The 143,627-nt window shown below is 44.8% G+C and overlaps 8 protein-coding genes and 1 pseudogene across 15 annotated transcripts; 3 read left to right on the forward strand and 6 right to left on the reverse strand.

The window, feature by feature from the left end:
* Positions 1-42,046: 42,046 nt before the first annotated feature.
* LOC136474768 (uncharacterized) lies at positions 42,047-47,427 on the reverse strand. Its single transcript, XM_066472323.1, has 5 exons — positions 47,171-47,427; positions 46,889-47,056; positions 43,224-43,304; positions 42,522-42,645; positions 42,047-42,405 (listed from the first exon to the last, which is right to left on the reverse strand). The coding sequence occupies exons 1-5, from the start codon at positions 47,290-47,292 to the stop codon at positions 42,352-42,354; spliced, it is 549 nt and encodes a 182-aa protein (XP_066328420.1). The 5' UTR covers positions 47,293-47,427; the 3' UTR covers positions 42,047-42,351.
* A 7,256-nt stretch (positions 47,428-54,683) lies between these two features.
* On the reverse strand, positions 54,684-57,763 carry LOC136474769 (rac-like GTP-binding protein 3). 2 transcript variants are annotated; one of them, XM_066472325.1, is made up of 8 exons: positions 57,489-57,756; positions 57,138-57,225; positions 56,873-56,982; positions 56,722-56,785; positions 56,081-56,145; positions 55,931-55,996; positions 55,699-55,802; positions 54,684-55,073 (listed from the first exon to the last, which is right to left on the reverse strand). In XM_066472325.1, exons 1-8 carry the CDS (start codon positions 57,591-57,593, stop codon positions 55,031-55,033), a joined length of 645 nt encoding a protein of 214 aa, XP_066328422.1. In that variant the 5' UTR covers positions 57,594-57,756; the 3' UTR covers positions 54,684-55,030. The 2 variants fall into 2 exon arrangements, with proteins under 2 accessions (XP_066328422.1, XP_066328421.1); XM_066472324.1 differs by having other exon boundaries at positions 56,722-56,982; positions 57,489-57,763.
* Positions 57,764-76,354: 18,591 nt separating this feature from the next.
* Positions 76,355-76,804, reverse strand: LOC136470561 (uncharacterized). The gene has a single exon (XM_066468367.1). The coding sequence runs from the start codon at positions 76,802-76,804 to the stop codon at positions 76,355-76,357; it is 450 nt and encodes a 149-aa protein (XP_066324464.1).
* An 8,276-nt stretch (positions 76,805-85,080) lies between these two features.
* Positions 85,081-89,918, reverse strand: LOC136478064 (protease Do-like 9). The gene is made up of 9 exons (XM_066476388.1): positions 89,301-89,918; positions 88,787-88,986; positions 88,463-88,643; positions 87,758-87,949; positions 87,215-87,447; positions 86,360-86,461; positions 86,187-86,237; positions 85,941-86,045; positions 85,081-85,590 (listed from the first exon to the last, which is right to left on the reverse strand). The coding sequence occupies exons 1-9, from the start codon at positions 89,824-89,826 to the stop codon at positions 85,492-85,494; spliced, it is 1,689 nt and encodes a 562-aa protein (XP_066332485.1). The 5' UTR covers positions 89,827-89,918; the 3' UTR covers positions 85,081-85,491.
* Positions 89,919-102,727: 12,809 nt separating this feature from the next.
* Positions 102,728-105,016, forward strand: LOC136470562 (zinc finger BED domain-containing protein RICESLEEPER 2-like; annotated as a pseudogene).
* A 16,226-nt stretch (positions 105,017-121,242) lies between these two features.
* LOC136474770 (uncharacterized) lies at positions 121,243-124,364 on the reverse strand. Of its 5 annotated transcripts, none has more exons than XR_010763017.1 (6): positions 124,064-124,364; positions 123,083-123,297; positions 122,326-122,629; positions 122,114-122,236; positions 121,750-122,002; positions 121,243-121,544 (listed from the first exon to the last, which is right to left on the reverse strand). XR_010763017.1 is itself a non-coding variant. In XM_066472329.1 (6 exons), the coding sequence occupies exons 2-6, from the start codon at positions 123,131-123,133 to the stop codon at positions 121,959-121,961; spliced, it is 447 nt and encodes a 148-aa protein (XP_066328426.1). In that variant the 5' UTR covers positions 123,134-123,297; positions 124,064-124,364; the 3' UTR covers positions 121,243-121,958. The 5 variants fall into 5 exon arrangements, 4 of the variants coding, with proteins under 4 accessions (XP_066328426.1, XP_066328423.1, XP_066328425.1 ...); XM_066472329.1 differs by having other exon boundaries at positions 121,243-122,002; positions 122,326-122,495; positions 122,571-122,629; XM_066472326.1 differs by having other exon boundaries at positions 121,243-122,002.
* Positions 124,365-125,950: 1,586 nt separating this feature from the next.
* Positions 125,951-129,349, reverse strand: LOC136478066 (U1 small nuclear ribonucleoprotein C-2). Of its 3 annotated transcripts, none has more exons than XM_066476391.1 (5): positions 129,059-129,157; positions 128,897-128,939; positions 128,283-128,324; positions 127,919-128,156; positions 125,951-126,655 (listed from the first exon to the last, which is right to left on the reverse strand). In XM_066476391.1, the coding sequence occupies exons 1-5, from the start codon at positions 129,097-129,099 to the stop codon at positions 126,324-126,326; spliced, it is 696 nt and encodes a 231-aa protein (XP_066332488.1). In that variant the 5' UTR covers positions 129,100-129,157; the 3' UTR covers positions 125,951-126,323. The 3 variants fall into 3 exon arrangements, with proteins under 3 accessions (XP_066332488.1, XP_066332487.1, XP_066332489.1); XM_066476390.1 differs by having other exon boundaries at positions 125,953-126,655; positions 127,919-128,180; positions 129,059-129,152; XM_066476392.1 differs by lacking the exon at positions 129,059-129,157 and adding an exon at positions 129,224-129,349 and having other exon boundaries at positions 125,954-126,655; positions 127,919-128,180.
* A 623-nt stretch (positions 129,350-129,972) lies between these two features.
* On the forward strand, positions 129,973-136,416 carry LOC136478065 (pentatricopeptide repeat-containing protein At3g16010-like). The gene is made up of 3 exons (XM_066476389.1): positions 129,973-130,039; positions 133,749-133,787; positions 134,582-136,416. Exons 1-3 carry the CDS (start codon positions 129,997-129,999, stop codon positions 136,414-136,416), a joined length of 1,917 nt encoding a protein of 638 aa, XP_066332486.1. The 5' UTR covers positions 129,973-129,996.
* Positions 132,073-133,127, forward strand: LOC136475463 (uncharacterized). Its single transcript, XM_066472933.1, has 4 exons — positions 132,073-132,571; positions 132,647-132,799; positions 132,871-132,945; positions 133,025-133,127. The coding sequence occupies exons 1-4, from the start codon at positions 132,270-132,272 to the stop codon at positions 133,125-133,127; spliced, it is 633 nt and encodes a 210-aa protein (XP_066329030.1). The 5' UTR covers positions 132,073-132,269.
* Positions 136,417-143,627: the final 7,211 nt, after the last annotated feature.

Raw genomic sequence — 143,627 nt, forward strand, 5'->3', positions numbered from 1 at the left:
CACTGTTATAATTAAATATTAATTTGATTAACATTTATTTAATAATCTTTTTAACTAAAATCAATCTAGATTTTAATTCCACTCTCCATCCACGTTTGTTTCGTAACATTGTATGCTATGCGTTAACGATGCTATGCACCATGTTCATGTTTATGGTTTTCAACATAAATCTTAATTGGTTAATATTATTGCTCACATCGTTTTTCGTACTAAAAGCAAATTAGTTTTTTTATCGAGCCGTTCTCGTCGCGTTACTTTTGTTTCGGCGGGTTCTACGCAGTGGCGTTAGTGGTTCTCATGTTACTCAAATGTGTTTTGGTAGTTAAAAAGTTAATTGTATTAATACTATCATTTGCATCGTTTTCGGGATATAAAGTCAAAATAGGTTTTATACTACACTCTTTCTTAAGCAATGAATCAGGTTGATTAATGAAAATATTTACATGTGTTCCTATAATTAAAATAAGTTAAATGGATAGGTTTTATTTTCCATTGCACTGAAAATCCTTCGATAGTCGCATTTTCGTTGAATCACATATAGCGTGTCTTTTGCGTCTGTGTGTTCATAGCGATACGCCGTTTTGCTTATTTTATTGATTGGTGTACTATTTTTAGGTTCTTGTGATGCTTGTATCAGTGGATTGCTATCGTTAGAAGAGGAGCTCTGCAAGAATATCAAGAAGTTGGATAGCAAGCTTTTGGAAGGCAAGTGTAACATGAGTACCCTTGTTACCTAATAACCTTATATTCACATTTCATGTGCATGTGTCCAATTTGATGAACCCTTAAGGACTTTACCTAGAACTATTGTACCCTATATTCCTTGATTACCTTTGGGTTTATGCATATGGGTAGTTGCTTAGTCTGCAATCACCAAACTATATAATGTTAATCTTGACTAATGGATTATGGAATCAATGTTAAAATGATGCTTTTTAGCAACATGGACATAAGGGGACTAGAGCATTGGGCCTTTTTGGGTGCTCTAGTATGCCCTTCGTAAGGACTGAATCTTAAAGTGGCAACCTAGGACTTACCGTACAGCCATGAGAACTACATGGCTCTGGTCTTAGCCTAGTATCTTGATCTATTCTAGTTCATCAGCAACTTACCAAAAGGGCAAGAGGGGGCACTAGTTGGTATGTTTCTTTTCCTACCAGGGTGTGTACTATGCCGCGACCATGAGTGTCACTCCTGGAGGAGGGCTGCATATGGCTAGACGACTGAAACCTTAGCGGCTACTACTTATTAGAACGACTAGTGAAAAGCTTCATAGTGATCCCTACTGACTTATCTTGGAAGTGAGTCAAGAGGCTGATCACCTCAGGCAAAGGGCAATCACGGCTCGTGGTGAAAGTGTACAAACTCTGCAGAGTATAAAACTAATATATCAGTCGTGCTCACGGACACGAGCGGCCTAGATCCTTTTCGAGATAGATGGTTCTATGGATGGTTTGGGATATGATCAACCTTGATGTTAAATATACTTTCACCTTGGGAGCTTAAGCATAACCTAGCGACACAGGTTTAACAAATAAAATATGACCAATTAAAAGTGCTTATCACAGTTCAGCCGTGTCTAGCCTTTTGAGCCTTGCATCCCCTCATGTTATACTTATTGAGTATGGTGCGCTCACACTTGCTTTACAATCAACAAAAATCCCTGATGGGTACCAGATGTTGGATCAAGTGAAGAGTTTCTTGTGGAGTCCATGAGTACCAGGCGAGTGTTCCCCCAGTCAACCGTCCCTGTGGAGTATGGAGACCCAAAGAGAAGATTAAGAATAGTTTCCGCTATACTTCTATAATAGTTGTAAGTCCTTTTGTAATTATGTTCGATATATAATAAAGCATTGCTCTTGATATTCTCCATATTTGTCGCTATATGTGTCGTGTGGACATCCTAGGCACACATATAGTTAGCGCTTGGTATTCTTCGGAAACCAGGTGCGACAGAATGGTATCAGAGCAGTGTTGACTGTAGGACGCAAGCCTAGTTAGCACTGGTTGTTTGTAAAAACCTATTTTACTATAAAACTATTTCTCCACCTCCTTGACTCATTGAATTGAATATTTTCAATCCTTGTCCTTTTGTCTCCTCTCCTTGATAGCTCCCTTTGAGCTATACCTTCTTATCTCCTTGAGTTGTTGTTCTTGATCTCTTGCAAAACTTTCTAGTCTCATCTCTATTCAAATTACCAAAGCCCTAATAAGAAAGTTTTCCCTAAAGAATGCCTACCAAGTAGCTAGAAGGAACGATTAGCAACGAACTTGTATTTCGTGTTTGAGTGGTTTGTCCTAATGATCATGGTTGAGTTGGATCTTTGTAATGAGTGCAATGAATTTGTGGGTTATGCTCACAATTTTATTAAAGGTTTAAAGTATAAGGGATAAGGAAATAAATAGTTGGGTTCTTTTTCTCTTGTCTCCTCCTTTCGGTCTTCCGGAGCAGTCTGTCTTCTACGGCCTATGTTTCCAAACTCTGGGCAACCAAAAATTCTAAAAAAATTCTGGGTGAAAGTAGACTTCAAGATATTTCTTTTCCCTGCAAGAATAAGCATGATAGCTATTCTGTTTTGAGAGATATGAAAATCACAAAGCGATACATCTGCGCTATCTGGAATCTGGAATAGTTTCTGTTGAGCAAAGATTTCGACTAAGTTAACTGTAGAATCTGAAGGAGTGGTCTAAAAGAAAGTTGTGGGGAATTTTATAAGCTTTCCAATGGTTTAATATGCAACTTTATTGGATAAAGGGAACTCGAGATATGGATGTTTTTCTACACTACTGTTTTCTATCTACGGGAAGGATCAATTTTTCTTATTGTTATCTATGTCCACAAGCTCTCTGGGATGTCAGAGGATGATAATACACCTTGAAGAAAGTTACATGTTGGATGTTGGTGCCCCTATCCCATCTCTTCTTAAGGGGGTAGCCAAGCTAAGAGTGTTGTGAGTTGGTGAACTACAAGGAGTTCGGATCCACGTCAAGATTGTTCTTCGAGCTAGCTATGGTTGGGAGTCCAATCTTCACGTACCTAGGATATAGACGTATACAAAGAGTTGCAAGAATGCTCAAGACTAATATTAACTCTAGAAAATAATTGGATTGGTTTTAATTTCTATTTAAAGCTCTTTCCTTGAAATGAAATCTTCAAAAGATGTTGAAAAATGAATTAACAACCTTTTGATTCAAGAACTTTGAAAAACTTCTTCAAAAGTTGATTTGAACTAAGTTCAAAAAGGGTTTAAGTTTGTTTTCTCATTTTCAAGAGTTGGTATTCAAAACTTAATTTCAAAAGTGTTTCACCAAAGAATAAGAGTTGATTTGAAAGGAGTATTAAAGTTTAAAAGATTCAAAAAGAGTTGCTAAAGACTATATTTGAGACATTTCAAAAGTTTTGATTTAAATTTTGAAAGACACTTTTGCTCATTCAAAAGAACTACATGGCTCTGGTCTTATGTGGCAGAATCACCCAAAATAACACACTTATGGATGCGCTCGTCTTCCACCAGACACCAAGCACCCCGAAACCAAGCTACAACGGGCTGTATCCGTCGGGCACACCCCAAGTTAGAACCCGAAAGATCCACATTTTTCCCAAGGATCCAATACTGAGAACGAGTTACAATACTTGTCTATTTCATACATCAGAGTTTCTTAAAAGTATATTATTACAATACCAAATGTCAGAGTGTGGAATGATAAACAGCGGAATTTAAAATAAACATCGAGCGATAAGAACGAGGATCCGTCTGAGCCCACCAGAAGAATCCTCCACACAAGGGTACTTCTCATGCATCACCTGCAACAAGGGTAAATAAACCCTGAGTACACAATGTACTTTCAAGACTTATCCGACTAGTGGGAATAATTTCCTGACTCCAAGGAATATGATAGGCTTTATGGTTTGCTCGTTTTCTTTTAGCAGAAAGCAATACTAATAGTGAGTCCTTATTTATGTTATTATGATCAGCCGTATTAAGTTATTATCTATCAATCTATGTAAGCACCTATTCTACTTTCAAGCAAGAGTTGAGCAATCAGTTCTATTTCATCACCTTTCATCTTTCAGTTCTTACTACGGTGCTAGACACGAAACAAGCCGTACCGGATCGCCCGACGATTCGCGAATCAATATGCCCAGCTGCGTGCCCTAAAAACACACGCCCTAATTGTACCCTAGGCATAAGCAGGACTAACCCATCGCCCTCCTATCCTGGGTGTCCAGGTCTCCGTCCAAACTTGAACTCTAAGCCCCCACTCCTGAGTCTCGGACTCAATGCGATGCAAGGACCTCCACCATCCCCGCCTCCTATTAGTCGGTCCGGAAAGAGCCGAATCCACAACAAGAGAGCAACAAGTCTTCCCTACACCCATACCCAAGTATGCGCTCGGGATAATAAATATGTGACTTGCCCACGATGCCTTATGCAACGACCGGTCCTTAATTGACACAGATAGGGAAAAAGTATAACCGAGCTATGCCCTGTTGGCTACAGGACACAACCCCTTACACCCACCAGTACCCAACCCATATCCCTGCCCGGTCATCATTTTCCTTTCCACCATTTTATCATGAGTGATCATATTTATCACCTATTTGTGAGTAACGGCAGGTTACTCACGCTACCGATATCCTGAGCATAGCATCTACTCGACCTACACTAGTAGGACTCATAGGTAGATATATTTATGCATGTAGTTTCCACAAAATGCCTGTAACTTAAATGCACATCATATATATATATATATTTAGTGATCATAAAAATAAGGGTTATGCACCGAGGCTTGCCTTGGGCAGGCGACGGGTCAGTAAGTTTAGCACCAAATGGCTCTGAAGCTCCCTCCTGCATGAGGATCTCCTCCTCATACTCCTCGATGACCTCATCGTACTCTTGTTCGTCGACGGGCATGAATTCTACCAGCTCATGATCTACATGCATGAAATAATGATGCAATACTTAGTAATCTAGGAACAACAACTCTTAAAATAAAGTACCTCTGTCTAACTACTACGCTAGTGCTATCGACCATGGTACTAAGTTATCTATTGCTACCAATAACAAGTATGAAGTATGGCATTCATTATTATAGCAACTACAGATATCTTTACTCCTAATGCTGATTTACGCTATATACAATAAAGCAAGGATAATAGCTACTGTACTTACCAACCTACCCTAGGGCTACAAAATTTACAGTAAGCACCTAATAATCTAGTGAGCCTACTATACAATTTTCATAGTCATATCTATCACCAATCTACCATGAAAATTCCTACAATTATTAATCCACATAATATTAAGCTTTCTAGTTTGAATTTATGAACCTACCACAGTCTCCGCTAACTATAATCTAACTATACTAACAAGTAGATGGTATTTTTGTGAACCTAACAAAATTGGTCTCACTATTTTTGGACCACTACACAATTTACTACAAATTATCAAAGTTCCGCTTGAAAACTAAATTGAATAAGCATTAACAAATTCACTGGAAAGATGAAACTGCTTTCGATTTCGTGGCCCACACTAGCGCCGGCTCGGCCCAACCCTGGCTTCCCGCCCGCACAGGCAAGCAGCCACTGGCGTGGCCTACTCAGCGACGCATGACATGGCCCAATGCTGGCGGCCCACAGCGGAGCCGTGCGCTACTGACGCATTAGCAAAGAAGCCCTCGCTATTTGCCCTATTCGCACAACTAACCCGAGCACTATTACGCCGAGTCACATGTTTTTCATCTACCACCTTCTGCTTTTCCTTCTTCGCCACGGCGACATCCCCCGGCACCCAGTGCGTGCACCGGCACGACGGCGCGGGCACCGAGCGTCTACGCTGGCCCCACATGACCCTCCAATTCCTATCTAAGGGGCCGATGATCACCTTGATGTCAACGCGCAGCGGTTGGAGGCGATACAGCGAACAAGGACACTGTCTCGAGCTCCCTCCCCGGTGATGGTCCTCTCCCTGCGATGGTGGATGTGTTCCCGTGAGCCACAACATCGACAGCGCGAACCAACTCACGGATATGCAATAGAGACTCACCCCGAGCTTACCGGCCGTGGAGTCTTGATCGAAGGCTGCCCGAGTGGACCTGGCCATGCACACCCGACGGGCCTTGCGACGGCGGCGATGGTGCGTCTACGGTGGTAGCGCTGGGCAGGCCACAGCAGGGCGAACTAGGGCACGCACGTGGTAGAGTGGAATGGGGCAAAGCTTTAGTGTCAAGGACTTGGACAATGGTGGATGTGGGTAATGGGAATTTCACGGCGCTGCTGTGGGTCTTAAAACGGCCGACGATGGCGGAACCGTCCAAATTAGGCTTAGCAACGGCCAACAACAGTAGTGGACGCTTTTGGCGTGTGGCTAAGTACTCACTCCATCCCAAGGCATACGCAATCTCACTGCTTTGGCCGACGCTGTGTGCTGTCACGACACGGCCCAACGACAGAGGAGCAGGGAAAATTAGGCACGCTGGTTTGGCGCTGTCGCCGCAGAGGCTGGCAGGGCAGGGGAGGTCATGGCGTAGTGTTGTAGCGGACACGGACACGTTGGCGAAGTAGGTAGCTGTCCCACGTGTGTGCAGCCACGACGGGTCAACAGGAGCAGTGCCGGGTGTGGCGAAGAACGGCGCGTAGCGCGACCGACGTGCTATGCGACGCGACGGCGAGGCAGAGCTGCCAGGACCCGGGCGCAGTGTGCTTGCGTGCGTGTGTGGTGAGTGCTAGGCTGATACGTCCGCCTGAGCTATAGCACGGGACCTGGCGCACGTCCAGTCAGTGCAAGGCAGGGCACGATGGCATCCCGAACGTAGCGCATTAGCAGCGGCGGTGTGAGCCGCGTGCCAGCGCGTGGTGGCAGGCGGCCGTGGCCAGCAGCACAAGGACCACATGCGCGATGTGCTTGCACATGGGTGGCAGTGAGGACGCGGCCAGCGCGACGGTGCATGCTGGGTGGGCCAGCAGCAGCACTAGGCTGAGCAGCGGCGGTGACCGCGACCAGCGCTGGCTCTGCTCAAAATAGGTGACATGCACGCTTTTTAAAGCTGTCGAAAAATCCTACCCGAAGGTCCAAACACCAAACCACTTCTTCTATACTCTAGTGGGTACGTAGAGCTATCGACCTAAGCCATGACATCTCGCCACTTCTTAAGCCGATCGCTCTACAAAATTTACCAAACATGGCTTCGTCGACCCATTTCCAAACCCACACGAAAAGACTTAAACTTCGAACGGTTTCGCGTCGAATCCCAATTCCGACCTACTTGATATACTAGCTAGCGAGCCTCGTCCTCGACCGTACGCATTTCATCGTCACCTACGAAGTACATACTACAAACTTTATCAAAGTTCGCATAAATGTTCTATAGCATTTTTGTTCGATAAAAATTCGCTTAGAATACTAAACGATATTAAACGACATGAAGCATAACATTTGTTTCTTGTTTCATATAAATGTTTCAAGTGCTATACATTGATTTATACTTTATGTTACACACATTTGCACATAAGTATGATGCTCATGCAATGTTTTAGCAAAAACTATACAATGTAACACCGAGGGTGTTACAAATCTACCCCCTAAAACAAAATCTTGACCCGAGATTTCGTGTGCCTAGTGTGAGAAGGAATAGGAATTACATTTTGACACAGCAACTAACAATCCAAACCAGAAAGGAGGTGGGGGTAATGCTTCAATAGGTAACTCTCTTGCTCCCACGTGGCTTCATCTTCTGAATGGTTTTGCCATTGACTCTCTTGCTCCCATGTGGCTTCATCTTCTGAATGGTTTTGCCATTGAACTTTATAGAACTTTACCACACTATTTCTAGTTACTCTTTCTTTCTCATCCAGGAATTTTGATAGGGTGCTCAACATAAGTCAAATCTGGCTGGAGGGAGAAGCCCTTCAATTTCGACAGCTTCATCAAGAACCCGTAAACATCTCTTCAACTGAGATACATGAAACACATTGTGTACCATAGATAAGATATCGGAAGCTAGAGACGATAAGCAATAGGGCCACACTGCTCCAACACCTGATAAGGACCCACATATCGGGGGGCTAGCTTGCCATGGATACCAAACCGATGCACCCCCCTCATGGGAGACACCTTGAGGTATACATAATCTCCAACTTCAAACTCTAAAGGCCTTCTTCGCTTGTCTGCATAAGCCTTTTGTCCACTTTGAGCTGCCTTCAAGTGACTCCTAATAATGCCTAGTTGCTCTCGAGCCTCTTTGATGAATTCAGGCCCAAAGTACCCATGGTCTCCCACTTCAACCCAGTTGAGTGGTGTCCTACACTTTCTTCCATATAGAGCTTCAAATGGTGCCATGCGGATGCTTTTCTAGGTAGCTATTATTGTAAGAGAATTCAGCTAACTTTAGACATTCATCCCACTTCTTAGGAAAAGAAATGGCACAAGCTCTCAATATGTCCTCGAGCACCTTAGTTCACCCTTTCTGTTTGGCCATCAGTCTGGGGGTGATAGGCTGAACTATGGAGGAGACTAGTCCCAAGACACTCCTAGAGCTACTCCCAGAAAATAGGAGACAAAAAGAGATCCCCTATCAGAGATGATAGTAAGGGGAACTCCGTGTAGGGTCACAATCTGATCAAAGTATATTTCAGCATACTTCCTGGCTGTATATGAAACCTTCACCAGAATAAAATGAGCAGACTTAGTGAGACGATCCACAATGACCCAGATAGAGTTATAGCCCTTGGTTGTGCGGGGTAAACCCACAATGAAATCCATAGGAAATATCTTCCTATTTCCACACCAGAATGGGCAAGGGCTGCAAATATCCTGGAGTACGCATGTGATCTGCCTTAATTCTACCACAAGTGTCGCACTCCGCGATGTGCCGAGTGATGTCCTACTTCATGTTGGGCCACCAGTACAAGTGGCACAGATCATGATACATCTTGTTGCTGCTAGGATGTATAGATAGCTTTGAATAGTGAGCTTCATTCAAGATCTTTCTTCTCAGCTCCTCACCGAATGGAACTACCAGCTTATCCTTGTATCTTACTACACCATGCTCATCAACACTAAAGTGAGGACCACGCCCTTCGACAATCAATTTCTTGATGTGGAGAATTTCTTCGGGGTCTTCCTTTTGCTCCCAAATAATCTGCTACCACAATTCTGAGGTCAATGCAATGTGAGCCAACACCTCTGCGTGATTGAGAGACAAAGGTGTTTCCTCAACCTGGTGTGACTTTCGGCTTAAAGCATCAGCCACTACATTGGCCTTTCCTGAGTGATAATGGACTTCCAAGTTGTAATCCTTTATCAATTCTAACCATCTCCGTTGCCTTATATTCAGCTCAGACTAGGTGAAAATATACTTGAGGCTCTTATGATATGTAAAGATGTGCACTTTGTTGCCCAACAGATAGTGCCTCTAGAGTTTTAGAGCATGGACCACAGCAGTCAGCTCTAAGTCATGGGTGGGGTAATTCACCTCGTGCTTTTTCAGTTGGCGCGAAGCATAAGCTATTACACGCCCATCTTGCATAAGCACACACCCCAACCCCATCTTTGAGGCATCACAATATACGTCAAAGGGTCTATCATTGTCGGGTTGGGCCAACACAGGAGCAGTGGTCAGAAATGTCTTTAGAGCTTAGAAGGCTTCTTCACAGGTTGGGCTCTAGTCAAACTTGGCTTCTTTTTGGAGCAGCTTGGTCATTGGCTGGGCTACCTTGGAGAAATCTAAGATGAAATGCTGATAGTACCCAGATAAGCCAAGGAACTGGCGAATCTGGTGCATAGACTTGGGAGACTTCTAATCCAACACATCTTGCACCTTGCTGGGATCTACTGAAACGTCGTCAGGTGTCAACACATGCCCCAAAAACTACACTCGATTTAACCAAAATTCACACTTGCTGAATTTGGCATAAAGCTTGTGTTCCCTTAGCTAAGATAGTACTATGCGAAGGTGTTGGGCATGCTCTTCATCATTTTTGGAATAAATCAGTATATCATTAATGAATACTACCACAAACTTGTCCAGCTCCGGCATAAAAACTGAATTCATCAGGTACATGAAGAAAGCATGAGCATTGGTGAGACCAAAAGACATCACTAGGTACTCATACAACCCATACCTAGTAGAAAAAGTTGTCTTTGGTATATCTTGTGGTCTGATCTTAATATGATAATAGCCTGATCGAAGGTCAATCTTCGAGAACACCTTGACACCAGCTAGTTGATCAAACAAAGTATCTATGCGGGGCAAAGGATACTTGTTCTTAACTGTTACCGCATTAAGAGAGCGGTAATCCACACACATCCGTAGAGTATCATCCTTCTTCACAAAAATGGCTAGGCAACCCCATGGTGAAGAACTCGGATGGTTGAAACCTTTTTCCATCAACTCTTCTAGCTGCTTCTTCATCTCGGCCAATTCCCCCAGAGCCATGCGGTACGGGCGTCTGGAGATAGGAGCAGTACCAGGCTCAAGCTCAATGGAGAACTCTACTTCTCTGTCAGGTGGCAACCCTAGAAGATCTTCAGGAAAAACATCCGGGAACTCACAAACCACATGGATGGGGGTAAGATCAGGAGAGGCTTCAGCATGGGTAGCAATAGGTAAGACTGGATTTGAGGGTACAAGCTGAGACATCCTATCCTCAGACAATGGAAGCCATAACTTGACACTTCTCCGCTTCATATCCAATACTACCCCATACATCCGCAACCAGTTCATTTCGAGAATAGCATCAATGCCTTGCCCAGGCATTACCATGAACTGTAGGTGGTAAGTGTGGGTGGCTAATACCAAGCTTACTATGTCCGTTCAGGTATTGATGAACATTTATGAACCCACAGTATGGATTCTATAGGCATAAGTGGTAAGTTGTGCCGATCTACAAATCCCATGCTCATAAATGAATGTGATGCACTAGAATCGAACAACACATAAGCTAGATGGGAATCGATGGTAAACATACCAGCCATCACTGGTTCCTGCTGCAATATCTGCTCTGCATCTATGAAATGCACCTGTCCAGATCTGCTGGGCACTTTCTTCTTGATTATGGTCCTCCTGACAAGCCTAGAGTTCGCTGATGGTTGAGTAGACTGAGCTGGCTGGTTTTGGGGACAAGCTCAGGCATAGTGGCCATCTTTGCCACACTTGAAACAAGCACTAGGCTTGTTTCCAAATCCCTAGCGAGGTGGGACCTGCTGTCCCTAAGACTGCTGGGGCTGCACCTGCTGAGGGGGTGCACGGTACTGTATGGAAGAAGTTTGATAAGTCTACTGGGGCTACCGAAATGAATGCTCGCCTGATGATTGATAGGGCCCCCGCTAGACAACCTGTACCTTCTGAGCATGAGGGTGGCTAGAAGACCCTATAGCCACCTGCTTCCTCTTCCACTCTACCTGGGACTCCCGTTGAAAACCCTCCATGGCGATGGTGGTGTTCATCAGCGCTCCGAAGGTCTGATAGTTCGCTGTGTACAGCTTCTCCTGAAGGATGGAAGAGAGACCATGAAAGAAGCGGTCCTTCTTCTTGTTGTTAGTGTCCACATGAATGCCAGCATACTGGGATAGGTGATTGAACTTATTAACATAATCCATCACTGTCATACTCCCCTGGCATAGCTCTAGGAACTCAGCCAGCTTCCAGTTGATGACACCAACAGGGATATAGAACTCTCTGAATGCGGTGGTGAACTCTTGTCAGGTTGCCGGATGATCTGGTTGCTATATGACATGGAAGGTATCCCACCATGCACTTGCAGACCCCAATAGCTGTTGCGCTGCAAAGCACACTTTCTGCTCGTCGGCCACGTCGAGCAACAAAAACTTCTGCTCCAGAATGCGAAGCTAGTGCTCTACATCCAGGGGCTCATCGATCAGCGTGAAGGTGGGCGGGTGGGTCTTGAGGAAGTCCTAGTAAGAGGAGGGCCCCTCAGGACAGCGGGCACCACCCCCCGTTCTCACCATTGCCCCCGTGGCCTCTGTCGGCTAAGCCCACGATAGCTTGTGCCATGATCTCCATGGCACGGGCTAACTCATGGCGAGTAGCCAACAGCTCCGCCATCATCTCAGCATGAGTCATCAAAGGCGGCGGTGGTGGAGGAGGAGGAGCTAGAAGTGGAGCCCCATGGCTCTCCCCGTTGTCCTCATGGGCCTGGCCACTCTCGCCTTAGCCCTCGCCAAGACCGTGAGCCGGCCCAGCACTGGTGCTCTGTGTCCATACCTTAGATTCATCTGTAAGAGATAGGAATCATTCGTTAAGAACAACCTTCCCGATCAGAACAAGGAATTGGAGAAATGGCAGCACATTTAATTAAAGCATTCTTTTCATTAATCCTATCACTTTACTATTCCAATTATACGTGTAGGGGGATCTTAGTTTAAGTAAGATGCTTTATCATGATGCATGTATCGTCCTATACATTCACTCAAGCCAGAATATAGCGGCATTCACAAAAAATTTTGGCACATCGCACACTCACTTTCCGTATGGTAGACGATTTCTTACGCAACGCAAGTTAGTGTAACTGTAGAAAATTGATTAGATAAGACCAGTGCCGCTATCTTAGATAGACCATATTGCTAGGGCTTATACTTATTTAACCAACTTAATCGCATCCTACTTTTCACAAAACTTTTATTGGTCAAAATTTTAAGTTTTTGAAAAAGAATGATAAAACTCATAACCATTATTGGCTCTGGTACCATCTGTGGCAGAATCGCCTGAAATAACACGCTTACAGAGGTGCTCGTCTTCCACCAGACACTAAGCACCCTGACCGCAAGCTACAGCGGGTAGTATCTATCGGGCACACCCCAAGGGAGAACCTGAAAGATCCACATTTTTCCCAAGGATCCAATAATGAGAACGAGTTACAATACTTGTCCATTTCATACATCATAGTTTCTTAAAAGTACAGTATTACAATACCAAATGTCAGAGTGCAGAATGATAAACAACAAAATTTAAAATAAACATCTAGCAATAAGAACGATGATCTGTCTGAGCCCACCAGAAGAATCCTCCACACAAGGGTACTTCTCATGCATCACCTGCAACAGGGATAAATAAACTCTGAGTACACAATGTACTCGCAAGACTTATCCGACTAGTGGGAATAATTTTCCGACTCCAAGGAATATGATAGACTTTATGGTTTGCTGGTTTTCTTTTAGCAGAAAGCAATACTAATAGTGAGTCCTTATTTATGTTATTATGATCAACCATATTAAGTTATTATCTATCAGTCTAAGTAAGCACCTATTCTACTTTCAAGCAAGAGTTGAGCAATCAGTTCCATTTCATCACCTTTTATCTTTCAGTTCTTGCTATGGTGCTAGACACGAAACAAGCCGTACCGGATCGCCCGGCGATTTATGAATCAATGTGTCCAGCTAGATGCCCCAAAAACACACACTCCGCTTGTACCCTAGGCACAAGCAGGACTAACCCATCGCCCTCCTGTCATGGGTGTCTAGGTCCCCATCCAAACTTGGACTCCAAGGCCCCACTCTTGAGTCCCAGACTCAGTGCGGTGTAAGGACCTCCACCATCCCCGCCTCCCATCAGTCGGTCCAGAAAGAGCCGAATCCACGATAAGGGAGCAACAAGTCTTCCCTGCGCCCATACCTAAGTATGCGCTCGGGACAATAAATCTGTGACTTGCCCACGATGCCTTATGCAATGACCGGTCCTTAATTCACAAAGATAGGGAAAGAGAGTAACCGAGCTATACCCTGTTGGCCGCATGACACAACCCCTTACACCCACCAGTACCCAACCCATATCCCTACCTGGTCACCATTTTCCTTTCGACCATTTTATCATGAGTGGTCATATTTATCACCTATTTGTGAGTAACGGCAGGTTACTCACGCTACCGATATCCTGAGCATAGCATCTACTCGACCTACACTAGTAGGACTTATGGGTAGATATATTTATGCATGTAGTTTCCACAAAATGCCTGTAACTTAAATGCACATCATATATATATATTCAGTGATCATAAAAATAAGGGTTATGCACCGGGCTTGCCTTGGGTAGGCGACGGGTCAGTAAGGTCAGCACCAAATGGCTACGGGGCTCCCTCCTACACGAGGATCTCCTCCTCGTACTCCTCGATGACCTCGTCGTACTCCTGTTCATCGACGGACATGAATTCTACCAGCTCATGATCTACATGCATGAAATAATGATGCAATACTTAGTAATCTAGCAACAACAGCTCTTAAAATAAAGTACCTCTGTCTAACTACTACGCTAGTGCTATCGACCATGATACTAAGTTATCTATTGCTACCAATAACAAGTATGAAGTATGGCATTCATTATTATAGCAACTGCAGATATCTTTACTCCTAATGCTGATTTACGCTATATACAATAAAGCAAGGATAATAGCTACTCTACTTACCAACCTACCCTAGGGCTACAAAATTTACAGCAAGCACCTAATAATCTAGTGAGCCTACTGTAAAATTTTCATAGTCATATCTATCACCAATCTACCACGAAAATTCCTACAATTATTAATCCACATAATATTAAGCTTTCTAGTTTAAATTTATGAACCTACCATCATCCCCACGAACTGTAATCTAACTATACTAACAAGTAGATGGTATTTTTGTGAACCTAACAAAATTGGTCTCACTATTTTTGGACCACAACATAATTTACTACAAATTATCAAAGTTCCGCTTGAAAACTAAATTGAATAAGCATTAACAAATTCACTGGAAAGATGAATCTGCTTTCGATCCGTGGCCCACGCTAGCGCCGGCTTGGCCCAACCCTAGCTTCCTGCCCGCACGTGCAAGCAACCACCAGCATGGCCCACTCAGCAACGCGCGATGCGGCCCAACACAGGCGACCCACAGCGGAGTCTCGCGCGACTGGCGCATTAGCGAAGAAGCCCCCGCTATTTGCCCTATAAGCACAACTAACCCGAGCACTATTACGCCGAGTCATAGGTTTTTCATCTACCATGTTCTCCTTTCCCTTCTTCGCTGTGGCGACATCCCCCGGCACCAATGCTCACACCGGCGCGGGCACCGGGCGGCTACGCCGGCCCCACCTGACCCTCCAATTCCTATCTAAGGGGCCGATGATCACCTTGACGTCAACGCGCAGTGGTTGGAGGCCATACGGCAAATAGGGACGCTGTCCCAAGCTCCCTCCCCGAAGATGGTCCTCTCCCTACGACAGCAGATGCATTCCCGTGAGCCACAACATCGACAGCTGAAAGCTCTAGTTTGGTTTTGGTGAATTGATGAAACCCTAAGTGCTAACCTAGTTTATCAAGTGATCATGAGATAGGTGGCACACTTCATGTGAAGAAGCTAATGAAGATCATAGCATGACAATGGTGATGAGTAGGAGTTTTGATTGATAAGAGTTTCAAGAATGGTGTGGTGGGAGTGAGAAGGTAAGGAGATAGGATTATCTTAGTCAAGCTTGTCATTGGTGATATGGTCTTGAATGTAATTAGTGCATATGCTTCGCAAGTAGGCCTCGACGAGAGTACTAAGAGACAGTTCTAGGAAGACTTAGATGGCCAAATCAGAGCTGTGCCTAGTAGTGAGAAGCTTTTTATAGGTCAAGATCTTAGTAGGCATATAGGTACTACAAGCGTAGGTTTCGAGGCAGTTGAAAGGTCCTTGTTTGGTTTTGGTAATTAAGTGACAACCTAGGTGGACTAATTGTGTTTATATGAGATACATAGATGATTAGTCCACAGGTACATGTGTGTGAGCAACATATGCCATGAAGGTAAAAATGGCTTGGAAATGTTGCAAAGCTCACACATGTGACGATGAAGGAGCTTAAATGCACATGAGACATGACATTGAGTCATGTGATCAAGGTGGAGAAGATCAAGACAAGACTTGGCTTGATGGACCGGTTGCAAGCGTGAAGGGCAAGTCGAAGGCTTTGGAGTGATGGACCATGTGGCGGTGAAGCTTGAGCAAGACTTGGCGCCGATGGACGATGGCAACGGTGAAGAGCAAGTAGAGTCAAGATCGATGAACCAATATGATCATGTGATGATATGAAGTGGATCATATCATTGTTGATCATGTTGGTGCATGTGTTGCATCAACATTGAAGGAGATGGAATGGAATGCGCAAGGCAAAGGTATAACCTAGGGCATTTCATTTCACCGATCATAGGTGTGTAGAGAAGTTTATGACTGGGTTTAGGATAGATGGCCGTACTATCAAGAGGGGCAAACTTGTTTGCATATTGGTCATCTAGTGCCACTTGAGTGATCTAACTTTGCATTGTCGCTAGGATCGAGTGGCGTGGCAAGTTGAGTGGCTAACATCCTTTGGGAAATGATTGTGAAAATGCTAACACACATACACATGGCGGTGCACACTTGGTGGTGTTGGCACATTTACAAAGGAGCTTGCGAGGTGGGATTCGGCGCTTTTGGGAAAATGGAATGCCTATTTTCTATTGCGCCGGATGCAAATTCTTGTGGTTAGCACATTGGAGCAAGGGTGAAGAAGTTAGAAGTGAAAACGAGTTGGTCGCGAAGACGCCGACGTCGGTCAACTGACCGGACGCTGGGTCTGAAAGCACCGGACACTGGCTGGCTACGTCCGGTCAGGCTGACGTACGGTGATGCAGTAGCTGGAGTGCGACCGGACGCTGGCTGCGTCCGATCGCGTTCGATCGGACACGTTCGGTCATGCTCGGGAGCTTACTGGAAACGACCGGACGCTGGGGGTTCAGCGTCCGGTCAGTTGAAAGCTACCGCGTCCGGTCAGGTCAAGTGACCGTTGGAGTCGGGACACGTGGCCGTATGCGGGTGATCGGACGCTGAGGTCTAGCGTCCGGTCAACACGACCGGAGCGTCCAGTCGGCCCAACCATTGCCCAGTGAAGGGGTAACGGCTAGTTTAGCCCTTGGGGCTATAAATAGAAGTGGCCTTTGGCCATGGCTGGTGCTGAGCACCTCAAGGGACTTAGTGTCCATGCTTGTGAGTGCTTGGGAGCCCTCCATCACACATATACTTGATAGTGATCATTCGATTATGTGAGTGAGCGATTCTAGTGTGAGTGCATCGTGAGGTTGCATCGAGTGGCACTAGGTGATCAAGTTGCAAGCTGGTGGTGCTTGTTACTCTTGGAGGTTGCCACCTCCTAGACGGCTTGGTGGTGGTCTCTGTCGAAGCGCACAAGAAGCTTGTGCGGCGCTCCGGAGAAGTGCTTGTGAGGGGCATTATGCTCGCCCCGCGGGAGCCACGAAGAGCAACTCTAGTAAAGCGTGTCATTGAGCTACCCTCACTCAAGGGGTAGGTTCTTGCGGCGCCCGATGTGCGGGCTTAGCGGGTGATGCTAATTAGCCACCGAACCACCAAGTGAGCGGTCGACACAACGGGGACTAGCGTGTTGGCAAACACGTGAACCTCGGGAGAAAAATCATCGTGTCAACCTTGTTCTTCCCGTTAGTTTGAATCCCTATTACATAAGCTTGCAATTACTCTTATACATATTAAGCTTGTGTAGTTGCTCTTGTAATTAGATAGCTTGTGTAGCTTGCTAATTACCTTCTTGCTTATGTAGCATAGAAGTAGCTCCCTTGCGTGGCTAATTTGGTTTTAGTAACCTTGTTAGTCATATTGCTTAGTTTGTGTAGCTAAGTATTTGCGCTCTCTAATTAGGCATTGGTTGCCTTGTTATTGAGCATTGCTAGTGAGCTTAGTTAGCTTTGTGCTTTTGCTTACTAGCATGTGTAGGAGCTCCCTTGTTGCTTAAAGTACTAGTGGCATAGGTTTGTGTAACCTTGCTCCTAGAATTGGTTAGGTGAGCTCTAGCTAGCCCGGCACCTTTGTTGCATATTTGTTATCTTTGCAAGGTGCTAGTGAACATATATAGTTGGGTATAGTCTTGGCTAGACCGATAGTTTTAATTCCGCATTTGTATCGGTTAGCTGATGCGATTAAGTTTTAGAAAAGACTATTCACCCCCCCTCTAGTCGCCATCTCGACCCTTCAGCAGTTTATGGAGGTTTTGGGTATGGTAGTAGGAATCAGGAGGGGGAGTAAGTTCTAGACTTCGTGGTAGCTTTTGACCGGATGATAACCAACACTTTCTTTAGAAAGAGAGAATCTCATCTAGTGACCTTTAGTAGCGGACAACACTCTAGTTAGATTGACTTTGTCCTCACAAGAAGAAAGGATAGACGAGCATGCTTGGTGAAAGCTCTAGTTTGGTTTTGGTGAATTGATGAAACCCTAAGTGCTAACCTAGTTTATCAAGTGATCATGAGATAGGTAGCACACTCCAAGTGGTGAAGCAAATGAAGATCATAGCATGATAAAGATGATGACATAGTGATGATCAAGGGCTTAAACTTGAAAAGAAGAAAGAGAAAAACAAAAAGCTCAAGGCAAAGGTATAATTTGTAGGAGCTATTTTATTTTGGTGATCAAGACACTTAGAGAGTGTGATCACATTTAGGTTTGATAGTCATACTATTAAGAGGGGTGAAACTCGTATCGGACTGCGGTTATCAAAGTGCCACTAGATGCTCTAACTCATTGCATATGCATTTAGGATCTAGTGGAATGCTAACACCCTTGAAAATGTTTGTGAAAAATACGCTAACACATGTGCACAAGATGATACACTTGGTGGTTGGCACATTTGAGCAAGGGTGGAGAAGTTAGAAGTGAAATGGAGTTGGTCGCAATGATGCTGGCGTCAGTCTACTGACCAGACGCTGGGTCACTCAGCGATCGAACGCTAGAAGGCTACGTCCGGTCGAGCTGTTAGACGGCACAGTGGTTAGGGTTGAGCACCAGACGCTGGGCTGTGTCCGATCAAGTTTGACCGGACGCGTCCGGTCGGCAAAAATAGGATTTGGACCCTTACTGGAAACGACCGGACGCTGAGGGTCCAGCGTTCGATCAGCTCTGTCGGAGCGTCCGGTCAACACTTCGACCGTTGAGATCAAACATTCACAGTTGAACGCAGATGACACGCAGCCACCATCAGGCGACCGGACGCTGAGGACCAGCGTCCGGTCAGTTGGACCGGAGCGTCTGGCCAGCCCGATCAGTACCCAATGAAGGGGTACAACGGCTCTATTTCATGGGGGCTTCTATTTAAGCCCCATGGCCGGCTCAAGCTCACTCTCTTGGCCATTTGCATTGATATAGCAACCTTGTGAGCTTAGCCAAAGCCCTTCCACTCATCTCCATCATTGATTCATCATCAAAGTGAGATTGGGAGTGATCCAAGTGCATTGCTTGAGTAATTGCATCTAGAGGCACTTGGTGTTCGTGTTTCGCTGTGGATTTCGCTTGTTACTCTTGGTGGTTGCCGCCACCTAGACGGCTTGGAGCAGCGAGGATCGTTGAGCGGAGGTGGTGATTGTCTCTAGCTCCGATCGTGGTGATTGTGAGGGGTTCTTGACCTTTCCCCGATGGAGCACCAAAAGGTACTCTAGTGGATTGCTCGTGGCTTGTGTGATCCTCATCTTATGTTGGTTGTGCGGCACCCTATTGAGAGTTTGGCGTGTGAAACTAATTAGCGCGTGAACCTCCAAGTGAGTGAATCGCCACAACGAGGACTAGCTTGTTGGCAAGCAAGTAAACCTCGGTAAAAAATCATTTTGTCCATCTTTGTTTCTGAGGTGATTGGTCTCCATTGTTATTCTCTCTTGTGATTGATTGGCTCCTTCCTCTACACGACGGTATAACCTTCTTGATCACTCTCCTTACATTACCGCAAACTAGTTATCAAGCTCTTTAGTGTAGCTAGTTGTGAGAGCTTGTTTGCTTAGTTGGTGTGGCTCTTTAGTTAGTCTTTGAGAGCACACTAACATAGGGTAGTGTCTTTTCTTTTGTGTGGATAGACACTATCTAAACTAGAATTATGGTAGATGGCTTGTATTTTAAGTAGGCTAGCGCAACACTCGCTTCACCTCATAATTGTCTAACCATTTCCTTAAGTGTTGTTGTAGAAATTTTATTAGGCTATTCACCCCCCTCTAGCTATTAGGACCTTTCAACAACACGAACCAACTCACGGATAGGCAACAAAGACTCACCTTGAGCTTACCAACTGTGGAGTCTTGACCGGAGGCTGCTCGAGTGGACCTGGCCACGTGCACCCGACGGGCCTTGCGACGGCGGCGTTGGCGCGGCTATGGTGGCAGCACTGGGCAGGCCGCAGCAGGGCAAACTAGGGCGCGCACGTGGTAGAGTGGAACAGGGTGAAGCTTCAGTGTTAAGGAATTGGATAGTGGTGGACGTGGGTAAGGGGAATTTCACGGCGCTGCTGCCGGTCTTAAAACGGCCGACAACGGCGGAACCGTCCAAATTAGGCTTAGGAACGGCCGACAACAGCAGTGGACGCTTTTGGCATGTGGCTAAGTACTCACTCCATCCCAAGGCATATGCAATCTCACTGCTTTGGCCGATGCTGTGTGCTATCATGGCGCGGCCCGGCGACAGAGGAGCAGGGAAAATTAGGCACGCCGGTTTGGCGCTGTCGCTGCAGAGGCTAGTAGGGAAAGGGAGGTCGTGACGTAGCGTGGCAGCAGACACGGATGTACTGGTGAAGTAGGTAGCCGTCCCACGTGCGTGCAGCCATGGCGGGTCAACGAGAGGAGTGCCAGGCGTGGCGAAGAACAGCGCATAGCGTGGCCGGGGTGCCGTGCGACGCGACGGCGAGGTAGAGTTGCCATGACCTGGGCGTAGTGTGCTTGTGTGCGTCCGTGGTGAGTGCTGAGCAGATACGTCAGCCTGAGCTGTAGCGCGGGACCCAGCGGCATGTCTAGCCAGTGCAAGGCAGGGCGCGGGCGGCGTCCCGGACGCAGCGCATCAGCAGCGGTGGTGTAAACCACGCGCCAACGCGTGGTGGCAGGTGGCCATGGCCAGCAGCGCAAGGACCACGCGCGCGATGTGCTCACACAGGGGTGGTAGTGAGGACGCGGTCGATGCAACAACACGCGTTGGGCAGGCCAGCTGTGGCGCCAGGCCGAGCAGCGGCGGTGACCGCGGCCAGCGCTGGCTCTATTCAAAATAGGTGACATGAAAACTTTTTAAAGCTATCAAAAAATCCTACCCGAAGGTCCAAACGCCAAACCACTTCTTATATACTCTAGTGGGTACGTAGAGCTATTGACCTAAGCCACGACATCTCGCCACTTCTTAAGCCGATCGCTCTACAAAATTTGCCAAACATGGCTTCGTCGACCCATTTCCAAACCTACATGAAAAGACTTAAACTTCGAACGGTTTCACGTCGAATTCCAATTCCAACCTACTTGATATACTAGCTAGCGAGCCTCATCCTCGACCATACGCATTTCATCGTCGCCTACGATGTACATACTACAAACTTTATCAAAGTTTGCATAAATGTTCTATAACATTTTTGTTCGATAAAAATTTGCTTAGAATACTAAACGACATGAAGCTTAACATTTATTTCGTGTTTCGTATAAATGTTTCAAGTGCCATACATGATTTATACTTTATGTTACACACATTTGCACATAAGTATGATGCTCATGCAATGTTTTAGCAAAAACTGTACAATGTAACACCGATGGCGTTACATCTTAGCCTATTATCTTGATCTGTTCTAGTTCGTCAGCAGCTTACCGAATGGGCAAGAGGGGGGCACTAGTTGGTATGTTTCTTTTTCTGCCAGGGTGTGTACTATGCCGTGACCATGAGTGCCACTCCTGGAGGAGGGCTGCATACGGCTAGACGACTGAAACCTTAGTGGCTGCTACTTATTAGAACAACTGGTGAAAAGCTTCGTAGTGATCCCTACCGACTTATCTTGGAAGTGAGTCCAGAGGCTGATCACCTTGGGCAAAGGGCAATCACGGCTCGTGGTGAAAGTGTACAAACTTTGCAGAGTATAAAAATGATACATCAACCATGCTCACAGACACGAGCGGCCTGGATCCTTTTCGAGATAGATGGTTCTATGCATGGTTTGGGATATGATCAACCTTGATGTTAAATATACTTTCACCTTGCGAGCTTAAGCATAACCTAGCGACACAGGTTTAACAAATAAAATATGACCAATTAAAAGTGCTTACCGCAGTTCAGCCGTGTCTAGCCTTTATGAAAAAACGAGCATATATCACTCTTTGTTTATCATCTGAATGCAAATTTTACCTTTATGGAAAGATTATGAAATTCTCTACAACTTTTATTTAGAACACATTCTTAGATTATGACGTTTAGTTAGGAAAAAACAGATTACAAGCAATACTGCTATAGATTTTTGACAGCATAGAAACATCAAATTACAACAGCTGTATCTCACAATTCGTAATAGGTATTTAGGTGATTCTAGAGCCAAATGAAAGATGCAGAAGTCTACTTATCTCCATAAAATTTTCATGACCATTGACCATCTAGAACATGAGATATAAACTGATAAAGGTGGACTGCTTAGAATGAAACAGAATGGACAGCAAGATAAAAAGAAACCCAACTATTTATTCATATCATCCTTAAGCCTTAATCTTAAACTAAATGACTGTGGGCATGCCCACAAATCATCAAAATCATGACAAAAATCCAAATCAAATATTGTTCACCATGACAAACATCCAACCACTCAAGTGACAATTGTTCAACCATTAAAAAGAAAAGAAACTAACACACTCTCGCTCATCTATGCGCATTTGTTACATATTTTTGGAAAATCCTCTTATGGGTCGATGTTGGTGCTGGTGTTGGGGTCTCCAAAGCCTCCTCTATTCCTTGGGGTGATTCAGCAGGAATACCTGGTGCTTCCACATTAGGACCTCCTTACTGTTTCTTCAACGTAGCATTGTCAAGGGCAAGCTACAGGTAGGCCTTCCCCATGACATCTAGCTCATCCAAGGCTTGATCCAAGTCAGTGTTGGTCTGGGCCAAGCTCATTAGGGTAGCCCTAAGCCTATGGTTCTCCTCCCCAAGTGCTACGGTGATGTTGCAGGTGGATTGGCCGCTCCGACGACGAGAAAGATAACGATCCTCCTCCCATTTGATGTCATCGAAGTGGCAGTCGTGATTGACCACAAACACCTATCGAGCAGCATCCCGGATGGTGGCTACACATATGAGCCGTTCAGTGATAGCACGATCGATGTAGCGCACCCAACTCCCTTCGTAGATGTACACCTCCATCTCCTAGAAGCCGGTGTAGTCAGGGTGGGTTCAATGCTCCGTCCTGTACTGCACGGTGCACCTGGTGTGGTAGCGACGTACAAGTGAGAGGAGCTTGGGGTGGTAGTAGGCATCACCCTACAAATCATAGTGGATCTCCGCAGTCCACCCCTTAGCCAGCAGTGCAGCATAATAGTCATCACCATCATCTCCACCGTCTCCTCCATCTCCATCACCATCACCACCATCATCTCCACTATCATCTCCACCATCATCACCATCTCCATCACCACCATCATTACCCCCATCATTAGAATTAGAGTTGTCAGAATCATCACCATCATCAGGGTCACCAGCTCCATCCTGACCCCCTGTTTAGCTTCCTCCATGGGCTCCTCCTCAGATTCTTCTATCTCTATAGGCTCCTCATACATGGGCCCCTCTTTAGTCTTCTCATCCATAGGTTCATCCTCCGTCTGGTCCTCTAGAGGTTTCTCCATGGGCACCTCCACAGACAGTTCCTCCTAGGGCTCCTCCACCATGTTCCTCAATGCCTCCACTAGGTGTGGGGGAACGCGCTTGCCAAGCATGAACCTTGTCCTCCTTGTTGGCATCACAATGGTATGCTTACGGGCTGTCAGCTTGGTGCGGGACATCTATAAGATTGAAAAGGTTGAGTATTAGAATAAGATAATTTTTTGCAACAGATAAAAGACAAAATATAAGCAAAAAAATTATAGTAAATTAAAGGTAGCAAAATAAAGATATTGTGATCCTAAAACATCCATTTCTAACTAGGTTGATCATCCTACAGTCAGTTATAGCTCTGATACCAATTGTCTTACCCAAATTTTGCATAGCAAAATCAAGTGCTCATATATGTGCGCCTAGGATGTCCAAACACACACATAATCTCAAATTGCAATAATATCAAAGTAAAGTACTTATTACATCACATATTTCATCACATAGTTATCACAAGTCTTGCTTATCAGCAACATTATTACATAGAGTGGAAGACTAAGCCCAATCACCACAGGGACTCCAACTGGTGAACATCAATCTAGTAGTCCTAGACATCCTCTGGAAACTCTTCATATGTATTATCTGTTACCCATTTGGGATTTTCATTGAATGTAAAACAAGTGTAAGCTCACCATGCTTAGCAAGTATATCAAAGGGATCTATGAGGCTTAAAGGCTAGACATGGTTTGACTGCGGTTAGCAATTTTAGTTGGTCAAGTTTTAGCATCCTAAATCACTACTTTAGTGAGTAACCCAACCCAATTGGTAGTAATGAATAATCAAGATTATATCAATTCCCAACCATCCATTGTAACCACTAATCATGAAGGATCTAGATCGCTCATATTCATGAGCATGGTTGTTATAACAGGTTAAATATTTCTATAGAAATTGTACAACTTTACCCACCAAGCCGTGATTCCCAATGCCAGGGTTTGCAAAGCCCACATCACCTCTACCTCGGAAGTGTGGCAGGGTTTCACTACGTAACCCTTCACTAGTCGCACTAACAAGTTATAGCTGCTAAGGTTTCAGCCATCTAGCCGTATGTGGCCCTCCTCTAGGAGTGGCACTCGTGGTCGCGGCACGGTACACACCCTAGCAGGAAAAGAAACATACCAACTAGTGCCCCCTCTTGCCCTTATGGAAAGCTATAGACGAGCTACTACAATCTAGTTAACAGGTTAAAGTCTGAGCCATATGACACTCAGGGTTGTACGAAACCTCCTAGGTGGCCGCTTCAGGATTAAGTCCTTATGGAGAGGCACTAGAGCACTCAACCCAGTACTGTAGCCCCCTAATTGTTGCTAAAAAGCTCCATTTTAACATATTGCATAATACCTTGAATCATGTTTAACAATTATTTATGTTGAGCGGTGCAGCATCTATCTAAAATGCATCCTAAACCATAGGTAACAAGGATATATGGTACACGTAGTAATCTAGGTAAAGTCCTTAAAGGTAATTCAAATTTAGACACATGCATGTATATGAATTGTAGAGTTCATAGGTACAAGGGGCCTTTGCTACACTTGCCTTCCTCAAAGTTCTCCTCTTGGTACTGCTGGTCACCTGATTGATCCTCAGTAACCATGAACTGAACACCCTCTAAACATGTTCCAATTCACCAATCAAGCATCCATTCCAGTCATTACATGCATAAAAATAGACTTCTATTAGAACAGTACACCAAATAGTAGAAACAAAGACTGAAAAGCTTATAAAAACTAATCTACATACTGCTACGAACACATGAGCGAAAGAATTAGTCTAATCGGACTTAAAACGCAAAAGATATGCTTAAAACAAGATCCAATGGCATTTTTGTAAATAAACCGAACTCATTTATGAATTAAAACAATCAAAAACTAAATTCTAACGCTGGTTGGACGGCGCGCACTATTTTCCAAAAGTATAGGGGCTAAAACAGAAGAAAACAGGACTAAAAAGTAATACATTTTGAACTGATATGTACCACGGGTTGATTCTGAGAAAACCGAAGGGCTAAAGCGCAAAAGTGTGCGGCGGGTCGCGGTTGACCGCGTCGTTGGCTGACTGGGTGGCCACGTGATGTCCTCTAGTTGGTGCGGTTTCACCACGCGTGTGGTGGGTGCGCTGTCGCGGCGCTGTGGACCGTGTCCATGGTCCAACCGGTGGACCGGTTACATAACCCGAAGGGGTACGCGATCTTGGCCGCTGATCAAGGAATAGATAGCACAGAGGAAAGGGGGAAGTTTCCCCTGGCTGCATTGTTCCAGCGACGGTGGTGCCATTGATGGTGGTGAGCCAACCACGGCAGTGGATGACGGGATGGCGATTCTTGCCACGCCGTTCCAAACGGAAAGCACGGGGATAATGTGCGCGATCTTGTAAACTCAACGAAATGCAAATCTAGGGTGGGGAACACATCAAGATGATGCCCCCATGGTGGTGCCATGATCAGTAAGATGTGAAACACGCTGATACGGTGATTCTATGAACGGAAAGCGAAAACAAAGGCACGGGAACAACGAGGGGTATACCGTGGGTCCGATGCGAGGGTTTGCGGCGTTCGGGAAGGCACCATGGGGGCTGGAGAGAGAAAATGCCGCTGGTGAGCTAGGATGCGGACCAAGTCATAATGAAAATTATAAAGGAGAGCACCTACGGTTGTGTCATTACCTGGTGATGCTCCCGAGCATGCTTGCGATGGCGAATAGGGCTTTGAACGGCGAATTTGATTGTGGCAGCAAGGGCGTGAGCACAGAGAGTGAAAACAAGAGAGGCAGGGCTTGGCAGCGGGTTTTGTAGGCGAGTAGGGGTGGTAGTAGGGGAACAGATGTGATGGAGCTGCAGGATCATCGGGATTTCAAAAGCTTCCTTGGCTGGCTCGGGGCGCGACGGGCGGCCATGGATGGCAAAGCTCCATCACCGGATGTCGAAGAAGGAAGGAGGGCTGACAAGCGGGGTCCCACATGTAGAGAGAAGAGAGGGGAAACGAGCGCGCGAGTGCTAGGCGTCGAACATGCCTTCGCCTGGGCCAAGCAGCACGCCGAGCTGGGCCATGGTGGTGCACAGCAGGCGCGCGCGTGTGCGTGTGATGGCGCTAGAGCGGGCCACGAGCAGGCCATGCTATCGGGCCACGTGCGGGAAGGAGGCAAGGGAGGGGAGGCGTATGGGGCTGGGCCACCAGCAGGCCAAGGGCCGAAATGAGGTGCATGTGACAAATAGAAAAAGGAAACCTTTTCAATTTCTAGTTTTCAAATCCAAGCCAAAATTCAAATAAGTTTGAATTTTTAACTCCAACAACTTAGCCCTACACTCAACCAAAATCATGTACTCCAGCATGAATGCAATCAATCATGTTTCTAAGCCTTATAGTTAATTTTCATTAGCCAAAAAATATTACTTTACCTAGGTTATAATGCATCAAAAATTAAGTAAATGCTCAAATTTTAATAACTAGATTACATATGAATTTTTAGGGTGTTACATCGCCCAACACCGAGACCGCGAGCTCTGCCTCGCCTGACCTCTGAGGGCGGGCTCTGCCTCGCTCGACACTGAGGTCATGGGCTCCACCTCACGCAACCTCTAAGGGCTGGCTCCACCTCGCCCGGCCTCTAGGGTGGGCTCCGCCTCACCCAGCCTCTAGGGGGGACTCCGCCTCGACCTACCCTGAGGCTAGGGGTTCCGTCTCGCCCGACGAAGACCCATACCGCCGCCAACCACTCCAGGCCCAAGCAAATAGGCCTGGGTCAAAACTCTAACACCAGGGAGGTTACTGGCACACCTCGATATAACCCATGGCCTTAACGGGCCATAGCCAGGGATTCACATCAGGAATAGTGTCGGGCGTACCGGTGCTATTCTACCTAACCCTGGTACGAGCATTGACAAGTGCGTCAGTTCACCATGACGTCTACCAGGATGGAGTGGAGCACCATGACTGGGAGACGACGCCTGCACATGGCGCCAACGACGGACATGACCATGATGTGGAGCTATCTCTGTTGATGTCTACAGGGTCACGGGACCCACATGAAGGAAAAGAAGGACCCGGCGATCCTGGAGGACTTCTTCTCCATCTCATCCTCCTCTTTTCCCTCCACTGTAACCCGTGCTTTCCCTTGGCCTATAAAAGAGAAAGCAGAGGGTCCCATAAAGGGCATCGCAACACATCGCATCAATTCATACTCGAACCCATCGAACCACGAACTTATCAGAACACATAGGCACACAGCCAGGAAGCGACCGAGCTTTCGGCACCCGTTTGCTCCTCTCACCAGAGACTTGGGACCTGCCCCTCTCTTGATCATTTGTAATGCCTACTATAAACTTTCAGTGCTCGTAACACAAGCAACAGCAACAAACTGGACGTAGAGACATTCTACTGAACCAGTATAAACCTCATGTCCTCTTAGCACACCATCCGAGCCAGACGCAAAATATTAGAAATTTACTAGTCAGTGGCAACTCAAAACACCGATAGTCCTACTTTCCCCTTCCTTCCAAATTATAGGCCTTAGTTCAAACAGCCGAAGATGTAATCACACAAATAAAAAAAATCGGCAGATGCAGCGCAACAAGCTACAATGAGTTGGTTTATTTTTTATTTTTTTGGTAATTTTTAGGTATCAAATTCATGCATCTTTTAATTATTTATTATCATCCTCTTGTAGTTTTATATTTATGTATATTATTATGAAAAAACCAAAAAGGCAACAACTAACTCATCAGATATATAAACAGGTGAACATGAGAAAAAAATAAAAAGACAGATACTAGGTAAGTAACATTTTGTCGTAATCATTTCCAATTAAAACACATAATAAATTTCGGTCTCTGCTGAGCACCGCGCCGAGCAATCTCGCCAACATGCCCCAAAAATTTGATTTCACACCACGCCGAGCAGTCCCGCCAATATGCACCGAAAATTAGATGTCTCTCTTTTGCCCTCCGCGCAGAAAATAGGTTTACCATGCAATCGATTTCAGACAAGGGCATTTGTGGTAATGTGATGGCCACATAAAAGCATAAAGAGTCACCGTCTTCATCTCCATCTCTATTCTCCAGCTGCACCATCTCTCCTCCAGCTCCAAATCCTAGTCCCGTGGCCTCTCTCTCCTCTAGCCACCCCCTTTGCCACCCCGCTCCAGACCCTAGGCGCCATTGGCACAGCAGCTCGACTCCCTCTCCACTCTCCAGCCGCACCATCTCTCATACATTTCTGAACCCTAGCCTCAATGACGGTACAAGCTAGATCCGGATCTGCTACCTCAGCACCTGCCATGACCGACCGGATCTGAACCCTAGCTGAAGCCAGATCTGTTACCCCTTTGTCAACGCTAGCTGCACCAGCTCCATGACCACGATGACAAGATCGGATCTAAACACAGACACGGAGGAAGAGGTACCCAAAATTATTTTATGATGTGTGCTCTACTGTAGAGGCTAAACCAAGGATATATAGATAGCGATGGGGTTATATATTTCCTATAGTTGAGTGTAGCTTTGCGTACTCTTGCTCTGTTGTGTTGACATTCTGTAGAAGCTTTAGTTAATAAATGCCTTTGTAATCTAGAAAGATGAAAGAACTTGGAATACGTGTGGGCCCAAAACCTGTGTCTCCAAAGTAAAAAAAAGTCAAGCACAATCCTTGAACCCGGGGAGGTAGTTGAGGGATTTGATGTTATAGATGAAACAGATCTAGATTTAGAAGATGAGCCAGTATCCCTAGCAATTGAGGTGCTTGTTCTATCTTGTATTTAGTTTGGAGTGGGGGTGTAGGTAGCAATGTAATGCTTTACTATTTGGATAGCAATGCAATTTGTACTTGCTTGCTGCTTAAGTTTGTATCTCTAATTTTAGTGTCCGAGTTGAAGGAGCCATAGAGGAGGCTCTGCCAGCAGGACAAAAGGCAACACTGCCATGAGTACTAGGCGAAGACACTCCAAGCGATTGAATTCAACATGACTAGGAGAGTTTGCTCTTGGAGTTCGTACTCGGAGGGCTACCGCTGGCAAAAGGGTAGAGGTATCAGCAGTAGGTGAACATAATTCTCCATCACCACGGACATCTGTACTTAGGGATCAATTCAAACTTCATGAATTGACTGGAGACATTTGTTGGGATGGCACCCTACCTAGCCCTGTGAGAGACTGCCCACGGATAGATGATGATAGCCATGCCGAAGAGGAGCCCTTTGAGCTACCTAACTCTATGAGAGACTACCCATGGCTAGATGATGATAGCCATGCCAAAGAGGAGCCCTCTGAGCTATCTAGCCCTGTGAGAGACTGCCCATGGCCAGATGATGATAGCCATGCCGAAAAGGAGCCATCTGAGCAAACTCCCGTCTCCACCCACCCGCAGAACAATGAAATTTGCCAAGGTTGGTATTACCTTACAGATGTCTATCAATCAATTCGCACTAGCTATTTGATATCCATGTTACTTTTCTAACAATCTGAATATATGAAAACTTTGTAGTACCATTGCCGAGAAGTGCGAGGAAGCCCAGGCCTCGAACTCATGGAATTTTGCTTGACAAAATGAGCAAATCAATGGAAGGATTGAAGATGCCCACCTCTGTTGCCGAGGGGAACAGAAGGCCACATGATCTAGTGCAAGCTGTCAAGTTTGCCTCAGAGGCAGGTGTAGTAGTCAGGCATCAAATACCAATTTTTACACATTGGAAACATTACAAGAAGCCCTCTGGTGTCGTCCATTATAGGAATTTTGTGGAGAGGCTAATTGTATGTATAGGTATCCTCTCTTGACATTCAACTCTGCTTTGAGCAACTTTAACGGATTTACTTTTTATTCACACTACTGCATGCAGTCAAGGCTGGAAACTAACAAGGCTCACCCACCACCATAAGAAGCTTGCTGCAATGTATTGTAGTGTGGGGTATGTCAGGCATGCTATAGGTTGAAGCAAACCTACTTCAATGGCATCCCTGCTAATCAGATCCATACGACCTCTCCTGTCCCATGCATGAGCGATGCACAGTGGTGTGAACTTGTTGAGACTTGGTCTAGTGCTAAGAACAAGGTGTGTGTGAACCCATCGATTTCCTATCTAGTCTTGCTATGGTCTACTTGTGCTGTAGTCTAACACAAATGAAGCTATAGGAAACATCTGAGACGAACAAGTGAAACCATGCAAAAGTGAAGTACGACTAGTCTATAGGATCTTGCTCCTATGTTGTTCAGCAGCAAACATTTGTAAGTGATGGTTGTGTTTTATTGTTACTCTTGCCTTTGTATAAATATAAACAGAAACTCATGTGCAATGTGAACAGAAGGAGAATAAGAGGAAGGCCATAGAACATAATCAAGGACTTGATGAACAACATGATGATCTAGGACTTGAACAACATGGTTGACCTAATGAAGATGTTAATGTTGTGGAAGTGTTCAAGGACTTCCATACCAGTACGAAAAAGGGCCTGAGCGATGCTACAATAGCAGTAGTTGTAAGTACCTTCATTTGCTTTCCTTGAAATCTACTAAACCCGTTGCCATAAAAGAAGGAAACGCAGCAGGAGCCTAATGTGGCAACATCATTTAATTTTGTAGTTGTAATTTTACACCAATCAATATGGTACATGTATATTGTGCTTATGTAATCTCTATCGACAGTAGGCTGCAAAAGACATATGCATTGTGTTTATGTAATCTCTATCAGCAGTAGGCTGAGGAAGTCGTATGCATTACTTGTTATGAATTAATCTCTTGGGTTTTTAATTGAAGTCCTCTTCCACTATCTATAACCTAATGTTTTACTGATTGAATTTTACAGGAAGCTATGGAAGCTATACAAGCAAAACCTATTACCGATGGGCGGCAACCAATGACTAGTGCTGATGTTGTTTCTAAGGTCCTCTTCCTCTACCAGGGCAAGCCCCCCCTCCTAGGCAAGCAGGAAAACCCTTTTTTTTAAGAATGCTGGTATCCTGAGAAGCTCCACCAGAGCAGAGACATCGATAGAGATGACACTTTGGGAGCAGCTTGCTGGTGAATAGGAAAGTACACTGCCCTTGTCAAACTAGTGGATGAACTAAAGAGGAAGATAGAAGAGTCTGAAAGAGAGTTTGAGGAATTCAAGAAATAGTGACATGAAGAGTACAATAGGTTCTGTGAGCAAGTCATGCGCTTAAGCTCTCCTAGTAATTAACTCTCAGTCTTCAACTCCTATGACTTGATGTGATGAACATTTGTGGTCTGTTGTGTGGACTCATGTGATGGTTTGTTGTGGTGAAACTCTATCAGTGGCTTGCTACTGACGTGTGAAATGTTAATTGTTGGTATTTGATTGCCAGCTTGAATAATTATGTTGTCAATCTATGCAATAGTGACGATCTCGAATTACTTTTCTGATGTAATTAGTCCTACACGCGATAGAACCAGGACAAGCCACGTGATCAAATAAAAATACGACACGTGGACCAACCAGTGCATGACACATGAATTGGCCAGGGCATGACACGTGGGCTATCAAAAATCTAACACATGGACGGACAACATCGTGATGCGTGGTCAAATAAGAAATGAACACATGGACCATTAAAAATATGACACAAGGTCCAATAAAGAAGTGACACGTGATCCAACAGCAACACGACACGTGTGCCAGTAGAAAACTAACATGTGGAACAACAAGGAACCGACACGTGGTCCAACAAAAACCTAAAACATGCAAGAACCAGAGATGACCACATTGTGCAATAAGAAGGTGACATGTACCTGAACCATCTCCAATGCAACCGGCTATAGCATGTACATGTGGAAAGCATCTCCAATGGAAGCACCTACCAGCGTGGCAGCCCCCCTGCCATGCGTGCCAAAACAGTTCTATGACATTCTATTTTTGTCACAGATCAAGCCACTTCTATGACAATTTACAAAAATTGTCATGAAAGTTCAAGTATGACACGACTTCTATGACGAACCAGTTTTCATCATAAATTTGTCATAAAACTAAAATTATGATGAATTCGTCATAGAAGTGGATATTCCTAGTAGTCACCTTTGCAAAGTGGTCAACTTCTCCATTGGGCTCATGTACGACTTGGCATCTCTAGCACCTTTGTATTTGCCCTCCTGCTTCTGATCATGGTGGTGACCAGAGGTGGCAAGACTAGGGATGGGAACATCCCTAACCCTAATGTCAAGGATCTCATGGGGCGGTTGAACCTGACTGAAGGGGAGGTGCTTGTTGTGGATTTCATCGACGATGAAGGAGAAGATGCACCACCACAAATGGAGTGGGCGATCATTGGGAAGGTCCTCTCCCCAACGCCTATTCACATGCAGATGGTGCAGTCGGCAATGAGGCTGGCATGGGGCAACCCGGTTGGCCTCAAACTATGAGCCATCGGGGAAAAGGGCGACAACCAGTTTGTGGCAGAGTATGGGAGCCACGGCGATATGGAGTGGGCTCTAGTGGGTATGCCATGGATGGTGGGGAGGTATACAGTCATCTTGCAAAGCTATGATGAGAAGCTAAGTGTGTTAGAGATCATTTTTTATCACATGGAAATGTGGGTTCGCATCTTGAACTTGTCGCTTGGATGGATGAACCAGTCGAAGGGCTCTTGGTCCATGAGTTTGATTGGCAGGGTGGTGAAGATTGTAACACCTCTGGTGTTACGAGCTCGCTTAGCACCTTAACTAAGGCCTAAAAGGAATTAATTAACCAAGCTCTCATGTTTTAAAGTTTTAAAACTCACATAAAATGATAAAATGAATTATCTATGTTTTTGTATAGCTTGATGGTTCCCGACGAGTACCTTGGTTTGATGTAGTTCATAGGTTGGTTTGGCACTACAACGTTATCTCAAAAATATCCCAAAGTCCCATCGTAACGTACCAGAACTCGTCCTTGCTACTCGACCCGTCTACCTACGTCGTCGTGTTGTCGGCCATGTCGCTGTTGCAGTTGACCGTGCGCAGGCACACCTCTTTGGAGCTGTCCGTGCCAACCGACACGCTTTGCCGGCCACCTTAGGCCAGGCCAAATCCTCCCCGTCCTTTCTCTGATGATCGCCTTAAATGATGTTGGCCGAGTCGCTCACGTTTCTGCTGTCTCGGTCTTGCCTTGCTCGTCTCTGCAGTCTCGATATTGTCGTTACCAACCGGCATGTCCTACCATCCACGCTGGGTAATCAGTCCTGCCCTCCCCCCTCCTTTTTCTTCTCGGTCACCATGGAGGAACTCTCCTAGTCCTGCATGTCTTCCTTGCTCTGCTTTCTTTTTTGGTTTTCCTCCCCCTGTGTGGCCATCTCTATCCACCGCGCGCGCTGCTGCTCATCCGAGATGGCCACCTGCTACATGGAGCCCCCTCCCCCTACGTGGGCGCACGTGTCGCACCTCTTCCCACGCTGGAGCCGCGGTCCAGCTCCTGTTTCTCCCCCCCCCCCACGGCGCCATCCCTCTCCTTTCCCCTCTACCTTGGTCAACCGTCGTGGCTAGGCGCGCCGCGACCCGCGTGCTCCCGCCCTCATAGCCGCAGTCTTGTCGGCAGAGTCCATGTCGCTGAGGAGTCGTGCCTCGCCAGCCGCTTGCCTTGAGCCATGCACAGCTCCTCCAGCACCGGTGCTCCCCGTGGCTCCACGGCCGCCATGGCTACGCCCGTCACCAGTCCTCCCCGTGCGACCATGAGCGAGCACCGCCCTCCATCCCCGCACTGGACCGTCGCCCTTTCGCACGCCCAACCGCACCGTGGTCCTCGATGCCCTGTGCACTGCCTCCATCGCCGGCTAGAGCTCCTCAGCTTCCGTCTCCCTAAGCGTTGGTGCCCTACTCTTCCTCCCAGCACTGCGCAACCGCCCTGGCTACGCCGCTGTCGCCCGACCACCACGCACGATGCGCGCGCCCCATCGGTCCCGCGATGCCCCGCGCCAAGTCCTCGTCGTGACGCGCCACCGTGCCCACAGCCGCTCATGCTCGGAGCCAACCGCATCCACCGAGCCACGTAGCCCTACCGACGAGCCGCCACTTCCACGCCTGGAGGCCTTCCCCGCACCAGACCTCCCCTGCTCTACATCGTCGGGGTAGGCACGTCTGCCTCCATCAGGCCGCTGGGCGTTGTCCCCGCGTTTGTTACCGTGCCAAGCTCCTCTGCTTCACCCGACCTCGGCCACCCCTTCCCGGTCCGCTCCGAGCCACCGTGGTCGCCACTGCCCCAGCTTGCGCTGGTCCACTGCTCCACCGTGGCTCCACAGCGCGCCGAGCCACCGTCACTCGGCCGTAGCACACGCTCACGCCACGACGCGCACGCGGGTTGCCTGCACCGGCCTGACCATGAGCACCGCTGCCTTGCCAGCACGCCCGATCCCCCGCTGCGCCCCTCTGCCGCCAACCTCGCCTCCCTACCGCATAGCTCCGCCTTGGCCAGTCGCCATTTCCGTCGGCTGGCTCCTCTGCCTCTGCTCTGTAACGAAGTGAAGGTAAGAAGGGTATATATCCAAGCAAAAGAGTTATACAGGGTTGTTTTGCAAAATACATGACTCGCTTCAACAGTACTATGGACCTAAGGCTGAATAGGGAGAAGCGTAGGGGCCGTTTTGTGAAAATGTTGCGCCATCAGCCGCCTGGGCCGGCCTCATGCTGCCTGCGCTGGGCTGGCCTGCCGTTGGCGCTAGGCCGCGCGCCCACCTTGGGCCGCTCGCGCCCCGCCCCACTTTGGGCCTGCTCGCGCTGCTGAGCCGCCTGCCCTGCTGGGCTGGCCGGCTGCTCACCCGCGCGCCGCTGGGCCACTGGCCAGTCGCCACCTGGGCCGCCCTGCCGCCTCGCGCCAGGGCCGTCCGCTTCGGTTGCTGGGCTGCCTAGCTACTGGGCTAGCTAGTGGCCGTCGACCTCTTTGATTTCGAGGGTGATTTCTCATTTAACTTGCAAGATAAATTGTAAAATCAATATACATTTGTGTAGTTGTCCAAAAATTATAAAACTAGTTTTGTTGAGTCTCTAAATCAGGATCTACCTATTAGGATATTTTGTTCACGTAGTTCGATAATATTTCTGGGAGCTATATAATTAATCTAAGATACTTAATATTGCAAAATATAAACTTGTAGGAATTGCCATGATAAGTTGGTAATATTGTTGAATCTAAAATTTGTACAGTAGGCTTCTAGCAATATTAGGCACTCACTGTAATTTTTGTAGCCCTAGAATAATTAGTTTGCTAAATAGATAATGATGCCTTATTTCGAATATAGTAAATCAAATAAATGAAATATAGAAACACATTGGGTTTGTATAACTAAAACAATTATTGGGAAATAATGCCTTATCCGACAACGTGTATATGTAGCCTAAGTACGGTCGTCGTTAGAAGTAGCTTGTTAACTTGAGAGGCGTAAAGTGTATTTATACGAGTCACGATTGCAGTCAATTAATTATATCTTTGCATTGCATTGCATTGCATTGCATATCATAATAGGGACGTTGATGGATCATGGAGTCATCGGGAGTTGCTGGAGAAATGGTGCTTTTGGAGATCATGTCGCCATGGTGAAAAGCTAACTTCTGATTTTATTTTACCCAGGCAAGCCCCGGTGCATAACCCCTACTTTTTCGTAGTCTAAATTATATTTGTGCATTAAGTTTTAAGGAGTTGAATGAAACCCACTTGTATATATATCTTTATCTTATGAGTCTTACTAGTATGACAGGATCGTGTAGAATGTCATGCTAAGGACTCCGGTAGAAGTCGGGTGATTGCCTGTCACTCGCGAGATATAGAAAATATGTTACTATATGATTATCACTTGGAATATATAAAATGGTGGAAAGGAAAATGGTGACCGGGCAGGGATATGGTTTGGGTATTGGTGGGTGTAAGAAGTTGTGTCGCCGTGGATGCGGGTCATAGCTTGGTTACACCGTTTTTCCCTGTCTGGTCCGTTAAGGACCGATCGTTGCATAAGACTCTAGGCAGGTCACAGACTTATTATCCCGAGCACATACTTGTGTATGGACACTTGGAAGACTTGTTGCTCTCTTGCCGCGGATCTGGCTCTTTCCGGACCTATTGTTAGGGTTTTATTTTGGTGGAGGAGGTCCTTGCACCGCACTGAGTCCGGGACTTAGGGGCGGGGGCTTGGAGTCCCAGTTTCGACAGAAACCTGGACACTCGGGATAGGAGAGTGATGGGTTGGTCCCACTTATGCCTGGGGTATAAGTGGGGCATGTGTTTCGGGGTACCCAGCTGGGGGCATTGATTCGCGAATCGCCGGGCGATCCGGTATGGCTTGTCTACTGGTTTAGCATCGTAGTAAGAACTAAAAGCTGAAAGATGAAGATAGAAAAGGGAAATCTGATTGCTTACCTCCTGCTTGAAAGGTAGCACATGTGCTTACATAGAATGGTTAGCTAATGAACCAAAGCGGCTATTAATAAAAATCGAAATATAAGGACGCATGCTTAGTAATGCTTCCTGCAAATGCAATAAACCCACAAGCTAGATAGCCTTGCATATCCTTGGAGTCTTTTCTTTCTTTCTGTCGGGTAAGTCTTGCTGAGTATAATTGAAGTACTCAGGGTTTTATTCCTCCTGTTGCAGATGACAAGGTGGATGACTTAAGCTGACCTTGTGTGTGGATTCCTCCTGGTGGGCTCAGCGAGGATTCCTTTACGCTGCAGATCGTAGTTGTTATTTATAACTCTTACTAAATGCTTTTAATAAATGAAAGTTTCATAATCTGTTGTCGTAGTTTATGTATCACTACTTTCATCATGTCATGATAGATATTTATTTTCGCTGTAACTCTGATCACATGTTTATATTCCGTTGTTCACATTAAATTGTTCATAACTCTGATAATATGATTTCATTCCACTGTTATATTAATAAATGTTATACTCTGATGTTGTATTAAAAGTGATGTAAGAAATGGTTAAATGATGTAAGCTTTATTCTCTCATTTGTGATCCTGATGGCAAAAATGTGGATTTTCGGGTTCTCCCCTGGAGGTGTGTCCGACGGAACTGAGTAATTTAGTGTTCTCCCCTGAGTGTTTAGTGTCTAATAGGAAGACAAGCGCTCCTGTGAGGCATTAGATTAGGCGGTTCTGCCACAAAGATGGATGTTGATGCGGATGGCAAAGCTAGTGGGGCGTTCCTGCAAGCCCGCCTGGTTGTTGAGATTGACAAACCTTTGATACGTGCGGTTCTTCTTCGGATGAGCAAGTCGGAGGAGCCACGTTTGTTCAGTATACAATATGAGAAGCTTTCATACCACTGCTTTGCTTGCGGAGTAATTGGTCACTCAGAAGTAGAGTGTCTTCACCCGGTCGCCCGTGATGAGCAGGGCAAACTACCGTATGATGTCCAGCTACGGGCATCGGAGGAGAAGAGAAGATGGCCACAATCCTTTGCTGGTGCAGCGGCTGAATCTTTTGGAAGTGGTTCGTCTTCTACCGCTAGACCTACGAAGACACATTTCAGCAAGTCGGGTGATTCTCGGTCTTCGGTGGGCGATGATGGATCATACCAGTCATCTGAATTTGTGGGGGAAACGGATGAGCTGGAAGTTCAGTCACCTCTCAAACAGCTAGCAGACACGACACCAAAGGCGAAGGGGAAAGCTGGCTCTGGGGTGCACAGACAACTGGGCCTGCAAGTCATGGGGTCAGAGTATAGATGTCCAATGGGCTGGCTCGGCCTGGCCCGGCACGGCAACGGGCCAGCGCGGGCCCGATGGGGTTAGGCCGAGAAGGCATGACGTGCCCTGCGGGCCATGCTGCCATGGGCTTCATGCCTGGCCGACGGCCCCAGGCATGGCCTTGCTGGGCCGTTTTTTCGTGCCGGACCGGCCCGAGAAGCACGGCTAATCCAGCGTGCCGGGCCGGCCCAAGGCCCACTACACCGAGTCACTGACAGAGAGAGAGAGAGTCAAAGAGGGGGATGCCAGGCAGGCTGCCGTCGTTGCGAAGGCCGTGGACGACGCGACCTCACCTCTCCATCCCCGACCTCTCCACACCTCGGACTTGGCTGGATCCGCAGAGGTGAGCGATGAGGAGGCCGGATCCGTGCAGAGGAGGCATAGGGAGAGGAGCAGCGCGTGGCGGTGATGAGGATGTGGCCACGTCGGCGGTAGTGAGGGGCGGTGATGGGGCGCGTTGGTAGCCACCGTGGCGGCTCGCCGCTGGGGGCCGTGGAGGCGAGGTCGGGAGAGTGTGCGGTGGTCCGGCAGGGGAGGCGAGTTCCGTGCACCATCATTGCGGTGAGAGAGAGTGGGTGCGGGGGAGGCGAACCGTGAGCGACTTGTGATGCGAGTTGCGATGCCGAATCGCGACCGCGACCGCGAGCGGTAGGGAGTGCGGCGGCGGGTTGGAGTGGAGGTGGAGACTGGGAGGTGGCAGCAGGAGGAGAGGAGCCCGCGGCGGCGCACCCCGCCGGAGTCGCGAAGAAGAGAGGGAGCGAGAGCGAGAGCGGGGAGGAGGAGCGAGGTGAGGGACTGGGCGAGAGCCGAGAGAGAGCAGAGTGCGGCGGTGGGGGAGGGAGAGGGTAGGAGGGGGAGGTAGGGTTGGGGTAGGGCGGGGGGGTGGGAGTGTGTGCGGGAGCTGTGGGGAGGGCGCGGGGGCGCGGGGCCATATGAGGAGGGGGGGGAGGGGGGGCGGGGGACGTTGGGCCATGCGCTGGGCCGGGGGAGGGGAGGGAGGAGGGGGGAGGCCGGGCGGCTGATGCAGGCCGGGCGTGCCGTGCCAGCCCACGGGCCTGAGCAGCGGCCCCGGAACGGCCTGCTCCTCGGGCTGGGCCAGCCCGGGCCCGCATGTCGCCGGGCCGTGCCGTGCTCGTGTCGGGCTAAAAAAGCGGGCTTCGTGCCGTGCCGTCGTGCCTCGGGCTGCATGGACAACTATAGGTCAGAGCACCTGGGGTGGTTCTCCGGGACTATACAGGAACTTTCATACATGGAAGGGCACAGTGGTACCGGCACGGCCTTAACGCTTGTCAATGGAGGCTGCAGCATGCAGGGATGGCGTGATCTTGGCTAGAGAGTTGAATTGTCGTCAGCTGCAAGTCGAAACTGATAGCCAAGAGCTAGTGAAACTTTGGGAGATGGGTGAGCTTCAGAGGTCCTGCATATCGCCGATCATCAGGGAAATAAGGGCACTTAGTACTTCTTTTGCTGATTTCTCCTTGATGTATGTTAATAGAATCGATAACCGTGTAGCTCACACCCTTGCAAGTTGCAAAGCAAGTCTCAGATGGCAACAGGACGGGTGAGTGGCAGTTAGCCCCAACCTGTATTGCCAATCTGCTGACTAAAGATTGTAATCATGTTGATCCCTGATTAATGGAAGCATCAAGTCGCAAAAAAAAGACTTGGCATCTCTAGCTGGAGCTCTTGTGCATGAGTGGAGGTGTGGGCGGCTGGCAGACGGCAGCGCGTATCGCGGCAGGTGTGGCGGCTGTAGGGGTGTGCACAATTAATCGAAACTGATGCCCTGTTTAGTTCCACTTTATTTTGTCAAGTTTTTCAAGATTCTCCGTCACATCGAATCTTTAGACGCATGCATGAAGCATTAAATATAAATAAAAAATAAAACTAATTACACAGTTTAGACGAAATCCACGAGACGAATCTTTTAAGCCTAATTAGACTATGATTGGACACTAATTATCAAATAACAACGAAAAGCGCTACAGTGTCATTTTGCAAAAATTTTCGGATCTAAACTGGGCCTGAGATTCCGAGAAACTAAACTGAAAGAACTGGAAACAAAATCGAAAGAACTAGAATAAAAAAATGGTTCACTGTTTGTTTCCAGATATCGAGAAACTAAAAAAAATTGTACTTCACTATGAAGTTGTATTTTAAGCATATTTTGGTTTGTGTGATGTCTCATATTTGAATAATTATATTTTTATGTCAATATGAGGTTGTTTGGTTTCGAGCTAATCTTTGCCTCGCTATGCATGCGTTTGCCACAAAATATTATCTATTGTTTGGTTGATGTGTTGTGGCAGCCACACTTTTTCTTAGTTCGTTTCCATGCTTGTTTGCTCCACAGGTGTGGTGGCGTTTTTCTTCGCCACAAGTCTTCGGCGGCGCCACAACCTTGGTGGCTAGGGTTGGCTTGGAACCAAACAACCTCTATACTGCTATTGTTTTCTTATCAAATATTATTATAATCTAAAATAGTGATACTGTTCAACGTAAAAAAAATAGCAATAATGTTGATATGTTTTAAGACAACGTATCAAGTGCAAACCAACCAACATGTACAAACTTGAAAACTACCAATCAGAACCACTAGATGCTGATCCAATGGATGAGATGAGAGTTGGATTTTTTTTTTGTGCTGAAGACCCCCACCCGCCGGCCTTTTTTTTACGCTTAAGCCCCCTCACCCCATCCATTGGATTAGCATCTAGTGGTCCTGATTGGTAGTTTCCAAGTTTGCACAGGTTAGTTGGTTTGCACCTAATATGTTATCGTGTTTTAACACATGCAAATTTTTTGCCATTTTAACCTTTGCTCAAAAAAACTCAATTAGACTCGAAACTAAACAAAAGAAAACAAAAAATGCTCGGTTTAAAGAATTTTTTAGACCAGATCTCATATTTTCTATGAACCGAAATGCCTCGCCTCACCAGCCACCGCTCGTCATAGGCCGTGCGCCTCGTCGTTCGCCGCTCCTCGCAGGCCGCGCCCCACCGCGCCTCGCGGGCACGCCACCATAGCCCTCAGCATCAGACAGCATAGGAAGAAAACGGGAGAAGAGAGAGGAGGAAGAGGGATTTCTCCCCACTGACATGTGGGTCCTGTATATTAAAGGGCCCATGTTTACTCAATCTGCTGAAGCTTATGGGGATGCTCGGTTCTGTGCCACGCAGTGCCACGATTCTGTTGCTGCGCGGCCCTGTTCATTTGTCTGTCTCATGAGTCGTACTATTTCAACAAACGAACAATGTTTTTCTTTTATAATAAAGTTTTTCTTTCATAATAAATCAGCGAACAATACTTTCAGCCCTGGCTTTTCAGCAAAGCCAACAGAGCCGAGCGTAGGCCACGCTCTGCGGCGGCAAATGAGTCTGTGCTTTCGTGGCTGTCTTCACCTAAGTACGAACCAAACAACAGCGTTTTAAACTGTGACGTGCCACAACTGGCGAGGCGAGTTGTCGCCAGAATCCAAACAGTGTTACTACGACAAAACGATTGAATTAGCAGTCTCCAAATAAAGCCTGTAACAGGGCGCCAATTGATTTTCTCCTGCCAAAAATTGTTACAACGACAAAGCAGGGTTGAATTAGAAGCCTACTAAATGAAACAATAAAGAATGGTGGATGGATTTTCAGGCCTGTTCGCTTGAACTTTTTTGCAGCCAAAAACAGCAGTTATACAGTGCCAGCAGAGAATGATAACAGCTGCTGGTGCTGCAAATAAGCTGCAATACTTTCGATGTATGAGTTATTTCGATGTGCATGTGCTACTTCAATTCAATCCTTCCCAACTACTGTACCAGCGATACAACTAACAATCGTACAATACGAGGTGTTATAATCCATTCAAGTAACACATGCCATCTATCAAACAGTAAAGAACTAACTAGTTGATATGATTATTATGAAAGATTTTTTCTGAAACATTTTATAGAAAACCCCATCATCGCAGAATAAGAAAACTGGCTGCGGTATTAGAAATACAACACGGAGGCTAATGTAAAAATTAGTCAAGCCTTTTAAGTTAAGAGAATTGGCCAGGTACACGTGAATGTAATCTTTTCCTCTCAAAGTCAATCTGCAAGAGGCAAACACAACCAAAAACAGAAGGGTGACCAAAAAAATGTTGTTAGTCCTTTCACTGGTCCAACTATGTAAAATTATGAACATTGATGTCAAGCGTTAAGTATTTACCACTTTCTTAACGCGTTCATTTGCTGCCGCTGTTCCTCCACTTACATTTTCAGGCAGGTACGGACTGCGTACACGAACCTCCTTCATTACAACAATGTCAGTCTTGTCCCACTGAACCGGAAGCCTGATGGAATGGAACAACATAATTTGTTATCTGAAAGCGCATATGCCCTTACTGTCATAGTGCTATATAGAATCTCTAACAGAGATAAATGTTATAATACTTTAGAAAATTGTATGAAAGAAACCAAATTGTCATGGACAAATCAGAGCAAGGCACATTGGGAGAATCAATTTGCTGCAATAAACTAGAGAGCCACATCGAGAGAAAATAATAGCTATGAGAAAGTAGAAGGCGCTGCAATCACCCCTTGCATGCAGACAACTTCCCAATTTCCATTGGTCTTACATAAGGAGCATCCCTTGCCATAATCGAATATTTATCGAGGGTATAACTTGTTGCTGATCCAGTTATCATAGCATAAAATTCATTCTGAGATATTTTCATGTTTGTAAAGTTTCCAGTGAACAGAGTAACTTTTAGATTGCACTTGGGGAGTATGTGTTCCAATGTAAACTTGGGAAAACATCAAATTGTGCATGCAGAGAAACAAAAAACATAGTTGCAGTGACAAACTGTAATGTCTGACCTGAAATTATGTGTAGAACATTATCAAAAGCACACAAGTGAAGTTAACTTACGTCTTGGACAGCGCATCGAATATACTTTGAGCTTCTGGGGTGACACCAACACCAATTCTCTCGGCCTCAATCTCTGCTTGCCTACATATCATTAGATGTGGTGTGACAAGTGAATTGGCAGAGTAGACAATAATGGCATGAAAGATAATTCTCATGTTGATAGAATGGTAATAAGCTAATACAGCACATCTACATAGTAACAGAGCATAAGGGGGACAAAAGACTGTAATGACTAATAAGTAGGATGGCCATTTGAAGCCCAGAAGAAGCATGGGGATGTTTTGACCAAGATCCACTGTTCACACTAATGAATAGTCAAAAACATTAACTCTAAGAAACTTCTACTAAAACTAAAAGCAATGACCAGACAAATTACAGTACCCCTATGATTGGTAGCTTCAGTTGGATCACAAAAGACTTCGAAAAGCTACTAGCCTCATTTTGGGTTCAAGAGTCAAGACAAACACCATCCATCATGATGATAGCCAAAGAAAAAAGTGACAGAAGAAACTCAAAACTAAAAATCACTTCACTAAAGTACTTTTTGCCTAACTTCATAACTTACCTCATCTCAATTGTACTTTAAGAGCATGCTAATGTTTAAAGCATTATAGTTCACTGCCACTGGTATGGGCATATGCATGACAGTAAAACTAGGACAACAGATAAGAACTATAAACCTCAAGGTGAACACCACTGATACCAGCATGGCAAAAGAGACCTCAATTCCTCGAAAAAAAATGCCAGCTTAGTATCTTTTACGCACGCTAGTTACATGCATGGGCGGACCCAGCCATATACTTGGGTTCAAATCCTGGGTCCGCCACTGGTTACATGTTCCATTCCATACTTTCAAGACACAACCAATAATCAGAACAAGACAACAAATTATGCAGAATCAATTGATACAAACATGAAAAAAGAAAAGAAAAGTCATCTTCAATGCTCTACTAAATTCCAAAATTTTCTATTCAACATGTTATGCTAGTGACACAGTTGACCAGGGTTTTTTCCATAATGGTGTATCGCTCAAGGTAATAAAATTACAAAGTACGAGTGAATCCAAATATCCATGATATACAAAACTAGTAGCATAAAAGCTAGAACTACCACTACGACAGTAAGAGCTTTAGCTATTACCATCCCCAAAAGACTTCCAGAGAAACTATAAAAAAACAAGACTACTGAGAATCCTAGCTTCCAATCGAAAGAGCAACATCAGTCACACATACTAGACCTTACAGCATGACCATTATCTAGAAATAGGCATCATTCATGTCCTCTGGTTCTTTACACAAATCTGGAATGACCATTGCCCGATCTTTAGACCTTGGCACTTCTTGTGGATGAAACTCTGCACCATAGCCTTCAGTTGGCCAGGTTTTTTTTATCTCCAGAACTTTAAATGCCACCAAAGGCAACACAACTCTGATCATTTTTTTTTTCTCGAAACAGCTGTATCATTTATATTAAGAAGAAAAAGATAAGGGGCAAGAGCCCTTACAAACCCAGACCCACGCACACTAGTCTTTAAGTACAGGAATTGCCTTGACAGATATAAAAATACGACCCGACCTGGGAAACAGCACACCACCACTAAACAATGTCCGGCAGCAGGGTGAGGAGGCAAGAGATGCCTTTAGCCCTGGCAGATCCCAGTCATGCAACTTCTCCCTAGCGATCAACAGTGCTCTAGCCAGGTCAGGGGAAGAGGCATCAAACGCACAACTATTAAGATGTTTCCAAACCGACCATGCTCCAAGTATGACGACAGAGTTTAGCCCTTTCTTTTTTGAATATCCACCCTTAGTTTCAGCCTATGCCCACCAATCTTCGAAAAAACACTCGTCTGGTTGCAGGGACGGAGCTTGTAGGCCAACAATTTGCAGCAGGTTGAACTAGAAAGTTCTTGCGAAAAGGGAAGATGTGATGTGGGGGTATGACCCCGGTACCCACAGGACAAGACATGGGCCGCACCATCAGAGGTGGCCCAGCCCACAAGATCAAGGCGTGCGGCGCACGGCACTGCTCGGCGTGCACCGCAAGGTTACAAGAATATGTGATTTATTAGATATTGTATAATACCAAATAGGATACTTTCCTTGTAACCCTACCCCTCCAGAGCATATAAGGAGGAGCAGGGGTCCCCTAGTCGACATCGACATACAGATCCTGGGCTTAGCGTAGGATCATCTCATCTCATCTCTCATAATACAATCCACAAAGACATGACGTAGGTTATTACGTCAAGCTGACGGCCTGAACCTGTCTAATCGTTGTTTCTTGCGTTCTGTGTCACCATCCGGTTCCCTCACGCGCACCTCCACCGAATCATCTACTACCGTGGGCATACCCCTCGGTAGACTGTCGGACGTATTTCGTCGACAGGTGAGCAACTGGTTTAACGTTTCCTCATGTTGGTCACAGAGTGGGCAATGTTCTGGGTGTCGAAGACCTCGCCGCGCAAGCCTATTGGCGATCCAGCACATATTGTGTGCAGGTACAACCAACCACATGAAGAAACAACATTTATGTGGAGCACAAGACTTCCAAATTCTTTTCCATGGACCAAAAATCTCTGACCAAATCATCATAGGAGAGCTCCAAAGCCCACAAGTATAAATCTTTCACAAGATATACTCTTTTTCTTGGTTACTAAATTCAAACCTTTACTACTATATATCTATCCCAATAGAGGATGTTTCCTTATTTCCAATATGTTGGCATATCTTTGGTGATGCCATTTGATCTAATGTTAAAAGGCCAGGGTCTGCACTGCAGGCCCACACAAACAACCTGAACTATATCACTATAGCTTATAGACTTCCTTCTAGCTCTCTTATCTCCAGGCACACATGGGCACACATTGGCTCCCCCCTCACTTGCTAGAAATCTGCATTAACACTGTTGTTGATGTTTCGACATGGAAATAATATCGCTTTTACCAGCTATAAAAGAGTTAGGTCTAACTGAGTCGCACAACTTCAGCAATAATCAATTTAGGCCACAGATGGAAAGGTGATTCTAGATTGAATCCTTTTCCTTTCAGAAATGCTATACAACACACATGTGTTTTAGCGCAAAAAAACACATGGATTTTCTGAAGACAATTCGGTTGTTGAGCCGCGCACGAACGAGAGCTGTGTGTACGAGTACTCAGATCCTACTGTCGCGTTAGATCGTGAGCCAACAAGTGACACTAGCTGCACGGACATGTACTTGCACCGGCCGAGCGGACGCAAATGGCCCCGGTTGATCCCCCGCACCAACCGAATATGTCTTTTGTCCTTGCATAGAAAAAAAATTGTTTCCTGTGATCTGTGGATTTATGATCTTGTGATTTGTGATTGTCTGGAGGTAGAAGAAGAATGGAGGTAGAAGAAGGTTGGAGGTAGAAGGAGGATGGAGGCTGTTGGATTTTAATTCTATCGTGCAAAAAAATTCATGTGTTGAAACTACATAAAACACATGGTTGTTGGGTAGACAGACTCTTTCCTTTTGCTCGGGCATGCGTTCACATTTACACTAGCAAGCTAGTATCGAAACAAAATAAATGTCAATTAGTACTTGTTTCCCCAAGATGTGTGATCCACTCATTACAGCACCCCACACAGGAGCAGCCCAAATCGGCACATATTACGTCTAAATCACAGTGATTAACGCACCTGAGTGCAGCATCCTCCCGGGCATAAATGGCGTTGAGGTCCAGCATGCAGCCGGCAGGATCGAGAGGGTCGTCACCCTTGCTGACCACAGAGAACTCCCGGATGTAGTTCGCCTTGAGCACCCTCACGTTCCGCCGTTCCCCCCTCTCGGCCCTCCCCACGCCCTCCTGTGATCTACACCGTCAAGGAAACAAAACAACAACACGGGCAAACGAACAGCGAGACCGATAGGTAAAGGACATGGAGATGCGGGTGAGGAGCATGAGCGATTTGGGAAGGATATGGATAACGAGGAGGTTGGAGGGGCGATCGAAGGCGACGATCTGGCCCTCGAACTCCTCCCCCAGGGTGGTCTTCGCGGAGATCACCGCGCCGATCGCGAACTCCTCGCCGCCAGCCTCCATGCCGCCGCCGCCGCTCGGTGCTCGGTGCTCGATGGGTGGAGGCGGAGAGGAGAGGGAGCTGCTTGGGGGGGTTGGGGAATCCGGCGAGAAACTCTGCGGACTGCGGACGACGCGCGACCCTCCGGGGGAGTCCTGGAAACAGGGGGGGAAATCTGCGGCCTGCTGTTGAGCCGGTGGGCTTACGGCCCGGTACCGATCGTCACGAGATGGCCCAGTTCACCAGCCGACCAGCGCACTGATGACGACGACTGGGGCAGCTGTCGAGCGATTGGAATTGGATGCTCTGAAGTTGGAGAATTATACTGCTCTCATCGCCTCACAAAACGCAGTCTCTACAACCTCCAACAAGGCCATCGATCCAACTAGAGATACTGGATGGTTGACTCTGAAACCTCCTAGCATTCTATATGTCTAGGGCATGTTTGGTTTGTAATTAAAACATGCCCTACCATAAGTTAGTCATGTCACAGTTTTTCTGACAGCTGTTTGATTTGCTGCTACAACTACAACGTGCTACATTTTCTTAGTACCCTGTCCCACACGTCATAGGGCCATTTTCGTGCCAAACTTTGCCACAAGTGTGGCTTCAATTTTGCTCGTCAAACTTTCTCTGGCAGCCACAGTTTGCCGAAGGTTAGGCGTGGCAAGTTTTTGTCACCAACCAAACAGACCATGTACTCCTACTTGGCCCTGTTTGGATCACTGCAAGTAGTTATCATAATTATCTCTTCTGGATCCAAACATGTATAGATAATAGACTAGCTAGTTGTTAGCTGGACCTCTAGATAATAACTATTCACTAGTTGGACCAAATTAGATAGTAGCAGCTAATAAGTGGAGAAATAACAATTATTTCATCAATTAGCTGTGTATCCAAACACCCTCCCAGCCAATAGGTAGCTAGTCAATTATTAGCCAGTGAATATTAGCTACATGCTATTAGCTAGCTAACTACTATGTAATGGATCCAAACAGAGCCTTGAATTGTCAGTTGTGACAGAACTGCTCAATTTATACAAGATCAAGTACGGTTGTCCCCGCTAACACGTTGACACACCCATACTTTCACTCATATAAACCCGGTAGTCCGCCGAGTGTCCCGAAAGACCTCGGTAAATCAACATCACAACCAAGATCGCGTGATTAAGCAAATACACATCACATACACCGGGTTGCAGTGGAAATAATATTACAAAGGGGTCCACAAATAATAGTACAAGTTTGGGTTTCAAAACCGCTTAGTGAAAACAACATAGCTTTCAAATGATTACATTAATATAAGTTCCAAATATATTGCTAGCATAGTGACATCATCCGACAAAAGCATATAGATGAGAAGTAAGTATAGAATCACCAACCCCACCGACGGTTAGCCACCATCTTCAACAGGCCAAAAACTTCACCTGCAACATGGTGGGATAAACCCTGAGTACTCGAATGTACTCAGCCAGACTTACCCGTCTTAAACCAAAATAAAGCGACACCAAGGATTATGCAAGGCTTTCTTTAGTGGACTAGCTGACTCGTTTGCGAAAAGTATAAGCTATCACAAAGAAACTATTTTAAGTACTTTGCATCATCTTTATTATGACCTATCCATCTAGGTAACCACCTGTACTATAGCAATCACTTAATTAACCAATAACATCCAGTTACCAATTTAGATTTAGCATATCCCATACCATCCAGATAACCATCATTATTCCATAATAATTACTACGATGCCGTAACTCGAGTCAAGTGCTCACTATTCAGGAGCGATGGCGATTCGAATTGATTCCTAACCAGCTGGTGATTTATTCCTTACACAAACCTCACTCACCTGCTAAAGTGAGGTATCGGTCACCGAGTCAACTATCCAGGAAAAATCTCGAGTTTGCCAGGAACCACATGTACCCGGGGGCCGACCGACTGCCTTTCGGTCTTATCATCGCGCCCCCATGTCCTACCACACCTGCTCCGGTACAGTGCACTGCGGGCAATCTACTCGGCCCGAATAATCTCCTAGCTTCGCGGTCGAAAGGTACTTTATTCGGCCAGCTAAATGTAAGGCATGCGTTCAACATGACAAGAGGGACGAGCAACGGTCGGTCCTTAATCGACACAGACGAAAACTAACAGCACCCCAGAACCCCGTCTGGTTGCCTCCAACTTTTCCGTCTGGTCTCCAATTATCCATCACACATGGTTAATTCCAGGATATCATTCTTTCCATAGCTAAATTCTTCCAGTAACCACCTATAAATGTAGGTGACTGGATATCACCGATCGCTACCGGTCTAAGCAAGGCTAAGCAGTTATTCGATCCCGACCTAACAGGGTAATAAGGTAATAAGGTAGTTAAGGATAATAATAAATGCATCAATGGTTTCAATCAACTCATACAACTTAATGCAACAATATATAACTCATATATAGAAAGAATTGCTTTTATAAAGTAGAAGACTTAGAATGCTCCGGGGCTTGCCTGGGATCCCACACAAGTCAGTTCAGTTAGCTTGCACCGCCTTGGTGACATCTCCGGTCCTAGCACTTGCTTAGTCCTTCCATCTTCGAGATAGATCCACCAAATCAAATCTTCGAGTTCGGCACCACATCACATCCTTCACGTGGTTCATCTAGCGTACCTAAATGAGATGCAAGATGCATGTGTATGAATGTGATAAATTGTAACACAAGATGCATCACATAAACATTCAAGACAAACACAAGATTATGCAAGACATAGACACCAATAGCTATTTAACTAACCTCACACAACTAACTATAGAGAGCAAGCTACTCACATCAACTCATATCAAGCAAACAAGTTATTCACAGCAATCACAGAGTCAAGGCTGCAACAGCAGCAGCTAATTTTACTCATAACAGGAGTTGTACTAATCCAAAAGATATGCAACAAGACAATCTGGAAAGCTTATGGAATTTTCTACAATTCATCTTTAATCATATTATCATGATTCTCAAGTTAACTAAGTCAAATATACTCATTTACAGAAACTGGTCCACAATTGACAGAGAGCAGCCATTTCTGACACCCAACTTTAAACATGCATAACTCATAAACTACTGGGCCAAATGACACCAAATTTTAACAATAGATAGATACATGACTTAGATACAAATTCCTTATTATCATCTAGGTGTGACTCAAATCCTAACTAAATCAAACACTAGCATCTTTCAGATCTGCTCCGAATACAATCAAAACTTGACAGAAGACTTAAAAGTCATGTAACTCCTAACCTACCAGGCCTATGGTCTTACAATTTGAACACAAGCAAGATTATGAAATTTGCTACAACTTTTGTATTCACTATAACCATAGCAAACATCATTTACACCACGAAAATGATTGCACAAGCCAAAACTGCAAATCTAGTCCAACAGCAGTGGTACAGAAAACTGATAGGAACTTCAGAGAAGCATAACTGGAGTTCTAGACCTCCAACAAATATGAACCATAACTTTTTGAAAATATTAGGAAGTTACCTACAACTTTATTATTCTCATATTAAGATGATTCTACAGTTAGAAGGGTCAATTAATCCAATAATTGCACCTCTGTCCAAAACATAGATAGAAACTGACATGCCACTTTAAACAGCTATAAATGGAGTTATACATGTCCAATAAATGTGGTTCTAAACTTTTTAGAAAGCTTAGCAAATTCTAAACAACTTTGTTGTAAACACCTAAAGCTAATTCTACTACTAAGAAGGCCCCACAATAAGAACAAGGAAACCCTCTCTGGTTTTAGGCAGAAACAGCCACAGAGATTTAAGCAAGTATAACTCAAGATCTACTTAGCCAAAAATCATGATATTTAACTTTTTGGAAAGCTTAAGAAAAGCACCACAACTTATTTATTTTCACCAAGTCATGATTCATAACTTAACTGAGCCAATTAATTCAAACATGCAGAACTGTTCAGGGTAGAAGCAAAGCAATACAGGACATTTGTTATTTTTATAACTCTTAAACTATAAATCCTAAACTCCTAAAATTTTTACCAGACAACAACAATCACCTTAGTAGCACTCCACAAAAATTTCACATTTTTTTGAGCATAAAAACTGCAGTTATGAAAAAGACAAGACATAGCAAGTATCAAGAACCTAGCTGCATAGATCTATTTTTACAGCAAAATATTTAAACTAAAACATGCCACATTATAGATCTACTGCATAGACAATTTCACAAGGATTCCAAAAAGTCCTCATTTTCTATTTTACGATTTTTGTATGAATTACTATGAATTTTCAAAGTGGAGCATTCAAATCTGCAAAAATCAGGGAAAGGAAATTTAAATCTTGCATCGAGGACCCTGCGGAAAATATAAATCAAATGTCAGCGAAGAGGTCCTTATGAGTACTATTCACATCAGTCACTAGTTCTTCACATAACCCCCTACCTTTTCCCTTATTGCCGCGCGAGGTCCTTCTTCTTCCTCCATCAGACAACAACGGAGCAGCAGCCAGCCGAGGAGACGGAGGGCTCGGCCAGCGAGGCAGCGGCCGGCGGAGGCAAGGAGGGGACGCGCTGGGGCTTGGCCAGCCAAGCAGCAGGCAGCAGCAGCGCATCAGCTGAGCAGTGCCAGGACGGCACTGCCGGCAGCGGCAGGCTTGGCAACAGCAAGCACGCGGTGGGGCTCGGCTACGACTAGGGCTTGGAGAGGCGGTCGTGGAGCCGTAGGAATGCTCGGTGGTGGTGCTGGAGGGGCTGCAGGAGAGGGAGCGGCGGCGGCAAGGAAGTTCGGCGACGGCGGCCATGACGGCTTCGCTCTGGTGTGGCCATAGCGCGAGCGAGAGAGCGAGAAGGGACGAGTGAGGGATGGGGCAGCTCTGGCGCTCGGTTATGGAGGAGTAGGGCGTTCAGCAGCGCGTGACACGAGGTAGGACGCGCGTCGGCCATGGCGGGACGCGCTCCGGTGCATGGCGGCCACGAAGACAAACTGTCGAGCACGTGGCGAGCGCCGGAGTTGACATGGTGGGGAGCCAATTTGGGCCACTTCCGGGATGAATCAGACAGTGGGCCAAAAATGAAGTTTGCTCAACTCTGATTACTCTCCAACTTTTATTAAGGCCGCATGGTCATTAGAGCTCTTCAACAGCGGGTAATTAAGCCACAAACTGCTAGTGTCAGCGTATTGACAGCGACTAGCAAACATTCAAATTGATGGTGAAAACGAGGTCAAACTGGTGCCATCTTTTTACATGCTCTTCTCCATGAACTTAGCTCCAACTTCCATTTTGGGGTCAAGTCAAGTTGCTTAACGAAATTTGGAGAACGCGAGACGTCAATGCCGATGTCGATGAATTTCTAGACTTAGAATATTTCTAAGTCCTGAAATCAGCAGCAGGTTCCAACTTTGAGCCACTGCTAGACTTGGTTCCGAGCCGATCCATGGTATACTCCAAAAACAAAGTTTCTTCTATATAACATGAGCTTCAACTTTTATTTAATGTCCAACTTTAAAATAGGAGCATAAGCTATAGTTCTACTTTGACCAAAGTAGGATCACGATAAAGCTTAAATTATCCTTCGTGATCCATTGAAGCATTTTCTTGGCATTTGCTCAACATGAACCTTTCATGACTTTTGTTGTAGAGTTCATCTAGAGTCATTTGGGCATGGTTGCAAGATTTGGTTGACGATCGAGAATTCTATTCACTTTATAAAATAATTCAAGCAAGGACATAACTCGTCATTTCATGTGACTTCTTGATTCCAAACTTCACGAAACTTTTCCATGGATCAATATAGATGGGTATTGATGTGAGACACATGAAGATATTCCAATAACACCAGCCAAGCATATATCTTGAAAAGGGCCTATATGTAAAGCAAGGGTGCAATATCCAAGTTTAGGTTGGGGCTCATTTCCATAGGTTTGACCTTGACATCTTCATCATTACTTAATATGCCATGTTTGAGCTCAAACCCATTGCTTAACTGGTGGCAAACACCTGGGGTGTTACATCAGTAAAGGCCTCTACCATAGCTTGTACTTCCTCTGTCCTTTTTTAGCATAGTTATGATTCATGCCGGTCAAACTTTCTTAAGTTTGATTAGATTTATAGAAAATATTAGCAATATTTTGTCTCTCCAGATAAATTGCAACACACGGGCATGATACTAATTATGTACTATATATATTAATATTTTTTTTGTATATATTTAGTTAAAGTTGAGTACATTTGACTTCTCGAGAAGTGAGAACGACAATTAAGGAACGAAAGGAGTATAGAACAAAAGTTGACCTAGAATAGATTGGTGTTATTTTTACGAGTGCAATTTAGATAACACACTAGAGGGCCTATAGTTGATGGGATGACGGTGTGGATGAAATTTTTTGTATTGAATGATGTGTGGTTGTATCTTGTGGATGTGAACTTACATTTAAGGAGTTGAGTGGGTTTGCGGAAATTACTAAAAAAATGAGTCATCCATATTATTCCATACCAATGGTTGGTCTACTTTGCTTGTAGTAGGTACTAGTTGGTGTATATAGTTGGCAAAATGTGTGTATTTATAATAGATTTTTGATGCAATGGTTGGCGGTGTAGATGTTCTTGACCGTTGCTGGAAGATTTGGCCAACGGCCATCTGACTCACGAATAATAATGTTTGACGGATATTAGTATTATTCAGTATTCACTTAGCTTGGATGGTCATCGAGGCCCGTACTTGTCGGATGGCATCCTTTTCTTCGACTGGAAATCGGTTTCCACAGTGGCAATATTTCGCTCTCCTATCGAAGCATCAATTTCCCAACACGGGTAACCAAATACCTAAGGCTACTGCTCAAAACTAAAAAAAAAAAAGACAAAAAAAAGACGCTATATTAGGCCTGGACAATCCCAATAAAGAGAGCCAAACACATCCTGTTTCTCTTTCGCCGCGGCATCACCCCCAGTCCGCCACTGTGCTCCTTGTCTCTTATCCTATGACCCATGCATCGTCATGGTGTAGCAGGTTGCAGGCTTGCGGCCCAGCAGGAGTGGGTGATTGCAGTTGCAGTTGTGGACTTGTGCGATAGGGACTACGGATACTATTTAACTCTGGATTGACCACACCAATGCCCTCATCTTGTACAGTAGATTAATGGCAGCCAGTACCCAAGGGAACACCGGAAGGACAGAAGATTAAAGAATCCCATCCTTCCTCTGTTCGGTCTGGCCGAGTCCTAGGGGATGGAAGAAGTCGCGGTTGCCATTTGGCTGGCTAGCCAGACTAGCGAAGTTGTGTTCACAAAAGACATGACCAAGTGAGAAGCCTACTCACTACAATACAACACGAAACATGTCAACGATCAGCTTGAAAGTAGAAATTTTCACTTCTAGCTTTCACCAAAACTGGAACATTATATGCTCAGCACAAAAGCAAAGGCTCATTCAACACAATGTTGCTATGGATTGACTCTACCATGGAATCATGGGGATAAACTAACAGACAATATGATGAGACCAGATTCACAAAAGCTGTGACATTGCCATGAAAGAACAAAATCTCATTGTCTCTTTGGCCTCTGTCGAACCGCCTAACTCATACAGTAGAGCTAACCACACCAGCAGCGCACAACGCTTAAGCAGACTAGTTTCAATCATCTACCCCTAGTGATTAATAACCAAAGGTGCAAATATACACATGCGCAACAAGCACATTGAGATTTCAACCTTTGCAAACTTAGGGGCACACTCATGGTATTAGTTCATGTAAGACCCCCTTCCATCATTCAGGACTTGAAGCATAGCATTTTTCTTCCACAGAAGAGGTTCCTGCAGTTGCATACAAGAAATAGTGTTAAAAAGTAACAGACCACATCAGCTAAGGAATCCTGCATGCTCTTTCACATATGTACTTAAGAGCAACTAAACTTAGGTAACCATGGTGTTTCTTAATAGCAGCATCAAGCATTAAAAGACGGCGGCAGAGGCAACAAACTATAAAACACCAAGCAGAGCACTCAAATCGATTTCAGTGCTAGTCCTGGCATACTAATGTGGTCACAAACTCGCAATGAATCAATAGAACATGCATTCTCATATGCAATGAAATGAAGTCAGCATCCACTGATCCTCTGTATGAAAACTTAAGTATATTCCATCTCAAGAAAAAACATTGACATTTAAAGAAAGGACAGTTGCTAGCAAAAAAAAAGGGACAGTTAATTAAACAAATACATGTTAAACACTAAATTTATGATTGTAGATAGTAGCTACGAACAAGTATATTATCATAATGTCAATGATTCAGGAAGCAATAAGAAGAAATATTTTTTTAAAACTATGTTAAAAACAAGAACAATGCAATGGTGCTGTCTATTTCAGTAGGGCATACTGTTTGCCTGTTTGGAAGCAGAAAAGAGAGAAGGGAACAGTATTGAAAGGCGTGTTTACTTACACCATTGAACATCCTTTGCGTGATTTCTTTTTCTTCTTTTCTCTTAATTTAGTTGGAGGCTGAATTACTACCTTGATGGCAGCATCGAACACAGCTTTGACATTCTACATGTTAATGAAATATTCCAAAGTAAGCCAATTGTCCAGGATGCAACTGAGTGGCAAGATTTCATAATGCAACAAAAGGGAAAATACTAGAGTAAGAGCACACAATTCCCTGGCAACAACTTTACCTGCTGTGTCTTTGAACTGCACTCGATGTAATACATAGCACCAATTTGTCTACGAAGTTCCTCCCCCTAGAAGACGCAAATAGCAAGGTCACCAAAATTCTCTATGACAGAATGCATTACACTGTCATATAACAGATACTGGAGATATACCTGTGCTGTGGTAACAGACACCAATCCAGGATGATCCATCAAGTAGTGCTTGTCTTCACGAAGATCTGTAAGTAACATGGTTTTCAAATATGTAAGTACACTCTATAACAAAGGAGTATCTTTGCGGAGAAAGGTAAGTTTTTTTTTAATGGAAGATGATAGTAAAAAAATGTCTGGTGAAAATATTAGGGTCCGTCATCCAAGCAGTAATTGGATGAGTGTTGACAGGAACAAAAATTGTGAAAAGCAGCTAGTTCACGGTTTACTAAAGTGATTTTTCCTGCACGATGCTAGCAGTTCGTGTTTAGTGGTACCAAAGTGTCAATTAATCACATATAAACACACACAGTTCATACTAAAGCTTCCCACATTTACTAAGTTGTACTGGTAGAAAGATAAAATTGTGGCCGGCTCCTTGTCCATTTGGTTGGCAACTAGACAAATCATAACATCACTTTTATATCAAAATTGCAAGGTTCACTACTAGTGCAGCCAAAACCAAAGTAATTCCAACAGTGCACAGAAAAATAGACGCTTATGACTTAACAGGATAGGATGACTAATATTCTATAATAAACCAAAGCCGCCCAACTATATACAGTAAGTGGAATCAACATGCTCTTGTTGTGAACAGAACTCACCCAATTTTGTGCCTACCAACACAACAGGCACCCCAGGTGCATAATGCTGAAGCTCCGGTATCCACTGAAGAGTAAAGAGCAAAGGATAAACATTCAGGCCTCTAGGAAATTCCAAACCATGAAAAAAAAACAAGACAGCACATTTCAGCACCTTCTTCATGATATTCTCATAGCTAGCTCGGCTCACAAGTGAGAATGCAAGCACGAAAACATCAGCACCTCGGTAGCTTAGAGGCCTCAGCCGGTTGTAATCTTCCTGCCCTGCGAAGGATGTGATCATGTGAACTTTAAGTTACCCCAAGAATCCTGAATCCTCTAATAAAAGCAGACTTTTCGACTTCGATTTGCTGCTGAGTAGAACAAAACATAGACTGCACATGTATACTAGTAGTACAGATAAAAACATTAAAAATTACCAGCGGTATCCCAAAGGCCCAAATTCACCGTGGTGCCATCCACAACTACATTTGCACTGAAATTGTCGAACACCGTAGGTATGTAGTCCTGCGGAACACAAATTCGATGGATCAGCAACGAGTAATCGAAAATTACTCGTAGAGGCCAACAAAATAATCCACTGCAGGAGTCAATAAAGCAACACAAAGTAAACTGAGGAAGTGCGGGCTTTTGCACAGCACAGCGTCCTCAAGAAAACAGAATCAGGGAAAGACCATGGCTTGGAATGAAATCCCCTAAGTTCACGGGAAATCACACAGCAACCTTCTTGCAACTAGAAACTGGGATAAGGGAGAGAACGAAGTGCTCACAGTGGGGAACTTGTTGCTGGTGTAGCAGATGAGCATACAGGTCTTGCCCACGGCGCCGTCACCGACCGTGACGCACTTGATGAACCGAGAGGCGCTGGACGCCATGGCCGCGCGCGCCTCTCTCCGATTCTCCGAGCCCAGAGAAGGGGAGAAACGGGAGAGAGGAGCGGGCGAGGAGACGGTCCTGGAGGGAGGCGCCTTCTTTGGTGGTTTTTGGTGCGTGACTTCTTTTGGAGAAGCGAGTGATGAAGAGGGTCACGCGAGTGAAGAGGGTCACATGCCTCTCACCTCACCACTCACCGGCACTGCCTACAGAAGCGCCCTCCTCTCTCCCACTCCATTTTACCTCGCAAATTTTTTTAACACTTTTCTAAAACTATTCTCAAATATGACACTGTTTTTTTTCTTCAAAACTAACACTTTTGACCGCGCCTATTCGCAAGGCGCGGCGAAATCACGTTGCCGCGCCATGTATGGGGTGCGGTAGGAGCGATGACGTGGCACCGACCAGGGCCGCTGAACGCTGACGTGGCCGGGGTTGCCGCGCCGCGGATCTAGGCACGGCACTAACGCGCCATGGAGGCTGGCGCGGCAATGCTCCTGCCGGCCACAGCACTTCACGTGACCGACCGCTCTCTGCAGCGCGCTTCCCCTGTTTTGTTCAGCCACGCACGCGTGCGTCAGGCAACAAAGGGCACCCAAGATTCGTCGATGCGCCGATCGGGTCAGTAACGCAGTAACGCTTGCCGCCACCCTACCCTACCGGTCGACCCAGTACACAGCACTTTTTACCCCTCCTCTCTCTCCGGGTCACGCCTCATGGAGGCACGTGCAGTGCGTGTGTTACTCGTGATTTTTACTAGAACCCGTCATCAGAATTACGTATATTATTACTAGTGTTAGGACGACACCAGTACCACGCATCGGCACACTAATCTTTTTTTTTATGTTCATTCATCCTACATGCATCAGACGGATCCATTGTTTATTTCTTCAAGAAGTACATGTATGACCATGGATGCTTTGTCACGCACAACTCGATTGATCAAATCATTTTCTTTGTTCTTTTTGTAAAAAAACATAGGAGCAGACTCCTACTAACTTTCACCGTATAGTATTATTACTTGTGCATGCAGTAGGATCCGTCCTATTTAAAACGTGAAAGTTTGGAGTCGGCCGGGTTAGTTTCAAATCTCCACGCCACGTCCTATTTTTCACACTGCTAAAGAGTTCATGGCTCCTACCGTGCCCCCATGCTTGGCGCGGCAACGTGATTTCGCCGCACCATGCGAATAGGCGTGGCCAAAAGTGTTAGTTTTAAAAAAAACAGTGTCATATTTGAAAATAGTTTTAAAAAAGTGTTAATAAAAAAAATCTGACCTTGCTGTCTTGTTGGTGTCTTGTTTAGGCATGCTCTAGATGAAAATTGGATCGAAACGATACAAAATAGCTCTACAGTTTTTGTTTTTATATTTTTTTATGGAAAGGGAAGCGGGAGCCAAACAATCAGGAACGAAAATGATAGCGGGATAAACGGTAATACGAAAACGGGTAAATGTGATTGGAAAATAGACATAAACGAACGATAAGCAGAAACTTAAGCTGGGATTGCACGCCCAATATGATAGCTCAAATATAGAAATCAAGGTGCATAAGTAAATAGATAATACACCTAGCAGATCACACATAAATATTATTCCATTGTTTCTCTGCTGTCATAAGTACTCCAGGCTGCAAGTTGATCACTGAATCACGGTAAACCAGTTCTTCTGATTGATTGATGTTCCTGCTATGGTCAAATAACGAATACTGTCAGACAGTACTTAGTAGCAAAATTTGTTCAGGTCGTGCATATGCTGAACCAGTTACTCGAATGCTTGAAAGTTCAGAACTTTAGATTAATAATAATCGATATGAAAACACATAATCAAATGCGGAGCAGTCTCCAATCAATAACTTTTTATCAACAATTTGTACAAATTAGCAATTGGACACTGCATGGCAGGCTGCAGTGCAAACTACGCTAGGCCTACGATGGTTCCGGCGTGCGCGAGCACATCGACGTTCATGAAAAGAAGCTATTCAGCATTGGCAGGAGCACGTCGGTGGTGAGCAGGCTGTCAGAGCCGGTGTAGTGCGCGCAGCCGGCGGCGCGCTCCACGCGTGAGCGCGGTGACCATCTACTCCAGCCACCACGATCTCCTCGTCCTCCAGCCAGCGACATTAGCCGGTCTCGTTAGGACGGCGAGCGGGGGAGGCCGCGTCACCGTTAGGGATGAGGGTGCGGGTGCGGTGTTGTGTCTTGGGCCAAGTTGGGCCAGCTCTATGGATGGACTGAGCTCTTAGCAGGCTTAACCCGGACTTAATAAAAACGGGATATCCCGGTCGAAAACGGGATACCACAAATACGGACGGATAAACGCTTTACCGTTTTCGGTCCCGATCCCGTTTTCGTTTATCTCGAAAAAAAAACGAAAATGAACGGGGGAAAACGGTATACGGTTGCGGACGGGACGGAATTCATCCCGTCCGTTTTCATCCTTAATGCTCTCTTCATGCTATTGGTACAATCAAGCAGCCCCCTCGTCCTCTATCTAGGATGGGCCCATGGGAGGAAAAATGGAGTAACTTGCAAGCTTGGGGTTTGGGGTGTATATTATCCACAAATTGTGAGGGGGCAACTAGAATATAAGGAAAAATGTCAATATTATTGTGAAGAAATCATTTTATTGTATAGGAACCGGAGAATAATAAAATGGATCCCATGAGCTTCAGTTGACATATTTGTTATTGTTGCCATCTAAGGTTAGGTGATTTCATGAGATTGAGACGGTTTAATGTGGTACTCCATCCGTCCTAAAATATATCTTTTTAATTGAACTCAGATGTGGCTATTTAATCCCGAAACCTTCAAAGGGTTGCAAAATTGATGTCATAATGTAAAGATAAACATTGCCATAGGTGGAATTGGTTAATTTTTGCGAAATTTTCCCTTGTAATGTGCCATATTGCTTAGATGCAGTGCACTAGAGATTAACATCATGCATATCTACAAGCAAATTATAAACTGAGTTATTAATGTTGCAAGAGATACCTGAGATATGCTGATTATTTTATTGAACAAAGGAAATCTTTTCTCTCAAGAAGGAAAGGAGATTTGCATGTATTCACTACAGAAAAAGAAGGGGAGAGCTTGACATAAAGCGATTATTTTTTAGATAATAAGGGAACAAAGTTCCAGAGATGCTCAAACTCATGACAAGGTGCTGAATAGTTTGTTATTGCCATGTTCGCTTGTCTTATAATCCGTACTTTTCAGCTTGTTTTTTCAGCCAGAACAGTGTTTCGGCTTGTTTTTTCAGCGAAGCGAACGGGGCCACTCATTTCACCAAATGGAGGGCGAAGGTATCTTGCTAAGATAGTGGAGCTGATATTAAAATTTTGCAGCAGTCGCTCCTCTCTCAACTGTCAACTAATCTCCACATAGAAAAAGTTTAACTAATCCACTAGAAGCTCATTGGCAAAAGCTGGAGGATCTCTACTCCGTTTGGTGATGTTTCTCTACCCTTTGTTCTTCCTTTCTTGAAGAAATGAGCGAGCATAAAGTAGATTATATGTGTTCAAGATGCTATGTTTTGCAATTCAAGTAACACACACATGAAGGAACACAAAGTGGAAAAGGAGGAAAAAAAGGACCGATCCACCAAAAGTCCAAAACAAACTATTATAGCTTTGGTGCCCCCATCTGCCTGCTAAACTTTAGTCTAGCAGGGGTGTTTAGATCCATGGCAAAAGTTTAGTCCTCCATCCTACCGTGATTGATTTACCCTCATTTAATTAAGCCATGGGAGAGAGAGGGCGCAGGTGGGTGGGTGGGGGCCATCATGTATCCAGTGCACCTTCCAAGACATTTTAGCCCGGTTTTACACCCCTTGAGTAGCAAATGGTGTGGCAGAACCGCCTAATCTAATGCTTCTCCGGAGTGCTCGTCTTTTATTAGACACTAAGCACCCAAGGGAGAATACTAAATTACTCGGTTCCGTGGGACACACCCTAGGGGAGAACCCGAAAATCCATATTTTTCCATCAGGATCACAGATAAGAGAATAAAACTTACATCATTCTTGACCATTTCTTACAACGCGTTTAATACAACATCATAGTATAATAGTTATTGTATAACATCAAAATGTAATCATATTATCAGAGTTATGAACAATTTAATTGAACAACGGAATATAAACATATGATCAGAATTACAGTGAAAATAAATATCTATTCGTGGCATGAAGAAACATTGATAACTAAACTATGACAACAGGTTATAAAAACTATTTATAAAAACATTTGGTGAGAGTTATAAATAAGAACTATGATCACAGCGTAAAGGAAATCCTCTCTGAGCCCACCAGGAGGAATCCACACACAAAGGTCAGCTCTAGCCTCCACCTGTCACCTGCAACAGGGGGAATAAAACTCTGAGTACTCAATTGTACTTAGCAAGACTTACCCAACAGGAGGAAAGAAAAGACTTCAAGGATATGCAAGGCTATCTGGCTTGTGGGTTTATTGCATTTGTAGGAAGCATTACTAAGCGTGCGTTCTTATATTCGATTTTTATTAATAGCCGTATTGGTTCATTAACTAATCATTCTATGTAAGCACATGTGCTACTTTCAAGCAGGTGGTAAGCAATCAGGTTTTCTTTTTTCATCTTCAATCTTTCATTTTTCAGTTCTTACTACGATGCTAGAGTTAAGACAAGTCATGCCGACTCGGCGGCGATTCATGAACCAATGTCCCCAGCTGGGTACCCTAAAAACACATGCCCTGCTTGTACCTTGGGCACAAGCAGGACCAACCCATCACTCTCCTGTCCTGGGTGTCTAGGTCCCCATCCAAACTGGGACTCCAAGCCCCCGCTCCTGAGTCCCGGACTCAGTGCGGTGCAAGGACCTCCTCCACAAAAACAAAACCCTAACATTCGGTCCAGAAAGAGCTGGATCCACGACAAGAGAGCAACAAGTCTTCCAAGTGCCCATACACAAGTATATACTCGGGATAATAAATTTGTGACTTGCCTAGCGTCTTATGTAACAGCCGGTCCTTAACCGACACAGACAGGGAAAACAGTGTAATCAAGCAATGCCCCGCGTCCACAGCGACACAACCTCTTACACTCACCAATACCCAACCATATCCCTACCCGGTCACTATTTTTCCTTTCCACCATTTATATTTTCCAAGTGATAATAATCCACTACTATATTTTCTATCTCTCGCGAGTGACAGCCATCACTCGATTTCTACCGGAGTCCTGTAGCATAGCATTCTACACGATCTTGTCATACTAGTAAGACTCATAGGATAAATATATATATATATATATATATATATATATATATATATATATATATATGCAAGTGGGTTTCATTTAACTCCGTAAAACTTAATGCACAATTGTAATTTAAACTGTAGAAAAGCAGGGGTTATGCACCGGGGCTTGCCTGGGTAAGATATATACTAAAAAGTTAGTATCTGCATCTTCAGATCATCCACCATCAACTGAATAGAAAACCCATTGCATCGTCTCCTGGAGAGAATACCATTACACTATTTTTGGATTACTAATCATCCTTCAATTGATCTGTTGATCCATCATCGTACCTATATGATATGTAATGTGATGCAATGCAAAAAGTAATTAATCAACTGCAATCATGATTCGTAAAATACGATTTATGCCTCTCAAGTTAACGAGCTAGTTCTAACGACAACCGTACTTATCTACGTATCCATGTTGTCGAATAAGGTGTTATTTCCCAATAATATTTTAGTTATACAAACCCAAGTTGTTTCTTTATTTCATTCTATCGATTCAATCATTATTTGAAATAGGACATCATTATCTATCTAGCAAATCAATTATTCTAGAACTACAAAAATTACAGTGAGTACCTAATATTGCTAGGAGCCTACTGTAGAAATTTCAGATCCAATGCTATTACCAATTTATCCCAACAATTCCTACAAGTTATCTTTTTATAATATTAAGTACCTTAAATTAATTATATAGCTTCCAAGAATATTATCACACTATGTGAACAAAATATACTAACAGATAGATCATAATTTTAGGAGACTAACAAAATTGGTTTCATAATTTTTGGATGCCTATACCATCTTATATTGATTTTACAAATCTGCTTCAGCATTCAATTAGGAAATACCTCAAAAAAGAAACAGGGCCGGCTGCAACAAACTAGGCTAGCAGCCGCACGCGCGGCCAGCTAACCAGGCATGGCCTAGCGGCGCGGTAAGGGCGTGGGCGGCCCAATGGGGTGGGCGGCCCAGCGCACAGTGCGACAACCAGCCACCCCAAGCGGCGCAGGTGGCGGCCCAACGTGGGCGAACGACCCAGGCGCAAGGCAGCCCAATCAGCCGACGATTTTTGCAAAAATGACCCTACGCTTTTCTCTATTCAACGTTAGATCTAGAGTCCTATTTAAATGAGTCACGTATTTCGCAGTAAAGACCCTGTATAAAATATTTGCTTGGATTTATACCCTCGCTTCATCCTAAAAAATAGAGGGCCGACGGGGAGCACTGGCCGGCGGTGGGAACGGCATGATGAGGTCGGGGAAAGGCACGACGAAGGCGGACCAACCGCCGGTGAGCCGCATGGGGACCCACGTGACCTCGGGCTGGCCGCGGCAAGAGCCGAGCTAGCCCAAGGCAGCCTACCCACGCGAACTGAGGCGGCGGCAAACCGGCTGCAGCGGTGCCGGCCAGACGGACGACGTGGATGAGACAGAGCCGCCCTCGGCCATCCTCCGGGTGATGGCGGACCTCCTCGGTGACCCGGGGCAGGAGACGCGCCGGCGCCGTAGCTGCGCATGGTGAAGCCATGCCGGCATGGACGGGATAGCGTGGGGAGGCGTCGTGGCGGTGTGCTCGGTGATGGCAGCTGCGGGGCAACGTGGCATGGTCCGCAACAGCGTCGGTGGTCTCGGCCCTGGGCAGAAATGGGGACGCGGCACGGTGACGGAGCAGAGGGCAAGAGAGCTAGCGTTGGAGATTGATGGCATGACAACGCACGGGAGGGTAGCGTAGCGGGGCTCAGGCGCGTTGGAAAGGCTGTGCACGAGCGGCGTAGACGGCGACGGTGCTCGCAGTCAGGCCAGTGCCGGCAGCTCGCGTGCGCGGGTGTGGCGCGGGGCAGTGCGCTTGCGCGTGCTGTGGCTAGCAATGGGAGCAGCATAGGTGCCAGCGGAGGTTGCCCAGAGCAGCTAGGTTCACCGAGGGGCGCGCGCGGTGGTGATGGGCTCAATGCTACCGGGCAGCGGCGGCTGCTAGCACGAATGACGGCCCTACAAAGGAGGCATGTCGACGGTGGGGCACTAGGGCTTCTACAGGTGGGAGGCATGGGAGGACGGCGCAGCTCGGTCTTCGGCTTAAGCATGAGGGCAGGGCGAGCTGGGGGATGGGGCATCCACCACGGCAGCAGAAAAAGGAGAGACGAGGAAGCAAACGCACATGGGCGGCCTACCAAGGCGTGCGCAGGGCAGTGCTAGCGAGGGCAGCACGATGGGACAACAGAGGCAGGCAAAGAGACAAGACAAGAGAGCAGAAATAGAAAAGAACAAAGAAAACAACATGAGTGACCCGACCAACTTTATTAACGTCAGGACAGGGCGGCGTGGTTGAAAGCTCTAGTTTGGTTTTGGTGAATTGATGAAACCCTAAGTACTAACCTAGTTTATCAAGTGATCATGAGATAGGTAGCACATTCTAAGTGGTGAAGCAAATAAAGATCATGACATGATGATGGTGATGCCATAGTGATGATCAAGTGATTGGACTTGAAAAGAAGAAAGAGAAAAATAAAAGCCTCAAGGCAAAGGTATAAATGGTAGGAGCTATTTTGTTTTGGTGATCGAGACACTTAGTGAGTGTGATCACATTTAGGATCGATAGCCGTACTATTAAAAGGAGTGAAACTCGTATCAAAATGCGGTTATCAAAGTGCCACTAGATGCTCTAACTCATTGCATATGCATTTAGGATCTAGTGAAGTGCTAACACCCTTGAAAATGTTTGTGAAAATATGCTAACACATGTGCATAAGGTAATACACTTGGTGGTTGGCACATTTGAGCAAGGGATAGGAACTTCACCGGTGGAGTGTCCGCCCATAGAGTGTGAATAGTCTGACAGTGCCACCAGCGCCCTAGACAGAAAAGATGGAGGTCACTGTAAGTGATCGGACGCTGGTCTCTGAAGGACCGACGCGTCCGATCAGTGTAGGATCTACAGGAAGATAAAGGAGGCCTAGAGGGGGGTGAATAGGCCTGTAAAACTTTAACTCAAAACTCTGTTAGAACAGAGAGCGGCACCGTCGGCCTTATAGGGTGGCACTGCTGCTCTACAAAAAATAATCTAACATAGTTGAGATTTAACAGAGATGAACCTGATCCTACTAGCTGCTTAATCCTACAATATAACTTCAAGATCCAGTTCGAAGACTGGATACCATAGAAACTTCACACAAATGTGAATCGAGCAACTAAACCCTAACAACAGCTAGCAATAAGATAAACAACATGTATAGTAAAGATCAAGCACGCAAGACACAAGATTTATCCCATGGTTTAGCTCACCACTAAGGTTTGCCTAAGTCCACGTTGTTGAGGAAGCCACAAAAGGCTTGAGCTTGCCACAAAGGCTTGCCTTACCCTCGTTCTCAAATCAAGAGAGTGAACTCTTGAAGTGAGGGGTGATTTCTTAGCTTTCGAATGAGGTTACAAACCTCCCAAGGCTGCCACACAAGTTGGCAAGCATAAAGGCGACGCCTAGCCGGCTAGGAGCAAGCTCCAAGAGTAACAAACCCTAGAACCACCGGCCAAACGTGAACCAAATGCTCTTAGACTTTGAGAATTAGTGGATCTTCTCTCCAATCGAGTTTTGCTGCCTTTTCTCTCAAGTTTTGATGGTTGGAATTAAGAATTAGATTGAGGGATGGAGGAGCAATAATGGAGGAGAGAGGTGAGCTTTGGTTCTATCTGGTTTCGAGTAGAATGATTCAGTGGAGAAGATGACCGTTGTGGGCTGGGTCTGAAGGGTATAAGTACCCCCCGAGCCCAATGGTCAGTTAAGGGCGGCACTGCCGCTCTTAACAGGGCGGCACTGCCGCCCTAGCCAAAACAGGTAATATCATATCAAATTTGGCTGGCTATTTTGACTAGGTAGAAGGATGTAAATCTATGAATTTGAGCATCTAATTCAACAGTTGACCAACTGTCCTAAAATCCCTCTTAATAGTATGGCTTTCCCTAAACTCAAATTCAAAACATAAAAGAATTTAAACATCCTTTGAGCTAGGCCTAGCCACCTTTTGTAATTAGGACACCTACAACCTGTTCATCATCCTCATTCTTCGATTTCTTGCTTATCATCTCGATAAATCTCATTAGTCCTCTAATTTGGTGGTCATCAATACCAAAACCCACAATAGGGCTTGATTGCACTTACAATCTCTCCCTTTTTGGTAATTGATAACAACCCAATTAGAGCTTACACATGATATGAAATCTAAACTAAGATTTTCGAACCATGGGTGTAGGAGCCTCCCCCTAAATATGTGAATAGAGATTTGAATTCTCAATTTGGCATGAAAGGCCACAATTCACATTTTAGGTGTGATGGGAACCTTCCCCTATATCATGCCTGCTGTGGGGTGCTGAACAAAGTGTCACAGGAATAAACTTGATGCACATGACAGGTTTTATCAGTTCAAGCACATAAGGTCATGGCTGATATAGCATAGGGCGGCACTACCGTCCTGACTATATTAGTTAGGTAGCAATCAAATTTCTACAACATATCATATGAATATAAAACAATCTAAAATCAGAATATGACAAACTAAAACAGTAACCATGAATACATATTCATATCCGAAGCAAATTAAGTCACAAAGTAGCATAATTTCATGAAATAGAGTTTTAAGCGACTCTCAAACTCATAACCTAACTACTCTCATCGGATCTGAACATCAAGCGCAGCAGCAAAGAACATATGGCGTCGAAAAACTATTGACCCCTCTAATTTTCTCCCCCTTTGGCATCAAGTACCAAAAAGAGAAGAAAAAGAAGAGAAATCACCCATCACTGCCGGAGTCGACGTGGGCATGTCCGGTGACGTGGGTGTGTGAAGTGAAGCGTACTGAACGTTGCAGAGGTGCTGCCCCAGCTAAAGTAAAAGTCCCTGGCTGATCCATCGAAGGACGCGGTCTCCTGGGATATGTGCGAAACAAAGCTGCCTAAACCTGTGGATCGGCCTCTGTAAGGTGGATCTCTGCACCAAGGTCCTGCTGACTTGGGGGCTCCTCAAAATGATGTCCCTATGGGTACCCGTAGTACTAACTGAATGGCTCATATGAGTGCCCATACTGCTGATCATCTGGTTGTTCATCATGGTGCTCATGTGGCTGATCCTGCTCCTCATCAGAAGAAGAAAGGTGAGGCAAGTTAGGAAACTGAGGTGGTGGCTACACTGGTGGAAGTGGTGGCAGCCCTGCCATCTCCCTAGCATGCCTCACTGCTTCCCTGTTCTCCATTCGATCCTCATAAGCAGTTTGTGAAGCATATGCACAATGCGTAAAGATTGCCTTCATCCATGCACCCATCTTTCCCCACTTTGACTTCTTCTTTTGTTCCCTAGCTCTGGACGGCTTAGGAATATCTCTCTATGCAGCTCCAGAAGGGTGAAAGCCTGCTGTCCCACTATTTCTAGGTCCTCTAGAACTAGTGTGCTGAGTAGCTGATCCAAGTCCCCTTAAACCACCATGGGTCTTCTTGATCTTGTAAACAGTGTGCTCACAATCCTTAGGGAACCACATGTCAGTCACTCTCTCAATCATAAACATGAGGTAAGGAGCATAGGGCAAAGATCTCCTCCCATCATCCATAGCATATGCTAGCTCAACCCAAATGAATCTTGGAACATTAAACTTTTCACTGCTGGGAAACCTAGACAACACATTAGTGATATAGCCATTCAAATATGTTGCATTGTCTTTAGGGTTGAGAGTGATCCTAAAAAGATTGTTCATGATGTAATAGAAACTCTTGAGCTTGGTCTTTGACCAATCAGGAACTGCAAGATTTTGATCCTCCCACATGAAGCTTTCTTCCATTGGCTCAAGACGACGCTCATTATGAATCCTCTCATATCCCCTGTGGATGTGTCCAAAACCAAAAATACGATAGAAGGTGACAAAATCAATGCGATAATGTCACCCATCAGTCATCCAATGAAGCTCATCCACTTCCCTGTTCTAATAGTAAGTAGCATGGAACTGAGCAAGAATCTCCCTGTTCCAATCATACCTGAAACTCATGATGTCTGTCATCTCAAAGCGGTCACAGGTCTTGATTATTGTAGCAAACTGATGATCATCCCTGCTCTCCAAGTCACCAAAGTCAATGTACTACATCTTGCTAATCTTGCCCTTTGACTTAGACAGAATGGTTGTAGCATAAAAATCAGATTGGAAAGCATTCCAAAATCTATAATCAATGCCATTTGATCTGTCAGAGGAGTAGGGATCAATCTCTCTGGCTTCACATGTCTTCTTCCAACTCATGGAATAATCAACAACTCTATGATCATCACTATTTTGGGGAGGAATGAGATCGAACCCATCAGTGTTATCTCTCATGTAGCTGCTACCAAACTCTGAAATGTGCAAAGGAGAATCAGGCCACACATGAATAGTTCTTCCCATCCTCTGAATGTTTTCCTCTTCAGTAAGGTCTTTATCAAGATTTCTATCTCTGGGAGTATAGCTCGCCTGTCCCCTGCCTCTCTTGACCTTTTGCTTGGTTGTCAACACCTTCCTTTTACCTCGGTCCATCTATGTAATTTAAATAAGACTTGATAAGAAACTGTATAAGATAATGAGTTAGACACAGCTGCAAGCAGGTTTTAACAAGAAAAAGAATTTTGAAAATGACACAGGAAGCTTTGCTAGATTTGGATTCATCATGGTAGGGTGGCACTGCCACCCTTAGTTGCTTCACTATTTCATTTTCAACTTTCTCGTTCTGGTTAAATCCTATTTCCAACAGTGTCTATTCATCATCACAATTTTAGAATCACAGTCTAAGCAAGGAATACATGAAACCCTAGCCATGAATTTAAAAGATTGAGTATGAAAAACTTTAGAAATAATTTTTGATAAATGAATCTAATCCATTTTTTAAATTCATCGAATTTATGAGCTTGAGTATAGCAGTTAGAATCTGCTAGGGATGCCATTAATGGTCCCAAGGGCGGCATTGCCGCTCTTTCCAAAATCATCCAACTGGTGAAATCCAAAATCAACTTGATTCAACCATCAAAAACCTTTCTAAACCCTTCATACTCCCCCTAGAAACTGAAATCCATGACTAAAAGCTTCACATTGCATAGATCGAAAGGGGTTAGGGTTTCACCTTGCTTCCAAACCGTTGGAGTGGAGGGAGAAGAGAAGAAACAGCTCGGCCAGGAGCCTCCTGTAGTGACCAGCGATGAAGAGACTTGGTCGGCAGCAGGGGCGGCACTGCCGAGGTGGCAGGTCGCAAGAAACGGCGGTGGCGCGTGCTTGAGAGAGAGGAAGGGAGGAGCATGAGCATCGGCGTCGGCTGGGAGAGAAGGAGAGAGTTGGGTCGGGGGCCAGAGAAGGAATAAGTAGAAGAAAATGGGCCCCGCAACCCAGCCAAAATTGGCTGAAAATGGCTTAGTTTTCAGAGAGCGGCACTGCCGGCCATAATGGGCGGCACTGCCGCCCTGCCAATCTTGTAGGGATTACACTAAAACTCTATGACCTTCTTTACCTCAGATATGGATATATATTCTCTAAATATCATAACCAGTAAGAAATCAACAATACAAACAATGGCCATGACACTTAGTTGGCCTTTTGAAATGGTTTTGAAACACAATATAGTATCCTTTTAAATCATTTTCCTATGTCGCTAGGTTATCAAACAGAGGTGTGCCATATTTCAAACCACGTTACGAGAATCAAGTATATTTAGCTCACTACACAAAGCACAAAACCTTGACTCATCGAGAGGCTTAGTGAAGATATCGGCTAGTTGTTTTTCGGTGCTCACATGACGAATTTCGATATCTCCTTTGATTTTGTGGTCTCTCAAGAAGTGATGTCGGATGTCTATATGTTTGGTTCTTGAGTGGCTTACGGGATTGTTTGCAAGCTTTATGGCACTTTCATTGTCACACAAGAGTGGAATTTTGGTGAATTGACATCCGAAATCACGAAGGGTTTGCCTTATCCAAAGTAGTTGAGCACAACATGCACCGGCTATAACATACTCGGCCTCGGCGGTGGAAAGGACTACATAATTTTGCTTCTTAGAACTCCAAGACACTAGGGACCGTCTAAGGAATTGACATGTCCCCGAAGTGCTTTTTCTATCTACCTTGCAACCGGCATAATCGGAATCCGAATGGCCAAGTAGATTGAACTTAGAGCCCTTGGGATACCACAAGCCAAGGTTAGGAGTGTGTACTAAATATCTCAAGATTCTTTTAACAGCCACTAAATGGCACTCTTTCGGGTTGGCTTGAAATCTAGCACACATGCACACACTAAGCATTATGTCCGGCCTAGATGCACATAAGTAAAGTAGAGAGCCAATCATGGAGCGATATACCTTGATGTCCATGACTTTCCCTTCTTCATTTAGATCAAGATGTCCATTGGTTGGCATGGGAGTTTTGATAGGCTTGGCATTCACCATGTCGAATTTGTTAAGCATATCATGGGTGTACTTGGTTTGGCTAATGAATGTCCCTTCCTTCATTTGCTTGATTTGAAATCCAAGGAAGAATTTTAGCTCACCCATCATGAACATCTCAAATCTCTTAGTCATAATCCTACTAAACTCATCATAATACACATGATTAGTACTACCAAATATTATGTCATCGACATATATTTGGCACACAAATATATCATTTCCAACTTTGTGAGTAAAGAGTGTAGGGTCGGCTTTGCCTATTTCAAAGCCTTATTTGAGCAAGAATTCCTTAAGGCATTCATACCATGCTCTTGGTGCTTGCTTAAGCCCATAGAGCGTCTTTTGGAGTTTATAGACATGGTCGGGGAACTTGGGATCTTCAAATTCTGGTGGCTGCTTCACAAACACCAACTCTTGTATTGGGCCATTGAGGAATGCACTCTTGACATCAATTTGGTACAACTTGAAGTCATGATGGGCAGCAAAGGCTAGAAGCATTCAGATTGCTTCAAGTCTTGCCACCGGTGCATATGTTTCTTCAAAGTCCAAGCCCTCTAGTTGAGTGAAGCCTTGGGCCATCAATCTTGCCTTGTTCCTAGTCACCACACCATTTTCATCTTGCTTATTGTAGAAGACCCACTTGGTACCAATGACATTGGTGTTGGGCCTTTCCACCAATTTCCACACTTGATTTCTCTCAAAGTTGTTGAGCTCTTCTTGCATGGCCATGACCCAATCCGGATCTTCAAGTGCTTGTTCTACCTTGAGAGGTTCCAAAGAGGAAACAAATGAGTAATATTAACAAAAATTTGCTAAATGTGAACGAGTTGTTACCCCCTTTCGAATGCTCCCAAGAATGTTGTCAACGGGGTGATCCCGTTGTATAGTTTGATGTAGCCTTGGATGCTCAACACCTCCTTGTTCCTCTTCTAGACCTTCAACCTCTTCTTGTTCAAAGATAGGCTCTAGGTTGAGTCCTTGAGGTGGTGGAGTAGGAGTTGAAGGAACTGCTGCTAAGGTAGATGGGGTGGCACTGCCACCCTCATGAGCAGCACTGTCGCCCTACTGATGTTCAGCAGGTGAGTGCTGCCCTTGTCGATGGAGTACGTCAGCAGAAATTTATGCAGCAATAGCCTGGGGATCCTCATCATCAGTGGCTTGATCTTCTTGTGGCCTAATGTCGCCTATAGCCATTTGCTTGATTGCCTCACATGGTGGATCCTCCTTCCCTACAACACTTGAATCAACTTACTCCACTTGAGAGCCATTAGATTCATCAAATATCACATCTACCGTGACTTTAACTCTACCCATGGTTTTGTTGAAGACACGATAGGCATGCTCATTTGATCCATAACCAAGAAGAATGCCTTCATCAACTTTAGGTGCGAATTTTGAGGTTTTGGGTCTTTTGTTAAGTATAAAACACTTGCACCCAAACACTCTAAAGTATGACACATTTGGTTTGTTACCGGTTAAAATCTCATATGAAGTCTTCTTGAGTTTCTTGTGTAAGTAGAGACGGTTGATGGCATGGCAAGCGGTGTTGACGGCGTCACTCCAAAAGAGGTCCGACGTCTTGTATTTATCTAGCGTTGTCCTTGCCATATCAAGAAGTGTACGGTTCTTCCTCTCTACTACACCATTTTGTTGAGGGGTGTAAGGAGTTAAAAAGTCATGCTTGATGCCCTCATCATCAAGAAACTCTTCAACTAGAGTGTTCTTGAATTCGGTCTCATTGTCACTTCTTATCTTCTTGATAGGAAGACCGAACTCCCTTTGTGCCCTTCTCACAAATATCTTGACTTTCTCTTGCACCTGGAACTTATCATAAACAAAGAACACCCAAGTGAAACGGGAATACTCATCAACAATAACTAGACCATATTTGTTACCCCCTATGCTTATGTAGGCGACCGGTCCAAAGAGATCCATGTGAATCAACTCTAACGGTTGTGCGGTGGTCATGATGCTCTTTGGTGGGTGAGGTACACCTACTTGCTTTCCGGCTTAGCAAGCACTACAAATCCTGTCTTTCTCAAATTGAATATTGGTTAGTCCAAGGATGTGGTTGTCTTTTAGGAGTTTGGCCAAGTTCCTCATCCCAACATGAGCTAGTCGATGATGCCATAGCCAACCCATGCTAGATTTTGCCACTAAACAGGTCTCAAGCTTAGCTTTTCCTTTGCTGAAATCAACTAAGTAAAGCTTGTTCTTGAGGTGACCCGTAAAGACAATAGAGGAATCCTTCCTCTTAGAGACTTCCACACCCTTATCCGTGAAGAGACAATTGTAGCCCATCTCACATAATTGAGAAACGGACAACAGATTGTACTTCAAGGAATCAACATGTAAGACATTTGTAATTGAATGATCAAGTGTAATAGCTACTTTACCAAGTCCAATCACACCCCCTTTTGAATTGTCACCAAATATGATATTCTCATCTGAATTTGTAGTTGGGGAGTATGATGAGAACATACTTCTTTCTCTGATCATATGATTTGTGCAGCTACTGTCAAGCACCAAACTTGACCCACCGGAGGAGTATGCCTGCAACACAAGTTTAGTTCCTAGTTTTAGGTCCCCAAATATTCTTGGGGCCTTGCATGTTAGTCACAAGAACTTTAGGAACCCAAATTGAAGCATTATGATAAACATTTCGACCATTGCCAACAAACTTGGCAAATACCTCCCCCTTGTTGTTGTGCTGCAAAACAAAGTTAGAATCCAAACATTATGGAGGTATTTTTGCTTTTAGTTGGTAAGCATATCTATTTGGAGTGACCCAGATAGATTTCTTTGGTTTCTGGACAACCTGCTCTAGATGAGACACCTTCTTCTTGGGCTTGACATGAGCAGATGAGTAGGAGGTGGTCTTCCCTTTTCTGTGGGGGGCGGCCTGCCACCCTTCACAGCGGCACTACCGTCCATAGGCCGCGGTGCTGCTCTGGGCTGACCTTGTGCCACCATCTGTGTAGACCTATCTGTACCTTCCTGCCCTTTGCTCATGAACTGAACACACTCATATCCATTGATTACCTTTCTCCCATTGGTTTTACCTCCATGAGTGTGCCCAAGCCCATCTTTGATGCATGGATTTCTTCCATCTTTGTATTGTGGCCTCTTTGGTTTTTCACCTTTGCCACCAGCAGGTTTCTTGTCTTCCATGCACCTTTTTCCTAACATAGCATTGAGCCTAGCAATCTCCTTTTTTATAACCTCCAAGTTTGCAAGGTTAGTGGAATGAACATTTAAGTCAAGATTATGGCAATTTCCACATCCTTGGCTAGTGGAGGGAATAGAAGTGTCATTTGTGTTGGAGGGAAGTGGGGTGCTCTCACATAGAAGGTTATATTGCTTCTCAATTTTGTTGTGCTTTTCAAAGACACAATACTTGTCATTGAGTGCAATATTTGCCTTCTTTGTGAGAGCATGTTCTCTTTGTTCTTCGGCCAAGGCCTTGTTCAAAGAGTCCACCTTACTTCTCTCTAACTCAAGAGCTTCCTTGCAGTCAATATACATCTTTTCGGTTTCCTCAAGATAATCATCTCTATCGGCTAGCTTGGCTTTGACACTTTCTAATTCCTCCATTAGATTTATGATAAAGAGCTTGGTCCTAGAATCTAACTTTTTAGTCAATTTAGCATATTTCTCAACATCACTAGTATCATCATCACTAGAATCACTAAGTTCACTACTAGAGATGTCACTAGGAGGTGGAGATTTGGCTCTTCATTTTACATTCTCACCCTTTGCCATAAGATAAACGTGAGTGGAGCGGTGGTCATCATCATCGGATATGTTGTTGAAGAGCCTTGATATAGAGGATGGCTTTTGAATAGCCACGGTTTCAACTTTCACATCCTCTTCATTTGACTCCTTAGTTGAGTCCCACTCATGCCCAATGTGTGCCTCTCCCATTTGTTTGTATCTCTTTTTGTGTTCGTGCTTGCCTTCATTGTTGTCCCTCTTGTATTTGTTTTCTTTCTTGTCATAGGGACACTTAGCAATGAAGTGCTCCGTGCTGCCACAATTGTAGCAAGTCCTCTTCTTCTTGTTGGGGAACCTTTTTTGCACTATTTTATACCCATTCTTTTTCAACCCCTTGTGATAGCTCTTCATGAATAAAGCCATGTCATCAATCTTCATATAATCAGCCCCATCATCTTCATCTTCACTTGAGGATGAACTTGGATCATCATTTTATGGAGTTGACTTGATTTCCTTGGGTTGACTTGTTGATGCTTGCTTGCTACCCTTTGCCTTGTTGGAGATGCCTTGATTGCTTTATTTATTGGCCTTGAGAGCTACTTCCTTGATTTTCATGCCTTCTAGCTTGGCTTGCAACTCACCAAGTCTTCTCCTTTCATTAGCTTCTTCTCTTTGCATGTCAAATATCAACAATCTTCTAAGCACATTATTAGGTGTGAAGTGCTCAAACTTCTTCTTATCCCTAATCAAGGTGACTATGGTCTCATTTCTTGGTGAGTAGGCTTCCAACATAACCTTCACCACTTTGTGATCATCAAGCTCATCACATCCATAGCCTCTAATCTTGCCCACCAAGGTCATCAATCTATCAAATATCTCTTGTGGCCCCTCTCTATCTACGATCATGAACCTATTGAGCTTGGCCATCAACAAATCAATCTTTGCCTTCCTTACTTTATCAACACCTTCATGTGCTAGATGCAAAGTGTCCCAAATCTGTTTTGCAACATTGACATTCATCACTCGGTTGTACTCATTTCCATCCAAGGCACTAAGAAGAATACTTGTGGCTTGGCCATTGAGATGGACAGCAGCTAGTTCTTCATTTGTTGGTGCTTCAGGATCTTCTGGTAGCTGCAATCCATTCACCACAATCTCCCAAAGACCAGGGTGAAGACCTACAAGATAGACACTCATCAAGTGCTTCCACTTGGCAAAATTTGTCCCATCAAAATGAGGCAACTTGCCTGTGGGCACATTGACAAAAGACCTTTTATTATGGTTAGACAAATAAGAATAATTAAAGGATATGGCGGCATATTTGTTCTTGTTGTTGTTGCTGCCCTAGTCCTTGCTATCCTTCTTTTTGTCCTTACTCTTCACCCCCTTGCTATCTTTTGAAGTATGGTATGACACATCATCATCTCCATCGTCCGAGCTACTAGAGAGCTCAGTAGATGATGTATCATACTCATTCTTCTCTTGCTCTTGAGCTCTTGCTGCCCTTCTCTTAGCTCTTGCCTCTCTTGTGATTCTTCTAGCTTCTTTTCTCTTCTTCTTGTCTTTGAGCCGCTGCTCTTCCTTCTTCTTTTCTCTAGCTTCTCTTGTTGTGATTTTTGTGGCTTTTCTTTCTTTTCTTGTCTTTCTTCTTTTGGCATCGGTGGTCTTGGATTCTTTGATGGTGGCATCACTTGCTATGGACATGGACAGCTCGCTGCTGCTGCCAACATCCTTGACGTGCACACCACTTGCATCCACAATGTGAACGGTCTTCGAACCTTCTCCTTCTTCCATACTTCATGCGGTGAAGCGTATACGAAGCAACCTCGCTCTGATACCACATGTAGGATCTACAGGAAGATAAAGGAAGCCTAGAGGGGGGGTGAATAGGCCTGTAAAAATTCAACTTAAAACTCTATTAGAACAGAGGGCGGCACTATCGGCCTTATAGGGCAGCAGAGCCGCTCTACAAAAAATAATCTAACACAGTTGAGATTTAATAGAGATGAATCTGACCCCGCTAGCTGCTTAATCCTGCAATATAACTTCAAGATCCAGTTCGAAGACTGGATACCATAGAAACTTCACACAAATACGAATCGAGCAACTAAACCTTAACAACAGCTAGCAATAAGATAAACAACATGTATAGTAAAGATGAAGCACGCAAGACACAAGATTTATCCTATGGTTCAGCTCACCACTAAGGTTTGCCTAAGTCCACGTTGTTGAGGAAGCCACAAAAGGCTTGAGTTTACCACAAAGGCTTGCCTTACCCTCGTTCTCAAATCAAGAGAGTGAACTCTTGAAGTGAGAGGTGATTTCTTAGCTTTCAAATGAGGTTACAAACCTCCCAAGGCCGCCACACAAGTTGGCAAGCACAAGGGCGATGCCTAGCTGGCTAGGAGCAAGCTCCAAGAGTAACAAACCCTAGAACCGCCAGCCAAACATGAACCAAATGCTCTTAGACTTTGGGAATCAGTGGATCTTCTCTCCAATTGAGTTTTGCTGCCTTTTCTCTCAAGTTTTGATGGTTGGAATCAAGGATTAGCTTGAGGGATGGAGGAGCAACAATGGAGGAGAGAGGTGAGCTTTGGTTCTGTCTGGTTTTGAGCAAAATGATTCAGTGGAAAAGATGACTGTTGTGGGCCAGGTCTGAAGGGTATAAGTACCCTCTGAGCCCAACGATCAGTTAAGGGCGGCACTGCCGCTCTTAACAGGGCGGCACTGCCGCCCTAGCTAAAACAGATAATATGATATCAAATTTGGCTGGCTGTTTTGACTAGGTGGGAGGATGTAAATCTATGAATTTGAGCATCTGATTCAATAGTTGACCAACTGTCCTAAAATCTCTCTTAATAGTACGGCTTTCCCTAAACTCAAATTCAAAACATAAAAGAATTTAAACCTCCTTTGAGCTAGGTCTAGCCACCTTTTGTAATTAGGACACCTACAACCTGTTCATCATCCTCATTCTTCGATTCCCTGCTTATCATCTCGATAAATCTTATTAGTCGTCTAATTTGGTGGTTATCAATACCAAAACCCACAATAGGGCTTGATTGCACTTACAGTCAGTAGCAGCAGAAGAAGCGCAGCGTCGGTCGTCATGTCCGGTCACACTGACATGGTCATGCACAGGGCAGTCATCGTGTGACCGGACACTGGCTGGCTGTGTCCGGTCACACTAACATGGTCATGCACAGGGGAGTCATCGTGTGACCGAACGCTAGGTGAGTCCGGTCAAGCATGACCGGACGTCATGAAAAATCGTCTCTAGATGCTTACTGGAAACGACCGGACGCTAGGGTTCAGCGTCCGGTCACTTTGAGCTACAGCGTCCGGTCATCACTTGAACATTGAGATCGGACGATCAACATTTGAAGAGAGGGGACACGTGGCACGCATCGCGTGACCGGGCGCTAAGGTCCAGTGTCCGGTCGATATGACCAGAGCGTCCGGTCACCCCGTGTTGTGCCCAGTGAAGGGGTACAACGGCTCTATTTTATGGGGGCTTCTATTTAAGCTCCATAGCCGGCTCAAGCTCACTCTCTTGGCCATTTGCATTGACATAGCAACCTTGTGAGCTTAGCCAAAGCCCTCCCACTCATCTTCATCATTGATTCATCATCTTTGTGAGATTGGCAGAGAATCCAAGTGCATTGCTTGAGTGTTTGCATCTAGAGGCACTTGGTGTTCGTGTTTCACTACGGGATTCACTTGTTACTCTTGGTGGTTGCCGCCACCTAGACGGCTTGGAGCAACGAGGATCGTTAAGCGAAGGTTGGTGATTGTCTCCGGCTCCGATCGTGGTGATTGTGAGGGGTTCTTGACCTTTTCTCGGTGGAGAGCCAAAAGGTACTCTAGTGGATTGCTCGTGGCTTATGTGATCCTTATCTTGTGTTGGTTGTGTGGCACCCTATTGAGGGTTTGACGTGTGATGCCAATTAGCGCGTGAACCTCCAAGTGAGTGAACCACCATAACGAGGAGTAGCTTGCCGGCAAGCAAGTGAACCTCAGTAAAAATTATTGTGTTCATCATTTGATTCCGAGGTGATTAGTTTTTATTAGTATTCATCCTTGTGATTGATTGGTTCACTCCTCGACACGGCGGTATAACTATCTCGCTCACTATCTATATTACCGCAAACTAGTTGTCAAGCTCTTTAGTGTAGTTAGTTGTGAGAGCTTGTTAGTTTAATTAGTGTGACTCTTTAGTTAGTCTTTTGAGAGCACACTAACTTAGTATAGTGATATAGTTATTGTGTGGATTGAAACTACATAAACTAGAATTGTGCTAGGTGGCTTGCATTTTTAGTAGACTACCGCAACACTCGCTTTGTCTCATAATTGTCTAACAGGTTTGTTAAGTATTGTTGTTGAAATTTTTTTATACGCTATTCACCCCCCCTCTGGCCATCAGTGGCTTAGCAGATCGACGGGATGATGCGAGCAGCAGGCCGACCATCTTTCTTACGAGCAAAAGACAGCGGCCGCGTAGCAGCAGCAAGGACGCTCGAACATGGCGTCGGTCGCAGGGCGGTGGCATGGACGGGACGTCGCATAGTTGCAATGCCAGGCGAGTACACTGCACGCCAGGAAAATAAATGAAACTGTTGCGCTCTCTTTCTCTCGTCAGTTCGTGCTTTCACACCATCACTTGAATTTGTGAAGCGGCCAGACGGACAGCTGTCGCGGGTATGTAACCAAATTATCATAGGGACTAAAACGAGCCTATACGTAAACATGTCACTAGAGCAAGGATATATATATGTCGTTCTATTTATTAATGGATTTTATTTTATTTATAAAAGTTGTTTTTCATGCTTAATCTAACAGAACAAACCATCCGTCATTTACGTGCTAGAATCGTTATCGGACATTCCTAAATATTTCTACGCACTGCGTAATTTAACTTGGACGTTGATTCGAGTCCACGAAACTGAGTCACCGGATTCACTCATCGCATCAAGTACGTTTTAAATAAAAAATTCGAGAAACTCATTTCTAAAATTCGTCTTAGGCTTAAAGCGCGGTGATAAACAAGCTCGAAACACCAGGGATGTTACAAATGGGTAAAACTTTAGTCTATCCTATTTACTCACTTTTAGCTCACCTATTTGGATTCCCATGACAAAAAAAAGACAAAGTATAGGACTAAAGTTTTGCCGTGAAATCAAACACTCCTTTTGATGAACCAACCATCCGTGTGTCACCTTAAAGTGGGATCTATTTTTTCATATATACCAATCTATACATGTTGAGTTATCGTGTTCTACATGCTAACCTTCAATCGGGATACTTACGTAAAAAAAGAATTGATGGCATATTTAATTAGTCTCCGGGCCACTCTGTCCTTGCTCCGCATTTCACGGGTTGTTCTGCCATTTTACATCTTTATTATCTCCTTTTCCCTTGCCCCGTTCCACTGTACACACCATGGTCATATCTTTCTGTTTCTGGTGATCAAATCATTTGTAAATGAGACCTTGGTTCTGTTTGGCTGGTAGAATTTTGGCTAAAACTAGCTAAAAACATTGTTCTTGTTAAATTATTAGAAGAAAAAAATACTGTTCTTACTAAAAAAAGTCAAACAAACAGAATATGAGTAAGCCGAACGGGACCTTCGTTATTACAAAAGCTGCAATCGTACTACAGAAAAGGCGTCGATAAATTATGACAATAATGGGGCATTTCTCTCACAAAGCACCGATCTTCAAAGTCGTGTCATATGGCAAAATCAGAGCTGTTCACACAGTATTATAAAAGTCAAATCATGACAAAAGCATGCGCTAGACATTTTACTACCAGGTCAAGTAATGACAAGAGGACCTTCAACAAGTTAGTACTGGCTTTGGCACGAGGCGGTTGCGTGTCCGTTACGAGGAGCACAGATTTGACGGTAGCGTTAACAATAATCAGGTGTGGACAAAGTCACAAGTGCAACCAAGAATTGTAAAAAACCAAACGCCAGACTGATCTGGTACCCTGTCTGTCTGTACTCTGTACCTGTAGTAGATACACGTCCATACGTTCAGCCCGTTCGCTGATTGGTTTGTTGTGAGAGAAAAACATTCAGTCTGTTCGTTTGGTCGTAAACGATCGTAAATTTTCAGTCAGAATAGTATTTCTTTCACACCAAACTAGCCAGCAGTAATAATCTAGATCGTATACGATCGTTTCAGCCCCGGCCGAACAGGCTGATTGTCCCATGACTGATAAGCCCTGGCTAAAATCAACAAACTAACATGATGTTGAACTCAGCATATTTTGTGAGCAGAAACAAAGGAGTTTTCCGTAGTACAAGTGCATATGTGTGCAAAGCATCTTTTCAGCCTCGCAAAAAGATAAAACCCCCTCATGTTGCCGGTGCACGGAGACAAATTAAGCACCAAACAGACCCTCAAATGATGGCAGCGTGGGCGCTCAATTTCCTTAATGCATGGTGTGCCCTGTCACGGCGCACGCTCTCTTGTTCGCTTCTCCGGCCACGGGCCACCTTGATTAAGATGAACGAAAAGGCTTGGCTTTGCTACATGATCCATCTCCTTGCCAGTGCCAGGTGGTGTGCCAGGTGTGGCGTCCTTCGCAGATCGGCAGCAGCGCTAGCTGTTTGTTGAGGTGCATCCCGGGCCCTGAAACGCCGCCGTCAATGAGTAATCAACCAGCCGACGTGTAGATTGATGGTACTCATTTCTCATCATGATTAGACACCGCCGGCCCTGCCCTGTCCTCTTCTCTTCGCCGATCATTCTTCTTCCTTGCCAACAATCAGTGGGATGCATATCGCAACTTCACAAGCACCGGCCGCAAGATTGTAGGCTGCAGATGTTTGCTTGCTTTACAAAGGAGCAGTGCCTTTGTTTGTTGGAAAAAAACAGATATTCGACCTGTTCGTTAGTTAGTTTTTGGGCTGATAAGCTCGGCTGACGCTGATTTATTGTGATTGAACTGTCTGAAACCAACAAGCGAACAGATTGATTGCTTCCAGAATGCGGAAAGCTGTCCTGATAATGCAAGATTTGCCGCACTTACCACTCGTGCTACTACTTGATTCCAGTTCACAGTCTCTTTAGCGGCTAGCATCATTGGAACAGCTCGCATCTGATCATTGCTCTTCGTAAGTTGGCACAGCTATCTATTTAGTTGGTGTTTACAGCGTGTTCGCTGATTGGTGCTGGTGCTGATTTAGGCTGACTGGTGCTGATTTTTTGAGAGAAAAACACTGTTGGCTGGTTGAATAAGTCTGGCTGAAACCAACAAGCGAACATGGTGCTAGAGTGTAAAGTTTTGTGGTGTCACATCGGATGTCGTATTGGGGGTTCGGATACTAATAAAAAAATAAATTACAGAATCCGTCAGTAAACCACGAGATGAATTTATTAAGCCTAATTAATCCGTCGTTAGCACATGCGTGTACTGTAGTACTTTGTTGTCAAATTATAGACTAATTAGGCTTAAAAGATTCGTCTCGTAAAGTAGTCGCAATCTGTGTAATTAGTTATTTTTTAGTCTATATTTAATACTCTATACATGTGTTCAAACATTCGATGTGATAGGGTGTAAAGTTTTAGCACAAAACAAGGGCTTAATGAAATACGTGCTAAGCACGTTCTCGAAAAAAAAGTGGTGTTTGGTTGCTCCTCCTAAATTTTAGTCGTTGTCCCATCGAATATTTGGATACATGCATGGAATATTAAATATAGACTAATTACGAAACTAATTGCATAGTTTACGACTAATTTACGAGAAGAATCTTTTAAGCCTAATTAGTTCATGATTTGACAATGCGGTGCTACAGTAAACATGTGCTAATGATGGATTAATTAGACTTAAAAAATTCGTTTTGTGGAGTACTGATGGATTATGTAATTTATTTTTTTACTAGTATTCAAATATCTCATGCAATATCTTCTCGACACATCTCCTAAATTTTAGTCATCGGATCCGCACAACGTCTAGTTGGCACAGCTAGTGGGTAGCATACTTGTGCGGTAATCTTGCGGCAGCAGATCAGACCACCTGGGGTATACTGGAGTGGCCTACAACCTATACAGGTACAGTCGTGCAGAGGCTCGGCTGAGCTCAGTGATCGAGTATTCAAGTTCGATCGGCGAAGGCTTGCTTTGCAAGGCAAGCGTGGCCACGTAACCAAGACCAAGCCCCTCGCGCGGCCGCACGTTTGCGCGGCGAGAGGGGGCGCGCCGCACGGCATGCAGCGCGCAGTGTACGTAGTAGGGTACCGCGCCGAGCCCCGTGGCCGCGGGTCGCAATAACTCGACGAGCCGCGGAACCGGAGTCCGGAGGGGAAGGGAACTTAAACCCGCGCGGAGTACATACATACCGGGTGGAGGGAGTACCGAGTACGTGACCGCGTCACGTGGCCGGCCGGCCGCGCGCGGAGCGGACAGCGGAGCACTGGAGCAGGGCGCCGTGCGGCGCGTGCCGAATTAAAACGAGAGTACCCGAGGAGGCCGAGGACCCGAGGAAGACGCCGAGGACCCGCGACTCGACCACTGCGGCCGTGGGTACTGCTACTGCGCCTAAAACCAACTAACGCGTACGAGTAGGACGGATGGCCCCCTCCGCCCCGCGCCCGGCTGCGTTCCGCTTGGCGCTGTTCCGTCGCTCGTCCTCCTCCCGTGCGCCGAGCCGCCGAGGGGAGGCTTCGGCCGCGCGGCGTGGGGGCGGGGCGGGGCGGGCACAGGCGCGCGGTGGCAGACTTGCCTGCCTGTCTCGTTATGCATGCCCATGTGACGTTTGTTTCCTTCCTCCTGTTTGTCCCCTCGGCGATCGGCGTGCTGCGTCGGGCGCATGGCACTATACTACGGAGTTCGATTTTGTATCGTTATGCCAGCGCGGCCGGTTCATAGGACGACCGACGTCTTGGTTTGAGCCCGGCCGGGACGTGTCGACAGATTTGAAGGGCGGAGTAACAACGTCGTCGGTTCACGCCCGGCCCTGTAATTCACGGGCGCATCGCCGTTGGGTTTTGAAACGGCTTGGTACGGCCTGTGCGGCCCCTACGCCATGCTCCTCTTTAAGGTTGATGAGGAAGTGTGACCGCGTGGCATGTGAGCCCTATGAAGGCGAGAGCCTACCGGAAATTGAACCCGTGTGCCCCCGTTCCGTTCACAGTCCGGACTCCGGAGCATGCCGTTGCGGAATGCCGGTACTGAACCGAACAGCTCCCGACCGTACGCGCGAGCCGTTTGGAAATCCATCGAAAGGCAGTTGCGAAGCGCGGCGGCGGTGGCCGATAGGTAGGTCCAGGCCATCACGATCCTGCGATTTGCTTTCCAAAAGGCACGCATCATCATCAATCGGCAGCCGAGCGGAACTAACGGCGCACCACTGCACCAGCGAAGGGAGGGCAACGAACCATGCGGAAACGAAGTCGCCAAAGGCCAATGGCACTTGTACATCTCGATAGCTGCTCAACGAAATAAAGACATCGGAACCGGACGAGAGCTACCGCTACCAACCTGCAACTGCAAGCATAGCGCTAAAGGGAAGCAAAGGGGATACAGACGCTGCAAACGCAGGATTGGAAAGGCGCCATGGTCCTGGCCAGAATCCAAAATTTCCTCATCGCTTGAGCTGGAAGCCAGCTACTACCCTTCCATACCAGCCGATGCCTTGTTTAGATTGAAAAAAAAATTCAACCCGATGAATAGTAGCACTTTCGTCTTATTTGATAAATATTGTCCAATCGTGGACCAACTAAGCTCAAAAGATTCATCTCGTGATTTCCAACTAAACTGTGCAATTAGTTATTTTTTTTACCTACATTTAATGCTCCATGCAAACGGTTAAAAATTGATGTGATGGAGAGAGAGTGAAAAAACTTGGAATTTTGAGGGTATCTAAACAAGGCCCGAGAGGACAACTACGGCGTGACAAAGACAAAGCCCAAGTACCGGGGCAAACAAATTATGGTACACAACGCTTAAATATTTGCAGTACCATTTGTCCAGAAACATTTTACCGCGGAAGCGGAAGTATCGTTGATAATAACATGTACGATTTGATAGCTTGACACCAAGGATGAAGGTCCACTATAACCACCGGACCAATAATGATTCCTTTTCCCGTTAATAATTTAATAATGTAGTAGTTGTAATGAAATCATGTAAAGAAAAAAATCGGCTTCTTACTAGCTACTATCGTTTTCATGATGACTCTGCCTGTAACAACTCCAGCTTATTGTTATCTGACCCTGACAATCCCTCAAGCCTTCTATGATAGCGGAGCTTAGACACCAGCCTGCTCTTTGACACAGAGAACCCCTCAAAAGACAAGTAGTTCACAATACAAAATACACATCGGGGGTTCTCTTCCTCACGGACCGGGTAATATGCTGCCCTAATCAATTCAACCCAAAATGTGGCACAATCTGCTGCACTAATCAATTCAACCCAAAATGTGGCACAATCTGCTGGCCCACCTGATGGCCCAGGGCTGCATCATGCTCCGTCCCACTAGGCCTTAAGGTCATCCGACATTGCAGAAGGTATACAGTGCGTCGTCAGAATGTCCTGGGTAGCAGCCTTTGCAGTTTTCGCCTCAAGGACGACAATCTATCAAATCATATATTATAGTTACTAACTTCAAGCAATTAAGAAACCAATTAAAAAAGAATCATGACAGTTACTTTGGAGCAGGTTTTCATCATGTGATGTCATATCTGACTTCATTTCAATAATCATATCTTATATATATAATAAGGCAACAAGCTATCATGGCCAATTTGGCCAGAAATATTATTTGCTAGACCTGAGAAACCATGAAAACATTTATATAGGAGTGCAAAAATAATTTGAGGGGGGAAACCTGCCTTCCTAACATCAGCTATTTTCAGGTATTTAAGTCCATGAGAAATGCTTTTATTAGCTGGAAAAATCAAATAAACAAAGGGTCAAGAAGATACCTGGTCATACTCCAGATCAAACTTCAAAAATTCATCCTTGCAATTTTCCACCATGGTCGCTAAGTTCTTTAAATTTTTTACAGGCTGACCATTGAAAGCAAGAACCTGCGAACCATACAAAAATGAAAAGTTTCAGTCACCGCAGTAGCGCAGAACAGACATTGTCATTCGAGCTTCCAGCAACAATATACTGCAGGAAATGGCTTAAAAAAGGCATGCTAGTGACAACCTATAAGCTTTTATTACCTGGGTATTGACTATTTCTTCATAACCTATATTGATATCTGATACAAGCACCTGCACAGGTTCAATGAAACGCGTACAATCAAGTTAGAAATTTAAAGACACTAATTGGTTATGAAAAAAAAAAAACTTAAAGTGAGTCATATTAGAGTTATAATATGTGAAGAACTTCAAACCTGTGATACCACCACAAGCTGTTCATCAGGTGATTCTGCCATTGCATGTAAATGCTTCACCAACAACTTGACAGGTGCATCATATTCATACTCTTTTCCATACTGATAAATAACAAACACCAATTAGCTTAAAGGATGAAAGATAAAGTCCTCATTTAACATTTCCATATTTAATATTTATGTTCAAAGTGATGTTAGTTTCTGCAGAAGTAGATTTAATATTGGATTTTTAAAAAGTCCTGTGTGATTCCAAGATCTTCTTGGGATCACTCAAAAGAGGAAGCTAGGAGAGCTTGTTAGAAAACTGTTTGTCAAGTAGCATATCACTAACACTAACTTCTTCACGGTTAAAATGTCTCAAGAGGCTTGCTTCGCAGTTCGAATCACTATTTTTGCAATTAGCTGGCTGCCTGGCCACATGCAACTCCATACGTATGCGCATAGACCTAACTAGTTTATGGTAATTATTGCATCTACACCCTTAAAACAACAGTTACCACTTCAACGAAGATCTCCACAGGACCAGTTAAAGAGAATCTACAGCTCAAATGAATTTTCAAAATCAAATAACTTCCAACTGGCTGCTGGTTAAATAAATCAAGGAGCACATGCACCGACTGATCATTGTCTAATCATGCGACCACAAAATAATTAAAATTGTTTCATGGTAATGAATAAAGTTCAGTAACAAACTACAAAATTGTTGTGTTGAGGGTACTAGCTCCCTAGAGTATGAGCATCAGACTTTCCAGGAATGCAGCAAATCATATTAACACTAACAACCAATGATGTGCTCTTATTCATTGATTATTTACTTCATCGCAAGGAAAATGAAGAAAGGAGCTACGTACAAACCTCGGATCGAAGATATGGAACAGAGACAGCTGCAAAAACAAAGCCAGCAACTATGTAATATGAAGGTGGCCTGCCCTTCACATGAGCCGCAACGAGTCGCTTGTGAGTTGCTAGCCTTATTTTAAATTCATAAACTTTTGAACCACGCAGAACCTTAACAAGGGCTTTCTCGCCAGTATATTTCTGAGAAACCAGATAACTGAAGCCAATGCGCTCGCCATGCCTGAAAGGGACTGTTGGCCAACAAAAAGATGGTAAGAAACAAATTAGCATGAGATGCTTGCCATTTCTAGTTCATTTAGCACAGCTTTCAACAAAACTTCCGTACCCAAGCTATAAATGAGTGAGAGACAAATACAACATCTAGGGCTAGTAAGTCTAGTTAACTAGCAGAACTGTACAACAGTACAAGACATAAAAGTAAGACATGCATGACACATTGACACATTAGTATTGTTTGTATACAGCAAAATAGTGCACTGCATGCTAACAGTTGAGCTGAAAAAAACAACAATATTCATAAACTACAGAGCTACGACTAACCTGTTCCATCATTAGCAATGTCAACACCATCAAAGCTAAGAATAATATCAGATGGTTGTAGGCATCCAGATTCGGGAGCTGTGGGCTCCACCCTCCTAACACGAACACCCTTTTGATCTGGTTTCATTCCCATTGCTTTGCGGAGATCAGGATTCTCCATTTTCTGCCATTCAACTCCGAGTATAGGAAAGCCTAAAATAATATACAAAAAGAATATGGTAAAACCGTCATTGGAAAATAAAAATATCTAAGAGATTGTCATCAGAATAAATATTGATATTGCTTCTTGCATATAAAGGTCACCAAGGATAACAAATAACTGAGTGACAGGACACATAGGCTTTATATCAACATATTACTACTTTGTACAGGGAATTGAAATAACTAGGTTATTCTCTATATGGTGATATACTTGATGACATCCGCCGTAAGCGCTATAAATTAAATCAATATCAATCATCACACTGCAGGGCAAAATACTCATTAGAAGGGAAAGCAGAACAGATCCATAAACTGGTACGACTACATAGACTAATGATGTCAATATCATCCAACTAATTTTGTTAAACTAGCTAAGTGGTTCAAAATAAGAACAAGAAACGATGCTCATTGTTCTTGTAACAGTAGTAGACTGTAGACCCAAATGCATGATTATGCTAATAACTAACAGTTATCTTCCAATAATTACAGAAAAGAGCACATTACCTGTGTATTCTCCAGATTTTTTGTAGTCCTCAATGAAATGTGTAATAACTGGAGTCGGTATCACATAACCTATATTCTCCGCATCTTCATGTCTAAGAGATTGAAAAGCTATACCAACACATTTGCCCCTATCGTTAAAAGCCGGGCCACCTGAATTTCCCGAATTAATAGCTGCGTCTATCTATCAATAAGACAAGGCCCGTATTAGACACATTGGTAAGCAGATAAGTAATGATTTCTCAAAAGATTTACTTCACTTGCAACATCTATCTTTATAAAAAGGTTTATTTGGAGTGATTATAATTTTCAGGAAAAAGAAGGTACCTGCAATCCTACAAGTTCTGTAGAACCATGAACGTATGAAAGTATTTCTATCCTAGAGACCACTCCGCTTGTCACAGATATGGTGTCTCCTCCAATTGGATAACCGACAACAGTGACTGCATCCTGAAGAGCCGGTAATGTTCCGAACTCGACAGGTGAAACTCCTTCCCAGAATTCATCGTCATTGACAGTTAAGAGTGCTGAGACAGATAGAACAAATGAACATCAAATTAGATTGCATAAACACCAGGGAAAAAAACTCAAGTTAAAATGTATGATAAGAACCATGCCATAATTCATAAATTATGCTATAACACCAGCAGTTTCATAGATACCATATAAATTCTTCTTGGTGTCTGTCTCCAAGAAAGAGATATAAACAATACGTATTAATGTATTATGCATCTGATTTAACGATTACATTGGACAAAAACCCAACAACACAACAATAAGAAAATTGTCGAGATAAATAAATAAATGTAGACAGTAGCAGGGATGGGGAGAGCGGGCGCACCAATGTCGCACTCTGTGCCGATGGCCAGGACGGTGGCAAGGTACTTGGTGTCGGAGCCGCGCTTCTTAAGCTTAACCTGGGTATAGTGCTCCACGGAGTGGGCATTGGTGAGGACACGGCGGCCGCTGATGATAAACCCGCTGCTGCTAGAGCTGTACTGCCGCTTCCGCTGCCACGGCAGCGAGAAGTTGGGCTCCGTGTGCACGCAGAACACCTTGACCACGGCGTCCATGCACGGCACCACCCTCACCACCTCATCCCAGCTCGCGGGGCCTGCCTCCGCCACGGCCACTGCCACCGCATCGCCTCCATTCGCCACCGGCTTCGGCTCCCCGCGGCGGGGCGGGGACGGCGGACGCGTGTCGGCGGGGGCCTCATTACGGCGCGGCTTGCGACCACGGCGCCCAGCCGGAGCGGGGGCGGCCGCCGGAGAGGGGGAGGAGCGGTCGGGGGAGGGCGGGGACGCCTTGGGCTTGCGCCCCCGCTTGCGCTTGCGCTTGTTGGAGGCGGAGGAGGGATCGTCCATGGAGGCGGGCTAGGGTTTCGCGGCGCGGAGGAGGGGGCCGAAGTGCCGAACCGGGGAAGATGAGGAGAGGGTCGGCCCGGTCGGAGTAATATGGACCGGTTCGAGGCGGGCCGTGCAGGCCGGATTGGAGGGTAAACTATCCTTTATATGGGCTGGGTTACGTAAAATTGATTTCTGCGATTCAGAGTTTCAGACTGGAGTGTTTTCTTCAAAGTTTGCGCATCGTGACGTTTGTTCGATTGTCCACAACCAAAAGCTTTGTGGTTGCAACTCCAAAGAGACGTGAGAGCCCTGCAGCTGTATTGTTTTCAATATCAACGTACTGCATACCGACTATGAATCTATGATTCATGCCTAGCTTTGTCAGCATGGCATCAATTGGACAATTGGTGCTTCCAATTCATGAACCGTAAGGTGCTCTCTGTCTTGGGTTATACATCTCTGAATGAAAAGAAGATGAAGAAACTCGGATACTCGAACTTAAGCTTGTCTGTAGTACATGTAAGGCTTAAGATTATTATTAACCTCAGGCTTTGAAATAAACTTATAGTGCCTTAAGAAATGCCTCAGGTCTAAACTGAACTCATGTCTCAAAGTCCAAGAAAGAAAGTTTAGAAGCAATACTGCAGTCCTATCGTTGCTGCCTGATTGAATATACAGTTCACCAGTTCTGCACTGTTTTTACTACTGAATGACGTCTCTAGGCCTGTCCTGATTATTCCTGGTCTGTGTCAGTCAGTACTCATGAGGAAGGTCACGCAGAAGGATAATCGAATCATTGGCATGGTCTACGCCTCAGGCTTAGCAGCATTCTATGCGTGCAAAGTATGTGTCTACCTATTTTGATTTGGATGGGACACTGTTGAGCATTGCTATGGTGCTTTTAACTTTGCACATTGGAGACCTGACTTGTCATAGCTTAACTGATCAACCTCCTGAGTCTGATAGTGACTTGTGCCAAATAGCCCACTTGAGAAGCATAAGGAAAACCATTCCATGGAGGATTTGGTATGTGAACCATGACTTTCCATACAAGGTTCAGTGCTTTCAGACCTCGACAGTTCAATCTCCATCCATCGTTTTCATGATTAGACGATTGATGTGGCAATCTCTGCTGTTTAGTGAGAAATCCAGCAGTCGGACAAATGATCATTATAAAGGTACAAACTACCAAGATGCTCTCAAGAATTATCTACTTTTCCGTTCCATTTCGCAAAGATGGCGAGGGGTTGGGGGGGAGAGAACCTTGCAGCTTAACGATGAGCAGACGCTCAGTTCCTCCACAACAGGGGAGATATGTAAGTAGTAGACATTTGGTGACTGTTGTATAGTTGTCGGTCAGGATAAGCTGGAGCAACTGAATTCTATGCAACTTTTTAATCGCCAAATGATATTTTTATGAGAATTATCAGCACGTGTAAACCACGTGCCTGTACTTAAGAAAATGAATATCATGAGTTTAAGTTTTTAGCTTGTAGGAAGGACTAGATGATCAATGGTGAACCGCACCACATGTAACACATTGCAGCAACCAGGAAGTCATATTTTTTTCAGGCAGATATTTGGAGATCAAGGAGAACAAACAGGACGGCACACTGCACCTTTGTATTGAGGGTGATGAACTCTGCACTAGTCTCCAAGTACAAAGCCAAAATTGTTGAACTGAATGTCATCTTGGCAATCTGCCTTTGAACTAGCACCAAGACTGTCCTGCCTCCTGCGTGCAGAGTGCAGGGTTTCCTTCCGTTTTCTACGAGTGTCGAGTACCATCATTTTCAGTCCTGACGATTTTTCAGGGCATGCTCAAATACACCAATGAGATACGATTGTATATGCAATTCAGAGAGCTAGAAGTCGTGGAAACACAGTAGCAGTGATTAGCTGTCCAGCTGTGGCCAGAAGTATCTGTCCGAGCCCATCTATTCTTTGATTCCTGAATAATGTTTTGTAATTGTAATCGGTGGATATCAATGTTAAGTGTTTACTTCTTCATGGTTCAGAAGATCACAGAGTATGAGTGGATTAACAAGGAGTAGCAACTACATCGAGCAATCGCTCGCCTCTCACGCCTCCGGCACAGCCGGCCTATTCCTTCTTCTTCTTCTTCCCCACTTTCCCCTGCCGCACGTCTCCTTCCTCTTAACAGCTAACACGCTCACTCGATCGATACGACATCGTCATGGGCCGGCCTTCCACTCTGGGCCTTGATAACGTGTACTGGGCTTGATCATCCGCCTAGGCCGGCCTGGTACCATTCTTCCTTCCTCTCCATCCGCCATCTTCCCGCCTTCACCCTTGTTGATATCAACATCTCTTGGTACTGTGACATTCCTCCCATCTTGAGATCCAGCTTGCCCCCAAGCTGGTGCCGCCGGGAAAGTAAGCTTCAGGGCTTGTTCGTCCTCCCAGGTTGCAAGATGCTCGGGCCATTCCGACCAATGAACAAGGATTTGATCAGAACGGTGAGGTTCAGTACGACGTCGTTGCAGAATCTTCAAGGGGTACTGGAATGGAGATGGAGCAGGAGGAATATCAGCACTGACCTGCATAGAAGAGCTGACGACGAGTTTGAGTTGAGAGACATGAAAAACTAGGTGCACTGAGGACTCTGCCGGAAGTTGGAGTTTATAAGCCACGGCGCCAATCTTCTGAACAATCTTGAAGGGACCAAAATAACGATAAGACAGCTTCTGATTCACTCGATGGGCCAAACTGGACTGAACATAAGGTTGTAGTTTGACAAACACCGATTGACCCACTTGAAATGCGTGTTCAGTCCTGTGTTTATCAGCTTGATGTTTCTGACGCTGCTGAACCCGAAGAAGTTGCTGATGCAGCAACTGTTGCATAAGACGACGTTCTTTGAGCCAGACTTGCAGATCAGCAACAGCACAATTTTGGAGATGATCAGTACCAAAGTGACGGGGTTCATGACCATACAGTACTTCAAAAGGTGTGCATTGCAAAGAAGAATGAAAACTGGTATTATACCAATACTCTGCTAGAGGTAGCCAATCTCGCCATTTGTTGGGACAAGCATCGACAATACACCTGAGGTAAGCTTCCAGACATTGATTCACTCTTTCGGTTTGGCCGTCCGTTTGAGGATGATAAGCTGTACTCATTTGAAGTGTTGGACAAACGAAAGAGTTCTTGCCAGAGATAGCTTGTGAAAATTTTATCTCTATCAGAGATCAAAGCAGAGGGCATACCATGCTGCTTGAAAATATTATCCATGAAATGCTTGGCAATTTGCAAGGCAGTGAAAGGGTGAGTTAAAGGTATGAAATGGGCATACTTGGAGAATTTATCTACCACTACTAGAATGCAGTTGCATCCCTTAGATAAAGGAAGACCCTCAATAAAGTCTAGACTCACGATTTGCCAAGCCTGAGAGGGAACAGGTAAGGGTTGAAGTAAACCTGGATATTTCACCCTTTTAGTTTTTGCCTTCTGACACACCAAGCATTGAGCTACAAATGCTTTAACCATCTTCTTCATTCCATGCCAAGCAAATAGTTTCTTGATTTTGGTATAAGTGACCAAAAAACCTGAATGACCACCAATAGCTGAACTGTGCAAGGCAGACAGTATTTTCTGTTGCACAACTAGACTACTAGTCACCCATATCCTATTCTTGTATTTGATGACACCCTTGTCTAGCACAAAATGACCTTGTATAGCAGACACACTGAGAGATTGCAACAATTTAAGAGTAGGAGGATGAGTGCTATAAGAGTCTACTATCTGTTGAACCCAAACTGGTTGTGAAACTGAGAGGCCATAGAGTTCAGAGCAGTGATTAGCAACAATTGGTAATCTAGACAAGGCATCAGTAGCTGAGTTATCAGTACCCTTCTTGTACATTATTTTATAATTGAGTCCCAACAATTTAGTGTATGCCTTCAGCTGCCATGGTGTAGTTAGTCTTTGATCTGTCAGATTTTCCAAACTTTTCTGATCAGTCTTGATAATAAATGGGGCATGTTGCAAATATGACCTCCAATGATCCACTGCCATTAAAATGGCTAGACATTCCTTTTCATAAGTTGCTAAACCTTGATTCTTGATGCCAAGAGCTTTACTGATATAAGCAATTGGGTGACCTTCCTGTTGCAAGACTGCTCCTATTCTTTTGGCCGAAGCATCAGTCTCAATAGTGAAAGGTTTAGCAAAATCAGGCAACTGTAGAACTGGTGCAGTAAAAAGAGCCTCTTTTAGTTGCTGAAAAGCGATGTCCTGAATAGATGTCCACTGAAATAGTGTACCCTTCTTGAGCATATCAGTCAAAGGTCTTGCTATGACACCAAAATTTCTGACAAACTTTCTGTAATAACCTGCTAAGCCCAGGAAACTCCTTACTTCCTTCACATTAGTAGGGATAGGCCACTGTTGAACATCTTGTATCTTTTTAGGGTCAGTGGCTACTCCTGATACACTAATGACATGACCCAAGTACTTCAACTGAGTTTGAGCAAAGGAGCACTTAGACAACTTGATCTGAATATGATGTTCTGTCAACAGATCAAACACAGCTTGTAGGAGAGCTAAATGTTCAGACCAAGTCTTGGTGTAGACCAAGATATCATCAATGAAGACTACAACTCCTTTTCTCAATAGAGGTGCCAAAATGTAATTCATGGTTTGTTGAAAAGTAGCTGGTCCACCGGTCACCCCATATGGCATCACAGTATATTCAAAATGACCATGATGTGTTTGAAAAGTTGTCTTGTACTGATCAGCCTTTTCCATCAGGATTTGATGATAGCCTGCTGTCATGTCCAGAGAAGTGAACCATTGAGCACCAGATAATTCATCAAGGATTTCATCAATGACAGGTAATGGATACTTGTTTTTAATTGTCAGATCATTGAGTCTTCTGTAATCAACACATTCGCCAATCACCAGTTTTCTTTTTGACCAATAGCACTGGAGAGGCAAAGGGACTGGTGCTCTCTTTGATCAATCCATTCTGAATTAACTCGTTAACTTGTTTCTCAATTTCATCCTTTTGAGCAGGATTGTATCTGTAAGGTCTCAGTCGAAATGGTTGAGCACCAGGGATCAATGGTATAGTATGATTAATATGTCTGACAGGAGGTAACCCATTTGGCTTTTCAAAGAGGTGCTGATACTGAGTAATAAGATTGTGAATCTCAACAGGCCAACTGCTAGATATGTGTGGAGATTCCATCTGAAACACTTCAACTATACACCACAACTGATCCTGAATATGAAGTTGAAGCATTTCTGGAGCAGTGATAATTGGACATTGTTGCAGATTGGGTTGGATTCCCACAAGCTGAATTGGGTGACCCTGGAACTCAAAGGATAATAACTTGTTCTTCCAGTGTATTTCCATTGGACTATACTGTTGAAGCCAATCAATGCCCAAAATAATATCATAACAATGCAGTGGCAGGATTTTCAGATTCACCAAGAAACAATGCCCTTGAATATAAATAGGACAATGGAGTAGTTCATGAGTACATTGCAACAAGGTGCCATTGGCTACTCTAATTTGCACAGGGGTATTCAAAGGTGTCCAATTAGACAGTTTAGCAGCGAGAGATTGACTGATGAAACTGCTAGAACTACCTGAATCCAATAGCAATAACACAGAATGCTGATACAATTCACCAACTAACCTAATAGTTTGCACGTTGTCAGTGCCTTGAACCGCTGACAATGAGAGTTGCATCAAATCTTCACCAGAATCAGAGTGAGACTGATCTTGAGGAGTAGAGTTGTCAATAAGTTGCCACAGCTCTTCCACAAAATTCAAGGACACCGTAGTGGAACACTTATGGTTGGGGTTCCATTTGTCTCCACATTTGAAACATAAACCCTTAGCTCTTCTATAGTTCTTGATATTCTAAAGCTTCTCCATACCTGATAGCTTAGCTGGTTCGACAGGTTTGACAGGAGTTGCATTGGACACTGTTGTCGCCACACGAGATGTATGAGGAGCTAACCATTGTGGCTTGAAAGCTCGAGCTCGAAAACCCGAAGGTCCATTGGTACCGTGAGCTTCGGTGGAAGACGAGTCTGACAGGACCTCTTCCTGCAAAAGGGCCAGAGAACAAGCAGCATCCATACTGGAAGGGCGATGAACTAAAACAACAACACGAATTTCATCTTTCAAACCATCGACAAACCTACTGGTGATAACATGAGGGCTAAAACATGGGTCATGAGCCAGAATCTGATTAATGAGTTCATCAAATTTTTCAATATACTCAGCTACTGTGGTGGTCTGTTTGAGTCTAAAGAATTGACGATTAAGAGAGTTTTGCTGATCACGATCAAAGCGACTACAAATAGCTGCGTAGAGATTAGACCAGGAGCAATGCTGCAAGATAGATTCTACAGATTGTGACCAGAAAGCAGCCGAGCCTACGAAATTCATCACACCTATCTTCACCCACAAATGCTCAGGTACAGCATAAACATCAAAGTATGACTCACAACGTTTCTTCCACAATTTGGGACTCATACCATCGAACTTAGGAAACTCTTGCTGAGGAATAGCTTGATTCAGAGCAAAAAATTGCTGAGCATTGAAATTGGAGGAAAATGTTGGAAGAGGTGAATTCGCACCTTTGACCAGGGTCGGCACGATGGTGGTGACCACCCCGTTGCCAATACCCCGGTGGTTGTGTTGTTCGCCGTGGCCTAACGGCCCTGAAGCCGCCTCCGATGAGGACGCAACCAGATGTGCAGTTGCCGGCTTCGTGAGGTCGATGAGGTCGTTGTCGAAGACCTGCTTCGCCCGATCTGTCGCAGGCGGGTGCGAAATAAGGTGATCCACCTTGAGGCGTAGATCCGTCATGGATTTGTGGAGGTCATCGACCTTGGCATCGATCTGAGGCCGCCACACCCCCACATCTTGGAGCGTCGCGAGGTTGTCGGTCAGTGTGCGCTGAATGGACGCGTTCTGCGTCTGAAGCTCTTTCATCATATTGGCGAGGTTGCTCAACTGAATCTCCATATGGTTGATGCGTTTCTGATCACGAGTGTGATACTGAGGGCGGAGAAGGTAATCAGGAACTGACGCCAGATTAATCGATGAGAAAGAACCAAGGATTTGGTGGAGAACAGGAAATTTGGTGGAGAACAAGGTGGAAACAGAATAGCTGACCGCGGTGTTCCCGCCGACCAACTCAACCTCGGCGCGGACCTATGGGACCTCACGAACACCACTCGAGGGTGATGATCGACCTGCCGTCGGGGACTACGAGTCCAGATCAAGGCGAGAACGGCGACAGCGTACCTGAACAACGGCGAGGCGCCACCGAGCCCACCGGATCGCTGACCTCTGATACCAATTGTTAAGTGTTTACTTCTTCATGGTTCAGAAGATCACAGAGTATGAGTGAATTAACAAGGAGTAGCAACTACATTGAGCAATCGCTCGCCTCTCACGCCTCCGGCACAGCCGGCCTATTCCTTCTTCTTCTTCTTCCCCTTTCCCCTGCCGCACGTCTCCTTCCTCTTAACAGCTAACACGCTCACTCGATCGATACGACATCGTCATGGGCCGGCCTTCCACTCTGGGCCTTGATAACGTGTACTGGGCTTGATCATCCGCCTGGGCCGGCCTGGTACCATTCTTCCTTCCTCTCCATCCGCCATCTTCCCGCCTTCACCCTTGTTGATATCAGCATCTCTTGGTACCGTGACAATCAATAAAGGCTGCACGCGTGTAATATGATGTCGACCATGATTTGAAATTCTAAAGCGTTACTAGAAGTGCTCTGAGTTAACCATTGACTCCTTCAGTAAACTGGTGCTGACAGATGTCTTTTTCATCCCTCTATGCTTTCTTCAGGTTCAGTAGATCAGTTGCAGTCCTCCTCGCAAAAACAAAAGGAAAAAAAGGAAAAGAAAAAGTTGCAGTCCCTGAGCCAGCTGCCAGCCCCGCTCGTGGGCTCCTGCCCCAACCGGACCAGGCCTCGAGCAGAGTATTGGGAACCTGCGTGGCGGAACATGTTCTTTTTTTTTATACCAGGTAGCGGGACAGCTAAACTTTTATACTAAAAATATATGGATCTCACGATAAGATAACAATACTGTGAAAGATATATCTTCAAACTTTCAAAGTTGATTCATCGACTCCAAAAGCCCAGATAAAGCTTATGTATAGATACCTCAAGTAGTAAAAAGCATAATCTTATAGGAACATTCGACAGCACATGAACATGCTACAGTACATCAAAATGATAGAGAAACAGCTAAAAGGGCGCATGATTACATTATTGCAAGTGATGATACAGTTTTTTTAACTGTAGTAGACTATTGTGGTCCGAATAATAATAGTAATAATTTGCAGGAAACTCGGTAGTTCTAGCAAAATTTTGATCGTACGTAAAACCTGACCATTTCGAGTTCCATACATGGAATCAGGTGGTAGCCTCGCAGACAGCAATTGTCCAAGAGCTAGTTTTCTGTAATCTTTTTCACGGAGTACGTCCCCAGGGCAGCACTGATGACGCCCAATATTATGATACCAATGCTTGCGATTAACTGAAATTGGAGATTGAGAAGTAACCATATCAGCGACCAAGTTTGCAAATTGCCACCGTAAAGAATACTTCCACCAGGTTTTCGGGAAAAAAAAGAATACTTCCACCAGGAAGTATCTCTAGTTGAGAGCCCGATATGCGGAGACGAAAATTCATTTTGTGATAACTGCAATTTGACGATCATTTACCTGTGAACAAGTTGCTTTATTCTGTGCGATCTTCAGGAAGCACAGGGCTGGCATTATGACTGCCTGTAATTATGAATAGTATACACCCGTTAACCACATTCTATAATAAAATATGATTAATCTATCATCCATGCCTCTTTCTTAGGTAACAAATGAAATAACAATGCATGGTATATCAGAAAGTTTTGTCTGATAAGTTTGTAGACTGTTAATTGTAATAATGAAACAATGCATGGTACATCAGGGGGAAAACTAAACAAGACTACTATTCTCGTGAAACAGTTCAATTTTTTCAGAAGAATGATGTACCTGCAAGTTAGGAAATTTAGATATGAAGGCTAAGTGTCAATATTGGTCTTATAATTCTAGCATAGCAACCTTTATCTCAACAAGTTTGCCACTTTAGTCTCACAATACAGCTTAGTACAGTGATAACAAGTTAAATGAAAAAAAAACTTACCACAAGTATACTAAGAAGAGATCCAATGAGAGCCATCACAAGACCTGAAACACGAAGCAGATAGTTCAGAAATGCAGGGGTTCAGTCAAGACAGTGAACTGAGTTGTGGGATACAATATACAGAAAATTTTCAGGATAACAAAAGTAGACAGTGATGTGGGATGCACAATTCAGAAAATGGGTGCACGCTTACCAAATTACGGCAGAAGGAAAGCAATGCAGACAGTTGATGCAACAAGGGCAGTCCTCAGTATAATAGAGCACGATGTTTCGTTCATAAAACCTTCAGGACGCAGCTCTTCTAAACTTTGAGCTAATGGGTTTAACAACAAGGCATATCTGGTTGTAATTAAGGATGAAGCAATTCCACAAAGAGTTAGAATAATTAAAATCATGGCACTAAAATCAAAATGTTATCCTAGAAAACTGAAATTTCGAGGTTTTGATGATAAGGATACTTGGTGAAAGGGTTGATCATATGAAAACATACAAAAACATTACTGAGTAATATTATAGAAAATTCGTTTTAAAAATAATATAAAGAAAAATTTTCTGGAATTTGAGAAAGTAAACTTAGGTCAGAATGCAGTTGTTACCGTGGTCCATAGTGCAAATTTTGAGGCAACCGAATGTTTTGGAATGTTTAAAGTGATTTGTGATAAAGTGTTCTCTCCAAACATTAGAAAGCCAATGATAGCAAAAGAGCCATATATTACTGTGCATATTGCAAAAGTGCAAAACACCAGCACACCTTGAGAAAAATCATTATTCCATAATAAGGTAAACCGAAATAGGAATCAGGCCAAACATACCATATGAACAGTGCCTTAGGGAACTTAGAGCCATCGTCTTTGACCGGTAGATATTTGGAAATACTGAATGCCCGGAGTAGCAAAATCCATAAATACCAATAGCAAAGGGCATGCCACTCCAATTTACTACCTTCCCAGTTGAATGGAAGCCTATACCATCAGTAGCACCAACTAAACCAACGGACAGGAATATGAGAAGAGTTGCAATCACACCACCCGCTACATGCATAATAATAATTAGTTAAAACCATGCAAAGTCACTTGACCCTTATTTTAAGATTACTAATAATACTTTGCAAAAATAAACAAACTATCATCAGTCGAACCTTAAACGACCATCTGTGTCCATGCATAATAATAATTAGTTAAAACCATGCACACATTTTGCAGCTTGCAGGTTGCAGCCATGAAACAACCATCTGTGTCCATAGGAAGCAACAAACAAGAGATGGTAAAGCCTGCACTCTATAGTTTGAAATCACGAATAGCAAACTTTAATGTAAGTATTACATCAATTCTCAAATGCAATATAAAATCTGAGAAATAATAGAACCTCACAGATGCCATCATCTAACCAGGCGGCATGATCCAGACTCCTCATAATCACACGCATCATCTCCCCACCAAGAACCATGGTAAACCTGGAAAAATATTATTTTGATCAAAACTTATACTATCTTTTACTAACTTAAACCACTACATCAATAACTTTGTACTATTGCTATATGTTTAGCTAGACACTAAAAGTAGTCAGGATCAAAATAGGCATATTTCCAGGCTCCATTCAAGAATAATAATTATGTTTGTACCATGAAGCAAGATTGAACTGTAAATAACTTGATATGTAGCTAATATAGGACTAACTCTATCTTAGTTAACCAACCTATGAGACAAATCAGTAAAGGAAACATGAAGTCGGTGTAAATCTATAGCAATCAATCAATTTAACTCTCTTTTTTACATAGATTGTTTCATGTCATGGATACATCAGACCTGACAAAACAAAATAATAGACAAGCGACTATAAACCTTTGAGTTAGCCATAAGTATGTCAAAGTCCAAAAATTATGTTATTCCTTTGCAAGACCATTTAACATGACTTATGCACGGGAATAGACTTAGAACAATAGTAAAAGTCATACAGGCCCTTAGACTTTAGTTCAGAGGCAATGCTTCCTTCATAACATATGTTGCCTTCCTACCCAAAAACAGATGTGCAATTTCATTTTCTCTGTGCTTCCTATTGACAGATCTATTACCTCACCAAGTTCTATCATGAAAGCGATATCGCCGATGAGCAAGGCAAAAGTTAAAGGAATAAAAACTCTAGCTGTATAGCACAACGATATCTTCAATCCCTTCTTTTGTATCTTGAGATTAAATATTAGCACAAAACAACATACATATGATTTTATTAGATTTTTCTTGGTTCACAAGAAGGGGTTGAAAAGAAATTGAAAAGTAGGTTAGCATAAAATATGGATGACATGCCAGGAACACAAAACCAGTGATGCAGCACAGGCATGGATCAGAACCAAAATCATTCCATATTACAGTATTTCACAGATGAACATTCGAGCAACCAGAATGTGTTGAAGGAAAATGTATAGCAACAAATTAAAACTGTAGGTATTTGTGCATACAGGCCAACATCAGAGCAATAAACAATGATGGATTATCTATATCTATTACCTTTTAGTTATCCACACCTGCTTCATCTTCAAGTTTTAGAAGTTCTGCAGCCAACAATAATCAATCAAAGGCAACCAGCTCCTTGATTAGAAGCAGTGCAGAAAGGGATTGGAAGTTCACTAATTCAGTAGAATTCCTGCAAGTTATTTTTATATGCAAATGAAAAGGCAATAAGATAGGAAAAATTATTGAAAAGAAGAAATGCACCAATCTAGATCATCTTGCCGAAGGCCCTAGCTGCCTCAAACTGCAACCGCATGCCGCTGCACCCGATTCACATACACACACGCATAGTGAAAGGATCAAGATGCCCAAGAGGGAGTGTGAATTGGGCTAATTCTAAAATTCTTTGCAATAATTAAACCCTACGGTTAGCCCAATTAACCCCTTGTGCCTAGAAAATATTTCTATTGATCTACCGCACAAAAGTTTAGCAACCTATGTTCCAATCCTACTCTAGCATGACAATTCTATGAATGTAAATGACAAGAATTGAATTCCTCAAAGTAAAGAGAGAAGTCAGCCTGGGCACTTTTTACCCGCAAACCGCAAACCGAACCGAACCGAAATATCGGTTTGTTCGGTTTTTTGTTGTCGGTTCGGTTTATGGTTTTGCATTGTTCGGTGTTCGGCTTCGGCTTCGGGTTTCTTCTCAAACCAAACCGAGGAACCGAACAAATCGAAGTGCAGTACCTGCAGACCAAAAAACTGGAAACACCAAAACACCTCCGTCGAGTCGTCGACCGTCGCCTGACTCGCCTCACGCCCTCACGCGGTCACGCCCTCAGTCCCTCACGGGCTCACGGCCCATAGTTCGACGGCCCATCAAGACGCAAAGGAAAGTAGGAAACCCCCATCCGGCCATCCCGCAGCTCAGCGCGTAGAGAGGCAGCGCCGCAGCCCGCAGCCGCTCATCCCTAACCCTAAATCGTCGAGTGGCGGCCGGCGGGCGACTGGAGCAGGTCACGGCGAGCCAGCGAGGAGAAGGGAGGCAGGAGGCGGAAGGCTGAGAGCGCAGTCGTAGCCTCGCAGGGACCAGGGAGGAGGCGCGGCAGGCGGCCAGGCGCCCGGCAACACCCTCGTGAAGTTCTCCGACCAAGACAACGGCGGCGCGGACGGAGCAATCCTCCAATGTAAGTTTAGATCGAGCTTCAATTCTTCTTCTGGTCTTCTCCTCTTCTCCTTGCTGTTGTTAATTCCTGATTTGAAACATTTTGTTTCTAGATGGGGGACACAGATGAAACTGTTGCTTGTGAGATTAATCAGACTCAAACTCAAGAAACTGAAGCTGGAGCGTCAACGACTGGAGTGGTAGATGCAAGCAAGGAGCAGCAGGAGAGCAAGGATGGAGAGAAAGCGGATGAAGAATCCAGGAAAAGGAAACCCATGGCTCTAAGATCTGATGTATGGGATAGTTTCAGCAAGGTCAAACTTGATAATGGGGAAGAGAGAGCCAAGTGCAAGTGGTGTCAAAAGCTGTTTCATTGTGGCTCAAGAACAAATGGTACGTCATCCTTGAAAGCTCATCTGAAGATTTGCAAAAAGAATCCAAACAAACCAGTAGTTGATAATCAAGCAACTTTGCAACTGACACCATGTGCTGGCACTAGTAGTATGGGTAATGTAACCACTTGGAAATTTGATCCTGATAAACTTAGAAGGATTTTTGCTGAGATGATAATTGAAGATGAACAACCATTTATGTTATCTGAACGTTCTGGTCTTAGGAAATTAATGGCAGAAGCATGTCCACGATTTATTCTGCCATCTAGAAGAACAATCACTAGAGCTTGTGTTAAAGTATATGAAGATGAGAAAGAAAAGCTTAAGAAATTTTTTAAGGAAAATTGTGAAAGAGTTTGCCTCACAACTGACACATGGACTGCAAAGAATAGCCAAAACTACATGTGTGTTACAGCCCATTTTATTGACAATGACTGGAACCTAAGGAAGAAAATTATTGGTTTTTTCTTGGTTAAGGGCCATAGAGGGGAGGACATTGGGAAATCATTAGAGAATTGTTTGGCTGAGTGGGGCATTGACAAGGTTTTCACAATAACAGTAGACAATGCTAGTGCAAACAATAACGCAATTAAGTATGTGAGGCAGATCTTGAATGAGTCAAAAGGTTGTTTTGCTGAAGGAGAGTACTTGCATATGCGATGTGCTGCTCACATTATCAACCTAATAGTAGGTGATGGGTTGAAGGAAATTGATATATCAATTCAGCGTGTCCGTGCTGCTGTTAAGTTTATCAGGTGTGGAACATCTAGGTTGGTAAAATTTAAGAAATGTGCTGAGTTAGCCAAGGTACAGAGCAAAGCATTTCTTAACTTAGATATTTGCACTAGATGGAACTCAACCTACCTTATGTTAAATGCTGCACAGAAGTACCAAAAAGCATTTGAAAGATATAGTGATGAAGACCCATACTACAAATTAGAATTAGAAGGAGAGAATGGTCCAGGGGTACCAACAAAAACAAATTGGGATAAGGCTAGGAAGATGGCTGAGTTTCTTGAACACTTTTATGACCTCACTCTCTGTGTTTCTGTACAAAGTCGTCCAACATCTCACACTTATTTTCATGAGATTGCTGATGTATTACTTCTGCTGAGAGAATGGTGTCATAGTGAAGACAACCTATGTAAGGAAATGGGTATGAGAATGTTAGTGAAGTACTACAAGTACTGGGGAGATAAGTATGGTGAGAGGTTGGGAGACAGAGAGAAGAGAGGAGAGAAAGATAAGGGGGATCAGCTGCTCAACTTCATTGTTTTCTTCTGTGTTGCTATTGATCCTAGATACAAACTTTCAAAATGCATTAGAATGGAAATTAAGGTAATGTTTGGGGATACAATAGGAGAAAAGCTGTGGGATACAGTGAACACTTATTTTCGTGCTTTGTTTGAAGAGTACAAGGAAATGTATGCCCCAAAAGATAAGGCACCACAACCTACTGAATCTGAATCAGCTAAAACCAGCACAAGAGTGAGTAGGTGGATGTCAATAATTACTGAGTAGATTAACAGTGAGGGTGGAACTGTCAAATCTGAGGTAGATAAGTATCTATCAGAAGATAATGAGCCGGACACAAAAGGATTTGACATTCTAAAGTGGTGGAAGGCTAATTCAACAAGATTCCCAATATTATCTAGAATGGCCCGTGATCTGTTGGCGATTCCTATCACCTCAGTTGCCTCTGAGTCAGCCTTCAGTGCTGGTGGCCGAACTCTTGATGACTTTAGGACCTCACTAACCCCAAAAATGGTTGAGCGCCTCGTTTGTGCAAATGATTGGCTTCGTGGAGGAAACTATGTTAGTGTTGAAGAGGACAGCGAACAAATGTTTTTGCTTGAGGAAGGTAACATATTAAATTATTAGTTGCTTCTAATGTGCTTCATGAATCATGATTCATACACTGTACTAACTTAGATCATCTATTCTTTATTTATTTTAGAACTTGGTGGCCTGTCCATTTCTAAGGAATCTACTACAGCTACTGAGTCCTGACTCCTGATCACCTGGTAAAAGGTACATTCATCTGTTTAATATTTCTTGAACTGCTGAGATTCACTAACTAAGACACTAAGTCACTGAGATCACTTGATGGCTGCAGGACCGTGGACTGCTGATGCTCCAGCCTCCAGCAGTCCAGCCTCCAGACCTCTAGTCATATGATGCTTGTAGACTTGTAGTACTTCAAATGTGATTCTATCCAGTACTTGTCTCCCCACTTGGTGTCTTGGTGTATCAGTGTATGGAATGGATCCTGGCATATGATGCTGCTGCTGGCCTGCGGCTACTTCTCTATTTGAATAATGAAGAACTCTTGAATCTATGTAATTCTATTCTGTACTTTAGCACTGATCTGTACTGTTGTCTACTTGTCTTGAGGCTTGTAAGCTTGTAAACTTGTTGATTTGTTGAATTTATGTAAGCTTGTTGATTTGTTGAATTCATACACTGTACTAATATACCATTTGAGGATTGTAAGCTTGTTTTCTAGAGTGCTTGAATTTATGTAAGCTTGTAAGCTTGTTTTCTGGAGTTTCAGTTATTTCGGTTAAAACCGAAAACCGAATAGAAAAAATCGAAACCGAATTCTGCGGTTTCCTGTTTTCTAGAGAACCGATCGGGGGCTGAAGTCTGAAAACTGAAGTTTTAAATAACCGAATTAACCGAACCGAATTGTCGGTTAAAACCGAACGCCCAGACTGAGAGAGAAGTAGGAACACGGCGATGTTTTGCCGAGGTATCGGAGAGTCGCCACTCCCCACTAGTCCTCGTTGGAGCACCCACGCAAGGGTGTAGCTCCCCCTTGATCCGCGCAAGGATCAAGTGCTCTCTATGGGTTGATTCTTTGACACTCCGTCGTGGTGAATCACCCACAACCGCTCACAACTCGAGTTGGGTCATCCACAAGCTCCGTCGGATGATCACCAAGCTCCCAATTACCACCAAGTCATCTAGGTGATGGCGATCACCAAGAGTAACAAGCACGAACTCTCACTTGACCACGACAAGCCTAATGAGAAGGGTGGATGCACACTTTGCTACTCTTCCTTTCACTAATGAGGGCTCTCTTTGGGATTCTCAAATCTCAATCACCTCACTAGGACCTTGCTCTTCTTAGCACACTCAAGGGTGTTTCTCAGCTATTGGAATGAGTAAAAGTACCCCCACACAAGAATGGAGGAAGTATTTATACACCCGTGTTCAAAACGAACCGTTATGTGCCTCTACGGGGTGACCGGACGCTCCGGTCATGTTGACCAGATGCTCCGGTCAGTTCTCCCCGAACTCTAGTGTTTAAGTTGTGACCGGACACGTCTGGTCACGATTTTTCCTCTCTGGAACCTTACTGGAGTCGACCGGACGCTGGGACCCAGCGTCCGATCGCTCACCTCTTAGCGTCCGGTCGCACCAGACAAAATTACCTTGATCAAATGAACTGACCGAACTCTACGCCAGCGTCCGGTCACACCGAAACCAGCGTCCAGTCAGTATTTGACCCTCCATTCACTTCCAACTCTCAATCATACATGAATGAAGTTTGCTCTAATGGATCTAAGGGCTTTTTAGGAGCTACCTAGTGCTAGATTTAGCAAGTGTGCACCACACCTAACTCACTAGACTCACCTAGGTCAAGCTACCCGTCCATACCCCCCTTAATAGTACGGCCAAAGGAAAAACAAAGTCCTAAACTACTCTAAGTGTCTCCTCAACACCAAACGACATTTAGAACTAGTCCATCCTTAACCTTATCGTCCATCATTTAAAAACCAAAATGATTTCTATCATAGGGGCATGACCACCATGATAGCCCAATCAATCTCCATTACCATGACCTAACTTAATTGCCTCTGCAAAACACACGTTAGTCATAGTAATCATGTATTGTTATTAATCACCGAAACCCAACTAGGGGTCTAGATGTTTTCAATCTCTCCCTTTTTGGTGATTGATGACAATACCACCTCGAGTATGTGAAAGAGATGAGGTTTTTAACATGCTTGGTTCATATAAGCTTTTGATAATAAGAACAAAAGTGTTACGCAAGCTTATATGACCCAAGCCAACATGATATACTCAAAAGATATGAATAAGCATGAGTACAAGTAATAAAGCTCATTTGCATCGGAGTAAAACGCGGAAGCAAAGTAAATGAGCATAACACAAGTGATATGACATATAAATAATTCAAAGTAGAGAGCACGCATGTCAAATATCATGATCACATAGATATCACTATCACATAAATATAGTTCGATGCATGAAAGTAAACACATGAATGCATAATAAGTGTATCACACATAAGAACCAAATATAGTAGATAAACTCCCTTTAAATAAATCGCTCCCCCTAAGTCTATCATGCTCGATCCCTCTCCCCCTTTGGCGTCAAACACCAAAACCTAAGGGTCAGTCGGTGGGGCTATAGCGGACGAGTCATGCGCTGAGGTGCGAGGAGCGAGCTAGAACTATGTGCCATCATCATCTGATCCTGAGCTCTAAGCAGTCTGACCCTCCGTAGCTAGAAGCGATGCTGAAGCGGTCTAGGTCGGATCTATAACTGGCGTTGCCTGCTCTGATGATGCAACTGACAAAGAGAGCATCTCTGTAGTCCCGGTAATAGGTGCAACTATAGAAGGACCTGGGATATGTAGCTCTAGCAGTGTAGGTTGCCCTATCAACTCACTGAATGAATCACCAAGGCTCCTGGAAACTAGGGTGAGAACTGATGAACTCTGAGGCAGAGTAAAGCTCGTAGAAGAGGTGTGAACTGCGGGGCTGGCACTGGCGAAGCAAACCACTGGGACACCTGCTCTATAGGTGAAGGAAACTGTGGCGCTGGCTGTCCTTGACTCTAAAACCCACTGGCTAGAAAGCTAGAGTCATTGAAGTGGTGGCAGGCTGACCAAGCTAGGGTGAGGGCTGTGGCAGTGGAGCTCCAATAGCTATCACAACATGCTGCATAAACCCAAGTAGCTGCTACTGCATGAGAAGCTACTGCTGATGCATGGCCTATTGCTACTGCTATATAGCCTGTTGCTGCTGCTGGATTACCTGCTATTGTCGCTGGAACTCATCCTATCAAGTCTGAACTGTGCAAATGTAGCAGTGGTCTCCTGAGCCTGACGAGCCTGATCCTGCCTCATCCACTCAAGTATAGCAAGTAGAGTGAGATCTGTCTGTGGTGTAGGTGGAGTTGAACTGGAGCTACTGGCCTCATGGTCATGTCATCGAGGAGGCATCTGAGGGATAGGATGGTAGTTATCATCTAAGCTGTCACTGGGGTCGTTCACGACCATCCCCTCTTGCTGAGCATCTAACTGCTCCTCCTCTGTAGCTGCTATGCCCCTGATGGTCTCATCCTGCTGAGCTACAGTCTCTGGCACCTCTAGACGATGGCGCGGCTGGGTAGGTGTCCTCACTACACTGTGGCGGAGCATCTGAGTCATGTTGTATGTAGGGAACTCTATAGTAGCATCACTGTACTCTGCTAACATCTCTAGAGGCCTCACTGTCACTGCCCTGTGAATCAAGAATGTAATCCAGTGAGCATAGGGCAACTGCCGGTGACCTCTGAACCCCTCTGCAATAATATCCTCCATCTCTGATAGAAGGAGATCCCATATGTCAAACACAGTCTACTGCATCAGAGAGTTTAGTAGCCATAGTTATATGCGAGTCAAGCCCTTGCGATACCCCATCCTCGAAAGCAGTGTCCCCCTCATAATAGCATTAAGCACTCTAGCTATAGGAGTGAGGTCTCTGGGTGTCCTGCTCGACCCCTCGCCGAAAGGCTCTATGAAGCAATGGTGGACTAGATCTGTAGGGGGTACAAGACCACCGTGAGGGCGTCTAGGAGGCTCTGTCTGTCCATAGCACACCTCATGAAGCTGGATGGGCTGCTCCTGAAGCCTGAGTATCTCTCTGACCCTAGAGCTCATTAGCCTATAATCTCTGCCTCTAAATGCAAAGTGTATAAATATGTGATGCGGGTCAATCCAGAGTGTAGCATAAAACTCACGGACCCAAGATGGAACATATAAGCGTGTCTGTCCATGTAAATCTGTCAGCCCTGGTAGGTAAGATAGGTAAGGACGAATATGCTCTCCAGCTGCTGCTACAATGGACTCAATGTTGCACACCCTCTAAGATCTGAATACTGCCCCACTATTAAGATATGCATTATAAAAATCTTCCTATAGTGGTGTGTAGAAGCCCTCTGAAGCTCGGTCATCCCTCCTCGGCGGGAACCACTGCTCAAAGTCCACAAATCTGAGCTATTGCACCTGCTTGGCCGTGGTGGCCCTCAAATCTAGATGAGTCACTAGAGCGGACCTTGTGGTCTAGGAGGCGGACGAGAACCCCTCTATTGTATCTCTAGCCTTGGTGTGACTGGAGCATGGGTACGACCAGAGCGGCGTAACTGTGGCTGAGGTGCCTGCTCTGTCTCCTTGGTCTGCTCTCCCTTCTGAGTCTGATCTGCTGGCTGTGGCTGCTACTGTGACTCCCCCTGAGGCTGACTCTCATCAATAACCACATGCCATCCTCCAACCATGATAGTCCTAGCTGGACCACTATGACGGCGCTCAACCTGCTCAAGTGCAGCCCTCCATGTTGGTGAAAGCTGATCTATAATAACAACACCACTCCTAGCATATCCTCTCTCTATGCTCTGTGGCCTCTACAACTACGTCTGCTCTCGCTGTATCTGCATCAAGGTACTTGCGCTTCCTCATTGCTAGCTTCTTTATCGCCTTGCCTTTTGTATCTATAGGTAGGCGAGGCGGGGGTCTCAGATCCTCATCACCGGGACCTCCTCTGACATTCTTGACACGAGCCATCTGATGGAGCTGAAAAGAATAACTACCGCTGACAAAGATCAACTGTCAACTGTCACTTCCGAGGCTTGGCCTCAATTCATACTCGTGAGCTTGGCCCCGAGTTGACTGACAATTGTCATTGTGACCTCAGAAACACTGACTTGCTGCATGATGGAATAGATCGGATATGTATGAATATTTTAAATAAACATCTAGAGATACGAAACCCTAAGAAGCAAGCATCATGTACAAAATTAGAATCGAGGGCTTGCTACCTGACGAACCGGCGATCTGAAAAGAAGAGGAACGACAATTGGGGAACCACCAGAAGGCACTGTGAAACCAGGGTTCTGGCGAGGCAATGCGGCATGGATCGATGGTGCACTGCGGTGAAGGGGCATGGTGAGCAGTGGCTAGGGCACCGGCGGTGCTTCTTGCTATCATAGAGGTGGCACTGGCATAGGGCTCGGGCATGGCGGCATAGTGGTCAAGCGGTGCTGTTGTGGCGCTATGGATCTAGGGCGTGGTGGAGTTAGGGCTCGATGGCGTGGGGCGCGACGGCGTGATGAAGTGATGGCACCGACACGCGGAGCAGAGGCGTGGGTGCTGGATCTTGCTACGGCGCGAGAGCTGCGCGGGCACACATCGACTTAGGAGGTGGCGGCTAGGGCACGAGTGCTGCGTGGGCGGCAATGTCGGCGCAATGGCAAATTGGATGTGGCCTTAGGTCATTGGAAGATTGGATTTTATGGTGGCCCCAATGGAATGGAAAAGGAAACGGGTGAGAAGTCCTGAACCCGCACGTTTTCTATTGACCGGACGCTGCCACCCAGATTCTGGTCAATTCCAGAGAGGTCCAAAACCCCTAGAATCACGATCGGACGCGTCCAGTGAACCCTGACCGGACGCAGCCAGAGTCCGGTCCTCACTGCCTTGATCGTCTTTGCTTGATCGGACGCTGAACCACCATCTGACCGGACGCTGAACAGCAGAGTCTGGTCACTCCATCGTAGTAGGTTCACCTCCTATGAACTAACCAGACGCTGGACATCAGAGTCCAGTGCAGCGTCCAGTCACTCTTTTTCCAGCAAATCTTCAAAGTCCTTCGTGTTGCCTGTTCCCAATTAAGTCCCAACTTCAATAAGATCCAAATAAATACCAATTGGGACTGATATGAGTGACCTCTCTCAAACCCTCAAAAAAATTTTAAATATTTTGCCTTAGGCTATAATTCTTTTTATGAAAATAGGCAATAAAAGGGCAATTTAAGATAAACGACAAAGCAACATTCATGCATATGTAATGCAATACTTGAAAGTAAATCTAGTTGCTTGTCAAGTTTGATCCAAGGTTAAGCTTCTTCACACGCTTTACGGCGGTTATCTTAACCATGTTAGACAAGCCCTATATGCATTACCAAAAATTAAACATGTTGTATATTACAACGCAATGCAAGGGACAACACAAGCTCATTTTTTAGTGAAGTTACTAAAATCAAGAACATTGAGCTCATTCCGCAATCGACAAAAAGTCGCCTCATCTAGTGGTTTAGTGAAGATATCCGCCAATTGATCCTCGATCCTTACACCTTCTAATGATATATCATTCTTTGCAACATGATCTCTAAGAAAGTGATGGCGGATATCTATGTGCTTGGTGCGAGAGTGTTGAACCGGAATATTTGCAAGTTTTACCGCACTTTCATTATCGCACAAAAGAGGTACTTTTTCTATAACTATACCATAGTCTAGCAAAGTTTGTTTCATATAAAGTATTTGTGCACAACAAGCACCCGCGGCAATATATTCCGCTTCGGCGGTGGACAAAGCCACACTATTTTGTTTCTTGGAGGACCAAGACACAAGTGATCTATCAAGCAAATGGCACCCTCCGGATGTGCTTTTTTTATCAACTTTGCAACCGGCATAATCCGAATCGGAATAGCCAACTAAATTAAATATAGCTCCTTTGGGATACCAAAGGCCAATGCTTGGTGTGTGCTTAAGATACCTAAGGATTCTTTTGACGGTAATCAAATGAGTTTCCTTAGGATTAGCTTGAAATCTAGCACACATACACACACTAAACATGATGTCAGGCCTAGATGCGGTTAAATATAACAAGCTACCAATCATAGAGCGGTAGAGAGTTTAATCAACCGTGTTACCTCCCTCATCTAGGTCAAGATGTCCATTTGTTGGCATTGGTGTCTTGATTGGCTTACATTCATCCATCTTGAATCTCTTGAGAAGATCATTTATATATTTCTCTTAAGAGATGAAAATCTCTTCTCTCATTTGCTTGACTTGAAAACCAAGAAAGAATATAAGCTCTCCGATTATTGACATCTCAAACTCCTTCAACATCAATTCACCAAACTCTTTGTAAGAATCTTCATTTGATGATCCAAAGATGATATCATCAACATACACTTGATAAATGAAGATATGTCCATCAAGCTTCTTGGTGAATAGTGTGGTGTCGACCTTCTCAATGGTGAAGCCCTTCTCAATGAAGAAGTCCCGAAGGCGCTCATACCAAGCTCTTGGGGCTTGCTTAAGCCCATATAGCGCCTTAGATAGCCTATAAACATGATTAGGATATCTAGGGTCTTCAAACCCGGGAGGTTGATCAATATAGACTAGTTCATTAATAAAGTCATTTAAAAATGCACTTTTCACATCCATTTGATATAGTTTAATTTCATGATGTGATGCATATGCAAGTAGGATACGGATGGCTTCTAGTTTTGCAACCGATGCAAAGGTCTCTCCAAAATCCAACCATTTAACTTGAGAGAACCCCCTTTGCAACTAGTCTTGCCTTGTTCCTCACAACAACGCCTTGATCATCTTGCTTATTGCGGAACACCCACTTTGTTCCAATGACTCTTACACCTTGTGGTCGCTCTTCAAGAGTCCACACTTCATTGCGGGTGAAGTTGTTCAACTCTTCATGCATGGCGTTTATCCAATCCGGATCTTGAGGAGCTTTTTCTACCTTAGAAGGCTTAAAGCAAGAGACAAAAGAGTGATGTTGAATAAATGAAGCAAGCTTTTGAGAACGAGTCATTACTCCCTTTGATGGACTCCCTATGATGAGATCTTGTGGATGAGCTTGTAGTAGAGGTGAATTTCTTCTATCAACCACTTGAGGGGGAGGTTGTGGAGCATCAACATCTTGTGCTTGTACCACCATTTGCTCATGGGAGACATGAGTGTCTTCATTTTCTACTTTCCCATATTTTTCACCATCTTGTGGCACACTTGATGAAGAAGGTGGATTAATTACTTGTACATCATCTTCATTATCATTAGGCTTGATGTCTCCAACCGGAATATTCTTCATGGCCTCCCTCAATGGTTCATCACCTACATCATCAAGATTCTCATGTGCTCGGGAGCCGTTAGATTCATCAAATTCCACATCATATGTTTCTTCAACCAAACCGGTGGCATGATTAAATACTCTATATGTTTTGGACTTTGATGAGTAACCAACAAGAAAACCAATATCACAACGTCTTTGAAACATCCCTAAGTGTTGTCGCTTCTTGTAGATGTAGCATTTGCAACCAAACACCCTAAATAAGGAGATGTCCGGCTTCTTCCCATTAAGTAACTCATAAGGTGTCTTGCCAAGAAATATTTGAAGGAATAGGCAGTTGGATGCATAGCATGCGGTGTTGATAGCTTCCGCCCATAGAGCTTCGGGAGTGTTGTACTCATCAAGCATTGTTCCTGCTAGTATGATCAATGTCCGGTTTTTTCTCTCAACTACACCATTTTGTTGAGGAGTATATGTTGCGGAGACCTTATGCTTGATCCCTACTTCATCACAATAGGCTTATATGTTTATGTTGTCAAATTCTTTGCCGTTGTCACTTCTAATCTTCTTGAGCTTCACTTCAAATTTATTTTGTGCTCTCTTGGCAAACTTCTTGAAGCATGATGCAACTTCGGATTTGTCATGAAGGAAGAATACCCATGTGTATCTTGAATAGTCATCAATAATCACAAGACAATAAAGATTTTCTCCCAAACTCTTGTATGTTGTTGGTCCAAATAAGTCCATGTGAGGGAGTTCTAGCACTCTTGTGGTTGACATAAAAGCTTTTGTTGGATGAGTATTTGCAACTTGCTTGCCGGCTTAACATGCACTAGAAAGCTTGTCCTTCTCAAACTTCACAACCTTCAACCCTCTCACCAAATAATTTTTCATTAGCTTCTTGAGTGAGCTCATCCCAACATGAGCAAGTCTTCTATGCCATAGCCACCCAAGTGTTGTTTTGGTGAATAGGCATGTCTTCAGATTAGCATCTATGGAGGTAAAATCCACTAAATATAGGTTGTTGTATCTAAATCCTTTGAATATCACTTGATCATCATCCTTCTTAGATACAATAATTTCCTTCTCGGTGAACAAGCATTGAAAGCCAAGATCACACAATTGTCCAATGGATAGCAAGTTGAAGCTCAATGAAGCAACATATAGCACATTTGAGATAGAATGATCATTTGATATTGCCACTTTCCCCAAACCTTTAACCTTGCCCTTTGAATTATCTCTAAATGTGATTCTTTCTTGTCCATCTACTTCTTCATCTAGTGAGGTGAACATAAGAGGATCACCGGTCATATGTTGTGTGCAACCACTATCAATTACCCAATGACTTCCACCGGTCTTATAGTTCACCTATACACAAGAGATCAAGCTTTAGGAACCCAAACTTGTTGAGGGCCCTTCACCTTCTCAACAAGTGACTTTGCTACCCAAATTTTCTTAGGCCTATTCTTATTGGGTGGTCCTAAGAACATAACTTTCATCTTTTCACTAGAATCATTTCTAAGCATGTAATAAGCATTGAAAGCAAAAGGTCTAGCATGCTTGAGCAAGGGTTATGGTGGTGGAGTTTGACACTCATGGGCAAAGTGGCCTTCTTGTCCACACTCAAAATATCTCTTTGGCTTTGGCTTTGACTTATGTTGTTATTGAGCTTGAGCCTTCTTCTCTTGGTTTGCCAAGTACCCAATGCCACTTCTATCCATCTTCATGACGGTATTCATTAGTAGCTCACTTTGAAGATGCTTGCCTCTTGTGAACTTGCTCAATCCAATCTTGAGATGTTCTTTCTCCAACTTGAGCTTCTTATTCTCTTCCTTGAGTGCATCATTGTTTTTCTCTTCCTTAAGTTTCTTGTTCTCTTCTTTGAGCTTCTCATTCTCAAGAATCAAGTCACCATCATGATCAAGAGTTTCTAGCACTATAGTGTTGGTGGTTTTGAGCTCTTTAAGATCTTTCTTTAGCTTTTCATTGTCATTCTTGAGCTTGATATACTCATCATAATTATCGGTCTCAACCACTTGCTTGCCCTTGCTACTAGAACTTTGCTCAATGCTCTCAATGATCAAATTATCACATGATGTAGCTATATCAATCTTAACAACATCATTAGTAGCATCATGTGGCTCATTGGATAAATATTCTTGAGCAATGACAAGATTATCATGATTAATCTTGAGAGTTGTATATTCATCTTTTAGCATATTATGGCTAGTGATGAGCTCATTATATATCCTCTCAAGTTTATCATGTTTTTCTTTAAGCTCTTTCTTAGAAGATTTGAGCTCCTTGAGTTTAGATGATATAGCATCATTTGCTTCTCTAAGCTTAACACTAGCCTTTTTGGCTATATCACATTTAGCTAAAAGAGAATCATTCTTAGCTTCTAGCTTGTCATTCTTAGCTCTAGTCTTTCTAATGATCCTAGTATATTTGTTTAGCAATTTGACAAGTTCATCATATGAAGGTGATTCAAATTCATCATCATCACTATCACTATCACAATCATCATTGTTAGCATGATCATCACTACTACTATCATCATCATTTGATACCTTTCGTTCACCCTTGGCCATAAGACATAGGTGTGTAGAGGATGATAGCGGTGGTGTCGGTGAAGATGATGAAGAGTCAATCACAATGGCGGCCACCTTCTCATTATCACTATCATCATCGGATGAGCAACTTGATGAATCAATGTCCGTGAGCCAATCACCGACGATGTATGCCTTCCCACTTTTCTTCTTCTTGCCATCCTTCTTCTTGTATGGATTGTTTTTCTTCTTCTCATCTTCTTCTTCATTACTTGAGTCATCCTTCTTGCCCTTGTACTTGTTCTTGTACTTGTCTTTCTTGGGCTTTGTGCATTGATGTGCTAGATGACCAAGTTCTCCACAATTGTAGCAATCCATCTCTGAGATTGGTTTCCTTCTAGAGCTATTGAAGAACTTCTTTTTCTTGCCATCGAACTTGATGCCACTCTTGTTAAGCTTCTTTAGCATCTTGGCGGTTTTTCTCACCATGAGAGCAAGACTTGCATCATTAATTTCATCATCACTTGAGCTCTCATACTTAAGCCTTGCTTTGCCCTTCTCTTGGCTAGCTTTGAATGCTAAGTCCTTGTCTTAGAGGATGAGCCATCTTGTGGTGTGATGTGCATGTACATCTCATGAGCATTGATCTTTCCCAAGATTTGTATCGGTGTAGCGGTGGAATGATCACCTTGATGAAGCACGGTCACAATATACCCATATTTATCAATGGGGAGGACACTCAAGATCTTTCTTACAACATCAGATGATTGCATTTGAGTGAGTACAAGCCCATTGACTTCCTCTACAAGAACATTCAAGCGTGAGTACATTTCATTAGCACTCTTTAGGAAGCATTTCAAATGAATTTAGCTTTTTCATGACAAGATGATAGTGTTCCTCATGCTCACTCTTTGTTCCCTCGTGGAGCGCACAAATATCTAACCATAGTGTATGGGCATCTTTGTGGTTCCTCACCCGGTTAAACATATCTTTGCAAAAAGGCCTCTAAAGATGGTGTTTCGAGCCTTTGCATTCCATTTCTCGTAATTCATCTCATCGCCTTATAGGTGTGTAGCATCATGAGGTTTTGGGAAGCCTTGCAAGGCGGCTCTAAGTATTCCAACATCTAGAGCTTCTAAATACGCCTCCATACGGATTTTCCAATAAGGAAAATCATTCCCCTCAAAGATAGGAGGAGGACCATCCCCGTGAGACATCTTTCTCTAGATGGTTAAGTCTAAAAACGTGAGCACGAGGCTCCGATACCAATTGAAAGGATCAAGATGCCCAAGAGGGGGGTGAATTGGGCTAATTCTAAAATTCTTTGCAATAATTAAACCCTACGGTTAGCCCAATTAACCCCTTGTACCTAGAAAGTGTTTCTATTGATCTACCGCACAAAAGTTTAGCAACCTATGTTCCAACCCTACTCTAGCATGGCAATTCTATGAATGTAAATGACAAGAATTGAATTGCTCAAAGTAAAGAGAGAAGGAGGAACGCGGTGATGTTTTGCCGAGGTATCGGAGAGTCACCAAGGGTGTAGCTCCCCCTTGATCTGCGCAAGGATCAAGTGCTCTCTATGGGTTGATTCTTTGACACTTTGTCGTGGTGAATCACCCACAACTCGAGTTGGGTCATCCACAAGCTCTGCCATATGATCACCAAGCTCCCAATCACCACCAAGCCATCTAGGTGATGGCGATCACCAAGAGTAACAACCACGAACTCTCACTTGACCACGACAAGTCTAATGAGAAGGGTGGATGCACACTTTGCTACTCTTGCTTTCACTAATGAGGGCTCTCTTTAGGATTCTCAAATCTCAATCACCTCACTAGGACCTTGCTCTTCTTGGCACACTCAAGGGTGTTTCTCAGCTGTTGGAATGAGCAAAAGTACCCCCACACACGAATGGAGGAAGTATTTATACACCCGTATTCAAAACAAACCGTTATGTGCCTTTGTGGGGTGACCGGACGCTCCGATCATATTGACTAGATGCTCCGGTCATATTGACCAGACGCTCCGGTCAGCTCTCTCCGAACTCTAGTGTTTAAGTTGTGACCGGACGCTGGACAGCGTCTGGTCATGATTTTCCCTCTCTGGATCCTTACTAGAGTCGATAGGACGCTGGGACCCAGCGTCAGGTCGCACCAGACGAAATCACCTTGTCAAATGAACTGACCGGACTCTGCGCTAGCGTCCGATCAGTATTTGACCCTCCATTCACTTCCCGTCCATACCCCCTTAATAGTACGGTCAAGCTACCCGTCCATACCCTCTTAATAGTACGGTCAAGCTAGGTCAAGCTAGACCCACCTAGGTCAAGCTACCCGTCCATACCCCCCTTAATAGTACGGTCAAAGGAAAAATAAAGTCCTAAACTACTCTAAGTGTCTCCTCAACACCAAACGACACTTAGAACTAGTCCATCCTTAACCGTGTCATCCATCCTTTGAAAACCGAAACAATTTCCATCGTAGGAGCATGACCACCATGATAGCCCAATCGATCTCCATTACCGTGACCTAACTTAATTGCCTCTGCAAAACACACATTAGTCACAGTAATCACGTATTGTCATTAATCACCGAAACCCAACTAGGAGCCTAGATGTTTTCACATAGAAATAAAGATGAAGAAATGAACGAACAAAATCCCCAGAACGAAAAGGGTAAAAGAACCAAAGCCAAGTCCACCTCTCCGAAAACAACATCAAGTTTTGCAAGTTGCATGGTGTGAAGTTAACAACACAAAGCAAATTAACATCTGGGTGTGCACATGTCCGCATTAGATCTGAGTCCTCGACTTCAGCACAGAAGGGAGAGCAGGGAAGGGGTGGGCATACCTATCGGCTTCGCATGGGAGGGGCCGCACCCTAGAGGCACGGCGGCCACGTTCGCACCGCGCCACCGCAGGCTGGCTAGCCCGGTCGGGCGCCACCCCGAATGGCCATTGCGAGCTGGCTGGCTGCCCGCCGCCCCTAGTTGGCAGGTTGGAGGCCACGCACGATAGAGGAAGAAAATCCATCTAGTTATTAGCGCCCACCTTGCAAAACTAAAACAAAGAACAATAGGTAAATATATATAGATTAAATAGAATATAGGTTTCGTCCTAAGAGAACGCATGTTTAATTTATAGGTTGAAAAATAATTAAGAACAGCACACGATCTGAAATGGCAGAAAAAGTAACAGTACAAGATGTAAGATTCATACAACCATTATCTATGTTTGATTTTTTAAAAAAAATACTATCAGGAATTGTGGGTTCCTCTTACGCCACAGATTATCTCAACAAATATGCAGCTTATCTTTCATGTATACTTGTTTGTTAGGTAAAGTGACCGAACAAAGAAAGTATTAGGGAAATAGATTAAAAGACCTACAGCTGTAGGATTGGGATTAAGAATTCTGCTAATCAGGTTTTTTGCTCCGGCTGAAAACCAAGAGGGGCAGCTAAACTGAGCTGCTGAAATCTGTGATTGCAAAGGGAGCGTTAAGAGATGATAAACAACCACAAAATAATGTTTATTTTCTCTCTAGGCTTCTAGAGAAATCATTTGAACTACTATGGATGTAAAAAATATCAGTGTTTGTAGCTATGGCAACAGTTGGCAATTAATAAAACAATGTTTCAGAGACATACAAGCTGAAAGTTGGTTGAAAATTTTAGAATCAGTACCATAAGCGCTCAATTGAAGGCACAATAAATAGAGAGTGAAGTAGTAACACCAAGTTTGTGGAGCAAGAAATTAAGAATGCTACGAACACTTCCTGTTTTACTTTTCATAGTAAGGAAGCAAGCAGCAACACATGACGCGTAATTTGTAACTCGTTTGAGCAAGCCGATTAACATATTGCAATTCCTTGTAAATGTGATTTCGTGTAGAGCCTGATCTCTGGATCCATTAACACCTCAACTATCGTCCTACATCAGGCATCTCAATATCACAAATCAATGAAGCAAACACACAGTCAGTGCCAATTGGTACATGGTTAGTATTTACTAACAGAAATTCAGTGTTGCCTATAACTTAGAATAGGGTCTAAATTGCAGATGATCAGAATAACATGCAATTGATGGATTCAGATAGTAACTCAGTGAAACTATCAGCCAAAATCACTGCAGGGAGAGGGAGAGAGAGAGAGAGAGAGGAAGAGACAGGCACCTAGGGTTTCATGGAGTACAGAAGAAGACGTGGCGCCTGGTGAGATGATGCCGCATTAGGGGGGAGCCATGCTGGGAAGCACCGGTAGGGACCACCTGGCGGCGTCATGGCCGGGGACCGCCGCCGTGGGGGCTCCTCGCAGCCGAGGACGGTGAACCGCTGCACTGGCGCAACACCCAAGGAGGGCCATCATCGGCCCACACTTGCGGCGCGAGGAGGAAGGGGCGTGGAGGAGAATGAGGGTGGCCGTCGTGCCATGCACTCTCACATGGGTTAGGATGCCTCTTCGCTGGATCTACCAAGGGCGAGCGCCTCTACCCTATCCGGTCCGCCTCATCGCCGGATCAGCCGAGGGCGACAGTCTACTCACCGGCCGGGCTGCCTCATCTGGATCCATCCTCAGCGTGGGAGGGAAGGCGGCAGGGGGGACGATGTCTGTAACCATCGATGCCCTAGCTGACTGGGTCGCCGAGGGCTTGGCGAGGGAGGCCGCGGCAAGGCTACCGGGCGACGACGACGGCGGAGGAGCGAGGCCGGTGGGCGATCGTGGCGCGATGGGATCGGTGGGGAGGAGATATCGCGACTGGAAAGGAATGTTTTGGAGCGGAGATTTGGAGTCGCGGGGAGGAGGTCCCACCTACCGGCGCCGTGCGTTTGAACTGCGGTATTGCACGGGCAGAGAGGCAGACCCAAAATAAATGTCGCACCAAAAAGTGTCCACACTTTGTTCTTTTTAGTTGTAGGAGAAATGTTTTACATGGTATATACTCCTGTATTTCGGTTTGAGATCGAGGTTGCGTCACGAACTCTTTCTTTCTTTCTTTCTTTTTCTTTATTATTACTAGGTCCGTGCCCGTGCGTTGCTACGGGACAGCTAAACTTTTGTACTATAAACACACAGATCGCACAACGTTAAAGTGACATTTAATCCAAAAAGTAAATTTCGTGAAATTAACACACTCACGGAGAGCGCGGCGTCGCAGGCTCATAAACTGTACTGTATAGAGATTTCCATACGTTGCAGCAGAAACAAATAATGCCCTAATAATTTGAGCATGAACATTTTGTATTGTTACAAAAAATGATAATGCGAACCTGATGTTCAGAATGTCAATATTAGAAATTGAATTTTATGCATGGCTAAAATTGTTATTGATGGTTTACAATCATCATGGTATGCATTTATAGCATTGTACATTTATGCATACACACATAAAAGTTCATATCACCATAACAAGATTAATTGATTCCTCAACCTCTTAGAACCAACCATCTCTTTGAATTATCAATTTCCATTAGTATATGCAATTAGTAACTCAATGTAAGAGTATTCCTATGTTCTGTGTTGTTTTCCAACTGCCCAGGTAGATTAAAATATATATGGCAGGAAGGTACTAACTACTCAAAATTACCACTTGCTACGAAGCTGATCAAAGCCCAGCTCATTCTGCATGGATAGCCTTGACAATTCTTAATACGCCACAGTTGCATGGATAGCCTTGACAATTCATAAAATTGGAGGGAAGAACCACAGCCCAGCGACCCAATTTCGGCCCCACACTCTAGCTGCAGCCACAGGTGCACGTGCTTCGCCACCAGGCCCCTCGCGTCGTCCCTGCGGTTCACCATAGTTCCACGCTGGCATGCTCCTCACGGCGCTAGCACCATGCATAGATAAGTTCAAGAGGAATTCTCATTTGACGCTTAAGAGTTTTTTGTTTTCGCAGTTGTAGACTTGCAGTATATAAATACGGATACCTCTATTGCTCCTATTGTAACTTCCACTGACAAATTAATAGTTTTGAAAACTCAAGGTACAAAAGTTGACAAGAAAAAAATGTAGAGAGAATAGGTAATTTGTACCAAAAAGCATCATTTTCCTCTGAGGTAACAAGTTTCCTGTGCTTTAGTCCTGCATCAACAATGATGAAATGATACTAGAATCACGGATCCAACTATTGCAGACAAACATCACACAAACGTAATAGCTACTATCAACAGTTCAATTTCAACTCTATAAGCATATACTATCAGAAGAAAATAGGCAATCCCACAATTACTAGGAAGCACGTCTACTTGATGTACATGCTCTTGAAATTGTCCAGATGAATGCCCCCTGCCAATTCAAAGAAACAACTTGGAAATGTCAGAACAATGGAAAGCAGTCTTCTATCATCACTTCATCAGCAGGTCAATTTCTATGCTTAACAAGGAATCAGCAGCTAACCAGATTGATACTCTCTCGAGATTGCAAACAAACAAATATGGCAACCCAAGTACCTCACACTTAAAAAACTGAATGTTTGAGGTGATCTTGGTATCCAAGTCGTGCTTTGAACCCTTTGACCATCTTCAAAGAAACAAAAAAAGAATTGATACAATCCAATTTTTATGATTTGACTCCAAAATAAAGCTATATCAATCAGCTCATAGATTAACCTGTATCACACAAGATAATGTATGCAATCGATGATATAAGCTCATTGTTAGGGATCTTCTCCATTGAATCAGAAAGAACTCTAGCACTTGATGACCAATCCATGTGCATATCCTTAATAAGGGCACACCTCTCTTTTACCTTTTGCTGATATGACTCCATTACTTCAGCTCTGCCTTCACACAACTTGAACTCAATGAGGTAAGAAAAAAAATCTAATAAATAATCGAAACAAGTGAATACTAACATCTTCCAATATCCTGCTTTCTGCCAGTTGATATTCTCAGGGTCCATTGAGTTCCAAAGCTGCAAAGTAGCAAGTGTCGGGGCCAAGAAGAGTTAGTAATAACTCAATAGCCAAGTAATTTGTTCCCAATGGAAACCAACAGTAGTGCACTATTGGCATAATGTGCCTATACGCAAAACTAAAACAAGAAATATATCACTAAGCCATTAACCACCATTAACATCAGTTGAACATCAAATGTAAATGCAACAAATTTCACTAATATGTGTTTCCTCCCATATCAACCAAAATAATGAACAGTAAATATTTAGAAATATTATCATTCAGCCTCACTATAAATGTAAAACATCCCCAGACCAAATATTTGGTCTAACATAAAAGGAAGGAAAAAATGCATGCATTACATCAGATTTCAGATTGTACAAACCGCTAATGGAAGCATTTATACGAGGGCAAGTTAATCAAATTGGATCTAAAATGGTCAAGATGGATAGATGAGAAGAGATGCCTACCTGCGGTCTACGATCAGTAAGTTGTCCTCTGAAATTTGTATCAAATGCCATGGAAGTGCTATGGAGTCTGCATCGAAATCCTGAATAGTTGGAGCAACTTCTTTTCTCAGACCAAGTTTATCAGTAATCCAGCTCCTGATGCCATTGCTTATATTGAAGACTGGATAAACTGTTTCTGAAGTCCTTCCTAAATCTGCTTTTCTGACCGCATGATTCTGCAAAAAGAATCAGAAAGTGATAAATCAGATAATTCTTTAGTGTAAAAATAGAGTGCAAAAATATTTATCAGACTGGAAATCAAGCTCAGAAACAATGTATTCACAGATGGGAAATTATTCGTTCTTTGCATATAGGGCGGCATGATTTAACTTGAACCGGCATGGCTGATTGGAGCAGCCCTCGGTGAGCCATGGCCGAAAACTTTACCCCAAATTATGTTATTACTTTTGAGACAACAAAACATGAGAACATTCTCCTTAAACTGAGTATATTTAGTTTAGTTGCTTAGAACTATGGTTTAAAAAGAGTACCTAGATGGACAGGCACACATAAAAAAAAGCTGACCTATATCCTGGGTGCTGGGCTGTGGCCACATCCCCTGTGACATGATTTTCCAAAGATAGACTAATTGTGTTGCTAACAACAATCTGGCAGCACGCATGCGTCACAGGATAAGGGGTTAAGCAAGAACCTCCAAAATAAAAAAGCAATCTAGGACAAACTTCTGAGTAATACCTTCAGTTTTCACTGAAGAAAGTAGGAAAAAATTAGATATATATGGTTCTGTCATTTAGGATGGAGAAGAAAAGGAAACTACATGGTCCGGTTACTTGGTTATCTGAGTCAATCTGCAACAGCAAGGAACAAAATCATCCCATCATCTACCCGGGACTAAAAAAATTTCATGAATAATCTTCCAGTATAGTGCTATCTGCACCCTGAATGATTCAAATATGAATACACATGTGCCAACAAACATACACTCCCTTCCAATTGTCAGCAGATGAATTGTGAAGCTACTGATTGGCCAGGTCGGTGATGGGCGACGGCGGAGTAGATCGGGGATGGGCGGGGCAGTCGCACCGGTCGTGGATTCCGACGGCTGTCCGACCCTGTGGTGGCGGCGCTGCCGCTGTAGACGCAGCGCCTGCGGCGAGTGCACTGCGGTGCAGTGCCGGGCGAGCGAGAGGGCGCGCGTGCAGGCGGCCGGGCGGGCGTGCCGGAGACGTGTATCGCGGGAGTAGCTGGAGGCGGTATCGCGAGAGGATAGGGGCAGCGAAAGGCGCTATCGCGGAGGGAGATATGCATGTCACGGCAGACGGACGACCCCAAGCTTTTGTCGCACACGAAAAAAGTGTCCACATTTTACTCTTTTTAGTTTTTTTCGGATCGTGCCACGGCATGTTTTTCATTAAGCAGAAGAGAAAGTTTTGTTCTAAAATCAGGATTACGGTAAACCGAAGTTTTGTCCACCTTTTACTCTTTTTAGTTGTGATGTGAGATGTGAAAAGCACACTACTATTATGTAATAGTGTCAAATTGAAGCCTTTCAAGTAATGACATTTGCCATCCTGCAAAGATATACTAAGATCATCATACACCTCTTGCCCAAAAGAAAATGTGAATTTAAAATAATATCAATTAGCTCTGCCTTTTCTCATAATCTGTTTTAGCACGTGCCATTACCTGAAGTGTAAAAGCAGTTGTAAATACTGTCATAACCAATGATCCAGTCTCAACAAGGTTCAAGACTTCAAGTCAAGATCCATAAGATCCATGGGATGCCATTCACCCAGGACACAATTAGAATAACGGGCACCTTGTCATGATAAGCAAACTCCTTATCAGCTGAAATCGAAATTTTGGCATGTACCAGTTAGGATAAAAGGCCATATCATCGGCTAAGTGGCCCAATTTGATTCCCATCTTTTGGAGGAATAGATATATTTTACCTTATCAGTGAGCATAAATTTTGAACACCACTGGTCAAAATCTAGTGAATTTACAGTTCCAGAGTTTTTTTATTCAACTTCCTTCAAAATTTAGCCGATCTATTCCTCCAAAAAAGAATACAGAAACACAAAAGGAGTTGAGTGATTACTCGCTTAGGAAGCTCACACGTTCTGCGAGGGGAGCAAGGCCTATCAAGCTGAAAACGAACACCCATGCCTGCTAACACAATGTGTCACTACCTGGCCACAAAGCCAAGAACATTCAACAAGTTGAAGGGAAATATTAAGTGAAAATAAAATAACCAGGGATTCAACTATGCTATCAGCGTTTGTCATCTCCACTGCGCGCGAAGTGAGGAAAACAAATTCAAAGCATGTCACTGATCCAGCGTTGGTATTAGGCTTCAGCCTTCAGGAGAGCATGTGGTTACAGCTGCACCCAAAGGCAAGAACTCAACAGCCAGAGGGAGAGCGTCGTACGATTCCCTTGCCGGCAGACCAGCAGTTCCTCTCCATCCTAGCTGATTTTATTCCAACAAGAGCAGAAGCACACGGCAGAACAAAACAGACTTTATTTTTGTTGTTAATTGGAATGTGCACATTTTTTCCCACAGTAATTGCATAGGACGAGCTATGCTTCCCTCTCAGCTTTTCAATTCTGATCTCAAAAGTCAAAACTACTAAAATCCTAGCAGAATTAATTAACCATGCAAACAGGTCAGCTCAATAGGCCATACCCAAAACACGCACGAAACTATGCCTTCTGCAGTAGTAAGTGCAATTGAAATATGTGTTAAAGTGCCACCACAGTTTTTGGAAGGCAAACAGGGGCGGTGTACCCTGAAGGCTGAAGCTGATTATGGAAGGTAACATAAAAAATACTTGCGGGTAAAAGTGAGACAAAAACATCTAAAACATGAATACTGGTGAATCATATATATAACACATAAATGTGTTATCGAGTTCAAGCATCCCATGCCACATAAATTTCTGACAGGAAACCTAGTTTTCACCTTCAAGCGTCGTTTTTTTGAAATTGATATAGAAAGTCGATTACATAGTTAACCTACGATATAGAAAGTCGATTACATAGTTAACCTACATCGACTAGCATACAGTGCCCCAACCACACCGATTACACTCAGAAAGTTTTTCTCAACAATCACTTGAATTCAAGCTGGCAGAAATGGCCTCAGTTAAATGATGGCAACATCAACTTCCAAAGGAGCAAAGCCTTTCTGGCAACATCAACTTCATATGCCTCCCAAGTAAATGACTAAGGAACAGAATCAGTGGTTGCCCTCTGATGGCAGAGCATAGGAGAATGCAGGCTGTGGAGCAGTTGGTGGAGCTGGAGGAGCACCAGAAGTCGGACCTGCAGGTGCTGGTGGATTCGCTTGGTAAATGGGTGGAGGTGCTGCACTGTTAGGAATGGGGGCACCTGGGACTCCAGATGTTGGAGGCGGTAGTGTTGGAGGCCTTGGGAGTGGGGCCATCTGCATCGGCATAGAACCAGGTGGAGCGCCCGGTTGTGGCATGGAGCCAGGTGGGGCGCCTGGTTGTGGCATGGAGCCAGGTGGGGCGCCTGGTTGCAGCATGGTTGGTGGAGCACCAGGATAACCTGACATATTTGAAAAAAAAAACAGTAACACAAAGTAGTCATTGTTTGGTTTGAATAAGTGACATGTATCAGGATATCAATGGTTTTTATGAAAAATGTAAAGGACACTCTTCCAAAGGCCATAGGCCAACTTATCAGCTGTGCGAAGTCAGCACAACATTAAGCAACTACCTCCATCCACAAGTATAAGCATTTCTAGGAATTTTAGAACATTAAGGAGGAAGCAAAATGACTGGTGACCTTTAATCAATCGCTAAGATTACTGAGATGCAGTGCCTTTACAGAGATGCCAGAAACAGAAGGCTCCAGTTAAAATTTTAAATACCAACATCACGTTGATGCAAACAAATATTTTTTTAGTTATGAGGGAGAGATAAGGTTGATTACACAGGAAATGCTTACATCTGTAGACAAATTTTGAATGCTAGAAGTAGTAAATAAGGATGAGGGAGAGGGAGGGTTGATTTACAACTAGTAAACAAGGATGCTTACAACACTTGTCAATATGATCTATAACTTACAAATTTATCTTCATAATTACAGACACAGTCTATTTATCAACTAATAGAAAAATAGTACCATGGTTTGAGATAAACGTGAAAACAAAAAATATCAGAGTACTCTAATTTAAGCATTTTAGGTCTCCAATTCTCCACTCATCACAAACCACATGATTAATTGCTTTAGTAAAGGTAAAAAACTGGGGGAGTTTTTGAGAATATTTACATCTTGTCCTAAAAAATCTGTTCCGTTCCCCAGAAAAAAAAATATATCAGTACAGAACAGTTTGCACATATTTGTTTCCTTGCAGAAAATGAAGACCAGTTTCTTCTAGATTGGAACTAAAGTCACTAGTAACTACAAACCAGGATGTACCCAAAACAAATAAATCCATGAAATTTCATGGTACAAAATAAACCAGACCTAATTAACCGACATATGGTAGGTAACGAGCGTACCAATGCCCTATTAAGCAACATGAAAATAATTAATGTACTGTGCAGATACATGCAGAAGAACCTGAATTGGGCTATAACAAACAAACAAACAAGTAGCAGTCTTTGCAGAACATTCAACTTTTGATGTTTGTTCTGCTAAGGTTGGAGGCAGGGGTAAATGTAGTTATTTCATCTTCAATGAAGAAAGCAATATAGAATTAATGGGAAGAGGCATAAATTATGGGTTATAGACTTGTACACATAGTAGCCATCATAATAGATGCTAGCAATCATGATGAACGATACAAACAGCAGCCCTGTTTACCTGGAACACCTGGAGCTGGTAAAATCGGGGGCCTAACTCCTGGCATCAATGGTGCTTGAGGGAATCCATGAGGCATTCCAGGGGTTGGCAGAATTGGAAGACGAGGGCGAGCTACAGCTCCTGGGAATGCGAGCATATGTTGGTTGAAAGGGGCACCTGCCTGGAAAGCTGCAGCTTGTCCAAGATGCTCCTTGATTCTTTGATCAATTAAACTTTGAGTTTGCTGCTCCTCAAATTGCTGATAGTAGGTTCGAACATTAGCCTAGAATATTTCAAATAAGGTTCAGCAACATTTTATTATAGATGAATAGGCACAAAAAACAAATTGGGGCTATGGAGACTATACAAAGAATAAAATAAATACCTTGTGTTTGTATCCAGCATTGTGTTGCTTCCGGACAGATGGCTGCAACATTTTTTTACAAAGTAGTTAACCCATGTTTCAAAAATAAGACAAGAAAATAAAAACAGAGTACATGGTAGCAAAGAGCAAACACCATTCTTGGATTTATACAGTTTGCAGAAGCAACTATGTTGAAATCACTTGTGTATGTAATACGTGAAAGTCCAAAAGGGAGAACACCTATTTCAATTCAGGAAGCCAAGAGAACTGTAGTTTGTGAATATCTCATACATTATGCAAGCCTGAATATGCAGCTACCTAGTGCACGGCTACATAAAGGATGGAGCACTGCAGTCTATATCGAGCATCAATAATTTCAAGGACCACACAATGTCAAAAAATATTCTTAGGGAGTTGGAAACAAAATTGAATTGAGCCACTTAGATGAACAAACATGAACAAGTGGCATAAAAAACTCTTATTTCGCTTATGTTCACTAAAGCTTATACTTGGCAGCAACACAAATTATGCATAGACTAGATTACTGCATGCAATCCTAAGGAAACCTACAAAGAAATGATGAGCCTGTTACATGTCTCTAGCCTTAGAAAATTGAAGCAGAACAAGACACTAACCGAGTCATGGGTCAGGTAGGTGTCGCAGTAGTCACAGTAATACCTGCACGATAAGAACAAGACAGAAGTCAGAACACGAGCTAAGACATAAATCGAAAGGAACACAACAACGCAGCACAGACAGAGGCAGGTAGTATCATCTAACAAAGACCCCAATCCCACCGCATCGTGGAATCGACAAGCGAGATCTTGGCGCAAATCATGGGACGCCAGTGCTAGGGTTTCAAATCCAACGCCTATCACCCCCCACCCCAGTACACCACAACCGCACCCCTGCTGATGGACATATGGGCGCAAGTTTAGTAGCCAATACGAAGAAGCACTCACCGAGGCATCGCAGCGGCGGAGGACGGCAGCGGCGGCGGAGGACGGCAGCGGACTCGGTCGAGAACGGAGTCGGAGGCTCGGAGCAGGAGCACCGGACTCTGCTTTACGAGCCCTTCGAGAGTTCCAGGACCCTTAAAGGGCTGGGCCGGTCAATGGCATGTAGGCCCATCCAAGTCGGGCTCGATGATGGCCCATAAGCTGAGTTCCGGAAAGGCAGGCCCGCAAGCCCTTGTGGCCGCGCACTGGCTATCTGGAGATCTGGACCATTCCCTTGCTCTGCAGCACGATTCTTGGAGTATTTTTCTCTCTCCCAAACAAATCCGCCGCCGCCGCCCATGGTGGCCTCGTGACCGCGCCGGCGTCGCCCCGGCCTCTGACGCCCCCAGTCACCGGCCCCGGCTCCGGTGACCTCGTACGCCGGCAGGCCTTTGCCGCCCCCGCCGCCCATGGCCTCGTGACCCCCGACACCTGCAGCTCCGGCACTGGCCGGCGGCTCCGGACTCCGCCGCCCTCGGCTGCGGCCACCACGTCGGCTCCTGTATCCCCCGCAGACTCCTGTTCTCGCGCGAATCTTGATGCCCTTTCCATTGCCAGGATAGGCCTGGTGTCCACACATACATGTGGAAAATCCACTCTCGCTTAGTCCTGACGCTTCCAAGTTCCAACCACGAGGCCCACCGGCCACCGCCCAGTGTACTGTGTCTGCGTAGCGAGTGGCTGCTTACGACTTCGCCCTCCTCAAGGCGCAGCGCAGCCGACGCTGGCTGCTAGAGATGGCTCGTCGCGGTGTACAGCTCCTGGTGGCACGGGGGATCTCCTCGTCGCGAGAAATTTACATATCTAACCCGTTATTCACGCGTCTCTCATAATATAATCCTCAATTCGCATGTCTTTGGAAAAATAATCCATGTCCTACAAATTGTTTTGAAATTTAATCTTTTCAAGAATTTCTCTATTTCTGTAATTCCAAAAATCCTCTTTCACTGTTTGGGATGGGAGAAAAGACATCATTACCCTTCCTTTGTTTCTGTTTTGTTCCCGTTCGCTGGGGCCTGGACTCGACTCGCAGGAGCACGAGTCGCGAGTGCCGCGACGGACTCCCACGCGCCGCGGCGTCTGCGAGCTGCCCGGTCTCCGCCGCCCGCCGCCCGCCGCCCACGGCCAGCGCCCGCGCCCTCCTCCCGCTGCTCCTCCTCCTCGCGCCTCCCTGCAGTTCCTCCTCCCGCTGGCAGCTGCGCCTCCCTCCTCTCCGGCAGGAAGCTAGAGATAGAGGGGGTTTGCGGCGTCCACCACCGGGCCGACCCCTGCGCCGTCCATTGGACTACGGCTGAAGGGGTTGCGACCTCCACCTGCTCCATGGCTCCAGGGTAAGAGCCCCAATCTCCTCCCTCTGTACTGTATGTTTAGGGTTCCTGTTGATTTAGGGGGCACAATCTAAATTGTGTCTCTTTTATTTTTTGTTGGTATCCGGTAGAATCAATCCGTCCATTGTTGATGTCGTGGATAAACCCGCAGAAATATTTTCCAACTTAGCTGTTACAGAGGCAGAGGCTGCTGCAAGTAATGTAGGCCATGACAATGCCACAGAACAAGGAGATTGCGGCAATCCTGCAGTTGTTTCTCATCAAATTGACTGGGAGAGTCTACTGATAACTCCTCTTACAGAAGACCAGATTGGTACTTGCACTTCCTGTGATGGATGAGGATGCAATGTATGAGTTTATTGGCCTTAGAGCAGAGGATGAGAGAGCTGAACAAGCTAGGATGCCGGCCCAAAAGGTGACTGAAATTAATCTTGATGATGTGGAGCTACAAGATGCAGACTTGTTGGTTCATGATCATGTACCTAGTGAGGATTCTGTTTTCTGTGACAAAGAAGACCCTCCAATGGAAGTTGGAACAATATATTCTAGTATGGATGAGTTTAGGGCTGCAGTGCGACATCATGTTGTAAAGGGGCAATTTCAGCTTGCAACCAAGAAATCTCGCAAAGATTATTTCAGCGGCAAATGCGCTCATGAGGGTTGTTCATGGACTATTTCAGCAAGGTTGATGCGTGATGATCAACAAGTCAGGGTACTAACACTTTTCATATGCAGCACGCTAACACTTTTTATATATATGCACGGTTGTTCTGTCACTTTTCATATGCAGCACGCTAACACTTTTCATATATATGCATGGATGTTCTGTCACTTTTCATATGCATCACACTAACTGACATGTTTGTTTCAATTTGACAGGTTGTAGTAAATAAAGGAAAGCATTTTTGTCCATCTACTAAAGAATTGATAACTAAGATGGCAAGCTACAAATGGGTAAGAGATAAGGCAATCCCTTTTCTAAAGAAGGATCCAAACATGCTTGCAACAAAACTAAAAAAAGAGTTAGAGGAAAAGTATTAAGTCACAATTGGGTACCCAACTGTGCATCTTGGGAGGGAGAAGGCAAGACAGGAACTTTTTGGCACATAGGAAGATAGTTTTGGTTATTTGTTCAACTTCAAGGCAGAGATTGAGCTCAGAATGCCAGGAAGTGTTGTAGAGATAGAGGTTATGAATACGGAGGAAGGTGTATTTTTCCATAGGTTCTTTTGTTGTATGAAGCCAAGCATTGATGGTTTCCTTAATGGTTGTAGGCCATTTTTTAGTATTGATTCTACAGCTCTCAATGGTAGATGGAACGGGCACCTACCTTCAGCTACAGCACTAGATGGGCACAACTGGATTTTTCCAGTTGCATTTGGATTTTTTGATGGTGATACTACTGATAATTGGACTTGGTTTATACAGCAGCTGCAAAAGGCAATTGGTGATCCACCTCACCTAGCTATAAGTTCAGATGCTTGCAAGGGCCTAGAGAATGCAGTGAAGAAGGTATTCCCTTGGGCAGAGCATAGAAAATGTTTTGTCCATCTGATGAAGAATTTTAGCAAGAGGTTTCAAGGGCCTGCATTTGGGAGAATGTAACCTGCAGGGAGTGGCAAGTGTCAGGTAAACCATGTGCACATGCTTTGGCACTCATCATCACTTGTAGAAATGCTAAGATGGAAGACTACTTGGATCCTTATTATTCAGTGTACCGTTTTAGACTAGCCTATGGTGGTGTGATCAAACCACTGCCCGATAAATCTCAGTGGATGCGTGTGGAACTTGGATTCAAAGTGATGCCACCACTAGATAAGAGAGATGTTGGAAGACAATGGAAAAATAGAAAACCTAGCAGCCTAGAGAACAAGGGAAGCAAGCCTAGGGGCAAAGGCACGTGGAAGGTTAAGTGTCAAAATTGCTTGGGTCTTGGCCATAGGACTAACTCTCCAAAGTGCCCTCTTAATGGAACAAAGAAGAGGTAAATGTGTATGCCTTTTTGAAATAATGCATACTTGCTGAATATTTTGTATTCATCTCAATTTTTCTTATACAGGAAAAGTCGAGCCAAGAAAGGGAAGGCAGGGAGACCTGCTGGTTGTAGCAAAGGTGATGCAACTCCTAGTCCATCCAAAAGGCAGAAGGTTGTAGTGGCAGAAGGCACAAGTGAAATAAACACTAGTCCTGGACCTGTTACAATGAGGCAAAGGTGATTCCTGAAAACTAAAATCAACACTAGTCTCTTTTAACCTATTGCAATTAACCTTTCTCATTTTTTAGCCAATTGCAACTAACGATGGGGGAACTTGGAGGGACAAATCAAATCACTACAAGCCCCAGAGCAGTTACAATAAGGTAAAAATCATTCATTGTGTATGACATGTGTGCATCTTATCTCATGTACTGAACCATTCCATTGACCTATGATATGTAGTGAAACTGAAGAAGGGCCAAGTAATACAATGACCACTCCAAGGAAGAGGCTAGGCCTCAAGAAAAAACTCACTCCAAGCAAGGGGAAGAACATGGATGCTTGAATAATCTTCCTTTAATGTCATGAGACTTTTGTTTGTTAAGATTCCCGGCCATCTTTTGTGCATGTGAACTTGTGGTCCTAAATTGGCTAGATGACTCTCTTTTGTATGGCTATTTTTATGTGAACTTGTAGTCGTATCAGATTGGCTAGATGGTTGAGTTGTTGACGTAAACCTATTTATTAAATTGTATGCGAACGTGTACTAATATTAAATCTATGCTGGAATTGTGCAGTTCATTTTATTATTTATGGTGAAATTGTATGGCTGTTTTTATCGTGTAAAACATGTTATTTACATTTATTTTGAACATATATATTTGATCTGTGGGAGCATGGGATGGAGCTGGGAAGAAAAATGAATAGGCTAGGAAGGAGATTACACCACCTGGGATGCATCTGAGTGGCTAGGCATGTGTCCCTGGAATGAGAGAGGGGCAGTAACGTCTTTTCCCATGCCCTAAACAGTGAAGAGAGCCCCTGGAATTACAGAAAGGGAGAAAATCTCGAAAAGACTAAATTTCAAAACAATTCGCAGGACATGGGTCATATTTTTAAAGACATGCGAATTGAAGGTTATATTACGAGAGGCGCTCGAATAACGGGTTAGATATCTAAATTTCTCCCTCATCGCCGAGCCTTTCTCGAAGGATCAAGCAAACAGGTGAGGCGCGTCTTTCTTGTTTCACTTATTTCGGTTTCCTAGCTCGCTTTCGAGAAATTTCGGGCAGTGTCAATACCCTGGCTATCAGTGTAGTGTATGGGTGTGCTTAGCACGTTTTTGGATTTCGCATGAAGTTTTAATGAGAACTATATTGATCTAAGTAAGGTCGGATTTATAGAGATCAGACAAAATCGGAAGCAGTGTGGTGGTAGTGGGGCTATGAAGTTGCGATGGATGTAGATTTGCGTTGTAAAACATGCTTTCAACTACCTGGTGTATCCAAAAGTAAAAAAACGATGGATTCTTTTGATATGTCACCAGAATGCTGAACAGACATTAGTGAGGTGTCGTGATGTACTGTATATGCAGCAAAAATTGTATTGCAGTTTGTTTTATTTGGGTTCTGTTAGAGTTTGTGGGGATTCACAACCTCAGCTTTGTATAATTGCAAAAGGGAAGATATTACATAAGTCAGATTTGATGAATTGCTGACACATAATATGTCTGTTGATATTTAGTAATGTAATGTGAAATTTGCTATGTTTAGTATGAGTAAATTAATTCCTATGTTCAATCAGTACCAGAAACCAAGTAGAATGAATTTCCTACAAACATAGTTCACAAGTTGTCCTTCCAGATTAGAAGCTGAAGCGAGTCTTGATTTGACGTGCGTTTTGTTAGTTTTTAGTTCTAAGCAATAACAAAAAAACTTTTCTAATGATGACTGAAATGCCATGTTTTTTCTTACTATCTTTTCCCCTTTCCTTGACCACTCTTGATTTTTTGGCTTTCAGAAAGTGAGATTGTTCGGATGTTTCATCCTCCAGTTCGTCAGAGTGAGGAAGCAATAGCAATCATTGTGCCAAGATACACGCATTCTGTGCGTGTCTTGGATGAGAGGTTCATTAGGATCCTGAAGATATTCAAGTGGGGCCCTGATGCTGAGAAGGCACTGGAGGTTCTCATGCTTAGAGTTGATCACTGGTTGGTACGGGAGGTTATGAAAACTGACATTGGGGTCAACGTGAAGATGCAGTTCTTCAGATGGGCTGCAAAGCGGAGGAATTATGAGCATGACACATCCACTTACATGGCATTGATACGTTGTTTGGAAGTAGTAGAGCAGTATGGTGAGATGTGGAAGATGATCCAAGAAATGCTACGGAACCCCATTTGCGTTGTCACCCCAACAGAGCTTTCAGAGGTAGTTCAGATGCTGGGGAATGCTAAGATGGTCAACAAGGCAATTGCAATCTTCTACCAGATCAAAACGCGGAAGTGTCAGCCAACTGCGCAGGCATATAACAGCATGATAATAATGTTGATGCATGAGGGCCAATATCAGAAAGTCCATGAACTATACAATGAGATGAGCACTGAGGGTCATTGCTTCCCAGACACTATGACGTACAGCGCACTGATTTCTGCTTTTTGCAAACTAGGTCGCCGTGATTCAGCAATTCAGTTGTTGAATGAGATGAAGGAGAACGGAATGCAGCCAACTACTAAGATATATACAATGTTAATAGCTTTGTTCGTCAAATTGGATGATGTTCTTGGAGCATTGAGTTTGTTTGAAGAGATGAGGCATCAGTATTGCCGACCGGATGTATTTACTTACACTGAGTTGATCACGGGCCTTGGTAAAGCTTGCAGAATAGATGAAGCATATCACTTCTTCTATGAAATGCAGCGAGAAGGCTGCAGGCCAGACACGGTTGTTATGAATAATATGATAAATTTCTTATTCAAGGCTGGTCATTTGGATGATGCTATAAAGTTGTTTCAGGAGATGGGAACATTGCGGTGCATTCCTAGTGTGGTGACATACAATACTATCATAAAAGCACTTTTTGAATCAAAATCTCGTGCTTCTGAGGTTCCATCTTGGTTTGAGAGAATGAAGGAAAGTGGGATCTCCCCCAGTTCATTCACCTATTCTATCCTGATTGATGGATTCTGCAAAACCAACAGGATGGAGAAGGCCATGATGCTACTGGAGGAGATGGATGAAAAGGGTTTCCCTCCATGTCCAGCGGCATATTGCAGCCTGATTGATGCTCTTGGAAAAGCTAAGCGCTATGATCTTGCTTGTGAGCTTTTTCAGGAACTAAAGGAAAATTGTGGCTCGTCCAGTGCTCGGGTATATGCAGTTATCATTAAACACTTAGGAAAGGCTGGACGGTTTGATGGTGCTATAAATATGTTTGACGAAATGAATAAACTTGGTTGTGCTCCTGATGTTTATGCGTACAATGCTCTCATGTCCGGATTAGCAAGAACGGGCATGCTTGATGAAGCTCTTAGTACAATGAGAAGAATGCAAGAGCATGGGTGTATTCCTGATATCAACTCATACAATATTATTCTTAACGGGCTGGCAAAAACAGGAGGACCTCATCGTGCAATGGAGATGCTTTCTAACATGAAACAATCTACAGTAAGACCTGATGTTGTCTCTTATAATACTGTCCTTGGTGCCTTGAGTCATGCTGGCATGTTTGAGGAGGCAGCAAAGCTGATGAAAGAGATGAATACATTGGGGTTTGAGTATGATCTTATTACATATTCGTCTATACTTGAGGCTATTGGAAAGGTTGATCATGAATATACTGGCCAAGGTTGCTGATGCGCAATAGATGGGAGTTGTTTGTTTTCCACATAACACACCTAATGCGGGCTTGCTTTCTTGAAAAAAAAAATCTTTAGGAGAGCTTTATCTGTTTGCATGTGTGAAAAGATGTGCCTCGTGCTTACTCAGGTGAATTGTTGTAGAAGAAAATACTGAAGACTGAAACTGATCAAACTGTAAAGGTGTATATTTCACTAATTGATCATGTGTCCTGTATTGTCCAGGCCTATTATTTTTTAGTGTCTTTTGCTAATACACAATTACAAGTCTGACTACAGTTAGTTTTTGTGAAGGTGCGAATCATCTAACAATTTCCTGAAAGGTTTGAGATCATTGAATCATCTAACAGTTTTTGTTGAGATGTTTCTTCAGCAACCCACATTCACAGGTATACATTCCTGAAGTCCAAGCAGGTGTTACTGTGCACAACTCTGATTTTTTTTTCAATCATTCTATTACAGTGAAAGAAAAATATGGAACACTTATTTGTCACACGTTTCTCTTGTGTGGCCATGTCCTGGATTTGGACAAGGATAATCCTGGTGTCCTTTTGATGTTAACACTGCTGAAACTGACTTGTTATTTTCAGTTACTACTCTAATGGTAATTGGGCGGATGCACTTATTTGTCACACGTTTCTCTTGTGCGGATGCACCCAAGAAAAAAAAATGAAATACCAGTCAGTAGGATCAAATTTTCACCTTGGTTGCAGCTCAAGTCTAGTATCTATATGACAGGCGCACCCCCCTCCAGTTTGCTCCAGCTTCACCACTGTGCCCAACATACAGCTGCAAGGCTAACCACATGAAAATGTTTACTGCTCGGCAGACAGGCCTACCGCCTACAAGAAAATCCCAAGACATGGGCAACTTAGGCTCCAAACAAAATGTGCCAAGACACAACCAAAGAAGAGATGATTTATGGTTTCTTTTTCAATGCAGAAGGCACAAGTTTGTTTCCTTGCCAATGACGCCGTAACAGGTTATCTTTTGTTAAGATGGCATCCTGCATAGCTAACCACATAAAAAATTTGATCTTCAGAGGTATCTTGGCTTTCCAAATGGCTTTGTAGCTCATACCATACTCAGATCTGCACAGGTGTCTACACGTATTTCGCAGAAAACCTGCCCTTTTCCCCAGTTCCACTTGATCTTTCATTGTTCAAAGCACATCTGAACAAGATATCATGTAATCTTCTATGTTGGGTTTGGAGCTCTTCCTTAAGCCATCTTCTAAATGATAGATGGCAGTTCTTCCCATATACTTCATGTGACAGCTATAAGTCTTGTCCTTATCTACTTAGGATAATTATCTAAAGTAGTTGGTGGCTGTGTCTGCCCTTATCTTTATCCCTAGCATCTACTTTAGCATCTCTAGAATATGTTGTAGCTTTCTTAAGGCTCAAGCAAGCTATCCTATATGTATCCCCAACCTGCCATAGTTGTGGCATGGCTAATGAAATCTGAAATTTAGCTCCAAACATGTGTTTTGGTTCTAACAAATGGTATCTAGAGCCTAAGTTCATCTGGGTTCTACCCTTACCCCATCCCAATCCGTCGCCATGTCTCTCCACTCCTCATCCTCTTCCTCCAACTGTTCCACCACCTCCAGCATACGTGCTGCAAGCGGCTGAAGCAGCCAGGCGCGAGGAGGCGGCGACCGAGCGTGCAGCAGCAGCGGAGCGGGCGGCTCGCATCGCCCAGGCGGAGCTTGCTGCGGCTGAAGCCGCCCACCAGGCAGCAGCGGAGGCGCGGGAGGCTGCAACAGCAGCGGCTGCGCTCCGTGCGGAGGCGGACGCGGGCGAGCAGGAGGACTACAGCTCCCGGGCGGGCGCGTCGGATGTAGGAGCGGCTGCGGCTGCGGCTCTGCGCCGCGGAGCGAACGCCGAGCGGGCCTGGCCCGACGCGGGCGGCCTGGGCGGACGCGGTGGATGTGAGGCTGGCGACCGCGATGGCTTCGACGGCCGACGCGGACGCGATGGGGGCCGCTTCGACAGACGCCGTCGCGACTTTGATCGGGACGAGCGGGCGGCACGCGACGCCAACGCCTGGCTGGAGCGGGAGGAGCGGCGTGAGGTGCGGGACCTAGGCGAACGGGACGCTGGCACGCAGAGCCCTCACAGGCAGTGCACCTCCTCTTCCCTGGACCGGCGCCGTGGTCGCCGTGGCCGGCCCGGCTCCCCTCCCGTCGTGCAGACCGTCGTCAAGGACGCCGACGGCAGATGGCCCATGCTCACCAAGACCAACTATGCCGAGTGGTCCATGGTGATGAAGGTGAAGATGTAGGCGCGGCGCATGTGGGATGCGGTACGGTATGGCGATGCCGACTTCGATGAGGATCGGCGGGCACTGGAGGCGCTTCTTGCTATTGTTCCGACGTAGATGCACTCCTCCCTCGCGAACAAGCGGACCACCAAGGACGCCTGAAAGCATCTAGGTTCCTTGTTGGGTTTCGGTGATTAATGACAATACAAGATTACTATGACTAACGTGTGTTTTACAGAAGCAATTAAGTTAGGTCATGGAAATAGAGATCAATTGGGCAATCAAGGTGGTCATGCCCCTAAGATGGAAATCGTTTCGGTTTTTAAAGGATGGACGACAAAGTTAAGGATGACTAGTTTTAAGTGTCGATTGGAGTTGGAGAGACACTTAGAGTAGTTTATGACTTTGTTTTTCCTTTGGCCGTACTATTAAGGGGGGCATGGATGGGTAGCTTGACCTAGGTGAGTCTAGTGAGTTAGGTGTGGTGCACACTTGTTAAAACTAGCACTAGGTAGCTCCTCCATATGCCTAAGATCCTTTGGAGCAAACTTCATTCACATATGATCGAGAGTTGGAAGTGAATGGAGGGTCAAATGCTGACCGGACGCTGGCTCTGGTGCGACCGGACGCTGGCCGAAGGGTCCGGTCAGTTCATTTGACCTAGGAGATTATGTCTGGCGCGACCGGACGCTGGAGTGGTCAAGTGACCGGACGCTGAGGTCTAGCGTCCGGTCGACTCCAGTAAGGTTCCAGAAGAGAATATCTGTCAGTACTGACCGGACCCTGGGGGTTCAGCGTCCGGTCGAGTACAGTAAGGTTCCAGTGAGGGTTTAATGCGACCGGACGCGTCCGGTCAGTGGTGATCGAACTCTACCAGCGTCCGGTCAACATTTAAACACTGTTGTGCGGGTTGAACTGACTGGAGCATCCGGTCAATGTGACCAGAGCGTCCGGTCACCCCGCAGAAGCACATAACGGTTCGTTTTTCAGGCTGGCTTATAAATAGAAGCTCCACTCGTGTGTGGAGTCACTTTTGCTCATTCTAACAGCTGAGAAACACGTTTGTGAGTGCCAAGAAGAGCAAGGTCCTAGTGAGGTAATTGTGATTTGAGAATCCAAGAGAGTAGCCTCATTAGTGAATCAAGAGTAGCAAAGTGTGCATCCACCGTTCTCATTAGGCTTCGCGTGGTCAAGTGAGAGTTCGTGCTTGTTACTCTTGGTGATCGCCATCACCTAGATGGATTGGTGGTGATTGGGAGCTTGGTGATCACCCGGCGAAGCTTGTGGGTGACCCAACTCAAGTTGTGAGCGGTTTTGGGTGATTCACCGCGACGGAGTGTCGAAGAATCAACCCGTAGAGAGCACTTGATCCTTGCGCGGATCAAGGGGGAGCTATACCCTTGCGCGGGTGCTCCAACGAGGACTAGTGGGGAGTGGCGACTCTCCGATACCTCGGCAAAACATCGCCGCGTTCCTCTCTCTCTATTTACTTTGAACAATTACTTTGTGCATTTACTTTGAGCAATTCAATACTTGTTTTTACATTCATAGAATTATCATGCTAGAGTAAGTTTGGAACATAGGTTGCAAGTCCTTTGTGCGCTAGATTAATAGAAACATTTTTCTAGGCACAAGGGGTTAATTGGGCTAACCGTAGGATTTAATTATTGCAAGAAAATTTAGAATTAGCCTAATTCATCCCCCCTTGGGCATCTTGATCCTTTCAATGCCTGCGACGCCATCGCCGCTGCACGCATCGGCAGCGACCGCGCCCGCGCCCGTAGGTCCATGCTTCAGAAGCTACGTCAGGAGTGGGTGAACCTGGCTTTCAAGCTAGGTGAGGACGTTGATGACTTCGCTCTCCGTTTAAACACCCTGATGCAGTAGTTGGCGCGGTACGACAACAACGACATCGATGAGGAGAGAGCTATCGAGAAGTTCCTCTGTGTCGTCCCCAAAAAGTACTCGCAGGTCGCCATCACGATTGAGATGTTGCTAGACTTCTCTGAGCTATCGATCGAGGAGGTGACGGGTCACCTCAAGGCCATCGACAACCATGAGCAGCTACCTCCCTCAGACCCGGTCACCATCGGTGGCAAGCTTCTCTTCATCAAGGAGTAGTGGCTCACCCACCAGCGGGAGTGGAAGAAGGGGGAGGCCTCGGGTTCTTCAGCTTCGAGTTCGTCGAGCAGCCGCAAGCGTCGGCCGCGCAAGCGGGATAAGGCGCATGGTTGCGCTCCTGGCACCGCCGACTGCGAGCGCAAGGCTACCCGTGATGACACCTGCAACAATTGTGGGAGGACCGGCCGCTGGGCCAAGGACTGCTGGCAAGCGAAGCGCGTCGGTCAGGCACACGTCGCGCAAGCGCAGGAGGGTGACGAGCCGGCTTTGTTCTTCGTACACGGGAGCATCGAGTCATACTCCTCTCCCACGCCGGCCGCTGCCGTGCTCCTCCACCTCGACGAGCCGCGGGCTCACGTCTTCCTCAGCAACGGGTCTGGCGACAACAAGATCGACGGGTGGTACCTCGACACCGGCGCCACCCACCACATGACCGGGCGGTGGGAGTTCTTCTCCGAGCTCGACTTCGGCGTTCGAGGCTCCGTCAAGTTTGGGGATGCCTTCGCCGTGGAGATCAAGGGTGTCAGCTTTGTCATCTTCACCGCCAAGACTAGCGAGCACAGACTGCTCACCGATGTCTACTACATCCCCACGCTGAGGAACTCCATCAGTAGCCTAGGACAGCTGGATGAGAATGGCTCGCGCGTGGAGATCGAGCACGGGGTCTTGCGTATCTGGGATCACCATCGTCACCTTCTCGTCAAGGTGAATAGATGCCCCAACCGCCTTTACGTCCTCCACGTGCAGGTGGCGCAACCCGTGTGTCTTGCAGCCCGCCGCGACGATGACTCCTGGCGATGGCACAAGCGCTTTGGGCACCTCAACTTTGAGGCCCTGAAGCAGCTCGGCAACAAGGAGATGGTGCAGGGCATGCCACGAGTTGAGCACGTGGAGCAGTTCTGCGACACCTGCATCCTCAACAAGCAGCGACGGCTCCCCTTCCTCCGTCAGGCGAGCTTCCGCACCAAGGAGAAGCTGGAGCTCGTGCACGGTGACCTCTACGGCCCCGTGACACCGGCCACACCTAGAGGCTGGCGCTTCTTTCTGCTCCTCATCAACGACATGTCCCGCTACATGTGGGCGGTCCTGCTCGACACCAAGGCGGCGGCTATGGACGCCATCAAGCTACTACGGAGAAGGAGTACGGCCGCAAGCTTCGGGTGCTACGCACCGACAACAGCGGTGAGTTCACGATGGCTGAGTTCGTGCCGTACACCCCACAGCAGAACGACGTCTTTGAGCGCCGCAACCAGACGGTGGTGGCTATCGCACGTGCCCTCCTCAAGTAGAGAGGGATGCCAGCAATCTACTGGGGGAGGTGGTGATGACTGTCGTCCATCTCCTCAACCGCTCGCCCACCAAGGCCCTTGACGGCAAAATGTCGTACAAGGCCTAGCATGGGCGTAAGCCAGTGGTGAGCCACCTCCGCGTCTTTGGTTGTCTCGCCTTCACCAAGGAGCTCAACCATGTCGACAAGCTCGACGACCGGAGCACGCCAGTGGTCTTCATTGGCTACGCGGAGGGCGTCAAGGCCTACCGCATCCTTGACCCTGCAATACAGCGCGTCTACATCTCCTGGGACGTCGTGTTCAACGAAGGGCGAGGTTGGGCCTAGAACAAGACGGTGGATGATGGCTTGACTTTGACTCTTAGAGACTTTGTCGTCGACTACGTCCACTTCGAGGGAGCCGGGGGAGCTAGCAGCTCATCTTCACCGAGCTCGTCTACCTTAGCACCCGGCTCACCATCAACTCCGGTGAGTACTCCACCGCCTACACCACCAACAAGTCCTCCACCACCTGTACCACCGGCTATGCCCCGCTCTCCTACATCGGCTCCCCAATCTCCTACATCGGTGCCCACACCTCCGAGATCGGCACCAACAACCTTGGTCCATGACGAGCAGCGCATGGTGGAGTTCGCCACTCCACTGTCCGACGACAAGGATCGCGTCGATGCCTACCACGACGATGAGCCTTTGCGCTACCACACCTTGGACAACATCTTCGGTGATAAGCCCGTTCCTGGACTGGCGGTGCACGACTGCGAGGCGGAGCTGCACCTGGCACACGAGGACAGTGAGCCCCGCTCCTTCGCTGAGGCAGAGGGAGACGCGGCATGGCGCGCCGCGATGCAACAGGAGATGGACGTGGTTGAGCGGAACCGGACGTGGGAGTTGGCGGATCTTCCTGTCGGCCACTGCGCCATCACCCTTAAGTGGATCTACAAGCTAAAGAAGGATGAGGTCGGGGCGGTGATCAAGCACAAGGCGCGTCTGGTGGCGCGCGGGTTCGTCCAATAGGAGGGAGTCAACTTCGACGACGCCTTCGTGCCCGTTGCGCGGATGGAGTCCGTCTGTCTCCTCCTCGCACTGGCGGCCTAGGAGGGTTTACGTGTGCACTACATGGACATCAAATCCGCCTTCCTCAACGGTGACCTAAAGGAGGAGGTCTATGTTCACCAGCCGCCAGGATTCGTCATCCCCGGCAAGGAGGACAAGGTTCTTCGCCTATGCAAGGCCCTCTACGGCTTGCGGCAGGCACCCTGAGCTTGGAACGCCAAGCTAGACTCCACTCTCAAGCAAATGGGATTCCAGCAAAGTCCTCACTAGGCTGCAGTCTACCAGCGGGGCAAGGGAGCCAATGCCCTATTGGTAGGCGTCTACGTCGACGATTTGGTGATCACCGACACCAAGGAGGCCGAGGTGGAGTCATTCAAGGAGGAGATGAAGGCGGTCTTTCAGATGAGCGACTTGGGCCTTCTCTCCTACTTGGGGATCAAAGTCCACCAGGACAGCTCTGGCATCTCCCTTTGCCAGACTGT

This window comes from Miscanthus floridulus, chromosome 8, assembly GCF_019320115.1.
Source record: "Miscanthus floridulus cultivar M001 chromosome 8, ASM1932011v1, whole genome shotgun sequence".
Taxonomy (NCBI): Eukaryota; Viridiplantae; Streptophyta; class Magnoliopsida; order Poales; family Poaceae; genus Miscanthus; species Miscanthus floridulus.

Coding starts and splice junctions, on each gene's coding strand:
- LOC136478064 (XM_066476388.1), bottom strand. CDS start 89,826: ATGGACGATCCCTCCTCCGCCTCCAACAAGCGCAAGCGCAAGCGGGGG. Junction 87,448..87,757: donor CATTGCTAATGATGGAACAG/GTTAGTCGTAGC, acceptor GTTGGCCAACAG/TCCCTTTCAGGCATGGCGAG. Junction 86,462..87,214: donor TTCCATATCTTCGATCCGAG/GTTTGTACGTAG, acceptor GTTATTTATCAG/TATGGAAAAGAGTATGAATA.
- LOC136474768 (XM_066472323.1), bottom strand. CDS start 47,292: ATGGAGGCTGGCGGCGAGGAGTTCGCGATCGGCGCGGTGATCTCCGCG. Junction 47,057..47,170: donor TCCAACCTCCTCGTTATCCA/TATCCTTCCCAA, acceptor GTGTAGATCACA/GGAGGGCGTGGGGAGGGCCG. Junction 42,406..42,521: donor ATGAACGCGTTAAGAAAGTG/GTAAATACTTAA, acceptor TGCCTCTTGCAG/ATTGACTTTGAGAGGAAAAG.
- LOC136478065 (XM_066476389.1), top strand. CDS start 129,997: ATGGCTCGTCGCGGTGTACAGCTCCTGGTGGCACGGGGGATCT. Junction 130,040..133,748: donor CCTGGTGGCACGGGGGATCT/CCTCGTCGCGAG, acceptor TCTAAATTTCTC/CCTCATCGCCGAGCCTTTCT. Junction 133,788..134,581: donor TCGAAGGATCAAGCAAACAG/GTGAGGCGCGTC, acceptor TTTGGCTTTCAG/AAAGTGAGATTGTTCGGATG.
- LOC136470561 (XM_066468367.1), bottom strand. CDS start 76,804: ATGGAAGAAGGAGAAGGTTCGAAGACCGTTCACATTGTGGATGCAAGT.
- LOC136474770 (XM_066472326.1), bottom strand. CDS start 123,133: ATGGCATTTGATACAAATTTCAGAGGACAACTTACTGATCGTAGACCG. Junction 122,630..123,082: donor TTACTGATCGTAGACCGCAG/GTAGGCATCTCT, acceptor GCTACTTTGCAG/CTTTGGAACTCAATGGACCC. Junction 122,237..122,325: donor CATTATCTTGTGTGATACAG/GTTAATCTATGA, acceptor GTTTCTTTGAAG/ATGGTCAAAGGGTTCAAAGC.
- LOC136475463 (XM_066472933.1), top strand. CDS start 132,270: ATGGAAGACTACTTGGATCCTTATTATTCAGTGTACCGTTTTAGACTA. Junction 132,572..132,646: donor CTTAATGGAACAAAGAAGAG/GTAAATGTGTAT, acceptor TTTCTTATACAG/GAAAAGTCGAGCCAAGAAAG. Junction 132,946..133,024: donor CCCAGAGCAGTTACAATAAG/GTAAAAATCATT, acceptor TATGATATGTAG/TGAAACTGAAGAAGGGCCAA.
- LOC136474769 (XM_066472324.1), bottom strand. CDS start 57,593: ATGGCGTCCAGCGCCTCTCGGTTCATCAAGTGCGTCACGGTCGGTGAC. Junction 56,983..57,137: donor GGGCCTTTGGGATACCGCTG/GTAATTTTTAAT, acceptor CATCCTTCGCAG/GGCAGGAAGATTACAACCGG. Junction 55,074..55,698: donor CGCAAAGGATGTTCAATGGT/GTAAGTAAACAC, acceptor ATGCAACTGCAG/GAACCTCTTCTGTGGAAGAA.
- LOC136478066 (XM_066476390.1), bottom strand. CDS start 129,099: ATGATTTGCGCCAAGATCTCGCTTGTCGATTCCACGATGCG. Junction 128,325..128,896: donor CCTACCTGACCCATGACTCG/GTTAGTGTCTTG, acceptor AAAATGTTGCAG/CCATCTGTCCGGAAGCAACA. Junction 126,656..127,918: donor ACCAGCTCCAGGTGTTCCAG/GTAAACAGGGCT, acceptor CAAATATGTCAG/GTTATCCTGGTGCTCCACCA.